Consider the following 121,896-nt stretch of genomic DNA (forward strand, 5'->3'; position numbering starts at 1 on the left):
GTACGGAACTTTTACTCGGCCATTTTCATTTTAAAGTTCTTCCAGACGCCGGAGTCGACAGAACCAAAGTCATCTGTAAACTCTGCCAAGTTGAATTGTCTTATCACCGTAGTAGTTCCAGTCTAAAATATCACTTATAAGCAAAACACACAACTGATAGCAGCAAGTCATTCAAGGAAACAGACAGTGGCGCGAGGCTTCTTCATAAAAACTACAGAAAAATGCTGATGTTAAAAGTGTGTTTGCACAACAAATGTTATGGCACTTTCATTCATATGGCAGTCCATTTAAAATAATGTTAAATGCCTAAATGCTATACACTACTTTTGAATTCGTTTTTGGATTTTGCGTACAAATGTAATTAATCGTGATTAATCAGGGAAATCATGTGATTAATTAGATTAAAAATTTTAATAGTTGCCCAGCCCTACTTTATACTAAACAGAATTGTTATGAATTTGGTAATAAATCTAGTCGCTTACTCGCTCATCAATTGAAGAATCAAATTAACGATCGCTCTATTAACATGATAAGAATGCAGAAAAGCGATGTCACTTGTGATCCAGTGGCTATTAATGACACATTCGGTGCATCTTCAGGCTACAAGATTAACTTGGGGAATTGTGTTGCTACGCCCTTTAATATACCCCACTTTAATATACTATTTCAGGTGTCCAAGGGCAGCTCCAGGTACTTGGGTATCTTTGTTACTCCAGACTTAAACAATTTGTTTGAAACTAATTACTCTCCTCTTATTCAAAAAGTTAAAAATGACTTAACGAAATGGACTTCTTTACTGACTTCTCTTCTTGGGAGAATCAACACCATTAAAATTAATATTCTTCCTCGGTTGAATTATTTATTTCAAAATCTCCCATGCTTCTTGACCCCTGCTTTGTTTTTAAATCCCTTAATTCTCATATTTCTCACTATGTTTGGAACAACAAACACCAAAGGGTTAAGCTTTCTAAACTTACTAAGCCAAAGGATCTGGGAGGCCTCTCTCTGCCAAATTTACAACTTTATTACTGATCATCACATCTTAAAACCATGTCAAAGTGGTTTCTGAAGAGGAAAGATTCCGGTGGATGAGTCTCGAATGCCGTTCCTGTTATCCCAGAAGGCTCAACTCTCTCCCTTTTATCAATAATATAGATCAATTGATTCTTCTAAAAAAATAACACAATCGTCTATAATACACATGCGCGTAATTTGCACGGGGGTTACGGGGGTCATGACCCCCTCAAAAATCAGATCCAGCTAATATAACCCCCCCATATCATCAAATCAAATCATCAAAAAATATCATAAAATTCTGAATGAATAACTTTTGTTTGTTTTCTTTATTCATTCATTTCATTTCAAGATAGTATCATGTTTTAAATAATCTGTAATGTAACCCCCCCCAAACCGACTACTTGGTATTACCCAACCCAATTTCTCTACCGAAAGTTTGTTTAGGCGCAGCCGCTGGTGAGTGGTGCCAGGGATCACTGTGTAGAACCAATGTCACTGAACTGTATCTTAAGTTGCTGTTTGCTCCAATACAGTCACACGTTTTTGGGGTTTGTTGTGCTAAGAGGTGGATTAACGACAGTTAAATTAATGGAAAAGGGCTGTGACGGCTGCTCAGAAAGTTCACAAAGCTAGCGCGAAAATCTTGAATGTTGTCTTGCACATACCAAGACGTTCACCTCATGTGTTCCTTATATGTGATCCTGCAAGGCGAAACCAGTCGCTTTGGTAAAATTTACAAAACTAAGTTATTGTGCTCACATGAACGGCCATAAACTAAGCTTTCCAACGATATTGAGGCTATTGCTATCACTAAGATAACTGCATCCAAAGTTGGCATGGTTCTCCTGTCAGGATAATGCTAGAAGAGGAGAAAATCACCTTTTTAAGCGGCGTTGACAACTGGAATGATTGCTAATGTGTTGAATCTTCACCGGGCTTAACAGTCAAAACATATGTTTTTCCGTGAAATTTGTTCAACCCGCCCAGTTTTCCAGTCATTTCAGTAATATATATTGTGGTCAACTGTATCAAATGCAGCACTGAGATTTAGTAAAATTAAGACTGACATTTTTCCACTGTCTGTATTCAGACCTATGTCGTTAAACACTTTGGTCAGAGCAGTCTCAGTGCTGTGGTTCTGTCTAAAAGTTGACTGGAAGGTGTCATAGCAGTTATTTTGTTTTAAAAAGTGATTAAGCTGTTGAAAAACCGCTTTTTCAATGATCTTACTTAAAAATGGGAGATTTGAGAAAGGCTTGTAGTTGTTCATTTGTGTCTTGTCAAGATTGTCCTTTTTTAGCAGAGGTTTGATTACAGCTGTTTTTAGTGGCTCTGGAAACACACCCGACATTAAAGACAACTTCACCATCAGTAACAGGTCTTACTCCTTTAGTATTATTATTATTAATTTATAGCAATCTTAATGTGATAGTAAGTGGGCAATATGTGAAATCAGTTCAGAATAAAGGTGCAAGCTGCACTCCAGTGTGCCACCCTGTATTGTGTGATGTATCGAGAGTTGCATTGTGCATAATACATTTGCTGCATGTAGGTGCCAATACAGTGATGAAATTGATTAATCTTTAAGTTCTTGTCAGCTGCAACTGTTGGCTAGTGCTTAAACACTGAATTTAACTACTGTGTCGTTATGGTATAAATAGTCAAGTGAACGGCTGCATTTACGTTAAGTAGCCTAAATCAGTAAAAGTATCACAATGTATTTCTAACACAGGAATGGCAAATTAGCAAGCAAGAAAATGAATACATAAATAAATACATAAATAAATATGCCACGAGTTTAACCCCCCCAATGGTAGACCCAAAGTTACGCCCTTGATAATACACTACTGGTTTGGAGGGATGTGAGGAAATACCTGGATATGTCCTCTACCGTCTCAGCCCGGTCTTCCTTAGCTTTGAACCCTGACCTACCTGCACAGATCAGGAGTATTGGTTTAATGGAATGGTCCTCCAGAGGCCTGTCTGATTTCGCAGACTTGTTGATCTCCGACAGGTCAATTGAGCAAATTAATACTGACTTTAATATTCCCCATAAAGATTTTTTATAAACATCTTCAAATTCGCCACTTTGTATGGTCTCTCTTGAGGACAGGAGGAATCCGCATGGACAGCTGTCTGAGCTGGAAAACATTATAGTTTTGGCCAAATCTCCTAAGGGTCTGACTACCTAAATTTATGTCTCATTACTTTACTCCGATTCTTCAGACTACGACTTTGAAACACCTGTGGGAACATGATCTGGAGGTGATGTTTAGCCCAGTAGCCTAGAACAAGATTTGCAACAAGGTTTCTCCAAGCTGCACCTCTATGTCTATACACAAACAACATTTTTTATTTTTTCATCGTACTTATTACACTCCTGTTCGCCTCCAGAGAATATTCCCTGATAACTCTAATCTCTACTGTAAATGTAAAGTATATAAAGGTACATTCATTCGTTTTGGTCATGTGACCACATTCAAACTTTCTGGAAAGGGATTTATTCTGTAATTCAGGTCACTGGTCAACAGCTACTGCTAACTCCCTCTTTTCAACCATACTGCAGACAATCTTTCGGACACCGATACTGAGTCACTGCTAATGATTCTTTTATTTCTGGCTAAGAAATGCATTTTGTTGTGGTGGTCCACTCCTCAGGTCCCTACAGTCGACATGTGGATATCACAGATATTAGCCCTTATCCTACTTGAGAACCTGCCTCATGATCTTAATCCCAAATCTTTATCACTCCTTCTTACAGTCACGTGAATTCATCATCTGTCTCTGAAAAAAACCCTTTTTTTCTTCTTTGTGCTGCTCATTTACATGTCTCCTGGCATATTTCTCAATACTACATGTGCTTGTAATTACTTTACGCACTGTTTTCTGCATTTATTTATTAGGCCCGAAAGATAAACAACACCGGCCTGTCTGGTCATCCCACAGCAAGCGTGTTGCTTCGTTGCGGACAGATAGACGCAGGCCAAAAGGAGGAGTCCAAAGTAAGGCCGCACGGTGGTGACACCATGGTCCTTCCCCTCTATCGTAAAAAGCGGGTATTTTCTCCATTTGCCTTATATGGTAAAAAAATATGTAAACGGGAAGGAAATCCCTCAGTGCACACACTTGAAGCGGAGAAATGAGAAGATGCACGTTTTATACTTTTATTCGAGCAGGATCAAAAATAGTGACTTGAATGGGTTTCAATGTGCATATTTTTGTGCGTAGGGACATTAACGTGAGTATTTTTTGGCCACGTTGTTTACAATAGGCTGAAAAAAAATATATACATGAAAAAAATGGAGAACACTAAAATATTCACATAATTTCAGAAATCATCAACAATATGCATGAAAAAAACTATAAAATATGCTAGAAATTAAAAGCCAAAAACACAAACATGTGCATGGGTGCATGAAAGGGTTCATATCAATAGAGTTGCTTTTTCATACTCTGCAAAGAGTGAGCCTAATTTGCATAACCTGGGATGTGCCTTGCTGCAAAAAAGGAGCAAAAATGTCCTTAAAAGCTGCAGCAACTTCAACGTTTTTTTCCTTTCGTTACCCCATTTTTGTACTTTAATGTGCTAATAAGCTGGGATAGGTGGTTCTTTATTTTGACACAGGCACAGAGACACACCTTTTCATTTCAGTGCTCAGTGCCATTCTGACTCATCTCTCACCCACTGCTCCTCTTGTCTCTCGTCTCCCAGGGGAAGGATGCCCAGACTGATCTTATGACAGATCTGAGCAACACATACTGCTTCTTTTCAAGGTTACAGACTGTTGTATACTGCGGTTGAATCCAATTTGCCCCTAAACACACACCCCAGTGTCTAACCCTCACTTTCTCCAAAGCACGAACCTCTTCCTGAAATCAAACACCAACTCATCCCAGTAAACGCCATCAGAGAATAGCTCTGAACAAGGAAGGAAGGATCTTTATGTCCTTCCACAGGGAACTGCGTGAATTATTGTTCGAACATGTAAAGATTTTGTGTACTTGAATTTGCCAAAATTGAGAAAATCTTAAATTACATGTGGTAACATGTAAGATTAGGGGATTTCAAAATTAGCTATATTTCTGGCTCAAAGTAAAACTCAAGACGACGGGAATCTCATCATTACTGTATGAAAAGGGATAACCGGATCACATTTGCCTAATTTCCTACTTAAACATCGGACTTTTTTTTTCTATCAAATTGTCACAGCGCCCTACAAAGTCATTTTGACACTTTTGATACCAAAATGAGCAACTTTAAACAAAAGAAAAGTAGCACACAAATTCCAGTTGCAACACGAGCCAGCATTAGCATAGCTAGCAAACTCTCGGCCATGGCAGCTAACGCAACTCCTGCTAACGCTAGTGGCGAAGTTGCTCACCTTTCCGGGAACATGCTACTGACACCATCTCCATGTTGCAACTGGTAGCCGAGCTGGCAAAGCAGAGAGCCGGTTTGAAGGATGATGTCTCTGGGCTGATTCAAGAGTCTTTAAAGCCACTTCAGATCCGCCTGAACTGGAGAGGGCTCACCGGTCACTTGGTCCCAAACCGAAAGAGGGGAAACCAGCCAGACCATTCGTTGTGCGCTTTCTTCGCTTTCAGCAGGAGGGAGGCAGCCCTATGGTGGTTCAGGAACCATGTGGTGACGTATCAGGAGACAGCTCTGAGGTTTTACCCCAACCTGAGCTCCGCGCTGGCGAGGAAACGAGCAGCTTACAACGGTGTGAAACAGGTACTCTTCCAGAAGGGTGTTCGGTTCCGTCTGATGTACCCGGCCCCCCTGGTAGTAACTTTTGAGGGGCAGACGTTCAGCTTCGAGACACCTGATGACGCCCAGGAATACTACAACCGCGGGGTAATTAAGGAGTGATTAAAAACGTCCATTACTGCTGGCGCTCATTATCGAGAAGAATGGCCTCTACACTAGGCACTGGACTTTACAAAAACAATATTTACATTCGCTCTCATCTTTGGACTCAGGTATCCTTTTCTGTTTTTTCTTCTTCTCTCTTTTTTTCGTCTGCTTCTTCCATTGCTTTATTGCTCCTGGTTACTTTAGGCACACGTGTTGAAACAATCTGTGTTGCACGTAAATATTATTACTTTCGAATGTCCCCCTAAGTAAGCAATTTAATACCTGATGCTAGGTTAAAGCCCATCTACATTTGTCTTTGTTCTAAGTGCTATATATGCTTGATATTAATGTATAATTAATTTTTCTTTACCCTGACAACTTCATTAGCTATAAGTTTAAATAGTGATGTTATTACTTTTGCTCAAAATGATTGGGAGTACCTCGAGTGATAATAGGGTTAATGAGGAGGCACTCCTGGAAGAACAGGGGAGATATGAAGAGCCTGCAGTTTACCTCAGTTGGGGAGGCAAACATAGGCATTGATTTTATTTTGTTTTACAATGTTCTGTTGTCATCTTGGGTAATTGGGGGTTCTGTTAGGGTTATTTGGGTATTGGGTGTGTGTATCCCTGAATTTCAAATCCATTACAGCAGATTTATTAGTTTGTTTTCACCATTTTACTATATATTTTTAAGTAGAGGCACTTTTATATAGCCTGACTACGTCATACTCACGATTCTAGTCAGAATGTGAGTCTCAATAGAGTTTTGAGTATGGGGCGTGTTTCAACCGAACCTGGAGAAAAAATGCCTCTTCGCTCAATTGGATAGACCTACAACCAATCAGAGCAACGTAATAGTATGTGATGTAGATTAAGTGACACACAATTGTTGTAGGAAGGACGGCAAAAACATATTTTCTATCTATAAAAGCCTTTATCGCGTTCCTCTGTTCGTCTTTCAAAACGAATGTAATGTGGAGATCCTGTAGAACAGACTCGATGGCAGATTCTACACACCCTAGCTCTCCAGCGGCAGCCATGTTTGTTTCAAACAAAGTCAAACCAAGCACTCTTTAGTGACGTAGCCGATAATGTCCCTGTTGATCATCTGTCCATCACCGTATAAAGTCTGCCCTGGCAATCTGATTGGGTCGACTGATTCGATGTCGGGCATAATGATTTCCCAACTGAGCAGAGCCAGACCGAACTTCCCGAGCAAAAATTTTATGGGCGGGGCTAAGTTCGGCTGGCACCCAAGCTACTGTTTATATGTTCTTCGGAGTGAATGTTGGGCTGTGGTGCGGCAGATCATGTATTCCCACAAACATTACTGATAGATCTAGTAGACCATGAACAGGACACAGGAAAGTAATCAGAGTACAGGAGGGGCAAATGTAAGATTTATTTCATGGAATGTCTAAGGTTTGAATGGACCTGTAAAGCGAGCTAGAATATTTGCACATCTTAAACTTTTAAAATGTGAAGTTGCTTTTTTGCAAGAAACACATTTAATGGTTAAAGACTTACTTCAGATGCACCCAGTGATGATACCGATATGAAAAACTTTTTTAGGAAATTAAACGCCCTTGTTATGTATCCGGCCCACAAATCAGAGCTAGAACTACCCTTTCGTCTAACAGAAATTTCAAATGCGATTTTGGCGATGCAAAGCGGCAAGGCCCCAGCAGCTGATGGATATCCAATTGAATTCTACAAAAAATTTTCAATCAAATTAATGCCACTTATTCTAGAAATGTTTAATGATTCGTTGGGTACCGGGGCCTTGCCACAGACACTAACTGAGGCATCCATAACACTTATACTGAAGCCGGGGAAGGACATAACACAGTGTAGATCATATCGGCCCATCTCGTTGTTAAATAGTGACATTAAAACTCTAGCTACGGCACTTGCCCACCGTTTAGAATCTGTTACAGATGTAGTGATCTCCCCTGCTCAAACAGGCTTCATGACTGGGCGTCACTCCTTCTCCAACATTCGGAATCTTCTCAATCTCATATACTCTCCTGCATCCAGGGAGGTACCAGAAGTGGTTATTTCCCTGGATGCAGAGAAGGCTTTTGACAGAGTGGAGTGGTCTTATTTACTTGAATGTCTGCAAGCCTTTGGTTTCGGACCCACTTTTATTGCCTGGATTAAACTTCTGTACGCCTCACCAAAGGCATCAGTGGTCACGAACGGGAGGTGATCTGAATTTTTTTCATTATCAAGAGGGACACGTCAGGGGTGCCCACTAAGTCAACTTTTGTTTGCATTCGCCATTGAGCCTCTGTCTATCATGTTAAAATCATCCCCAGAAATAAATGGAATCTCTAGATGGGGGCAGGAACACAAAGTGGCTTTATATGCCAACGACTTACTGTTGTAGGTGTCTGACCCAGTGCAGTGTGTTTCCAGGTTCAGGTGTTGCATAGATTCGGTGTCTTTTCGGGATATAAGACTAACCTTACGAAAAGCGAGTGGTTTCCAGTGAACAACCTAGCGCTTGCAATTCCACAAAGGGACCTGCCATTTCATCGATCTAAATCTGGCTTTAGATATTTAGGAATCAATATCACACGGACTTTCTCTAAATTATACAAAGAAAACTTTATACCCCTCATTGATAAATTAAAAAACAATTTACAGAATTGGAGGTCCATTAATCTCTCACTGGCTGGAAAGATCAACTGTATTAAAATGAACGTGTTACCCCGATTCCTCTATCTTTTTCAAAGCCTTCCCATATTTCTACCAAAATCCTTTTTTCAGTCCATTGATAAAACTATATCATCATTCATTTGGGGGGGGTAAAGCCCCTAGAATAAAAAAAAAAGGCTTCTCTCCTCCCGCCCGGACCAGCACGCTACTGATAAAGGGGAGAATGATTAGCTGATGATGTGCAGATGTGCCCATCATCTCCCCTCCCCCTGTCCTCTGAGCCCTTCCCACCTCTCCTCTGCACATGATGCACCACGCCCCCCTCCACATACCTCCACCGCCTGACTTAGGCCGGGGAGCCGTCCGGCCTAACCTACTCCCCCCCCCCTCCCTCCTCCTCATGAGAGCGGGAAAGGAAGTCGGCCACGACCATCTGCGTCCCCGGCCTATGGATATCCCTGAATTTGAACGGCTGTAAGGCCAGGTACCACCGGGTGATCCGGGCGTTCATGTCCTTCATTCGGTGGAGCCACTGGAGGGGAGCATGGTCCGAACAGAGGGTGAATGGCCGCCCCAACAGGTAGTACCGCAGAGCATCGACCGCCCACCGGATGGCCAGGCACTCCTTCTCCACGGTGCTGTACCTGGCCTCCCTCTCGGACAGTTTCCGGCTGATGTAGAGCACCGGGCGGTCGATGCCCCGCACCTGCTGGGACAGCACGGCCCCCAGCCCTCTGTTCGATGCATCAGTCTGCAGAGTAAACGGAAGAGAGAAGTTAGGGGTGTGAAGAAGAGGCTCCCCACAGAGGGTCTGTTTTACCCTCTCAAGCGACACCTGGCACTGCTCCGTCCACTGGACCGGATCTGAGGCACCCTTTCGGGTGAGGTCGGTCTAGGGGCTGGTCAGCTCGGCGAAGTTGGGGATAAACCGCCGGTAGTAACCAGCCAGCCCCAAAAACCACCTCACCTCCTTTTTTGTCTTGGGCCTCGGGCAGGCTGCAATTGCTGCTGTCTTGTCGACCTGCGAACGCACCTGCCCGCCGCCCAGGTGGTACCCCAGATACCGTACCTCCCTCCGTCCAACTGCACACTTCTTCGGGTTGGCCGTGAGCCCCGCCTGCCTCAGTGACTCGAGCACCGCGGCCACCTGCTGCACATGCTCCGCCCAGCTGTTGCTGTGGATGATAACGTCATCCAGGTAGGCGGCAGCATATGCAGCATGCGGCCGCAGCACCCGGTCCATGAGGCGTTGGAACGTGGCTGGGGCCCCGAACAACCCGAACGGAAGTGTGACAAATTGGTACAACCCGTACGGAGTGGAGAAGGCCGATTTCTCCCTGGACTCTGGAGACAAGGGAATCTGCCAGTAGCCCTTGGTCAAATCTAGTGTCGTAAAAAACCGCGCTGTGCCAAGGCGATCCAGGAGCTCGTCGACCCGGGGCATGGGATAGGCGTCAAACCGTGAAACATCATTCACCTTGCAATAGTCCACACAGAACCGAATAGACCCATCCTTCTTGTATCCAAGAAGGATGGGACTACACCAGGCGCTGTTGGACTCTTCTATTACCCCCATTTCTAACATAGCTTTCAATTCCGCCTGAACCACTTTTCTCTTGTGTTCAGGTAACCGATAGGGCCGTGAACGCACCGTCACGCCCGGGTGAGTCTCAACATGGTGTTGAATAAGGCTTGTGCGTCCTGGCAGGGGGGAGAACACATCCGCGAACCGCTGCTGCAACTTGGCTACATCTGTTTTCTGTGACGGAGAGAGGTGGGATTGGTCGATTTTGGCACCTCGGGCCCCAACTCATCTCTCTCTGCAATTATCGTCACCAGAGAAACAGACTCTGCCTCCCTCCAAGCTTTAAGGAGGTTGAGGTGATAAATCTGAGTCGCACCTCCCCTGTCAGATCGCACTCATAGTCAAGGTCACCCACTTGCCGTGTGACCACGAAGGGCCCTTGCCACTTGGCGAGTAATTTTGAGCTGGAAGATGGGAGTAATACAAGTGCTTTATCTCCCGGTGAAAATTGTCTCAGCCTCGATCCTCTGTTGTACAGCCGCTGTTGACGTTCCTGGGCCCGGAGCAAATTCTCGCGTGATAACTGACCCAGTGTGTGGAGTTTTGCTCTCAGGTCCAGGACGTACTGCACTCAGGGCCGGGGTGGGCCATTTTCTCAGTCCGGGAATTTAATTCAAATTCAGGCCACTCTGATATGGAGTGCATTCTCCTTCAGACTGCACCTGATCCTCTGAGGCTACAGAAAATGTTCATTAAGAGTTGTCTATGTTGCTGGAAAACATGACACACTTTATTTATCCTTTCATTCACTGATTAATTCATTTATTTATTTAATTGTGGTTGTGTTAAATGATTTGTATGATTTAGTCTACCACCCTACCGCCTTATGGTTTTCTTCTCTATGCCAATATTTTACATCACAAATGTCTATCTTGACTAACTACAGTATCTTCCTCTATGGCCCTTCAGTAGTCGCGCCCTCCTTGGGATCATCAGTAGCACTGGAAGTGGTCTGCTGATCTGATGCTAGAAAACAATCGATAACAATAAAAAAAAAAAATTAATCGTGAGTTGATAACCACAGTGTGCGCCCCTCTATGGAAATGCACGATATGACGGCGAGACGAAATAAGCGTGACAGCACATTTGAAACTGTTTGTCAAAAACTGGAAAACTGGAATGTAAAGCAAGTGTTCGGTTTGTTTACACACAGCAAGCACAGGACGTGAACGTGTCTGCATCTGCATTCGTGTTCAGTCCGAAATGGATAGAAATCAACAAGAAAACAGATTCTTCCTTTCACATCAAAGCGTCGTGCCCGCGCGGTGTCCGGATAAGTGCTCATTGCAACTTGAAAATAGAACAGTCTATTCCCTGCACGGGCGTGAGCAGGCTCAGCTCACATTATAATAAATGGGAGGGGAAGGCTTGAACATGGAACATGATGCTGATTCCCGCGGATAGAACGCGCGTGCAGACTCTGCAGTAATTAAAAAAAGGCAACTAAACACCCCAACGTGCTCGCGCTGCCCCTGCGCACGCGAACCATGTACAATATTTGCACAGCCCTTCTAAATAATTATATTTATTTTAATTGCATGTTTGAGATGGATTTAATAACAAATATCAAACAACAAATGTGATCGCCCCTATTTAATATTGCGTTAGTAACCACATGTGCGCGCCTGTGGGAATGCAGGCTACAGTTGATGAGGAGCTAAAGCGTGATAAAGCGTTAAGCAATTATTCATCAGAACTGGAATGTAAAGAAAGTGTTCGGTTCTTCTTTGAATATAGGAATACTCTTCTAAATCATATAAATTGTGATATTTTACATATTTAACAACAAAAGCTGTCAGATGACAGTTGAGTTGACATTGCAAACGTTCGCCACGTTATAGCCTATTTGATCAAATTCACAACCAGGCCTATTATCCATATCTCTCAGTAACCTACCAGCTTGTCTTGAGAAGATATCTGTCAATTTGGCACATTTGGCTGCCACCTCCTGTCTTTTTTTTAGCTTAGCCCTCTCTGTTCCACCTGGCCTCTTTCTACCCTCCATCACTGACGCGCTCTGTTCCGCGCCATTGTTATTTAAAAGACGAGCCATGGCCCAAACCATCTGAAACATTTGGGAGGAGAGAATTCCCTACATGGTAGAACCTATTTAATCTGCTGTGATGCAGCAGGCGGCTGCGCTGCAATGGTGAATTTATGCAGACTACAGTTGAATTGATATTAATGCAAGAATAAGATAAGTGACAAAAATTAGTTACAACTATTTTCCCCACGGGCCAAGCAGCCCAGGTCGATGGTTTGGGCCGGGATAGGTCCCGGACAATACCATTGCCAAACCGGCATTGACTGCACTTCATTTTTACTGGGGCTCGGACCTTCCTCCCAGCTTTCTTTAACCAGGTCCAAAACACCCCGTGGTTTCCTGCCAAACAGCAGTTCAAAGGGAGAAAATCCCGTGGAGGCCTGGGGAACCTCGCGCACTGCAAACAGCAGAGGATCTAGCCACTTATCCCAATTTGGTTTATCATCGTGCACAAACTTACGGATCATGGACTTCAAAGTCTTATTCAGGCGCTCGACGAGGCCGTCAGTTTGCGGGTGGTACACACTAGTTCGAATAGACTTGATGCCCAATAATCCATAAAGTTCCCTTTATGGATTATTGGGCATCAATAATCCATAAAGGGACGGCCTGCTTCACCTCCCGGTCCCGTCCTCGGCTGGAGGCTGGCAGGCAGAGCGCCGCTGTCTGCGCCTCCCCCGACAACAGTGGCAACAAGCGCACCGCCCACTCCGCCGCGGGCCAGCCACACGCCGTTGCCGTCGCCTCAAACATCTCTATGTAGGACTGCGGGTCATCCTCCGCAGTCATTTTCTGGATGGACATCCCAGAGAGTGAGGGCCCCGGTGCCCTTGCCTCTGTCTGGGACAACATCGCCTCCAGCAGGCGTGTCTGTTTTTCGGCCTGGTCATGAAGGGCCGTCAGGTGCTGCCTGTTTGCAGCGGCCTGGTCGTGGCTCATCCTGGGCACTTCCCTCAGCATCTCCGCGAGCGCCGTCACCGGCTGCTGTGGCTCTGTCATCCTGTCAGGTTTACGTTGGGCGCCAGTTGTGGCAGGTTTGTGCCACCGTGGGTTCCCCAACAGATGCGCAGACCACTTGGTGTGAGTTAACCTTTTTATTTATCTTTTGTCAACTCAGGCTCACGAGGATAATCCAGGGTTTTGAAGTGCTCTCTGCTCTCCTCTCCCCTGTCGTCCCTCCGACAGGTCATCTCCTGGTTCTCTCCTCCCGCCCGGACCAGCACGCAACTGATAAAGGGGAGAATGATTAGCTGATGATGTGCAGATGTGCCCATCATCTCCCCTCCCCCTGTCCTCTGAGCCCTTCCCACCTCTCCTCTGCACCTGATGCTCCACGCCCCCCTCCACACATGCATTTTGACATTCCTCCCCGCCTTGGTTACTTCGAGTCTCCCTCTGTCTACTTCACCCTATTCTTCTAACCCTGTTATTATCAATACTTTACGAATTTGATCACAATTTCTAAACCACTTCGGTCTAACAGATTTCTCTCATCTGGCCCCCATCTGTGACAATCATCTTTTTGTCTCGCATAGATTAGACAATACCTTTGCCCTTTGGAAAAGACTTGGCCTCTCCAAATTTAAAGATCTCTACAGCGAGGGTGTCTTCTCAACCTTTAGTCATCTCTCTCAAAAATTCAACCTCCCCGGCTCAAATTGTTTCAGATATTTCCAGGTCCGACATTTTATGCAAAATATAGATTCAAACTTCCCCAATGCACCTCAACCCACTTCTATGGATGACATCCTCCAAATTCCCTCCAATTTAAAAGGCTTCATTTCGAGAATCTATGCCAACATATCATCTCTAGGAGACACCTCTCTCAATAAAATTAAAGGGAAATGGGAGGAGGAGCTTGGGGATGTAATACCTGGGGAATCCTGGACTGAAGCTCTGAAGAGAGTTTATGGAACTACTTCATGTGCTAGGCTAAGTGTAATTCAGTTTAAAGTCTTGCATCGTACCCACCTCTCCAAGTCTAGGCTGGCCAAAATTTATCGCGAGGTAGATGAGTACTGTAGCAGATGTCATTTTGCCTCGGCAACATTAACACGCATGTTCTTCCCTCGTGGATTACTGGTCAACAGTCTTAAGAACTCTCTCATAGGCACTATCCTTAAATTTGCAACCTAACGCTTACTCTGCCATCTTTGGTATAGTGCCAGCTGACCTGCAGATTATCAAAATACATAAGGACATAATAGCATTTTCCACTTTACTTGCCTGCAGAAGGATTTTGTTCCACTGGAAAGCCCCCAAACCACCCAGGACCTCCTTATGGGTGAGTGACGTTATGCTCAATTTGAGTCTCGAAAAGATCAAATACACACTTAAAGGGTAGAAAGACCTCTTTTACTCCACCTGGAACCCAATGTCTTTCATTAACGAACTTAAAGCCCTCCCTGATAACTCATGAATCCACAAATATTAGATCCTGAGGGATAATGCGTGATGTTGCAGAGTAATCACGGCCTCCTCATTTATTCTCAAGCTTTACTTTCAAATTAGCTACCTCCACTTTCTTTTTCTTTTTATATTTGTTTAATTATTCATACCTGTTGAATGATATCTTTACTTCTCAATATAATAACTTTTATTTATTTATCTATCTATTTACTTATTCTCATTTGGGATTGGGATACACTGGGTGTTGTAGGGTGGGTGGAGGGTGGGTTCGGTGGGTGGGGGGAATTTGTATTTGTTCTATGAAAACAAACTGAAAGTATTATCTTCTTATATATCCTAACTGTCTTTCTGTACCTTGTCCTCAATAAAAAGATAGGTGAAAAGGGATAACCAAATATTCCAGAGGGGGTAGTGTCAAAAAAAAAGACGGCAAGTATAAACAATCCAGCCCCACCCATCATCTGCCAACACAGATTGTGAATGGTTATACTTAATGTAAAGTGAAGAAGAGAAGAGAATCTCTTCACAAACTGACATTTTGTGACATGGGAGTAGTTGCATCCAGGTCAAATTACACACCTGTAAATGAGAAACAGTGTGCTTACCTTCTTAAATCTCAAGGTAGATATGAGTAATAGCCAGCTCTTGAAAAGGATATTAAAACAACAACAGCAGCCTTGAACTAATACAGAAGGTAGCAACCATTTTCTCTACAGAGACTTAGCTGTGAAATGGCATCTACACTAAATAAAAGAGGCTACTGTCCATCTGTGTGTGCTGTAGTCCAAGTGTCTATGCTCTGTGTTGAGCAGCTCGTTGCCACATGTCCATATTAGTAAATGCAAGTTCCTGTCATGAAACTGGGGCTTCCAGCACAGAATAAACCGTATTCCTCACCTCAAAACCATCAACAAGGGAGGGATCAGACCAGAGCTCTGGTTACCCTGAGATAGAAACATCTATGAGCAGAATATTTTTTTAAAGGAAAACTGCGGTATTTTCAACATTAAGCCTCTTTTCTGAGTCGTCTGCAATGTTTTAGAACTCCCCTCACCGCTTTTTTGATGTTTACTGCTGTCTCCGGTATTTGCCTAATTTTGATTCTTCTCAACCTGCTTCAGAATGGCAAGTCATATGCATGTCCAAAAAGGTCCGTAAAAGCACCATAAACGTCCGTTTTCAAAATCATCAACTCACCGGAGTGGTTACTGGTGTGCACTGGTAATCCATATCAAATTTCTTTGCGAAAAGTTGCTTCTGTCGTGTTTTATTTGACATTGAGTTCTATTGAAGACTGGATGTTCGTTGATATTACTCCGCCTTAGAAAAGAAAATAGTTCGAGCATGAACGAGCTGCCAAATAAAACACGACAGAAGCAACTTTTCGCCACGAAATTTGATATGGATTACCAGTGCACACCACTAACCACTCCGGTGAGTTGATGATTTTGAAAACGGACGTGTATGGTGCTTTTAAGGACCTTTTTGTACATGCACATGACTTGCCATGCTGAAGCAGGTTGAGAAGAATCAAAATTAGGCAAATACCGGAGACAGCAGTAAACATCAAAAAAGCGGTGAGGGGGGTTCTAAAACATTGCAGACGACTCATAAAAGAGGCTTAATGTTGAAAATACCGCAGTTCTCCTTTAAGAGTAGGTTTATAGTTCAGAACAAACACGTGAAGCTTTATGTCCATTACTTTATGTCCAATACTTCCTTACATGTACAGATATCAACATGAATGCAGTGACATAAAAAGTCAAATTCACTTGCAGTTCAGAAATATTTTTGACCACAGCAGCCCTCCTCGGGGTCTGCTTCTGCCTTTCAGATTTTACCGGGTTTTAACAAGACACATGAAAGTATCTAAAATGCCCAATGTTCCTTTCATCCATCACATCCAATGAAGGTGAAGCAGCAGAAGCTCGAACAGAGACTCCTTTTTCTGCTTTTTTTCTCTCTTTTCACCTCAGGCTAGTCAGAGCGAGTTAGCGTCTCACACCCAATGTGTTCATAATTCAAATGGCAACACTGTCTGATGCTGTGATGTGCCATGCATTATTCAGCACAATCCTTTCTGCCTGCAAACAGACAAACACAGGACTATCATGGAGACACCAAAGCTAACAGTCAAAATGCCAGGCATTAATTGCTTAATCAAGACACAAAAGTTAGGCCCTCCAGAAAAACGCGATTTTGCGATCGCTGATTTTATTGCAAAATCAGCAAAATACTGCTGATTTATGCGGGGGTCAATATTTTTCAAAAAAGCCGCATATTCACCGCAATAATCACATTTTCCACGCAAAATATGCGAAATATGCAGGACTCATGATTTCACAATCTCCGCACTTTTCTGCATAAAGTTGGGAAGAGAAAAAAAATTCGAAAATTAACAAGAGACAAAATGAAAAAAGCTAATTGATCTCACCTACCGACGCACATTACTGCCAAAGACCGGGCAAACCAGTACCCCGATGTCTTGCACGAAAGCGGGGGGAAACTATTCTGCACCCCGTGCAACTGTGTGTTGGAGCATAAAAGAAAATCGTCGGTGACGTGCCACTTTACCAGCGCGAAACATTTGAAAATGCTTTCTGCAGCTGCGGAAAGGAAAGCCAAAGCCAGACAGCTGACGTTCACCGAGGCATCAACCTCCAAAACCATTGCGAGGGCTACCAGAAACGAGGTGAGTAGCGTACAAGCTTGAAATTGGCCAAATAAAGAATAAATTAAACAGAATGAGACCGAGAAGTGTGTGTGTGTGTGTGTGTGTGTGTGTGTGTGTGTGTGCGCGTGTGTGTGTGCGCGTGTGTGTATGTATTGTGAAACTGCTTTTGTTAAAATAAAAAAAAACCTTCTGTGAAGTAACTTGGTTCCAGTATGCTTGTTTATCATAGGAGGTCTTTAAAATGACTCTTTTTCATTCAGCAGCATATTTTGCAACTTTGCATAATTCACAACTTTTTGCATAATTCGCAAGTTCCGCAACTTCTCGCAATTTCACAGCATAAAATCATTAAAAAACCCGCATATTCAATCGCAAAATCCAGGATTTTAGCCCGCAAGATCAAGGATTTATGCCCGCGTTTTTCTGGAGGGTCTAAAAAGTAGCCATTTTAATGTATGCAGCAATGAACATGATAGTTTATCTTACAGGTGCAAGAGGTGCATGACAATGCTGATGTTTCTCATCTAGTTTTCATCTCGAGTATGATCACTTATGATGATCCTCAAGAAAATTTGGTTTTGAAACAGCAAAGTAGTCCACTGTGCTCTCAAACACAGCAACAACTTTGCATCATTCATTACTGTTTAATCTGACAGCTATTTTCTCAGTATGCTGAATTACTATATACAATATATGAAAAAGATTTCAGAAGTTGAAATCATGAGATTTTTTTTTCCTATTGGCTATTCTGGTGAAATTAGAGACCAAATAAATAATGTAAGATGCTAGGAGTTTGATAAACTTTGTTAATACCTGCAATACAATGATGGGTAATGAGTCTGAGGTGAGCTAAACACACACAGCTTGGACTTGAGTTTGATAAAAGGCTGACTATAATCCCAGACAGACTGAGAGAGTCTCAGTAGACAAACACGAGACAAATCACTATTTCTTTTTAATCAGGTGCCCACTTCACTCAACTGTGATCAATCAAATCAGGATCAAAGGGAGCTCTAAGAGATACTTTTCTACTTCGAGTAAAAAGGATCCTCCCATGATCAGCCATAAATAGTTGATGGTACAGCTTGCTCTGTGCATGGATCTCATATTGTGTTCATGATTAATACATATTGATTTACAGATTGATCTTTGTTTCTCATTCAAACCGCTCTACGCTGAAGACGCACGCTGAGTGGAACCAATCTGAACCGCACCGTACAGGACAGTACTCTGCGAATGGAAAACGCCAATATTAAGCTCATTACAGGTTGGCAGGTTTAAAATTTTAAGGTGTGCCACAGTTTCGGCCGTATGAGCCATTTTTGATTACTCGTTAAAAATGGAGCAGGAATCCCTCAGGTTGTTTCCCCCTCCCTCCCCCACTGTTGCAAGCAGTCAGTCAGTGGTGTTTGATGACTGAAGGAGGTGGACTTTCCTCTATCATAGAATAAAACAAAGTTGTCAGTTTGGGAAATCAAAAAAGACACTCATGGCTTGGAGGAGGATGAAAATCTGAAATGCAAGATGTGCTCTCAAAAGTGACTGTCAGAGGAGACAATACTTGGACCTTCCATCACTCTGCCAAATTCAAGGTTTTTGTTTTGTGTTGAACATGAACATTTGCAACCAACCCCCTCGTGTGTACATGCTCATCGACATTAAAATAACAGAATCAACATTATAGCCTTAGTGAGCATCATTCTCAGAGCTAGTATAGTAGTCTTAGTTGTTTTTACATTAAATTAATCAAATCATGTAACATTATTTATCCCAGCACTGCTCATACATGTTCCACATATTCTACCCGTTTGAAACGAAAACAGGCTGACTTTTGTGGAAAAAGGTTGACGTTTTTCAAACTAACACATTTTAGAGCCATGATAGCAATAGAATGAAACTGATCTTTTTGTGCAAGGTTGTCATACCATAACTAGTCACAGGTACATAAAATTACATATTTCAATGTTAAAAAGCTATATATTCTGCGTCTTTAAGCCCTCTCACCCCTCCACCTCAAAGGCACAGCGGATTGATCGGCTGATAGTTCAAAAGTGGAAGACTGTGAGGCAACAATTCATTCTTTATTTAAGGCAAACTAAACCAGCTTCTACACAGGAATGAATTAAACATGTTACATGATTACATTAATAAGCAAGAGGGGGGCTCAAGTACACAGGGTCCTCTGTGGGGAAGAATAACTCCCATTTTGTTTTATAACTTTGCAGATTTTTTCCAAGCACAAAAAATTCTATAATTGAGGGATGCCCAAAAAACCCTTAAGCAAAATATAAGCTCATTGAATATCACACAGCATCAACTATAACAGCTTCCTGTCTGCAAAACTTGTACCTTGTGATTTCATTCACAGCAGTGTGTGTTAAAGCCAGTCAAAGGGAGCGGATGCTGTTCCACCTGCCGCGGCTCCTCCCCCCACACCTGACAAAAGCCGCTTTCGGACAGAGCCGTTCTAAGAACGCAGTTATCAGAACTGTCCTACTCGAATTTCGTTCTGATAACTGTCCTTCCCCAGCGGAACTGTTTCAGTCTGCATTCGCACATGAGTCGGGACTGATGCGCCGCGCGCAGCCGTCTGCGTCAGTGACGTGTTACTTTAACCCGGAGTTATAGTTGACGCGTCTGTCGCGGCGGTGGCGGACCATGACAACAAAATGACGTTTCAGGCCTGGCGCTTGCCTTGAAAAGACGGCGCAGCGCGTTGTCGTGCACCAGTCGATTTTTGTAACTTGGCTGCGCCGAGAATGACAAACTGGATGGACCAATGTGAGACCAGGCTCAGTCAGGAGGTGCGTTTGTACAGCACCTGTACGAAACTGCAGTGAAACAGCACAGGGAGCACGTAAACTTCCAAAACTCGTGCACAGAGATTGGCAGAACTTTGGGGAAAGAGGGAGAGTTCTGTAAGAATGTGTGAAAGAAGCTACAGGACAGATACGTGAAGGCAAAGAAGAGGGCAGAGACTCTGTTGATGCCGGGGGCTTCAGACCTTCACCTCTTTTAACTGAATTAAAAAATTTAAATTATCCGAATACTGCAGCAGTATAATTAATTACAGTATTCCTGCTCTTCATTGTTTTCTTCTCCACTTTCGTCGTTGTAGAGTAGCGGTAACCTTCACGTAGCAGCGCCACCTCTGTGACGGAGAAAATTGCAACTACTGGCGCATCGACTTGGGCCACTATATATTGCGGGCACGAAATCGTGATGTCATCAACACCGCTCGCGCTAGCAGACGCGGCAACCATGCTAGAGCCTTTAGCCGTTTAGCGCCACATTCAACAACAAAACAAAACCCGGTAAAAGTAAGGAGAGAAGAAAAAAACACCACAAAGAAGCTAATATGGAGAGCGGGGAGGCCACCGTGTTCATGGTCTGCATGATGGTGATATTACTCATGGACGATCACATCAGGCGTCTAATATCGAGGCTGGAAGAGCTCACAGAGAGAGTCAGGAGACGAAGGATCGAGCGCAGGCCATACTTTTTCATTTCATGAAGGAAGAAAGGAGAGCAGGGCGCCGCAGACAAAGGAGACAACGTGTAAGTTTAACTTATTAAACACGCGCCGGTTGTGTCCGTGTCGTATGAGGAAACATTTCTGCCGTGACAGCATGACAAGGGGCGTAGCTACCAACCACCACACACCTACGTCAGATGTGTTCCAATAGAACCCTGAAAAGACCCGACCTCGGAGAAGGAGCTGAAATGGTTATAGGAACTGAAGGAGATGGCCCCGAGTTCCTGTATGTCCGAACACGGGAGAAAACGGCCCCGCGGATTAAAAGGTTATTAGAACTGCCAAAGGTTCCTACAGTCCGAAAGCGGCTAAAGCCTTAAATGGGGAAACTGTTGTTTCCATGTTTCCCATAGAAATAAAGCCTCCAGGTGGCTACTAAACCTGTCTGCTGATGTTTTATCAGAGGACAACACAGCATGGCCTATTGGGAGCATCTGCAGAAACACACATGCATTTAATGCTGTTTCCATAACATACTGTACATGTAACTGTAAAACTGTGTGTGCACGCGTAGACAAGAATACACACACCACACGGAGTGAACAGAACACTTGTTCTAAAAAGACAGTGATTTAAATTGAAAGTGCTCGTGTCAGATCACGCCATGTAAAAAGGGTTCTATTCCATAACTAATGAATGAATAGACAATAAAAAAAGAAAAGATTTCCTTTAAATCTGCCCGTAACGTGAATCTTTTATGTAAATGGAATTTCCAATGAGGTGGAGCTATCTTCAGAGGCCTTGACAGTTTTTCCCCAGCCCTCTTAAAATTTATGCCACCGCTGATTTATAAAATTTATTAATAGCTTGCTGCTGAGGAAAGTGAAGCAAAAGCGATGAAACAGCTTCCCGTCTGTCTTTCTTGTCTGTAGTCCCCCTTTCCCACCGCTGGTCCAGAAGGTCCCTCGTCACCCTCCGTCTTTTATGCTCCCTCCCTCCGTTTCTCACACTCGCTCCATCTTACTCTTCCAGTGATTTTATAATTGGGCTCTGCTCATTGTTATTCAAAACCCTGTAGAACCAATTAGTGGCAGACCCCCTGACCTTCAGTTGCTATGTAATGGTGGTAACTAAAGACTCGAAGCGAGGCAGCTGAGAGCAAAGGTCTGAATTTTCTTTAGTCCCTGATTAATAATTCTGTCAGGCCGATCACATCCAGACATTAAACTGAACTGCTGGTTTAAAGCACTTTTTTTTTCTCTTTTTAGAGCGCTCTTCCTCTTTTTACTGTCTTTTGTTAATCTTTAAAGATGGCCTGGATGCTCCCTCCCTGCTCTCGTCAGATAAATGTTGTGTTAAAAGGATAATGTGACTTTGCAGGGAACCTGGCGCACTCAGGGAGAATTGAAAAGTGACCTTAATCCCGCTAGTCAGAAACTGTAGATTCTCTCTATTGAAAGAAAATCAAAGATATAAGCAGATTTCTATCATTGCCGACATAATTAAGAGGCCTCACGCTTTTATCAAATGATCAAATATCTCAACTTTCATTCAAATCAAACGTGTCTTTCAACTGCAGGAAATAAAGCATTTACTTTTATCGTCCCTCAACCTGCATGATCATGAAAATGTGCCCAAACTCAGCTGACAGACCAAAGATATATTAAATATCAGAAACCATGGAACGAGCGAAATCTCACATGTCAACAGAATGTGTTAACTCAAGTTTCCACTGATCTTTTTAGCCCTCTCTGTGTCTGAAACTTTAAATCCAAGAGTTTTTAAGTGTTGCATGCACAGCTTAACTGCCCAAGTGGCAGAAAAATATTAATGTATATTTACAATATGTAATATATTTACATGTCAATTGTAATTGTGTGTCACATTTTTTTATTTCATAATGCTTTGAGTGTGAAGAGGGTGATGACAGAAATGTTCTTAGTCACTCTTTGTTGAATGGGTTGAAGTAAAAACTGGCATCACAGATGTGAGTATCACAGAAACTTCACATCTTTAACTCAACTTAAGATTTTCTGAGCCAAATAAAATAAATACCATTAAAAATCTCTAACTCTCAGAAATGTTCTAATTCTATAAAGTTGATTCATAAGTCCAGTGCTTGAATTTCTAGTTTCCAGACAGGAAAGAGAGGAAATATCTCAGAGTTAAGTTTGGTTCACTTGTTCTTATGTTCAGAGAAACCTCCTTATGTCAGACTCGCTGTCCAGTTATCAAATGTTAGATACTGAGCAAAGGCAGAAAATGAAAGCAGGGTCATGCAAGAGGAGGAAATGAGAGATGGCGAGGGACAACCGAAAGATTTAAATCCACCTGAAGTTGTCCTCTGACATCCACAGGGAAATGTCTGCATCAGCCTAAACTTAACAAAGACAACCTGCCACAGCATATACATGTCTGTTTGGTCACGCTCCAAACAAACACAAGATGAACTTTCAGCGACCCTGTCAACACCGAGTCACAGGCGGGAGGAGAAAAAAAAGCCTTTGTTCACCTACAACAGTAAATACTGACAAATGTCATCAGACAGTCCACAGTCACAACAGATAAATCAGAGACAGCATTAGGAATAGCCAGATGTCACCTTGTAGCACTTAGGCAACACCTGACAGCACTCAGTATCAAAAGGAAACATCTAACGCGGAAAGAAAGCCTGAGTAAATTTCTATAAATATATCAACAGAGAGACTGACTAACACAGATGTAATGTTGAGTTGCTGATGGACATCCACACAGATAGAGGCTGACAGATGGAGGGGTTTTATCCAGTAAGAAGGTGTACACAAGCTGTTTCTTTTAGCCGTTTCTCCAGATTTCAAAGATTCCAGATAACAATGATATCAAGTCATACTGTTGAATTTCAACCTCAAAACAGAAAAAGTTGGGATGGTATGGAAAATGTTGGGTTCAAGATATTCCATGTTTTACCACATCAGTTTGATTCAATTGTTAATATACATCCAATTGTTGACGTTCAAGATACCACAACAAAGAGTTTCAAGTTTTTTTTTTTTTTTTTCTTTTAAACTGACATTGTCTTGGTCCCATTCTTCTTGTACAGGGTTTTGCCTGGGAGCTTAATGGTTCTACGCAGCATCTTAGCTGTTCCAAGAACTGCGCTCTTCTGGACAGAGATCTCTTACGTTGATCCTAGTTTGGGGATCACAGTCCCGAGTGCTATGAGTACCACCGGTATCATTGCTGCCTTCAGTTCCCACATCCTTTCAACTTCCTCCTTCAGCCCTTTGTTGTTTTCCGGGCTTCTCGTGTTCCTTCTCCATGATGTTGGCGTCTCTTGAGAATGCCACATCTATCACTACTGTCTTCTTCTGAAATTTGTCAACCAAAACAAAATCCAGGCGGTTAGCAATTACCAGTTTATTTGTCTGGATGTGGAAGTCCCACAGGACTCAGCTCTGCCATTCGCCACCACGAGGTAGGCTATACCCCACTTTGACTTTGGGACTTCCAACCCATATTCGGTGCAGGTGTTCCTGTATGCTTTTCCCACCACTTGGTGTTCCATGTATGTTGTACCTGCCTGCATTTCACATCTTGCTATTCTGTGCTAGGGGACCATCTTCCTGTGTCTTTGTCGTTTCATCCTGGATAGTGACTCTGACGCACACCATTTCCCGGCCTCCCTCCTTCCTCTACAATCTCAGGGTGTTGGAATTGGGGCGAAACCCTCAATGAATTGTGAGGAGCTTTCTTGTCTTGATATGAGTGGCTTCAATCTCCTCATTTGGCCAGATTATTACACCAGTGGGGTATCTGATGACTGACAGGACGCATGTGTTGATGGCTCAAACTTTATTCTTCCCATTCAGCTGACCCCTCAGGATCTGCCTTACCCTCTTTAGGTGCTTGGTTGTGGATGACTTTCTTGCAGCCCTTTCATGATTGCCATTTGCCAGTGGGACCTCAATGTATTTAGGCTGTCCTGAATGCCTGCTAAGTTGCGTTCTATTATTTAAACCCCTTAAGTTGTGATCATCTTGCCTCCCTTAGTAACATTCAGCCCTATTTATCTAGTTGGAACGACATCCCAATGCCCTTGCTGTTTTTCCTGGTGAAGTGCATCAGTGAGTCGTTGTCTCGCTCAGTCCTGGCATACAACAGGATATTGTCGATGAAGAGGAGGTGGCTGATGATGGCTCCACTAGGGATGGTTTATACATCCTTTCCAGCCTGGGAACACCACAGGATACCCTATAAGGAGTTGGAGAGTGGGTTTCCCTCCTGTAATTACTGCCTTAACAACCCAACACCTGGAAAACCTTCAGGTGATGATAGTCATTACTAATAGTAGATATTACTGGATCATTTAAGTCAATCAGTAATGACCAAGTTTGATATTTTTAACTCCCTTACAAATAAAAGGGTTCTCTTTATTATGACTTGTGTGAGAATCTGATGTTTGGGTCATATTTATTCTTAACTACTGGAAATTCTAAAAGCTTCACTAACTATAAAGCACCGGTGTATGAGTTAATTGAAATATAGGAAAGAGTCTGGCTTAATTGGAGATTTTTGGTGGACATGCAAATACATACAGCAACAGGAAAGTGTATATTCAGAGAAAATCATATTCACTCAGGAGGATATTTCAAAGTAGGAGCTTTATCATTCTCAGATGCCCATCAAACTCTTGCAAATCCCAGCAAACTCTCATATTAAATCCTGATAGACAGCACAACATGCTGTTGACAAAACTGAAAGGAAAACTTGAATTTTACCATGCATGTACAGTAAACTGGAGATGTAATTGGAATCTGAGCCAGACAGGAAATAAATGCTTTTATCGCCACTGGCATAATGTTCAATGATTGACAGAGAAAAGCAAGGGCTGCTATTTCAATGAGCTCACTTTAATAAGAATTCATGAGGACAGTTTTACTGATTTTCCCTCCCTTGTATGTGTGTGTGTTTTTGATACGAGTGTGTGGTTGCATATTTATATTGGTGGTGTATGATTGAAATTGCACAGATTGTCACAGAGGAGTAGGTGCAGAAGAGACAGCATAACAACAAGATTTATATTAAAAAGAAAAATACTAATAAAAAACAGAAAAGTTCTGTTTTCAGTACTCTTGTGTACAGACATCATGGGCTTATGTAAGAGGAACTAATGACACACATGACAAAACAGCCTTTGAGTTAGTCCCAAGAGCTTTACTAATGATAGATTTTGAGACCTCTCACATAGTGATATACAACCTCTTTAGCTCAGGTTGCTAAGTGCCGTTTACTGTGGATAAAGCTAACCCATTAAGGATCTACTGTTCACTTTAATCAGCACTTGTTCTGTGTCGTTTGAAATGAAAGCTGGATTATAAAAGTCGGACGCTACCTCCTACCAAACTGGAAGTTTGTATACCAAGTAAACCACTTGATTAAATGCATGGCATACATGCACAAACAAAGATTACCATGGTTCCACGGATGTGCACACTGCCCACTTCCTTAGCATAATTTCAAGATTAGAACTAATAAGCCCCAGATAAACACTACAGACCAAAGCATGGAAAAGCCACAACCACCTTCATCCCAGCAGCTCCAAGATGAAACTATGTGGTGATAATTCAGTCATCATATTAAGTTAACAAGTCTTCTTTCTGGATAGCAACAAGCCCCATCACCTGTGGCTTAGCTTATATTGTCACATGGTCGGTTGCAAAAGGTACAGCTGACATCAACCAATCCATTTTCTTTTGTTGCAAAATAGCAGCTGGATTCCTCCGCCTTATTCACCGTCTTGTTACAAAAGCTCTGCTTCTTTCCTTTTAAATCTGACTGTTTGTATAGATAGAGGAGGATGGATGAGGAATTTGTTGGCAGGAAAGGAAATGAAGCTTCCCGTTTTTTCATCGAGTTTCAGGAGAGATCACCAGACTATGTGTGGCTTGTGGCTAGAAAAAGTGAACTGTTTTGCTATCTTAGCATGACTATAAAACATACTTGTTTACTGAACATAATCACCAGGGCTGTTTTTCAGTTAATGGTCAGCAATGACATGTCTAGGCTCTATAAAGCTTTACAATGTATTTGTCATGCACGCATTCATACTCATAACAAGAGTGGCAAAGCTGTAATGCAAGGTGCTCACCTAACAGGAGTAGCTAGGGATGCAGAGCATTTACCAAGAGAACTTAGAATGGTTGGGGATCAAAACGCTTCAGATTGGTGACCGATTACTCTACACCTGAGCAATGGTGTAACTTATTGGTTGGCATTTTTTCTTTATTAATTCACAAAACTAGGGATGTGCACGGCTAATCAATTAGTCGGAACGGTGCACGAACAGAATCGACTAATTCTTGTTTGGGGCTTGAGGGTACCTATGTTTCACTACACAAAAATGCTGATGTTTACAGCACTGTTTCTGCCGGAGTTTGCACCTATAGCGGAAACCACAGACCGGAGCAAAAGCGAACCGTGGCAGTGTTTCACTTAACTGGACAAAAAAAGTCAAATGCATATTATGCAGGATGAAGCTAGCTTACCGCAGTTCTACCAGCGCAAGGATTCACTTACTAAACCATACCCTTACCTAACTCTGCGCATCAGGAGCAAAAAGACAGGTTTTGTTGTAGCTAAACGCTCAGGTGACAGCAAACGAAAGAAACAAATAAATACTTTGGTGATTCATGTTAGTTCAATGATGACCTCACGATTAATCGACTTTAACTGGCTTAATTTTGGCCATCGAAATCATTTATGGGTTAACCGTGCGCAATCACAATGTTAACTGGGATGGCAACACCACTCAATCCACACACTGCAACATCAAAGTCACCAAGTAGGACTCTGCATTTAGCCACAAAAATCTTCCACAAAGTATCAGATCTCATTTTTACATATTTTCCAAACTGCAGGTTTACTTGTGGTTCCCAGAGTTTCTAAAAGTAGAATGGGAGGCAGAGCCTTCAGTTATCAGGCCCCTCTCTTTGGAACTAGCTGCAAGTCTATGACCGGGAAGCAGACACCCTCTCTAATTTTAAGATTAGGCTTAAAACTTTCCTTTTTGATAAAGCATATAGTTAGGTGCTCAGGTGATTTTGAAACATCCCATAGTTAAGCTGCTATAGGCCTAGACTGCTGGGGGGGGGCGCTCCTATGACACACCTTTCATCACTTTGCCCTCTCCTTTTATTTCCTCATATGACATTATGTACATTTTGCATTACTGTTGTAATTAACTTGCATTTCTGTCTCAACATGTGTTCTTTGAACGATGTTATGGTTTTGTTCCCTCTTTTCTGTCCTCTCAAACCCCAGCTGGTCGAGGCAGATGACCACCCCTCCTGACACCTCATCCTGACTGAAAGCGAGTGACGCGATACGACGATGAAATTTCGCGAGGGTGTCCTGAAATGCAGCGTAATGATTTTGTCGGGAGTGATTCTATTGGTTCAGAAAGTACTCCCTTGAAACACCGAGTTCTCTGGCCCCCTTCAGTTCAGATTTTTGTGGTACGGGTGTTTGGGGTCATAAACCATTGGGTGCTGTTCCATGGTAAAGATCAGCTTCTCCTCGTCCATTATTCCCTGAGTGATGCTGACCTGTTGCTAACTAGCTTGTCAACAGGAAGCAGCGTGTTCATTTCAAACAATAACAAGTGTTTAGGGGCGGGACGCCGCCGCGAAATGTCGTCCAGATAGAGACTGCGCGGGCGATTTCATTAGGGGTCTGCGTGATCGCTGGACGGAGCGACATCGCTCGCGGCATGTCAGGACAGGCTGATTGAAAAGTACGCATTCTAATCACTTTTTATCGCTCGCTCGCTTGCTCGCGTTCAGTCAGGGTGAGGTGTAAGTCTGGTTCTGCCAGAGGTTTCTTGCTGTTAAAAGGGAGTCCTTTCTCACCACAGTCGAAGTTTCGGGGCAACCTGTTGGTTTCTTAATTTTTTTTAAATTGGCTTTGTATGCATGAATTAAACTCATTTTGAATTTAATTAATAGGATTCGATTGGATTATGATTACAATGACTTGGACTCTAATTGGCTTGAATTCGACTGTATCATTGAAGTGCCTTGAGATGACATTTGTTGTAATTTGGCGCTTTATAGATAAACTGAATTGAATGATCAAAATATACTAAATGCTTTTAGAGTGCAGAATCACCATGACCTTGACTTTGAAAATGCCATTAACTTTGTGTGATGTGAAGACACCAATTCTCATGGGTTTTGAAGAGTAACAGTACTGCTGCAATCAGACTTAGTTAAGTTGCCTTGAAATGTACTGAATTGACACAGCAGCAGGCAAGAGAAAGGAAGCTGGAACCTTTGCAAAGAAAAATCTCTAGAAACAACTGAATGTCTAACAGCATCTGAGAAAGGCAAATTATAGAGAAAGAAAAGTGTAGGAGGGGTACAATGGCACTTGTGAGAGGCAAAAGCTGGTGGGGACGTGAAGACAAATGAGAAAGGAGAAGTGGAAAGACGAGGAAAAAGAATGTGTGAAATGTTGAAATGACGTAGTTCATGCTGGCTATTGGTTGAACCCTTATGTGGTCTGATGAGGCATCCAACCATCCAAGCAAACGCTGGTTGTGAAAGAAAAATATGCTGACCCAAAACCACAATGTTCCGCAACAGTCAAAAGCAGTTTCTTGTTTCCAAAAAAAAAAAAAAAAAACGTGAAAAGTGAACGAAATTAACTAACTCAGCCATGTAATGTTCTCTTTTTTAAGCTGACAAAAAAAAAAACACTATCATTTGGTCTGGTATGTAGTTACTTTGAAGACTAAATACTACATCGTTAAATACTACAAAACTAAAACAAATTATTCCAAAGTTTGGTGTCAATTTAATATTTTTGGTGCCACAAAATTTAAAGTGAGCTCTTGTTGAATTAGGATGCCCAAGTATGTCGGTATAAGACAGACGTAACAATCCATCGCCCTGGGGGTTTCCTACAAACCTCTTAAAACCCTAAACAGATGGCGATCCACAAAATAGTTTTTCTGACATGAAAACACCACAACAGCATGACTCATCAGGAACACTGAACCCTCAAAACAATACCAAACTTAATCACTCTACCATTGTTATGTTAGCAGCAACTCCGTTTTTGAACACTTCCACCTGCCCCCTGAGGAGCGTACAGTGCAATCCCTCCTTCAACTTGGGTCTGAAACAAGGTTCATAACCACTTCTACAGTCCACCATAAATCCTTAACGACAAACTCTATAAACTTCTCCAGGCTTGAATATTTATGGATGCCTGTGGTTCCCCAGAGTGCTGTTTCCTGTCTGGGGCTCAACACAGAACAGAAACTTCTGTGGAGCAGCTTTGGGCTGTTACAGCTCTCATGGTGAAAGGAGCTTGTGAACACAGACGTGGTGGTCTGCAAAGCTCGGGTCATAAAAAAAATGGTCCGCTGCGGTAAAAGAAGAGGAACATATCAAAAGTGTATACAAATCCATAACATGAGCATGAACCAACCTCTCCGGCCGCATGCGGCTGAGATACTTGTGGCTCGGACTGTAAAAGGTTTCCTAATTTTGATTAAAGTAAAGTCTTTATATCTTTTATATTTAAACAAAGAGTTGGGGGGAAAAAACACTCATAGCACCCATTTATGTGTATATTTTTACAGAAGGAACTTCCAACTGATTCTATGTCTACGAGGCAGTCTTTTAATCACTTATGTTTCTAGCACATGATCTTACAGTGCGAGAGGGGACATGTGCATGGTGAAACGATGAGTTGCACATCCTGTTGCGAATGCTTGATACCTACTTTGGAATTGTTGCTGCAACATTAGCACAGCTGAAGGAACTGACCCTGCAATAACCAGCCACTTGTGGTGAAATTCATACATCTTTGGTAAAAAAAAAAAATTTCTTAAGAACAAGATCCCAAGGAGCGCACTGTAAGACCTGCGTCATTTGTTTTAGGATGAGGGGAATTCCTGACCTCTGACTTTGATTGTAGATTTAAATTAGTCTTATTATATCCTCAAAGTTTCCCAGGGAGTCGCAATGAAATATAAATAATACTTTAAATGGACTGTGTTGTTGTACACTATTTTACCCAATAAATTACTTCAAGATGGATACAGTACTTCCCCTTATAATTGGAGGGGAAGTGTTGTCTCGTGTTTTCTCCTGTTTTTCCAGTTATTTTGCCAGATACAGTCTTCTCTGTAATTTATTTGTGTGTGACAACGGGCACTAGGTCGAGTTCAGGCAGGGTTTTCCCCAGGCTTCACTTAGCAAGAAAAAAGAAATCACTAGAGGAACAAACAGTTGGGTTTAAATACTACGGCATAACATGTCATGAGGTCAATTCCTGAGAATCCGGAGATGATGTTATAGTGTTTTTATGATGAGGGCTAAGATTCCAGATGCAGGTAATATGCAGTACTCAGAGGCATAATTAATAAAGATAAAATAATTTACTTACTAATCATTTTCTGTTTCTGTATCTTTAAAACTAACAAATAATAAGCATAACTTCCATTAATCTTACTCAACCTACATTGGACCAACTCAAGTTCATGCACACAAATACTCAGTGACTTTCAAAACAACATTCACTTTCTCTAAATGAAACTGTTTTTCACCATTAGACTTGTTTGGGGAAAGCACCAACTGTAAAGCACCAACAGAAACAGATGTGAAAAAAAAAAGTTGTTGTTCATAAGGAGTCGTACAAACAGGGACTACGGGTGGTTTGTGATCATAATGCCGATCTTTTAAACCTGTGTGGGTCTTGATGGTGCAGGCAGGACGCCCAGGGCAAACCATGTACCTTTTAAGACCTGAAGCTACCCAACTCTCAATGATCTGGGACCAAAGATTCACTTAAGTGAAAATTTCTGTATGTTGTTACTATAATTTTCTCTAAACAGCTCGTTAATGAACTCTGCCCCTCCATGTTGACTCAAACCGAACTGAGCATCCACACAGCTGGGCCGAGTCAGTTTGGGCTTTAGTGGCATAATTGTGGGCTGTAAGATGGTGTGATGCTGTGAGATGGGATGCAGAAAATTAATTTTTTTATGCCGATTATTTTGTTTTCATTATCGTTGTAGGTCATACCAATTTGCATTTGCTTGCCTATTTCAAGTCTAACACAAAGTTGGTTTTAAACACAATAGATAATCATGTAATGACTACTCCCAGGCACTGAGATCAACCAATCATCGGACATAAATACTTTTGAGAACCGAGAGCGCTAGGATGTTTTCTTTGAAGATATTCTTGCATAGCATAGGGCCCTGTGTTTGTTTTGTTTAGTTTGGAGTATTTTTAAAACGCAGACAGAACTGTGTGCAGTTCTCAAAAGAAAAACTAATTATCTAGTAAATAGCTCTTGGAGATGATGCCAGGTGTAGGTGGAAAGCCGGGTGATTGAAAATTCACTCGACCACCATCATCAAGGTTCCATCCATCCATCCATCCATTTTTTTATACCCGTTTATTCCAATTTAGGGTCGCCGGGGGGGGGCCTGGAGCCTATCGCAGCGACCATCGTGGCGAGAGGCGGGGTACACCCTGGACAGGTCGCCAATCTATCACTGGGCCACATAGAGACAAACGAGACACACGACCACACAATTTAAAAACACCAATGAACCTAACATGCATGTTCTTGGAGGGTGGGAGGAAGCCAGAGTACCCGGAGAGAACCCACGCACACACGGGGAGAACATGAAAACACAAGCAAAAGACTTAGTCTGACTCCATATCACAGCAAATCTTTGTCCACTTTGACTTCTGTCTTTTACAAAGTTGATGGACCAACAATAGCACCAACACAACCAAGAGCAGCTTATTGTTGCAGGTAAATGCTTCCTGGGGCAAGTCGCATTTAGGTTAATTATGAATATGTTAAACTTGTATGGAAATTAAAAAGCCCATTTTTCTTCTGAAAATATGCATTTTAATGTCTTTACCATTATTGTAAAGGCAATCACACTTTTTTTTATTAACAAAGATACACGTTTGTGCTCCATTTTCTTTGCTATACTGAAAATAGGCTGATATATGACTCTAAATCAAGAGTATAAGTCAAGTTTTATATACAGTTACACTTTTAATAAAAATAAACAACATCAACTGTTTAGTAAAATCTGACCAAAATGTATGACCACCCGAGATCACCAAAGCAACTTTCTAAAAATCCAGTTTCTGTAACAAATAAACCATCAGCACGAAAAGTCTGAGGGACGCCTTAAAAAAGGGATTAAAAAGTTGTTAGAAAGATCTTTGAATCCGTTCAGCCCACTGAGCTGACTGATTCATCTGGCATCATGACATGAAATTGGTGGTTTCTAAGCTGACAAAAATTTGGTCTAATGAGCTCTGTGGGATGACAGATGAATAGCTTTCAGTGCTATGGCCAACACTGTTGTCAAGCTGTGTGCCATGACAGGTATTTTAGTAGGCCAGTGCTTAAGAAAGGACTACTGAGCGACAAATGAGGGAAGATGCACAGTTGTTTCTGCTCTATTCTAGTCCTAAAACCATGGTAACAAACGTATGTCAGCATTGCTACACATCTGAATGAAGGGATGCGTAAAGTGATGTTAAAATCAGAAGGTCAAGTTGGTTTTATCGTGTCTCTGGTTAGGAGAAAAGCGAACTACCTCCTCCACAAAAACAGGTTTATAGGAGAGGATGACAAAAACCAGGAATAACATGGTGACAATTCTGTTATCTGACAAGGTGGGGAAGATATGGAAACAACTTATCAAGCTTGTGATTAAGAAATTGCTCAAAGAAAAAATGATCTTATTGTTCCGATCACACTGCAATATCAAATATTTAGACAAATCAAATCAGGGTCCAGCTATCTGAATACTTAGAACCAAAAATATAATATATTAAGGTGGCCATAAATATACCTGGGCAGCCCATCCAAGTATTAGCATTGTGTGGGAGACCCCGCAGGGCTAATCTTCTTTTCAGGAACTACTACTTCTTTCAAGCAGCATGACTCCACTACATGTAATAATGTTCTCAGGGGCCTCAAAGGTCTTCTGTGCTTTTAATAATTTTCAGTGCAGGAAACAGAAACTTTGCCACACCTCGTGAAACTCTGACAGAAGACAGAGCCTACACTGAATTTCATAGTGTTACATCATGTGGTTGCAGTGGTGTTAACATATAGTAGTCAAACAGAGGAGGCAGAGCCTGTGCAGCCAACGCTTATAAAAACCTCTGACCCCAGTCGCTCAGAGAAATAATATTTCACTCATACTTTTTTTTAATAACTCTGTCTAATAACTGTAATTGCCCCTTTTTCCATCTGATTCATAAGTAATGCATATCAAAGAGTTATGGACTATTCACGGAGGCCTGCCAGTACCCAGCTGAAGAAAGGGAAACTTGAAAGTAATTTCCCCTTGGAGTTGGGGGAGTATTAATCCAGTCTGACTGAGCTGAAAAAAATTAATGTTTGTTGGATTCTCAGAGGAGGGTGGCAGACAGTTGGTGGGCGTGAATGTGTGCAAGTAAACTGGTGTTAACTTGTTGACATGATTACAATACCAATCAACCAGATGCTGCCGATACTTAATATTCCCTCCCAATGTAGAGCGGTGAGCGTTGAGAAGCAGCAAAGAGTTCACCAACAGGCTGTATGTCAGCGGGTAATTATGAGGACCTGCTTGACTAAGCGTGTGGTTTCTACTGACAAATCCATCCACAGCCTGCAGAGAACTGCTATTTTTGAATCCTGAGCCGCTGTGGCACTAACCTTGTAACACTAACATCAAAGTTCACAGAGTGTGAAAGGTTTCATTGTCCATTACAAGCTCCTGTGGCAGAATCCCCCAGGTTTTGAGTGACAGAACCGACAAGCACAGATGGAAATTATTTCAACAAGGAGGGGTACGATGTTGTCTCAGACTTTGAAAAACATCTCGATGAATAATATTTACAGTACGTCTCAGTCAGTTAACCTAAGTGGGGAAAATCATTATGTAAAAGCCGAATATGTTCAGTTGAAGTTGGACGTCTGAGGGAATCAAACGTCAAGCTAACACCAGGCTCAGCACAGTAGAGATTGGGAAGTGGCGGCTATTACCCCCACACAGCTTACTGCCCACTATCACGTTTTAATTTGTGTGCTACTGTGTGAAACAATCGTTGTGCTCTTCTACCATGCCACCACTTATCTCAAACAAGGCTCCACTATGTCTTCTGAAGAGTCATACGAGGCAACATTTTACCCCTTCTTTCACAATTATGACTTATTACAGCAACAACAAAGTCATGCTATAGATTTTTTTCCAAAATCATCTTTAAATGAATCTCCAATTAAGTCTATAGATCCTTATCTTCACCGAAGCTGCAAACATAAGGTAATGTGGTTGCTGCATATTAGTTGTTTTACATGGGTAAGCCATTTTTGACGCATAAAGAATCCAAACAGCCTTTGTGTAGATTTTGCTGTTAGCAGGAACAACCTGCAGCGTTCTTTGTTGAAGAAGCCTCTGACTGAACACTCTTTGTTGTTTGAACACTCTGTTATGATGAAGGTATGCCAGGAGCACCAGAGCAGTCCCCAGCACAGACCCATCCATCTTTTATCAGTCTGTTGCCCCTAACAGATGGCTGCAAAGCAGACTGAACTCTCCACCAAAGACGACAGATTGAAGAAGAGTGCCATTTGCGAGTGGGAGAACGACGAACATAAAACAAACACAAGGAACGAAGGAAGTAGGGATGGACGCAGCAGCTAAATGCTGTATTTTCCATCTTTGTACGAGGCAAGATTGAGACCAACATCCCCTCCATTAAATAACACAACAGTTCTTTATGTTTACTCCCCAAAACCTCCATTCTGCTCACGCTTTGGGGAGGACAGCCTTATTTCTGCAGACGGCTTTCAAAATGGTTTCCTTCTAACAAATAACCTGCCCCATCAGGTTAGTCATCTCTTAATTTTGTCCTTTTGTTCTTGTGAGTGAACAAATGTATTTGCACACTGAAATATGACATTTTTACCCAGCTGTGAACCTGACTTTCTTTGGTTATTTGGGTCATGCAGTGACAACTGAACGCACATCTGGCCCAGAAATTCCACAAAAAGATTTTAGGGTGAATTAAAAAAAACAGTACTTCTGAGCAAAATTGTGAGTGGAACATTTAAAAGCACCACCGACATGCATGTAGTATAAGCACAAATAAGTGGTAGACTACCAACGCAAAAACAAACAAGCATGCGCATCATTCAATGCATGCATGACAATACATGACATCTTTTTCAAGAACTTACAACAGCTCAGAGAAAAGGAATGCTGATAATTATCCAATACATCCATCCTAGAGGCTTACATTGCGACTTTAACAAATATAACTAAGGATACTATACAATCCATAGGGCTAGAAAAAATAATAACAGTTGTTTATGGGGGTGGGGTGGTTTGCATTGTTGTGAAATCCAATAAACACCATGGTATGAATACAAATAAATTCAGTCTTCATTAAAATAAAAATAAATTTAAGATTCAAATTTAATATATTTGGAAATGAATAGCATGAACCTCGTGAGAGCTAGTGGGCTAGAAGCTAGTTAAATTATGTAAATTACGTGGAAGACCTGGTTTATGTGCCAGCTGTTAATGCTGAAATGAGAAAATGATCTTGTGAAATATCAAATTAAACAAAACAGTTAAGTTTCAGGGGAAATTTCTGTGGAAAAAACATTGGCACTGCTTAAACTGCCCACCCACTTCACTTCATGTCTGTTGAATGAATGATATGATGACTGATGAGATGGGAGAAGCTGTTAATTACCAAATGTTTATCAGCTGTGGGCTCTGAGTGGCAGTTAAATGGAACATTCAGTCTCACTCAGACTGAAAAATTAACAAAGTGTGTTACTTTACGAGAAAGTATTCCTTCTATTGACATGGTTTTGCCAACATGAACAGTGCAAAGCGTTGGCGTATATAATGTGGACATTTGGAGAAATTAAAACCTGTCACTTCTGGTTAGCTCTGAAAATTTCTCAGTTTGTATTGCAGTCTATGAGATGGCGGTATTCTTGTCATTGTGAGGCTTCTGGGTTTAAAAAAAAACTTGAAAAATATAAAGGTTAAACTGTGGACACTTAGTTCACACTAGCTCTGCACAACCCGTCCATTTATTTATTTATTTATGCACGCATGTATGTGTTTATTTATTTTTAAATTATATTTTTATTCATTCAGAAACAATACAAAGCACATCTAAAAAAAAGTCAAATTAATTATTAAAACACCTAGCTGGTTATTTTTCTGTTTACACTGTGTTTGTACAACAAAGAGTGTGAAACTGGTTGCATGCTGAAGTGTTTTTTTTAAGCTACAACAGCAAAGTTGGGTTGGATTTATGGGCAATCGTACAACTAACTGTTGTAAACTGCACAATGCCATTTAAAGTGTTTCATGAATGTGTCAGAACTTCTTCTGCATATAAAATCGCAGCTACACTTCAGAACAAACTGTTTTCTTAATCCTGTGATTAATTTTTTTAAGTTACATGCACATTTTCAAACCCCCATACCAGCAGTATAATTATGACACTGAGTTTTCTCATTTATTCAAATGACTTAAAGGTTTTATTCACTTTTCAACAAACCAGCCGCACACTAGTTGCCGATCAGTAAACAGACAACGAGTAAGAGAGCTCATTTGAAACACAGCTCAGTCGCAAGCAATTATTTTCAGAACAAAGTCCATAGGAGATCAAACATCGCAGGAGTTTATTAGCATCCAGCGCATCTCTGCTAACAACCAGCGGATAAATAATTTATTGCTTTTACCGAACTGCTGCCTGGCTGTGAACAAGAATGCAAAATAACTTTGGTGTTGTCTGCAAGGCTCTGAAGCAGAGAGTTGTTTACAAGCTAAAAGAGAAGAAAAACTCATCTGAAGAAGCACAGAGATCGTTTTAAACATCTAATAACATGCCATGGTGAAACACAGACCGCGTGTTATTAACACATTTAAAATCTTGTGCTGAAATGTCTTTCTCGTGGCCATTTCATCTCATCACGCCACAGAGTTTAATTACATCTTTGTACTAATATGGGGATGCTGTACGCTACAAGGTACCTTGCTGGGTATATTAGATAACCATTTTAGCATATGTTGTGAGACAGGAGCCTGAGGCATTATTAAATAATTTCATGAAGATTAATTCCTCCTTTATCAATATTAATGTAATACTATTTTGGTAATTCATTTGGATAATCAATTTAACAACATTTATTATTGATATTCAATTCTAAAACACACACGGTGATAAGATGGTTTCGTCATCGAGCCAAGTCACAGAATGAGTAGTTGTGGAAATGGTGCTGATGAATTAATATAAGAAGCTGTAGTTAGGACAAAAGCTTCTTTGGGTTTGAAGTGACTCATGGTAAACATCTTTGTCAACAACTGTTTCTAAAGCAAATAATATACGTCCATACTCAACTATTAAATAAGTTATGTCTGTTATAATTAGCTCAGAGAAAGGTTGCCGACATCAATTTCTAGAGAGTAAGTTAACTGTCTAATTAAAAATTCTAATGAAAAAAAGATTTGATTACAACACATTTTTGCTGTAAATAGAATGAAACTTTTTGCCTTAATTAGCTTCGTATGAACTTAGGGTTGCCAACCGTCCCTTGAAAAACGGAATCGTCCCGTATTTAGAAACAAAAGCATGTGCTAAATACTGGACAATTCCATTTTTCAAGGGACAGTTGGCAACCCTAGATATAACATACCTGTAAGTATACTGGTCTGTGGGAGTTCCAATTCCAATGAAGTTGGAACAAACAGAATACAATGATTTGCAAATCCTTTTCTACCTATATTCAATTGATACGCTGCAAAGACACAAGATTTCATGTTCAAACTTTATTGTTTTTTTGCATTCACTCATTTTGAATTTGATGCCTTCATCACGTTCCAAAAGAGGCTGGAACAGGGTCAACAAAAGACTGGGAAAGTTGAGGAACGCTACAAAAAACCACCTGTTTGTAACGTTCCACAAGTGAACTGGTTGATTGGAAACAGGTGAATGTCATGTTTGGGTATAAAAGGAGCATCAGCAGCCCTTCAATAACCATTCAAAGGCCCAAAGTTTTGCATGCCACTATTCTGCTGCTAATAATGATTTACTGGCATATGAAATATATACGAACCCTGTACATTGACAGCTGACCTTAAATGTCTTTAAATCAACATTCCACATTTCCCATTAATGTGTTTTTTTTGTGCGTTTGTGGCTTAAGCAATCTTTGCATTCGCCGTCATAGATTTAGATAAAAGAACAGTGAGATAAAAAGTGTATTTCAGGCCAAAAAGCAGATGAATGTGTGTCCACAAATGGAACACCAAGTATAGAAGAATTACATCCTGCAAGCAATTTATGGACACTGAATGGACTTCTTCTCTTCAATCTCTGCTGAATCTCACGTGGTTGGAGTATTAAATAAGCATGACCAATAGCCACACAAAGGCAATTTGATCTGGTTAAAGAATATAAAGCATAATTGTCTGTTAAGTCGAAGCCTAGCTGTATTTTTTAAAATCTTTTTATCATTTTAGCTTATCTAGAGGATTGGCCAACAGTTTTGAAACTGAACCTAAAAAAGTGAAGTTGTGAAAGCTTAACCAATGTGGCAAAAGATGCTGATGCTCCACAGCTCTGAGGGGAAGTCACGCTCTCTGTTGGTCTGTCATTACAAGTGACTTCCACATTCATCCAGTCATGAGATTCTTTAATAACATTCAAATAATTATTACAAGTGCAGTCATGAAAAGTTGACAGATGGTTTAAACGGTACAAAGACAATAGTGAAATAAAGATGGTTGTAAATATGGCAAAAAGCATCACTGGATTTTGCAACAGTCATCTGCTTTCCAGCTTCGCTCAGCCAACTTTAAACACAGTTATAACTTCAGCGGTGAAGATTAGAATACAAATGAGGGATTAAAGAGGCTGAGAAACAATGGCGGTGAAAAAAAGAGCTAATCTAATTAAGATCTCAATCACTCAATTAGATTCGAGTAGGAGAAACAAATGGCAAGTAAATTCTTTCATCATAACAACTGGTTTAATTGCTCCAAGACGGAGCGCTTGACATCTGGCATGTCCCCTCCAGGCTACTGAGTAAGTGTGCACGATCACACACACACACACACACACACACACACACACACACACACACACACACACACACACACACACACACACACACACACACACAAAGAGAGCAAGAGGGAAATGTGGTATAACAATATGAAGGGATTGGGAGGGTGGGAGTTCAACGATGAGTGTGTTTTCACTGAGCCCTGACTGTGTTTATGAGCATGAAGCTTCCAGAGTGCAATGGAGCGGCAGCCTGGTTTATGCATCTGTACTTCACCCACATGGTCAGCGGAGAGGGGTCGAATTAATGGCGTTCGGGGCTGTTTTTCTCATGAGAGCACGGCGCTCGGGCTGAGAATGAGATCAGTCTCCCTTTAAGAGGAGAAGCGGTTTTAGTCGGCACACGAACATGAGGCCCGCTTGTGGACAGACAGCCTGAGAAGGGTTTGTGAGGCACAGGAACCACGGCGGTGGCCTGAGGTGCCGTGCCAAAAACAAAGGGAACAGGCACCGCTTCTCAGTACTCAGCTCCACCACGTCTTGTTGTGAGTCTGTCTAACCACTTCCTCATGCTGCAGGCAGAGAGGTCAGGGTTCAGTCAGGTCCTCTGACAGCCAGGACAGGCTGCAATAACAAGAGCGCTGGAAACAAGAACTCTCTTTTCAGTTTCTCTCCTCAGCTACTGCTTTTTTTCCCCTCACCTACCCACAGCCTCTCTGCTTTCCTTCCTGTATCTAGAAATCACGTTTTTTTTTGTGTTAATTTGGCACTTTGGGGAGTCATCATATACGACCCTAATGCAAGCAGGTATCATCCACACACACCGCCTTTGTCTTGAGTAAATAAAGCTCAAAAACAGTCATTATTTGAAAGAATTTGATATGACCCAATCTGTCAGATTTCGAAAAAAGCAGTCATGCAAGAAGCAGGATATGCTGCACAACAGTGATTAAGACAAACCCACAGAGAAAAATATGAAGGTTTTGCTGAGTGCAAATCAGTGGTGGTTTTCTCATCTTTCGGTTTCTATAGCACAACACAACCCTATCTGTGGAGAGAAGCACCGACTGTAAAGCCAGTCCTCTCATTCTTTTGCTTTCCAAAGGGACCTCGCCTCCATCAAGACTAAAGAGGTGGTGATATGCTGCCCTCTGCTGGTGGGCAGCTTTAATTACCAAACAGCACAGCCAGCACATACACCCGTTAACAGAAAATGACTGTGAGATTAATTAGACTTTTAACATACAAGTAGTACTTTTAAGGAAAGGAAGTGGATATGGCCACCTTTAAAATTTAAAGCCACTATTTCATCACTGTCATTTATAACTGTCGTCATACTAAAGGGATGAAACGTATCATTAAAATCCCTACTGAAATAAAACAATTCAAGCATTTGTTAAAATTTTCAAGAATGCTTATTCTTGTTGTGTCTTTTTGTCCACTTTTCCTCTTTAAATTAACATGATATATTAAGCATCATTCAGAAGTTTGGATTTTACTGATAATTTCACATAAAATATAAGCAAAAAAAACACATGTTTATCATCTTATGTGATTCTATGACACATTTGAGGGTTCTGATTTAACCATCACGCTGGCTGTTTATGCAGCAGTTAATATGAATAGTTAAAAACTACCTTCCTATATTTATACCTACCTGTAGCTATTTCTAAAACTCTATTTAATTTATACATTTATTACATGCTCCACACGTTTGTTTGCAAAAGGAAGGATGTGAAAATCATTTTCAAAAGATTATTCCTATGATGATAAGATTAGAGAATGGATATTTGTGAAATGATAGTGAGAAATGTTATTTCTTTTTGTACAGCATGTTCTGCTCAGTTATAGTTTTATTTTAGGATCATGTTTAAAAAAAAAAAAGTTGTGAGAACCTGACCAGATCATCTTAAACTTTCGTTTGTTACAGGACTGGGTATGAAAATATCTGTCCAGAGAGGCTTTCAAAAACAAAGGCGTGGCTTTGATCACCGCTCTGTCGAAGCCATCAAGGGTTAAATGTTTTAGCAGTTTAGGAATAATGGCAATTTCTTAGCGTAAAAAGGGATTTTCAGGATTTTGTCATTTATGGTAGAAAACATAAAGATTCAGGGAATCCAGACAAATCTTTGGATACAAGGGACACGGCTGAAAACCAGTACTGAAAGGCAGTGATGTTGAGACCACGCTGCTGTAATACCAAATGTAATCCTGTGGTAGAAATCACTGCACGGAATCAAGGGGTCACTTCTGATAACCACCATCTCTGAAAACAGTTTCTCCTTCAGTTACATATATCCCAGAAAACGCACACAAAAACCAGTTGAGAGTGTTGGCACGCTCGCCCACTAATTTTGAATCAGTGTCCAAACTTTAGACTGATACTATTTATAAATAAGATTCAGAAGTGTGGCCGACTTCTTCGGGTCTGATCCCAACCCAGATGGATCGCAGCGGGGTGGAACATTTCCTTTTGATTTAAAAACTCTACATTTTTGGTTATTTTTGGAGCTCTTTGGACAAAAAGAAAAAGAGGCACGAACTGGCTTCTTTTCAGCTGAGGTGGATTAATGCACGTCTGTGGAGGACTGAAACCGCTACAATCTGAAATATATACAAAAGAATGACTAAATAAATACGTTTAATTAAAGCTACTGAAATTAAATAAAAGGATTTATGCTAAATGAATTGAATTGAATGTGAAATAAATACAGTTTTCTGGTTTGATTTTAAACGACATTCATTAAAGCTTGTGATAATGTTGCTATTTATTTACTTTGCCACTAAGTTTTAGTTTTTTTTAAAAAATTGTAATTGGGATGTTTTTTATTTATTTCTTTGTTAATTTGTTATTACAGTATTTCTTTTGTATTAATTTCATTTATTTATTCATTTATTGCTCTTTTTTTTATGCACCACATATTTTTATTTAATTTTTTTAATTGATTTCATTTACAGATGTATTTATTCCTGTTTATTTCCCCATTTATTTCCTTGTTTTCTCTTCTTACATTTCCGATTGATTTTTGCCTCAGTTACACAAATTAGGGTCTGGTCAACATCTGTAAAGGCGGAGTTAATACTGATTGATATTTACAGGTTTTAGAGTAAAAATGTGCCGCTGTCTTGACATCTTGTTTCAGGGAAAGTCTTGTTTTTTTTTCAGCAATGCAGTGCACAAACTGTAGTACAACAAAAACTCTTGCCTGCAGTTCAGACCCATTTCTGAACACATTTGGTATCATTATGAAACAAATATTACAAAGGAGGCCTCAAACAGCAACTGGAGTTTTCTGCTCCCAACATAGCGTTGCTAAAAGAGGAGGTGATTCAACACCTTAGAAGACACTGCCCCACCAGCATACAGCACGGTATCTATGATTGTCAGAGACTCTACAACTACAGGTTCAGAGTAATATAAAGTAATCATGAGCATGTTGAAGTTATTTAATCTGAAGTAGAGCTCACTTTAGGTTTACGTCGACAATCAGATCAAACGGCTGTGACAGAAACAACACAAACAACACAAAGCCGATGCAGCACCGTGAAGAGAAGCTGTCGAGCCTGGATGCTCGAAGCTGTTTCATCGCTCAAGTACCAGATGTTTACATTTGATCTTCCAGCAAGCAGCAGTTCACAACCCCAGAGGGAGCATGTTGGTATTAATAGGTCAGAATGCTGTGTTTGATACACAAGTCAACTAAGTGGGTCAGAGAGGAGGTTCAAGAGACGCTCTGGTGGGTCACCAGGTGGACGTAGAGGTGTATTTGCACATTTCTGGCAAGGGTGTCCGTAGAACAGATTTGCCCTCGCAGGTCGGCTTCAGTATTTGTTGTGCGAATGACTTATAAATATTTCCCTTTGGTCTCACCAAGGGCAGCATATCTTGCCAGGAGAGAGCTCTCTCTGATGTGAGGCCATGAAAGTCAGGGCTGTGAGTTTCCTGCATGCTTAAACACACACTCAACCCAAAGTCTCTCTCATCTCTTTTAGGCGACCGTGCGCACACACCTCTCTGCAGCCCAAATAACTCTGATCAGTTGAACACTTCTCACTAGATTACAAACCATAAGGCTGGAAACCTCCAGTAACAGTGAATTTGCATCAAAGCTTAAAGACACAGAGAGGCAGTAACCACCTGACCAGGCTGAGATCACAGAGCTGAAAACACCTCAAATTCTCACCATGAAAGCAGGCACTTAATACATTTTTAAGACACTAATTACTTGAAGTCAATGAGGAAAAGAAAAAAGAGAAGCAATTAAATTGGGATACCTCACAGTTGGGGGTTAGGAAGGTAAAGAGAAGGCACGACTGTTTCTGCCTGAACATCAAAAGACAGGAGGCAGTGATTAAAGGAAAATAAATAAAGAATAAATTATTCATATTTATAGGTATTCTTTAGTTTTCTTTTTGGGCAGCCTTCACAAAAAACGCAACAGAAATCTGATTTTATTGGACCGGTTTTCTATCAATACAAGAAAATATCTTCAAAGATGCTACTAATCAGTGCTTATTCTTCCTGTACATATGGACCACAAGGCCCATAGTGCCAAATCTGCTTACCAGCAGGCTGTCCTTACCAATCCATATCAGTGGAAGTCATGTCATCATCATCCCGTCCTTTTGATTTCTTGGTTGCTATATGCATCACAACGGCTTGGTTAGGGTTAAGCAACACAATTTCCTGGTTAGGTTTAGGCACTAAATATACTCAGTTAGGTTTAGGACTGAAAACCAACTGGTTTATATTATACGGGAATGTATCTTTTCGTTGTGTTGTCTTTACAATACAGCATATAGCATGTTTATTGATGGCTGAGGTGACACAAATGAGAATAAAGAGATTTTTAGAAACGTAACTTGTTTTTTGGGGGGTAGATAAATCTTATAAATCCAAATAGCAACTAGTAAATTTGAATAAAAACTATATTTTCCACTTGATGTAGAAGCAGCATATTATAATTAGCATTAATCTGCATTAATTAGAGGGCTGTGATGAGCTATTTTCAGCACTGAAAATAGGATAGATCATGGAAGTAATTATTGAAATATTTCCATATTTAACACATTAAAACACAAACAAACACTTGGTTAAAAATGACAAAATAAAAACCTACTTTTTCACCTTTATAGCTGATAATTTGAGGCAATGGAGTCTAAAGATTACAAAATGTGGAGGAAAGAAAAAAAGATGAATACAGATGTCTCCGTTTTACCGGCTGTTTACATCTTGTGACCTCCTGTCCAAAGAAAAGATTTTCTTCTTATGTGTCTAATTAGATGGTGTGACAACACAGCCTTGTATAAATTGTTCAGTTGTTAACCACCACCTCCGTCCTATAAAGCTGGTCTGAAGTCAGACAGAGTTAATCTCCGCGTTCCAGCATGATAATAACTCAGCAACTGAAAGCATGGCTCAAACAGGAAGGCAGTTTTGAGTGTTTGACCTTTTAACCTTCTCACTACTGAAATCCATGCTCTGTTGAGGAAATGAACCCTCTGAACCACTATATCATCATCAATTCTCTACAAAGCAAAACTACTTTGTGTTGGGCAAAAGGCAGCAAATTAGGGACAGAGGTGGATGCTCCAAATTAGTCTCAGTCTGGTCTCGGCAGAAGTGAAAACAGTCAGCAACGGTTGGCTTAGTCGGTTCAAGAACAGGGCATTTTTAAAATAACTTGTACTTAATTTGTGCAGAAATAACCTTTCTAAGTATCCAGCTGTAATTTGAAAACACATAATTTTACACAGATTTGATCTATCTTCTATGGATTAAACAATAAGACTGCTGATGAACCTTCAAAGTCTAGATCAGGTTAGCCTGTAAGCTAGGCTATCCTGCTGCATTAGCTTAATAATTCTCCTGACACTGGTTGTGTAGTTATAACATTTGCTCTTTACTAGCTTGGTAAATGAGAAGAAAACAAGATAATATAACCACCAATTATGTCTAGCTTTTAAAACTCTGACGCTTGTTAGCTTAGCTAAGATTACAGCAACTAGCATTGTTTTCCACAGAGTTTAACCTAAACGTATAGCATCCTGGCTGCACGGTGGTGTGGTGGTTAGCACTGTCGCCTCACAGCAAGAAGGTTTCAGGTTCAACTCCCAGCTGGAACCTTCTTGTGTGGAGTTTGCATGTTATCCCTGTGTGTGCATGGGTTCTCTCCAGGTACTCTGGCTTCCTCCCATTGTCCAAAAACATGCATGTTAGGTTAATTGGTGTCTTAATTGTCTAAATCTTAATTGTCCCTAGTGTGAGTGTTATTTGTCTTGTTTGTCTCTGTGTGGCCCTGTGATGAACTAGCTGCCTGTCCAGGGTGTACCCTGCCTCTCGTCCAATGACCGCTGGGATAGGCTCCTCCGACCCGACCGACGGATTTAGCGCGTATAGAAAATGGATGGGTTGCGCCCCCCATTCTTTCTGTTCATCCATTTTAGAGGTTTTAAGACCTGTGTACAGATGTGATACAGTCTTTAAAAGCGTAATTAAAGCCTCTCCCCCTCTCTCTCTGCCTGTTATTCTTCAAAGCTTGTGATGTTTGAATGATATTAAATTGATACTGAAAGATGATTTAAGGGTCAAATCTACAGTCAGAGGGGAGGAACAGGTGGATGTGGGCTTATTTCGGATTTTAAAAATAAAAATGAAAGATGATGGCACTCAGGATCCAGCCATAAGGGTTGTGTTGTTACTATTTCACTATAAATTGTTATATATAATCTTAGAATTTGTGCACTGGAGCGCTGTGGCGAATGAATTACCCGCAAGGGATAGCCTACATAAAGTATTCATTGTCACAGCTGGCTGCTGTGACAGGTCACTGACACTGTATTTCTGCTTAATCTAACATGTTTCAGACTTGCCCGATTTACATTAATACCTGTATTTTGATATTTGAAATTTTAGGGGATTTTGATAATATTTTATTATAGGAGGTTGTGGAGTTACTCTTAAAAAAAAGAAAAAAAAAAGGCTTTAATTGGCTATTAAAGGTCGGAATGGCGGGATGTTTATAAAAAATAAAACATCCCGCCATTCCGAAAATGGGAGGAAAAAAGTGTCGGAATGGCGGGATGTTTGATAGGAAATTAAGTGTCGCTATATTTGTCGCGGGATGTAATCAGTTTAAACACCCATCTACTACAGAGTATAAAGTACTAAAGTAAGATTGTTATTTTGTGTGTGTGTGTGTGTGTGCTTAATCAAAAAATAGATGTTTCACAATTTTAGAATTCATTCAATCTGCTCTAAATAGTGGGTCTTCAACTGACAAAAGGCTGTTGAAGCAAAGCATTGAAGTGAAGACTTTTCAAAACAGGACAATGCTAATGAAACCAAATCCTTCATGCTCACACAACTAAATTCACTGTCTTAAACCTGACTATATGTAACGGTCAGGACTTACGTGTAAAATGTCCTTGTGCTAGTGGATTGTTTCAACTGAATTGTCTACCTGAAAAGCATGCCCTTTCACAAACACCAATCCATCAGAATCAGCATCAGTGCTCCAGACTTGGATTTACACACAGTCCTCATCATGGAGTCAAACACAGCCGTTTCCAACCTCACTAACAAGCTTCAGCTAACACCCTCAGGCCTAAACCAGTGTTCTTGAGATGAATGAAGCAGCCTGAGGCGACCTCAACCATGTTTCCAAGCACCAGGCAACCCCAAAAGCCTTATCCTATTAAACCACATACACCGTCTCATGTGCTGCGCCACAAGCAGACATGCAAAACTGGGGCGATTTTCCGTTTGAGAGCGAGAGATTATTGTAAAAGAGGTGGTGGGAAGGATGGCAGTCAGAGCACAGGGGGAGATGTGGTGGTTTGGGCCCATCTGTTTCTTACTAAGTCAATGAAGGGAGGAAGAAAAGCTGAGCAGAAACACTAAGCATTAGTGGTTAACCAACTACTAATGAGGGAAAAAGAAAAACATTGAACTCAGATGAAACTGTTTAGCATGCAGGGGTGCACGATGTCCTTACTGGGTTTCAGAGAGAGATGGCCAACACTCACGTAATCCTGATGTGTAATAACCAAAGGGATAAAAAGAAGAGGAGGTTGGCCTGTTTCTAATCTCCGTGCATTTAAACCCAACCTTAGTGTAGGGGAAACTGTTTTAACGCATATATCCCATCCATATACTTCCACACCTCCAATACAGGAAAGGTCTGGGGCTCTTGGCTGTGGCGCAGTCTTGGCATGTCAAGCCTGATCCTTTTGCCAGTGTTTGGGATTTTGCTGGTTTTCATTCCTCTGATCGCCTCTCTTCTCTCATCTACCCCCACTACCTTCCCCCTCAAAGCACTGGAATAAATCCTGGGAAATGAGAGGGCCTCCTGCCCCCTCTCTGCTACTCATTCCCAGGTGTGCAAATCCCAGGTCAACCCAGGATCAGGCCGTTACACTGCCAAAGTGTTAGAGAGAGGAATAATAAATGACAGTAGAGGACAAGTACAGAGGGATGTGAGGGGAAGAGCAAGAGAAAGGTGAAAAGTGGAAAAAGAAACAAAAGAAGATGAAATAAAAGAAAAAGATGTAGAACAGGCAGAAAGACTTGGTTTTGGGAATGTGAGCCATGCTGAAACCATTTAGTTCAAATCAGCACCATGTGTCCTCCAGAGCCTTATTATCCCATAAATGAACTTTATTGGGGCAACAAAGTGCTTTGGAGCTCTTCAAAAACATTAAAGGGGCCCCGCCTGTCTCGGCCTGGAGCCAAGAGGAGTCCTGTTCCTCAGGGGACTAATGAAAAAAAGCGGGGCCCCTGGCCTCGTGTTTGCTGCCCTCAGTGCAGCCTCACAAGCTGCACTGACTGGCACTGCCTGAGTAATAGCCTATTAGTGACAGAGAAATAGTTAGCAATTACACAAGGGAGACAAATATGGCACAGACCTCTTGACCGACCTGACCTTTGAGGTTAACCAGGAAGGAAGGATGAGAGACGAGGAGGTAAAGTAAGTATATGACCAAAACCACCACGGGGAAGCTTAGATTCAGTGCAAAGTAAGCTTCGGGGACAATCACATGACAAAAGCAGCACTTATATTGTAAATTCTAAGCCAATGTGCTATAAAAAAATGGTCTCTTTCTCCAGGCAACGCCTACAATGAAAGGTGTTCGTAGCCAAATCACACTCGGATGTGATGTGCAGAAGAGCTGCTGATGATCAAGCCACCAGCTCTTAAGTCCGTCTTACAGAGGGAGTCTGTTTCAGATGCCTTTATTAACACACCACAAAACCACTTTGTGTAAATGACAAGAAAACCCAACTAATAAGCAGTGTGATGCTGGGTGTATCATACATCCAGGGGGACTCGCACATCAAAGCATGTTTACACATCTTATGGAGTGCACTACTGTATGGGAGAAATAACTTGTATGAAGGCTTCTGTGGTTTAGAGGAAGCTGCTGCACAGAGTGTAATAAACTTCCTCGAATGACGTAGACATAAGTTTGAAAATGAAAACCATCTGGGAGTGAAGAGGGGTTATCAAAATCTGGATATTTTGGACCATACGAACAACGTATTCTGCAGTTTTACGTTACAGGTGCTTCTTTGATGAGAACGTGAACATTTGTTTAATCTATGTAAGAGCGGAAGGGTAAAAACAACCTCGCACTCAAGTCCTCAGAGGTTCTGTGTGGCTGACAAAGCGCAGCCCTCCTCCGGGGAACAAGTGTCGAGAGGAGAGAGAAAGGAGCCGCCAGTGAGGTGAAAGACTGGGCGAAATAACAAACGTTCGTGACAGCTCAGAGGTCGGAGAGCAAAGATGTGGCCGTGTGTTTGATGTGTATATAACCACCCGCCTGGCTCCTCGGCCCACTCATAAGGCACGCAGCGGATGGCCGGGGCCGGTTCCAACATAAATAATGGCTCCGATCCTTCCATGGACGACCAATTTTTATAAAGACGGGATTTTTTTTGCGGTGGGAAAAGGGGTTACAATGGTTAACCAGGCGGCCACAAGTGGATGTATGGGACTGATTAGGATCCTGGAAATGAGATTAAAGAGAGATCTACCAACAGATTGAAATGTATTTGCCATAATTGCTGAGAACAGCTTATTCAGTGCAGACCGCAGAAAAGAGAATCATAAAACTGAGGAAGGAGGAGGAGGAGTGAGGGCTGTGACTTGAAACCAGAAAGAAATCAAACTCAGCCCAAGCCTTGTATCAATTAGAGGGTGTGTGTGCATGTTTGTGTGAACCCAGGATGGGACAACAGATGGATTAGCTCACTCAAACTTCCCCCCCAGTATTTGTAATCCTGATTATTTTCAAAAGGAGGAGACAATCTAACCACACCGTGGGCTTAAAATGAGAAATACTGCAGCGCTCAGCAACTGAGCCCGGCACGAGTTTATCTGAAGAGAGACGACCGATACGGCCGTGACCTCCGGTCAGAACATCCGATGAAAAGAGCCGTAATGAAAAATAAATCTGGAGAGGAGAAAAAGAGCAACAGATAAATAAAAACTAAAAGACGATAAAGGCACAGGTTTGAAGATAAAAGTGAGCGCCGTGTGCCAGAGAGCTTCTAACTCTCATTCCTGGGTTGATTGTACTCAAAGTGAAAACACATGAACTGAGCCGCTGTGTGTGCTGCCAAAAGCAGACACGCACATCAGCACTTACAACCCCTGAAACTGTTCTCATAAATATTAATGATCATCAACATCAGCTGCCTCATCAGACTGTGTGTCATTATATCTGCACACAATCTGATCAAACAACAATTTCCCCCCTTGGTGCACAGAAATCTGTGAACATCCTTCCAACAAAGCCACCGAGTAAATACTCAAATCTGTGTTTTCATTGCGAGAGGCTGATTGCAGGAACAGATTTTCAGGATGACAAAAGACACTGACAATGATGTGGTTTTCTATGTTAGGCACTTTTATTGATTTTTTGACTGATTAATAAACATATTATTACCAAAGAAAGCATCCAGTTATAACACACTGGTTAAACAGTACAGTTCTTTAGAGAATTAAATGGATTCAGTTTGTGGTATTTTACAGTTCAAGGACAGCACTATCGTCCCAAAACATTAGTGTTAATCTTTTAAATCTGCAGAACAGAATACAGAAGGTGCTACTGTCCAAACTGAAAGGTTTTGGCCAGACAGCAATAAGGCTTTGCTTAGTAAAGTGTGTTAGCTGAGGGGTGAAGAAAGGAGTGCTTTGAATAGTTAACTGTTAAGGGTGTGTGTGTGTGTGTGTGTGTGTGTGTGTGTGTGTGGGGGGGGGGGGGGGGGGGGGGGGGTCTCTATGTAAATAAATGGGTCTATTTAATTCTTAACAACTGGCCTCCTCTGGTAAAAGTTACCCTGAACATGTTTTGTGCCACTCTACTTCCAGACCTGCTGAATATCAGATTTGTCACACAGGAATTAAAATATTACAAAAGCTATGAAAAATATATCAGTGTAAAGGCACGAGAGACTCGCTCCACAATCACAACACAACACTACACCATCGGGAGTCACACACCGCTGGCTCAGGGGTACGCAGCCGTTGTTCTGAGAGCCGTTGAGATTTCTGCTGCGTGGATTACATTTTCACACGGTCGAGCTACAGAGGTTTGGTTTTAACGCAGTTATGCGGAGCAACGGTGATCAGATATCTCTTGACATGATTTCACCTATTGTTAGTGCGCGCATGCAGCGAGTACAGCCTCCAAAAACATCTGCCTACCCCTGGGCCGCAATGATTATTACCATCTCTATCAACTTGGCCTGCCAAGTCTCACCCCTAGAGGACACTCTGGTTTCAACGGAAAAAAAAGAAAAAAAAAAAGGAGGATGTGCCACTGCAAACTTTAGGACACAGCAAGAGATCTCCACTGACTCAAATCCAGCACGACTGGTGCACACTGTGAGGGACTCATAAATCTACCTGAAACCGTCTACCTGCCATCTACAGAAAGTTTGAGTTTTGGATTAACTTCAGGTCTTTGGTAGTGGACAAGTTTGGACCTTCAGAGGAGTCTGATTCACAGAACGTAGCTGGAGTGTAACAGATGACATGAACAAGGTTAAAGGAAAGATTCACATTTTTATCTTCTAAATGCTTGTTCTCATTTTGTACTCACAAGTACGTGGTGGCTGTTATCATTCCTTCGGTGCATACAGAGGCAATGACAATGTAAGAAACTATCGCGCCATAATTTACTGAACGGCTGAAGCCGAAGCTGAGCTTCTAACAATCGCAGCTAAACGGTTTCCATGTTCGCTCCTCAGCAAGAAAACAGCAGCAGTTCAACCAAAGAGGGAATTTTCAGGGTGAAATAAACTTCTTCACAAAGATGAATACGAATGCGAGTGAAACTCGCAGTTTCTCCACCATTTCATTCATTATACTGAAAACGTTTTCAAATTTGGATCAGTTTGCTAGTTTTTACTATTTCGTAAAAAACAGCCTAGAACTAAAAGCAGGTGTTGTTGCTAAAATAACGACATCCAGTTATCACTTCCTTTAGGAACCAGTGGCATCGGGTTAAAGAGTTCCAATTCAGATTACTGCTACAACAAGCTGCTCACTCTGTTATTTATTCAATCAAACAACTTCTTTTATCATACTATTACTTTGACATTATTTTTGTATGTTTTTAAATATTCAGCTGGGTCTCAGCATCATCAGGAGGAATAATTACGGCACCCGGTGAGTCCCTCAGAGAGCATTTAGACACCCGAGTGGAAAAATACGAACCGATCCTTTACTTTGGAGCAAACACGGCAGGTAAATACAGTGTGAAAACATTCTGCGTGAGTGCCGACTGTCAGGTGGGAATGTGGTTAAATGGTCTTTGTGTTCATGTCCTGTTTACAACGCAGCAGAGCATTTAGAGTAAGTGTGTCTATGGATGAACCAACATTTCAAATAACCTCCACATTACTGAATACAATGGGTGAGAGCTGCACGTAAAACAGATCTGCAATAGAACTGATCAAAGAAGTGACTGACAGGTATGAAAAGGACATTTTCTTTGTTGTAATTTGGAGCTTAAACTGATGCGTTAGTTTTTAATTTCCTGTTTCTGATGGAGCTGAAAAAATAAACCACATTAGTATCTTTAAAAGCTGCAGTTACTCAACTGTACCGACGGTACTGAGAAATAAATATCTGGGAATAAAAGTGCAGCAATACGATGAAAAATGGATTCCAGACCAACATTTAGAGAGAAATTTCAGCACACAAACACACTCACACACACGCACACAAACAGACACTCTGGGCACCCCCAGGGGCCACAGCAGGGACGCGTCAGACGGAAGGTGGTGAAAAAGGGGAACTCGAGTCAGCAGGTGTTTTGAAACTTCAACAAACAAACTCCTGTCTCATGCGGATGATCTGTAGCAAGGCGGCCTGCACGTCCTCATCCATGTGGCCCTATAAGACAAAGGTGAGAAATGAGCTTCAGTGATTCAATCGGTGTAACAGGTGGTTGGAAGAAGCAGCTCCTGACTGCACATTTACACCCACAAACGCTGCCTTTCAAATCATCAGCCGACTCTCACAACACACATCATCATCGTAATAATAATTCAGTGCATGGGGAAAGTTGCTGAAGTCAGCTTTTAACATTTGATCACGACAGAAACAGAAACACGGTTTGATAAATCAGGCATTGAGTTCATAAATGTGTTTTCTCTGGTTTGCTGCAGGTCAGACTAAAGTAAGAGAGAGATCTGGATGAAAACATGTTAAATGTGTTTGAGGATAGTTTCTAAAACTGTTTAAACTGTGAGCAGTTAAACAGATGTTCCCTTTTAAACCCTAACCCGCCCTCATGTTTACCAACACTTTAAAAAAAATATTAAAACAGTTTGTGTCATGTTCCAGACTTGGAAGGTAACATGACACGTTGCTCCAGGTCATAATGGGTAAAGGCGAGGAGACGTAGACAACCCCACCTGTAATGTCATAAATGGGCCTCTGGGTGCCGTACAGCTCCAATCCAAGACGCCCAAAAAAACTTTAGAAACAACTAAATTTAAAAAAAAAAAAAAACGCCCTCTCTAGCCTCCGAAGAGCTAACTACGCCACTTAGGCGTGCATCTGATAGCTAGCTGGCTAACAGTTTGCCTTCAGCATGGAAATGAACCTTCGCAGCATGACAGAATTTAAAGAACTTGATGAGGAGTGACAAGATCAGGAAGCAGAGCATTAATTTTCCGAGGAGCAAAGTTCAAAGGTCAGCCCTGCAGATGTTGGAGACGTTAAAAGCCGCTCGGACAATCAGATCGCTGCACGTTGGACTGAATGACCAAGTTATGCGATAACTGTGGAAACACACCAATAATTCATCTTTCCCTCTGTGCTTAAGAGCACAGTTTCTGTGACGTGAAAACTCAGAAAACTGCTTTAGTCTGCTTTACTCTAAAGGTTTGAAATTGCATATTTAGTGTTTCTAATGCATCAAGCAGCCCTTCAGTGATCAGTTTCACTGCTCAGGCATTAGGAGAAGACATGGCTTCTCCTAAATGTCTATAAAAACCTGTTTTTGAAAACAAAATAAAGCTAAGCAACACGCAAATAATATTCCATTTAATCTATTCTTCACGAACTCTGCTCTCAGATCAAATCATGGAATCTCTTTTTTTTTTTTTTTTGTAAGTATTTTTTGGGCTTTTTATGCCTTTAATGTTAGTACAGTTTGAGAGAGACAGGAAGCAGGGGGCAGAGAGAGGGGGAAGACACGCAGCACAGGGCCGCTCGGTGCGGGAGTCGAACCGGGGCCAGCTGCAGCGAGGACTGTAGCCTCTGTACATGGGGCGGCTGCTTAACCCACTACGCCACCTACCGCCCCCAAATCAAGGAATCTCTTAAGAGTTCATCCATTGTTGTTGCTCTGACCATAAATCATCAGTCTGAAGATTCTGGGTAGAACATATGCAGAGTTTATGCAAGAAAACCAGACAACCCACAGCGACTGAGAGGAACTTACCTGTGCTGCACTCAGGAGATGAGTCCGATAAATGGAAACCACCTCTCGGTGCTGCCTCTCAGCATCCTAATAGAGGAGACATGAAGGAGACATGAAGGAGACATGAGAGACACGATGTTGCTTTGATGTCTTCAACAGTGGTAAATATGCAATAATTCTAACCAAATGTGAGGCTAAAAGTAGATAAAGTTCCCTCACAGCCAGCTGTTGCTGCAGGCTCTTGATCTGGGCTTGAAGTGTGTCAACGTGCTGCGTCTGCCTCTTATTTGGTGCGTTGCTTGTGTACGCCAGCTGAGACAGACCATTCAGCGCCTGCTTCAGTCGCTCCACGTCCATCAGCAACTCTGTGATCTAAACACACGGAACATTGCCAGCTTAAGTGAAATGTACAAACTGCCTGGAAGTGACACCCTTTAGATAAAATATGGAAAGGATATTTTCTACCTTCTTGTCTTTGGCTTCAGTCTGTTGAGCCGATGTCTGAATCCTCCTCTGAAGATCACAGATGGTGCCGAGTGACTCATCGTACCTCTCCTTCAGCTCCCCAATTTCCCTCTCAATGGCCCGTCCCTTCTCCTGGACAGCCTCCATCTCTGTCCTCGCTCTGCCCTCGCCCTCTCTGGCTTGTACTGCCTCCTGATGAGCCTCTTCACTTTCCTTTGCAAAGCTCTGCAGCTTGTTGCTCAGGTTTGCAGCTTCCTCCTCCAGCTGCTGCTTCTCCTTCTTCAGCAGGTTCATTTGGTCTTCCTTATAGCGGATCTCTTCAAGAGCTTGTGTGGCTTGAAGGAGCTCGGACTGTAGGGCAGATACATCTTCAGCCCTCTGGGCGTTGTTCTCCTCCTCTTCTTGGAGAGCCACTCGAAGCTTAGTGACTTCAGCCCCCAGGCCTTCCTTGGCCTTGGCATGCTGTTGCAGAAGAGAAGCTTGATCCTCACGATGCCCCTGAAGCTCTTTCTGTAGAGCGCTAACCCTCTGGGCTTCCTCCTGCTGAGCCTCTTTTGCTTTCTTGCAGTCGGCCTGAGCTTGCCTCATGGTATCATGAAGGGTTTTAAGCTCTGTGTCGTATGTTGATATCCGAGTCAACTCTGATTTCAGACGCTCCTGGAGATTCTGGATCTGAGTGTCGCAGAGAGCATTCTGGTCTTGAAGTTCGGCCTTCTGAACAGTTACTTCCTTGTGATGCTGCTCCAAACTCACCAACGTCTGTTCCAATTCCTCATATTTAGTCTTAAACTCTTCCTCCACATCTCTGTGCTTCTCACTGGTAACCAGAGCAGAGTATAGTCTTTGCTGAACAGACTCCATCTCCGCTTTCAGTTGATCTTTCTCCTGTTTGCTGCTCTCCCTGGCAGACCTTTCCTCGTTGTACTTCTCTTCCATTTCCCACAGCTTCTCCGTCAGCTCCTTCACCTGGGCACTGTACGAGGTTTCTTTCTCTTCAGCTGCCGTTAGTGGGACAAACTTGGACTGAATAGCCTCCTGTATGGTGTCAAGTTCTAGCTTCTGGGCCTCAAGTTCTTGAGTAAGCTTTACTATGTCCTCCTGAGCCAGAGCACGCGTCGCTGATGCTTCATTTGCTCTATTCTCTGCTTCAACCACAGCAGCATTCAGCTTGTCTGTGACAGCTCTGTGCTCTTCCATACTTATATAGTCTTTTCTCATCTCTAACTTTACTTTTTCCAATTGGTCCTTCAATTTCTCATTTCCTTCTTTCACATTCTTCAATTCTTCCCCACTTTCTTTTTCCTCATTCTCAAACTTCAACATCTCAGCTTTTACACTTTCTAAAGCGGCGTTCAACTCCATCATCTCTTGCTCGTGCTGCAGTCTGGGAACATACTGTTCCTCCACGCTCTGCTTCAGACTCTGGTTCTGTGCTGCCAGCTGTTCACATTCTTCATCTCCGTCTTCACATCTCTTCTGCAGAAGATCAAGTTGCTTCATCAGGTCAGCGTTCTGGGACTTCAGAGAGTCCGTCTCCTTCTGATATGTCTCACTGGCGTCATGGAGACTGTTGAGTGTCTCCTGCAGAGAGGCCCTTTCCGTTTGAAGCTGCTGGACCTGAGCCTCTGCTTTTCCGTAACGTTCACCGGCTTCCACCAGTTTGTCTTCAAAGTCCTCCAGAGTTGTTACCATGTTCTTTCTAACCTCCTCGTGGTCCTTTATGGCTATAAAGTCCTTCTCAAGCCTGCTGTTCAGCTCTTCCAGATGCTCTCGTAGCATGTCCCTCTCGTCCTCGCTCTCCTCGAGCTCCTGAATAAGAGTCTGGCTTTTGGCAGTTACATCCACAAGCTTCCTTTTCAGTGAGGCATTCTGCTCTTCAAGAGCTGCCCGTATCCTCTGATGCTCCTCGGCAGACTTTACCCCTGATCTGCCCTGGGATGATGGACTGTCTAACTGTCGATGGAGATCAGCCACCTCTTCCAGAACGCGATCATAATCTTCCCTCAGCTCAGCGAGTTGCCGCTCCTTCTCATCGACAGCGTTGGTCAGCAGGTTTTTCATGTTGTCAAACTTCTCGGCAGGTACTGTGTTGCCATGTTTGGTCTGCGCCTCTTTCAGCTGAGATTCCATCTCTAAAAAGGTTTCTGCAAGTTCGTCTCGTTCTGCACTCAGGGCTCCCAGTTCTTGGTTCAGCCGGTCTGTCTCAGCAGCCAGCTGACTCTCGCTGCTCTTGTATTCCTCTAAGGCTTTCTCGCTCTGTTTGAGGCGGTTGCGAACGCGACACACTTCGGCTGAAGCGCCTTCATATTTGGCCTTGACATCCACGAGCTGGGCACGCAGTTCTTCTACCCCCTGGCCTCCTAAGTGTTCCTTCACAGCAACGACGTGGGCTTGCAGCTGTTTGACTTTACACTCAGAATCCAGCATCCTCTTCTGGACGTCCCCCAAGGCGTCCTCCAGCTCTTGAACCTGCTGGTCAGCCTGTTTCTGGATGGTCTCTCGGCTCTGAACCACGTCCTGGCACTCTCGGTTTTTGTGGTTCAGCGCAGACTGAAGCTGCGCCTTCTCCTCCTCGGCTGCCTGCTGTCTTCTCTTGACTGCATCGAGTTCTTGTCGAAGTGCTTCCACTTCAGCAGAGCGGTCCCCTGCAGTCTGACTCCTCTCAAGCGGTCTGGATAATGAATGTGATGCAGCAGGATTCTGGAGCATCTGCACAGATAATTGAAAAACAGATGACAATCAGACACGTTATGTGAAACAAATGAAAACTCTACCGTTGGACTTTAATTACTTCACAGATATTCGAGTGTAGGAGTTCTCTAAAAAGAGCTTAAGAGGAAACGAATCAGCACCTGAATAAGTCCTTTTTAAAAAAAAATTTAAACTATTTGTTTTACTCCAATTTCTTGGAAAACTTTAGAAATTTACTAATCATATAAAAAAATTGGACTTACGTGGTCAGAATCCAGACTGTGAGCTTGTTTGACTAAAATGTTTTCTCTACCTGCAGGACAAACAGCATAATGTTCAAACTATTCACATTCTGCCTGTGAAGTTTGAAATTCTCTAGTAAGTAACAAAAAAAGCCTAACCTTTGATGACAGACTGGCCAGAGTACTCCCCCTGTGAATGCATGAAGTCAACAATGAATGAGATATTCTTTTTGCAGTACTGGTAGTTGTCTTCAAGTAGATACGCCACGCTGAGAATATATATCAGGCGCTCCTAAATGTATCTGTTTAACTGTAATGAACAGTGGAGGTGCACTGTATTTCCAGAAATCAGATGAGTATGAAGCCACTCACCATGACACTCCGGAGCTGGACCTTGACGGTCTCTGGGCCTCGAGCTCCGTCCTCCCTTTCTTTGGCACTGAGCAACACCTTCAACTGCTCCTTCTGAAAGGAAAAAGAAAGGGCGTGAGCCAATCAAACAACAAAAGCCACATCGTTTTCAAATACTTAGGTAACATACTAAATAATAGCAAACATCGTGGGGGTCTGAGCTCACTTCTGAGATCTTCTATTTAGACCATTTAATAGGACCTAATAACTACTCTGATTTAATGCAAACATAATGTACAAAAAGATAACATTTACAGTATGTTTTGTTACAGTTTTCAGAAATGCTCAGAAAAATCCACAAGTCACAGATTAAATATGAACTGTTTTGTTTTGATCTTCCACAAACTGAATGACTTAATAACAATGACAATAACTCAAAGTTCCACAGTTTGTTTTTGTGCAACTACTGCCTCAAGTTCAACAAGTTGTAACAGTGTCCAAAGGGCCGAGTATAGCAGGAAGCTCAACAGTGTGTGAGGGGGGGGGGTCTGGTCTTTTAAACAGTGTTACCTTTAAAGGCCAACACGTGATTATGAACTACACAATTCAATAATCTGTTTGGACTGCATTGTTTATTTTATACCATTTAAGACATGCAGTGGCACCTAATTTATACACAAATGTAGCTTCACTGCAAATGTTTGACTTTTCTGTTGCAAGGCATCAGAAATACATGGGGCAAAGATTTAGTGTCTAATAAATCATGGAGATAAGAGCTGTGCAGTCTCATGTCAACATCGCCCTGCACACAATGCGACTTGACGAGAGGCTATTTTAGGAAGAATGAAAACGTTTAAGTGCGCAAATCTTACATGTAGAATGTGTAAAAAGACGAGAAATTTGATGAAGGGGCAGTTTGTTTCATACCTCTTTTTTGGTGTCCTCAACAGCCATTTTTTCCTGCACATAAAAAGGGATTACATGCATGTCATATTGAGGACTTCATTTGATTAATGTGATTATAGTTCCTAGCTCTAAATTAAGTTGTTCTGGTAGCTATCAGCCAGAAATATGAACATATCATTTATCCGTTATACCTAGCTCATTTCAGCAGACCCTGAGCTTATTACATTACGCAACATGACTCAGCTTTATTGTCATTTTTATATTCATCGACTGAACCTTACGCAAATACCCTCAGATCTTTCCACTATGTGTAATAATTAAGCGACAACTAAACTCAAAATAAAGTAAAGAGCTACAGATTTGGAGGACTTCCCTGCACTGATTACCCAGCAGCCTTTGCTGCTGCGGTGTGTTAACCCAGACTTACCTGTAAGAGTTGTTGCTGCAGCATGTTGACCCGATCGAACAGAGATGTCTGCTCCTGATGGTACTTCCTGAGACTTTCCTGAAGGTTCTCATTCTGCCTTTCCAGATCCTAGAAGAACACATATCATCACCACACTTTAGTTAATTGTGGAATGAGTCAAAACTTCAGGGACATTTTGTAGTTATTTATCGTGACTTTGAATGCTGTACACTCCTAATGTTGAGAATATTGCGGAGTGATAACAAAGCAAAGACGAGTGATGTTTGGTTAAAATGGAGAGATTTTATGAAGCACTTACATGTATGACCTGATCCCTTCTGTTTGCCTCAGCAGCCTCTGATCTCTCCACTGAATGCTGAGAACAAGATAGGAGGTTTGTAAACTATGGAACATTCTCAGTTTAATCACTAGATGGCAGTCACGTTCAACAGATCTGTAGTATCAACCAGCAACTGAAACCTTAAAAAAAATAATAACCCAAAATGCACAAGAACTGAAACACAGCGGGCTTCAACATGTCTTTTTCAAAATAGTGGGAGTTAATGCCAACAACAGAAAGTACAGATGTGAGGACAAGTCAAACATTTGTCATCTTTAACAAAAGGACTGTGGAAACAAAATGGCTATTTCTTTGGGGTTTCCAACAGGCTAAATGTTGGCATAAAAAATACGTGACTGATGAATGACAGACGCTCTTCACTGGGTGAACCTTTAATTATGATGTTAATGAGTAAACTGAATGCTGCTGAATTACCTGACGCTTCCATTGTTCAATCTTTACAGCTTCTCTATCTGTAACAAGAATACGCAGCAAGTTAAGATTTCATTTACCTGCCCTTTGTTATCAAGATTTGGCAACAGGCATGTTTACAGAACTTTGCTCTCTGATGAAATATTCCAGGGAAGGAATGCAGAAAAAGAACAAAAGCAACTAAATATATCAGAGAATTATGGTATTACAAAAGAAAGTCAGGACTGTGGCTGAAGACAGTACGAGTTACTGTTACAAAGATAAGTTTAAAGGAACCGAACTGGGCCCCAAATGATTCCACATTCTACAGTAAATCTAAAACATGTCAACACATCCAACAGAAAGACAAACAACCCGACTGTTTTAGCTGTGTGAGTAACTAAATGAACACTTTAGACACTAGTATTTTCACAAAGGTTAAACAAAGCAGGTCTTCCACCTTGCTCTTATCTAAATAATATTTATTTTCCTTGTAAATATGTGGTCAGGAGATGTTTAAGAGAATATAAAACTGTCTGAGTAAAGTTCTTTTTTCCTAACACACGGGCTACTAATGTAAAATATGCTTAAAATAAATGTATATCTGTTTATTTCTAATAGTTCTGTATATTACTAATATCTAAACTCTCGTATTTATCCTCCAACCACTGGTTTCAGGATTCTCTCACATTCTGACCTCTGTTGGCCTTGTCGATGTAACTTTTGACCATTGCCACGAGCTCCGGGTTCTTGCTGAAGCGAGCATAGTGAAATGCGTCGTGACCCACGCTGTCAACTGCTTTGACATCAGCGCCACTCTTCAGCAGGACCTCCACTGCATCCTTGCAGCCAAACTCACAGCCCAGAATCAGTGCCGTCCTGAGGGAGTCAACAAACAGTTTCTGAGTGAGAGTTAGAACAAGCTTTGTAAAAGTTTTCTCCCTGAATGAAAGTCTTGGAAAACAAAGTGAGCCAAATAAAAAAAATTAAAAAACTTTATGACGTGCATGTTGCTTGACAATTGCTGAACACTTCCCGACATCCATAAAGAAAGGTGATAAGCCCTGTTTTTCAATCCTTTTACCCCCCTTTTGGACAACTTGTTGTGTTTTCTTCTGGATTTAGTTTTGCTTTAACAAGTAATTTATGCATTGTACGTATTGATGTTAAAAAAGAAATGTGTGGGATTCATTTTTGTATTTAAAACAGAGGATGCTGCACGAACATCAGGATGTTCCACAGGTTCTTCCACAGAGACATGGCTGCAGCAATGACTAACTAATGACTATGTGGAGAGACGCAGCGGCAACCGTAAAGGAGGAAGGTTCTTCTTCAGAATAGATGTTCTTATCCTGGACATTTCACAGAGAAGAAGTGTCTCTGCACTCTGGATGTTGAACTGTTGGATGTGACTTTCTGCCCATGTTGTCTACTGAGAGATTTCACTTGTGTTACCTGCCCACGTTGTGTGACATGAGCTAAGATGTTACCAAAACAACACCTCAATCCATTCATGGTGATCTCTGAAGATGTCAGCCACACCTCTGTCTCGGGCACACTGCAACTTTCCAAAGCCACTGATATTTATTTAAATTTATCATAAATCTATAACAAAAACTTACACCGCAGCACTATAATTTCCCTTTGGAGAGAAATAAAGTATTATTCAGCTGAATTTAAGTGAAATTAATATTTTAATATCACTAAGAATATTACTGCAGGGGAACAATAATTTTAGTGATCGACCTCTGCAATCTATCAAAAGCTGCCTGTTGAAAGAAACTTTGATTTAAAATGATCAAAGCTGAAGAGTGACAGTCTAATCAAAGAAAAAACACCTTTAACTCATTGGCTGCCAGCCATTTTCAGTGCAGAGAGACCCATACTGCCAAGTGTTTTACAGTATTTTGACTGATTTTCCAAGACCCACAGAAAACTGTGTCTTATGACTATGTACACACCGAAATTACCAAAAGAAAGAGTAGACTCTCTTTTTTCAATCAGGAAAAAAAAGTTTGTTTCTACCATTTTCAGTCCTTTAGTAATAGACAGTAGAACATAGGTTGGTTTCACCAAAAACAGCTGTTTTTGACCAAAAGAAATAGAGAAAACAAGCTTTTTGTGCAAAGAAACCTATCAAGCAGAACAGTGACTTTGATGCTAACATTTTTTGCTTTAGTGACACCTCAAACATCTGAAAAGTGGTTTCCTTCCATAAAACAGCAAAAACAACACTGAGAAGGTATTTTGATAGCATAGCATTGTCTGAGTCATCAGAACTGTCTGGTGGTGCGCTCCGCTGAGGTGAAATACGCGCACGCCGACGACTCTCTCCGCTTGGCCTGGGTATCTCGTCGGTGGATAGTAGTGGTACACTACTTCTGCTGCACAGAAGGCTCTGTTCGAGCGTTAGCTTCCTAAATTTTTTGTTTTGTCTCACCGGCGACATTTTCTCCTTCTCCGATCTTGCCAATTATAGTTTACAAACATTTTGATTAGTCTCATTGGCTTCAAAGCCGCTTCAGTCTTCTTCTACAATCTATGTGATCTTTACTCATCTCCCGTCCAAAGTAAGTAATTTTGCCAGTATATTCTCTGTTTAGTGTTTACAAGCCTAAGATTTAGTGACAAACTTCGCTAGATTGTTCCCCAGCCCGCTCCGTTAAAAAACGCAATTGACGTCTATAGACGTCTTTGGCAGCCAACGTTTGAATTTAAATTGACGTCTATAGACGTCAATGGCAGCCAATGAGTTAAGTTTAAAGGCTCTTACTTTTTTTGTTTGTCACGGACGCTGATATCAGCTCCCCGCTCCAGCAGCAGCTGACAAATCCGCGGATGACACATCTGAGTAGCCAGTATCAGAGGTGTCCTGCCGTCCTGCGGGAAAACCAAATGTACACCTTTAAGTACACACACCAACACCTATTCAGTCTAATCTAGAGAAAAAAAATCAGTCTCTCTGCTAATAGGCCAAGAATAATCCAGAGCGTTGAGCGCGTTCATCCAAATAGAGCAGGTTAGTACTGGAAACCCCCTTTGTTTGCACAAGGCGGCCTCATATACAGAGCAAGTCGAATGCTTTTCCTTTCTACAAGGATGGCTTAACGCATGGAAGAAAACAGCTCGGGCTACTTTATCAACGCATTGTGTGAAATAAAATGCAATAACAATTCTCACAAAATCACTGGCATTCACAGAAGTCCCGCTGTCACAGAGAAGTTTCAAACTGGAGGCGCAGCCTGCCATTACTGTGGAAAAAACACAGAATAAAGGCACCGATGATTATTTCACCACATTCAACACTGAGAAAAACACATCTACATCCATTCAGCTCAGGGAGTAATATGCAGCAGGGTTAAGATGTCGAACTGTATGGTAAAAGCTATATAATACATTACATAAAATGTGTTTATTATTATGGACCTGAAAACACATCCAATGATGGGGTGAGACATTCGACTACTTCCTGGAGAATATTAGCTCATCTGAAGGCACCAACATGTCTGTACTATTACTTTATTCCGTTTTATACATTTTTTTCCACATCATCCCAACGTTTTTGGAATTAAGGTTGTAAATTATAGTAGTGATAGATGGAGAGTAGTTGCTGGTAGATAACAGCAACATAAAGAACACAGCACAGGAGCAGAGCTGAGTTGGCATCAAGCCACAGTCGGCATTAAAGTCAGAAAGCAACAGTTCAGGGATGTAAAAGTTTAAGAGGTAAAGAGGAGCACAATGGTGTTAGTAGCTTTAGTTATAGTTCATTTTATAATATCAAACAAAAAGTATGGTAAAGGTGAGTCATTACTAAACTAGTGGGGTTGATTCAACTTTCACACTGAGCGAAGCAGATTCGTACCAGCATCATGGAGAGCAGTTCGTCCCTGTAGGTCCACGTTCCCAACCGGACAGTTGTGCTACAAAACAGCATAAATAGTTTGGCAACTTATCAACACATTATGGCTTAGAGCAAAATACACATTGTTTGATCGTTCGAGACTGGAGTGACGCGCGACAACACAACATTTTCAATGGGGTTTTTCTGTTGAAAAAGTCAGTTGTCACTATTACTGTTTTTGAAAAACAAGTTAAACTTCATTTCATGCGTCTACAGCTTCCTCAGAGGCAAGGATGAAAACTCTGAAAATGAAAACCTAGGTCTGAATAGGTTAATCAAATTATATCAGGATAGTATTGCACAAAAGTCCCCTAGTCTCTATTAAAGAAAATATAGCAAACAATAAATACATCCATTTTTTTTTGTCACACCCGCTTAATCCAACTCAGGGTAGCAGGGGGCTGAAGTCTATCCGAGCTGCCTTTAGCTGGGGGGCGGGGTACACCCTGCACAGTCCATCAAAGGACCACACAGGGACAAACAAAACAAACAACCATGCACACTCACTCCTAGGGTCAATTTAGAGTAAAGTGTCAACCCAATTTGCATGTTTTTGAACGGTAGGAGAAAGCTTGAGAGAACCCACGCATGCACAGGGAAAACATGCAAACTCCACAGAGACACTCCAGCTGGGAGTTAAATCAGGAACTGCCTGGCTGTGAGGCAACGGTGCTCACCACCACACCACTACGCAGCCCTCATCCAAAGCTCGAAAAAGCCTTAAACATCTTATCAATCAGAGTGCATAATGAATTTAAGATGTCGACTTTGGTTGTTTTAAGTTAGAAAAACTATAATTAATCAAATATAGTGTCACTGTAACAGAAAACAAAATTCAGTTACTCAAAAAGAGGAAAATTCTGTTATTCTCCGATGTAAATATACCCCCAAATGCCAAGAATTCCTTTTTGAAGTGGTTTGATAGGTTTAAGTATCGTGCATCAACTGGTTTGCAGCTGAATCTGAGATACAACAGCAGGTAAGATCAAATCAGGCAGAGTGGTGCTGTGCTGATATACTTGTGAGTCCTCCACACAGCGACTGCACCCCTGTGGTGATGAGGGCCTGCTATGAAAACCTTGACTCGATGCTTACAGGGACCCTATGTTGCTGGGTAAGTTTGCCTGCTAGCTCTGCCCGCCCACTATAAAAACCCAATTCTCTCTAGCAACAAGGAGCAAAAGATATCAGCATGCTCAAATGACAAAGCAAAGCGGGAGGGGAGAGCTGCAATGGGAGCTTACAGTGGAGCATGGGGGGGGGGTTATCCTATGCCTTTAGGGATTGGGCTGACGGAGCGAGATAGTGGAGGCAGTGGGTGTTGGCATCCAGCTGCTATGTGTGGTGTGATGACGGCACTAAGAATGGACGGCAGGTTTGTAGGAGGGTAAGCTTGTCAACACTGCTGACAATCCCCTGCCGACAGCCACGACCTCCATTAGATCATTGCCATGTGAGAGATGGAGGTGGGGGGGATGGGCTGCAACACCATGAGAGCTCAATATTGGAGCGATAGCCCCGTCATTGTAAACACACAAATCCCCAGAGGGTCACGGTGACTCAACAGGGCCTACTGTTGACTGATATGGAGTTGGCTCAGCCACCAGAGGTGATTGGCAATTATTATTTAAGGGGGCAGAAAGAGGAACTGCTCTGACTGACCGGAGACTGGAAAGCTGCTATATGGAACAGAAATATAAAGAGTAGATACACAACGCGCCTGTGTGGGCAACTCAAAAACAACAACAAAACATGCTGTCATTTTTCACACATATAAATGAGTTAGACACTAAATGGCTAAAGAAAAGTGTTTCACCTGCAGGAGCTTCTGCACACACAGAGAATGTCCATTTCTTGAAGCCAGATGAAGAGCATTTTTCCCTAAAAGAGACGAGTGCAGAAATTTGAAAGCAATCAAAAAGCAATTAATTCAGAAGTACTTTCGCTACGCATGCCACCTTGTGCAATTGTCCCTGTGCAATGTTAAACCCTAATGCACACGTGACACTGCTGTTCAGAAGCAATGATTTTAAGTCCCCATCAGATATTAATTAAGTCATCCACACGGTATCTTTTAATGCGATTCCATGAGTCAGTAAATTTAACCACAGAGACAAGTATATTTAATTTACACTTAACACAAAACTTTAGAAATACAGAATGTGCATTTCTTGGGATGTATTTGGACATTCATTCCCAGAGGTCTAAAAGTAAAAAAAAGATCAATTAAAAAGTTAAATCATCATTATAATTGTTCACAGCAGGGAGCTGATGATATTTCTAAAAAAAAAAAAAAAAAAAAAAAATACATCCTGTGATATTACAAGTGAATTGAAATGAAGCCATTCCTAATCTTTCACAAATTTTGAGTGATTGTTGAATAACTTGACCTAATTTCCATATTTAGTATGTCACAAATACATGATTTATTAGTACATCTTTAAAATAATACTTAACTTAAAAACAGTTTGTCGTTTACATCTTTGGCTTGCTTCCTGAATCTTTTGTGAAAAGCGATTATTTGAATGAATCAGTTCGTTCACTTAGTCTGGAGTAGGTTAAGAAAAGTTCCTTCACTTCAAACAGAAGCACCATTATATCTACTGTGTGATGGCTCAAGGTCCAGGTCTTTAGGGAACACCAATGAAAACACTGCTTCTTATTTTGTTAACTAAGTAAACTGTTAAATGCTTGTGGTGTGATATTATGATACACCGCACGGCATCTCTTTTTTGGAATAGAGTCCATATAACTGATATATTGGGCGAGGCTAAAATAGAAAGAACAAAAACGAATCTACTGCAGGGTACCGCTTCCATCCAACCTGAACTCACCAGTGGCATCACTTGCTGTGATATCAACATTGTGTCCCAGAATGAGATTGAGACAGTCCAGGTGGCCTCTTGTTGCTGCCAAATGAAACCTGGGAAACAAGAGAAATGGATACAAATCAAGACGGGAAAGACAAGATGGTTGGATAAATATGGCAAAGGGAAGACCGCATAGAGATGAGATGAGCATGCAAAAAAGTGATTGGGTGTGAAGGGAAGGGAGGGAGGGGGGGGGAGTGAAACTTTAGGACAAGAGTAGGACTGAAAATGGACACCTGGCTCCTCTCTGTCAGCAAGATCAGCAATCTTGAGTCAAATAACAAATCTTCCATGACACCGCAGAGCAACACAGTATGATCTTCCAACTGTAAATGCTTCTCTGATGTACGTGTGGCAAGCAGCTAAACAGATGCAGTAGCATGTACTTTTTTCTTTTATCCAATTTTTTCCTGTGAGTGACGGCACCACATCTGGACCGATTAACATTAAGAAAATCCAGGAGTTCACTTGCCAGCAAGATAAGAAACAACATGAATTACCAACCACATCAGGGAACTTCTTAAACTCAACATTTAAACCAACATGGACTGAACACTGTTAAAATATTCAGAATGATTTTTGACCCATTTTTTCCACATTTAAATCCAATCAAGGGTGCATATTTTTTTTGGTTAATTACCCCATTAGTTCAGTTTGCCAAAATGTCTTTAATCATTGCTTTTCACAGAATACTTTCCTGTCTCACTTGTTTGATTTAACCCACAGCAGCACTGCTGCTACTAGACATGAAGCTCTGCAAAACTCTTGTGTGTAAACTAATCTCAGCCTGTCGCCCATCAAGCCACATGGACCCGTTTAAACACTAATGCCGAGGTATCTGCCAAGGAGACAGCTAGGCTGTCACCTCAACACTGGTGTGGGTATTAAAAGCCGTGTTGACGGCCACGAGATGCTGGTTCTCCAGGGAGCAGTGGAGGGTCGTGACCTCACAGGGGCATACAGCAGACAGGAAGCAGACCAGAGCAAATCAAGTTAGGTGGACACAAGTGACAAGTTCATGATCCAAAGCATTTTCCGTATGACAGCCCAAGAAATGCTCCTGAGATGTATGACTGCAGCGGTGCATTTTTTCCAAAAGAGTGATGAATAAGGAATGCAAAGTCTAACAAATGACAAGACTGGTGAAAGAATGGCAAATCAAAGAAGTTGTTAAGGCCCTTTCCAACAGAACAAAAATATCCTCAGTAGCAGAGACCCCATTTAACAGTTGGCTGACCAGGTCTCTGCAAAGTCGTTCCCCCACTTCGTTTAAAGAAATCTACAGCTTCCCCTCCCTGAGGCCTTAATAACATGCTTAGAGATGATGACTGTAGGAGACTAATGGGTCTGTCTTGAAGACAGCAAACTAAGCTATGTCATTTCATCTCCACAGCTGCTTCTTGGGCAGCCTTCAGGTTGACAGTCTATAAGATATGGCTGCTATTTATAAAGGAGTGAAAAGGAAAGAGTAAACCATGGAGTATATGTTTGTAGCTGAGCCATACATGATGACGTGTGTCTCTGAGGACATTACAGTCAAAACTGCAGTTGCAGTGCTTATTCAAACATGAGCATTTCTTTTGCATTTGCTGGCTGACAGTTTTGACTGAAGTGTGTAGAACGTGTAAAGTGCATTTACGACGTCTTCCTTGTTCATTTCTGTCAGGCTTGAACGACTGCTGCAACACCTGATGGACTTTGGAACCATTTTCAAAATTTACCTCGTTCTCTGGTAGCTTGACAAAATTAAATCTGAACAACTCCGACTGTGTCTGTGTAGGAACAAAGTCCCATGATAAAGCCACAATGGTGTATCACTTTATTCTGCACTATTCTGTTAACTGCATTACATCAACTGTGTGGTACTATGGAGCTTCCAAAAAACTTGAGATGTTGTGTAAAATGTAAAAGAACTGAATGTATTTATTTACAAATCATTTATCAGAATCAGCTTTGATGGCTAAGTGTGTGTGTGCATACAGGGAAATTGACTATCTGATGCTCTCCACAGTACAAGAATAGATAATAGAATAGATATCCCTTATATCTAATTGAGAACAGTTTAAAGTACAGACGTAAAATAGCACAATGACAACGTATTATATTTCTGTTTATTTTGAATTTGATGCTAAAAATTGGGACAGGGGCATGTTTACCACAGTGAGTATTTGGGACCTACACAATTTTCTTTAGGTCTTGATGCTGAATGTTTTCCTCAGTCTTGCTTGTTTTTTCAGTGCTTTCAGTGCTTCCTCAGTCCAATTTCTCTTCTGCAATGCCCAAGATGTTTTCAATGGACGTCATTGTTACCACTCAAAGTCACAGTATAGTAATACATGCGTGATGTGGTTTGGCACTGACTTGCTGAGATAAGCAAGTCAAGGTGTATAAGACAAACATGGTGTTAAAGACTAGATATTCAGATTAAATTAATAAACGAATAACAGAACAAGTAACTGTCTCCAGTTGAGTGCTATCATGTGTACGTTTGTGCTGCTGGGCCCTTGTCAGTTAGCACAAAGGCACAAAAAGCACATCAGTGATGGGTGGGCTTACCTCACTGGGACCCAGTTAATGTCACAGCAGAGATGCAAACTGTTTATTCAGCTGGAAGCCGCAATATTACAGTTGGAGCTGAATTCATTAGCTGAACACAGAAAGGCTAATCTGGGGCACATCAGATGATATATTGAGGGTAACAGTTTGTAATTAGTTTCCCCACAGAGGTCCATGATTACAAGGAATCACCATTCCACATTCCCATGTCGGCTTGTGCCCAGAATGCCACAGACACATGTGGTCTGTGTGTGTGGCCCACTGAACTATATACAGCCTGGCTGAGCTGTGATTATGTGAAATTTTTTTCCTCATTTTGAATTTAAAATGCAAAAAAGTAGGTCTTCTGTTCCTAAATGTTCAGTTATTCCGAGTTGATTTCAGACTTGAGAATATATATATATATATATATATATATATATATATATATATATATATATAAGTCAAACACCCAATGAGGAGAACGACTGCGTTTGAATACCTGTGGATGATTTCAGATTTGGCCGGGACAGTTCTGGATTTACTTCGGACAAATTCTAGCACCTTATTGTGAGACCTGGCATTTATCAAGTTGTGTGTATAACTTTGTTGATTCATTGTTCTTTGACATGGTGCCACAAGAGAATTTCACACACTGCTGAAAATACTCTGCACTTTTGTTTCTGGGATCTGGGGCTCCATGGTTTTATGGTTTAACAAAGCCTTTGTTCAAATAAGTATGAAGCACCAGCCGGAGCATAGTGACTCCTTCAATGCTGAGGATTAAACGGAGGATTGCTGAACTCCCAAAATGCTGGTGCTAGAATTTGGTTAAATTAAGAAGGAAAACAAATTGCGGCTCACTGCTGTGGACTTGGATGAGACTGCAGTCTTGAATGGTCAAGATGCAACATCAAAGAAATCTTGCATATATTTTAGTTTGAACGACCCACTTTCCCTCACCACAAAACCTCCATTTATTTCCATCCCATCTGTCAGGTTTATCTCTTCTTTAAATAAAACCTTGCGCAGGGTGTAAATGCAGATGTCTGAAAGACAAAGAACCCCTGAAAACCTCAGTTTCCCACTGAAAAGTCCTGAAATATCAAACATCATCCTACAGGATGTCAACTGACCCCGATAATGGCCCACAGCTGGGCCTAAATGTATTACTTAGGGTTGTGAACACCATAGTGGATCTGATCTGAATTTGAAGGGAGTCATTTCCTGCTGGAACTACATAAACAGCTTTTGACCAATGTGGTCAAGCCTCCACTGTCCACTAACATTCTTTATACCAACTCCCACACTAACCTCATGTCAGCTGGAAACAAAAACGGGAAATTCTGGATATAAAAATGGAGGCATAACAATTTGAAACTGCAGCATCTGTCACTTACGAGGCACGTGGACAAAAGCTTTTTGAGATTTGAGCAAGGATACTTGGCACTGATAAAAAGAGATAAAAAGGTAAAAATATTTAAGAGTTAGGCAACTGGAAAGGAATTCCCATGTGAAGATGCTTTATCTAAGAGACAGGGTGTGGAATGTCATGTGGGGGAGAGATATCCACAATGTTTGGTATTATTGACTTTGAGCAGTTTTAGATTAGCACGTGTTTAAAGAGATATGCTGGATGTAAGAATCAAGAGAAAACCAATATGAATGCATGGAAGCAAACAAAACTTTAACTCAGTTAACTTTATTTATTTATTTTTTTTACTAAGAGTGTGACAGAAAAGCTTCCTTTTTGAAAACTCTGCATTTTTACACACACGCGTGTGTGTGTGTGTGTGTGTGTGTGTGTGTGTGTGTGTGCTTTTACTCACGCAGAGCGTCCTTCCACATCGAGTTTGGTGGGGATGATGCCCTTCTTGCTGAGGACGGCAGCGACTTTATCCACCTCTCCACGCTCCACTGCCTTCATCAGCCGATCATCATACTTGTTCCAGTCTGTGTTCTGACAAAGATAACAGAAGTAAACTATGAGACACATATTCTCCAAACCTGTGAAATAATATTTTACCCAGCATGTACTTAGTTGAACCCACTGAGAACTGATTCCACATGCGAGTATACCTGCTCCCCTATGCTGTGCGGAAAACACCTCAGGCCCTGAAAGGTTGACAGTAGAGACCATCTGCTTTACAGTTATTTTAGCCAACAAATAAATGCAGCTGTGACGTGTACATGAGTCAAAATAGCAGTGTTTTTTTTTACCCTTTTCTACAACAGCAGTAATAGACTGGAACACTAGTTAGAGGAAGAACATGCTGTGCTGCACTTACACTAACCCCCCCCCCACATGAGTGACAGCTACAAAACATGGGAACAGAGCACTCCTCTGAGAAATGTGGTGCTTCATACAAAATGGAGAAAACATGCGAACAAGAACAATTCATCTTATTTGAGATTAGAACAAAAAATTGTGTATGAACACATCAGCAATCAACTGAGATTAAATAACATCAATAACACATCATCATAAGAAAACTGCATTTAGCTAAGAAGAAAGTAATAAGCCAGCAGAGTAACCAACAAGACTTCCTGTACTGCTTTAACACTTTACAAGACTCCACACTGTGTGCTGAGTCATGAGCACAGAAGATATGGTAACTGTAACAAGAGGATTTGGTAAACACTGAGATTGCTGACAATGAATACATACAAAGTGCATGGAGGTGCATTTCAGCCAGCGGCTCATCTTGGGAGAGTGGAGCTGGTCCTTGCACCGTGCTACTGAAAAGGTAGCCACTTTTCCGGTTTACAAAGACAAAAATGAACAAAAAACTAAATTAATTAAAAAAAACCTCCTCAGTCACTCAGTGCACTCAGCCAGTGAGTGCAACAGCAAATGGATGAAAAGACAAGCATCTATAAAGCAGCAGAGGTCATTTTACTGAAGGCTCCACCGTGAAAGTCTCCCTGACGAGCGGCAGAGAAGTTCATTTGTCGGGATTTTTGAAGCATTCCTTTGTTGCTCATGAGACGTGCCTGCAAGTCCATCACTGCACAGCAGTTTGGGTGATGGTAAAGGAAGGAGGAGGAGGAATAAGAGGAGAAAGGAATGGAGGTGGAGAAGCAGTAGGGCCAGCCCTGCCAGCCCCGGGACCTGCCCTGGCCGGCAACTGCAACTCCTCCTCTGGAGGAAAGTCAGCTCAGTCTGGCTGCCTCTCGCCTCCCACAAGAGTTCTTCCCTCTACTTTATCCCCAAAACTCCTGTTTACTCAGTCTTCTTTTGTTTTGATTCTCTTCCTCTTGATTTTTGGAGTGCTTTCTAAAAGCAAAAGCTGCTTGCTTATGAAGAGGTAACGGAACAGCTTCCCTCTTTGCCTCCTCTCTCCACTCTCAGTGGTCTCCAGCTTCTTCACACCACCAAATGGCAAGGTCAGTCAGCTCAGTGGGGTAAATATGTGAGCTCTCCCAGGTTTAAAATATCACCCCCTCCCTGGTAAACAGCAGTAGCGCAAACAGCCCTGCAGACTCGTTACCTCTTTATTTTTTCCTCCAACCTTTCTGTAGTGACTGATAGGAAGACAGGGGCTAAGAATACATTCTGGACATGCCAGTACAATGAGTAATGGCTTTAGTGTCTTTCATCACTGCCAGCATGAAACAAATCCAGCCAAAAAGACCTTGCTTACACTGCCCTCCCACCGTGCTCCCTGCTCACCTCTATGTGAAAATATTAATGTCAGAGGGGGATTATGGTTTGCACATTTGAAGTAGTCTTGGCAGAGACCCCTCGAATGACACTACAGGGCAAAAAGCTGCTGTTAACCCGCCCATCTAAAGAGGCTGATGTGACTCCAAAGACCCCCTGACCAACACTATGCAGTAGCAAACGTAGATGCCAGCCACTTTACAAGCAACTGTCTGAGACTGCAGCCCAACTTTTACTGCCTCTCCACCAATTACCTAGCAAATCAAAAGCAGAAGTTTCCCTTTTATTGGGTAAAACATCAGGCAAAAATGCATGGAGACAGCAATCCAAGAAAAGGAGGAGAAGGTATGGAGAGCCCGTTTAATTTACACACTGCATCAGCTCCTCGTGGGCTCTGGTTACTGCCTGCTGCCAGACTGGCGTTTACGGAGCAACGGTGATATTCACAAACATGCAAAGAGACCTCCACATGACATGTCATATGAAGAAGGAGGTGTCGACTTACAAAAGCTGCTCACCCCAGCATGGAGACAAAGACGCCAAAATGGCACCAAGCCATTACATACATTGGTCACGTAAACATGTCACATGTTTGCCGATGTGTGTGTATATTTGTTGATGAATTTGTTTATGTATGAGTTAATAATAGGGCTGTTAGCAAGCAGAAGTAGCCATTGCACTGGCTACTCTAAAGGGGAGCTTCTTGATAATGACAATATAAAAAAATAAACCATTTTAAAATATTTATGTCGTGGTAACAATTTGCCATTTGGCCTTGACTCTGTGAGGTAATGCTGAACATCTTTTTACCCACAACCGTTAATGATCTAAACGTGAATCACTTTACTGTTCTGCATCATCTCAGAGCAGGAAGAGATGATGATAGCAGATGACCAGTTATATCCAGTTACACATCATGACGTCACTATCATGGAAACGCTTCTGCCTGATTTACCCTCACTTGCTGAAACTGGACACTGCTGAAATACAGACTCCTTGTATTTTACAAGCCCAGTTCCAAAAAGGTGGGACGGCGTGTAAAATGTAAATATAAACAGAACGCAAAGATTTGCAAATCTCAAGAATTTTTTTTTTTTATTTGCAACAGAACATAGAAATCATGAAACACTGAACGCGATAGAAATATTAGCTCATCTTGAATTTGAGGTCAGTCATGTTTACCACTGTGTAGCATCTCCTCCTTAAATATCAGGGAACTTTGAGAGGAATGTTGTGCCATTCTTGTCTGACAAAGCTGCACAACAGTCCTGAGTCTTCTTTGTTGTATTTTGCATTTATGATATGTCAAATGTTTTTACAGTTGGTGAAAGGTCAGAACTGCAGGCAGGTCAGTCCAGCACCCAGACTCTTCTACTGTAAACCCATCTGCTGTAACAGATGCAGTATGTGGTTTAAAAAAAACAAAAAAAACGTAATCTAGATAGGAGCATGTTTCTCTAATACTTCAACGTACCTGTCAGAATTGATGGATTCTTTCCAGTTCAAAAGGCACTAATGCACCTCCAGAACATGATAGATGAAGGCTTTTGATTTTGTTTACTGAGCTGGATGGTCCCTCTCTTCTTTAGTCTGGAGGAGAAGGTGTCCATGATTGCCAAAAAAGAATTTCAAATTTTGATTTGTATAACCACAGGCCATCTTTCTTTTATTGCCTCGGCCCATTTTACATGAACTCTGGCCTAAAGAATACGGCAGTGTTTCTGCTTTCTACAGTGAACTTTTTACATTTTACAGGGACCAAAAGATGAGCAACTATAGCAATTGATATGTGGAAAATATGACCTCGGAGCAACAGAACAAAACCAATGTACTATGCAGCCTGGATCTGGTGAGATAATCCTGCATCCAACAACAATGAGCTGCTTCCGTGGGCTGCTAGACGTCCAGGATATGATCAGCATGAATGTACAACAGTATACAAATCCTCTAAAAACCGGCTCTGATTGACCAAATTACAGCAGCAATTACAGAATAAATCCCATTTCTGTTCCAAAAAGAGCTGTACTTGGGTTGTTATTCAAGCCTTAGGAGGGTACTCTCATGAACCATATATCTTTGACATCTGAGTTTTTTTTGTTTTTGACACTGTGTTAAAGAGCAAATGTTTTCAGGTAATGAAATAAGACAACAACTACTAAAACGAATGCTGTTCAGCCGTGAAGTAAATCAACTTGAAAAACCATCCTGAAAATGAGTGGTTTGTTGAGTAATTTAGTGAATTTACCTGCTGGACATAACATGCACTGTGCAATAGTATTCAAAAATAGTTTTCTGCAAGTGAAACAAACACATTACCTAAAGCTTCTATTTTAACAGAGTGACCTTGGGCACATAACATCACCCGACACTGGATCAGGTAGCTTAGGCTGCTACCTGTCCACACTTATTATTCTGGGTGTCTGGTAATACTTGTAGTCTCTTGTCATCCTCAATTTCCAACACCTCAGTTTCCTCCCTCTCTCAGCTCCTGGCCAGACTAATGGGTCTCTAGTGCCCTGACAGATGAAATCATCAGCAGAAAATATCTAACAGGTCATCTGACAACGGACTACAGCCAAAACCAAAACATAAAGCTATACGCCAACGTGTCAGTTGATAGTTCTGTCCAGTAAACTGCAGTGGCTGATATGGTTTCAGATTTTAAGTGTGGGGTTGGAAATGATCACAGGAGACATCTGCAAAGAGGCATAAAGTCGTGAAATATAAACCTTTGACATTTCATGAGCCAAGCAGAAAGGCATTGGGAAAGGCACAGCCTGCTTTTTGTAATACCGAACACACCATTATGTTATCGGTACTTTTTCTATCCATTAATGCAAATACGTCAAACGTTTACAACAATGAAAAAAAAAGGGGGGGCACAGATTCAGATGTCATACAAGTGAGATGTTTTAGTATCAAATTCACTTCACAGCCGCCAAGCGCACACCCAGCATAAAGGTAAAGGAATATTATATCAAGATCCTAAAAGATGTTACAGCTTTTTACTTTTGTTAACAATCAACAGACCAGTTCACCTCAGCAACGCACAATGTCGCCCCAGTCGGAAGCTCTTTTCACACAGTGTTTGAGCCTCATCAGCACAGAATGAAATAATTCCTTAAGGGGCCGAGCTGAATGATGACGGTATCATTGGTTTGAGCAGTGTGTTCAAAATGCTTATGCTTCCTTTCATACCGGCCGTTTCTGTCCTCACAGGTGTATCAGCAGCACATCAACTTTAACAGTCTTTCAGCCTCTGTAATTACCAACGGGACATCGATGTCGACAAGCTTGTTTCAGTCCGGCCCTGAAAGGAACTGTGTGAAAGGTGCTAAAGTGAATTTATGGCAAGAATGCTGACACCTGAATGCACGTGAGTTTTGAATCAGTTTCTGTTGGCAGGCACAGTCAAGAGTGATGGACACAATGCACAGAAGACAACTAAAGGTAGATAAGCACTCCAGCATCTTTAAATTCTGTTGGCGCAACTTATAAACAGGTACCTCAATAATGACCTACATCACTTTTCAATACTAATGCAAACTCTTGACCTCCGCTTCCAGAAAAGCCTCAAAAATGGCACCAAATAATCTGTTTCTATTTCCATCGGTTATCCCCAGAGATACCTGCATGGGACATTTGGAGAGCTTCATGCTGTGTGAATATCTCAGTGACAATTTGATTTATTGGTGCAATATACCACCATGGCAGTAAACAGCCAACACTCAAGCTGCATGAGTGTGAGCCTTAAGAGCAAGCTCAAATAGCATAAACCGTGCCACAGAAATCTCTCGAAATGATTTGAAGAGCAAATAATTTCACAGATGTTTCTACAGAATAAGCAACCATACAAAAGTGTAGGGACAAACGATGTTGAGAAGCTATGCATTAAGAAACGTCTCTCTCCATTTTACCGACAGCTTTTCACAATCAGCGGGGATTTTTCTGTGACTGTTGCTCGCAGTTTCCCACCACAACCCCAACACACACCTCACTGATCTGTGACCGTAGACCTGTGCATTAAGTGAACTGTGTGCAACTGTCTGAGCATGTTGTGTGTAACTGAAAACCCCTCAGGGGCAGAGACAGAAAGGGTGGAGGAGGGAAAGACTGGGAGTATGTGAGATAAACAATGTGGAGAGGAGTTGATAGCTCTGAAAGGGACAAGAATCAACATGCTCACAGTCAATCTGTCATTATGGGACAAGTACTCAGATTTGCACTCAGGTATGCACATGAAGCAGTAGCCACATGCTGTTTCTGGGGAAACCACTTTTCCTGCACTGAATGTAGAAGAAGAGACAGACATGCCCTCTGGTGGTGAACTGAAAAACAACAGGAGTAATTCAACAAAGTCCTCTGGACACAGAGGTAACTGTGACCAACGGTCACTCCCTCGTCTTTTTTAATTATCCTGGTGAGGTAGTTAAACGACTATCCTATGCAAGAAGATCTTAAGCAAATGTGTTTTGCAAATTAACTGCAACAATAATCAGATTACCGATGTCATGCTGTTAAAACCTTCATGCTTGCATTCACAGAGCTTTTTCCCAACCACACACACCCAACACTATAAAGTGAAAGGGCACAAAATATGAGAAAGAAGTTGACTAGAATGCACCCTTAAATATTCTGTCATTTAATTATAAAATCATAAAGATGAAAAACAAATGTTCATGATGGGATTAGTGTAAGGTGCTTCACCCTCAGGGCTGAGCCTGTTATACCACGTAAAATAAAATGTTTAACATATCCACGTGTGGTATCTTTTTTTGATTTTGGTCCTGCACCCGGTTCATGTCGGACCTCAGTGCTATACTCATCACATAAATTAGTTCAGAATCAGCTGATTCGACCACTTTTTTCCGTTTTGTAAAATGACAAAAAGTGACGGATATACTGAAAGAAATGCCACTCTGCCCATCCCATCCCAATTTTGCGCTTAAATATTTTTGTACCATCAAATTATAACTATCATACCTCGGTTTTTTACATCGTTAAACAAAAACCAGGAGAGAGTTTTAAGTCAGTACTTTCAAGTGAAGTTGACAATGGAACTCCAGGTGACCTAATTTTTTTCTGTTCAGGCACTTTGAAAACGTCAGGTGATCTGAGCACGCTGGCGTGATCACAGACCCCCCTCAGGGTTAAAGTCACATAATGCATTATTGTTTAGACGGTTTCCTTCTTTTAATTTGTATTCCACATTATAAAACTAACCCCTGAGGATGAAAAAAAAAAAAAGACATTTACATATTGCCTCGATTCAAATATAAGCACATAATATAAATGACACACAAGAATGGATCTTTTTCACTTTTACCAGCTGCACACCAAGAACAACACTTTTTTGTTTGTTGAAAATTTGTTTGTTGAAAATACACTATCATTTCATTCAGAGTAACAAAACTATCTAATAAACTGATAAAAACATTGATAACATGGGTCTATTTTATGAAACAAAATAAAACCTGTGGGGTATTACAGGGAGTTTCCTGGTGATCTTATATAGATACCCTCACTTGTGTTGCCCACAGACCCAAAAAGGAGACCGGTCCATCCAGCTGCTAGGTCATACCATTTTAGATGACTTATGACCCAGAGGGCAAAGCTTTTCCGAGCTATTTTCCCTTACTTCCGAGACCTGATGCCAGCAAAGGAGATCAGCTTTCCAGCTGCCCAAACCCTGTGAACTTTGGCCCTGCCACCTCCCAGTAAGGACAGCCCATAGCCACGAAAAACAGCAAGGCCACTTTAAGAGCGTCCTAGAAAGGCAACGATGGGATTAATGATTCATAGGTAAAACCTTTTCATTATCAGATGCATATATCTGAAAAAAATAAATAAATAAATAAAATAAAATAAAAAAAATCAACCAAATATATTTTAGGCGATGTGTTTTTGTTCTACTGCAATTATCCCAGATTCATTTGGAGGCATATGCTTTACCTTTGTGTTTATCAGAGAATATTATGTAATATATATATATATTGTGTAAAATATGCTTAAACTCATACAGAAGGAAAATAAACCCTTTAAAAAGGAGCAACAAGGGGAGTACAGCAAATTACAATGCACTAAAAAAAGAATTAAATAAATAAAAAAACTGGCAAGAACAGCAGTTTACTAATTTCCCATTTAAATGAAGCGGGAATATCAGAAAAAAACAAAGCAAGCGGACATCAACTTTGCCCATTTTGAAGCAGTATCATGTTGTACAGTCCAACACTGCGACATGTTCTAACAAATAATTCTTTAAATAACTTTGAAATCAAATATTTTGTGGGGAAAATCCAAACAAAATACACACAAATAACCTGAGCTGCAGCAACTTGTTCACACGATAGTGCAAAATACATAAGAAAAAGAATTAAGAAGTTGAAAATTGAGCTATAATATCAATTGTTAAGATAAAAGGTTTTACAATGAAAACCCCCAAAGAATGACTCCTGGCCTCAGTGCTCTCTTGATTTTATCTGGCACCACTAGAAGATTGACATTTTTCATTTTAAATAAAACATCATGACAATTATTGAATGCCAAAATTAAATCAAGCTTTTAAAGAGCTTCAGATGTAGTGGCAGTAGTGGGGACGATTCTGTACCTGTTCAATGACAAAGCTCACACATTCTGTGATGAAGAAAACCACTTCCATAGCCTCTAAATTAGGTTAAAGTATTGGTTTCAAACTAAATGTCAAAACTTTATAGAGGACACATTCTTGTAGCCATCACTGAAATAACAATGTTCCCCAGCAGGAGGAATAAAAACATGCTGTTATTGGTTCTGGATGTAGCTGGTTGGTGGTTTTATTGATATTATTCCAGCTGCTCTGATGATGTGGGGGCAGGGAAGTCATCAGTACAGAGCTATGGGGCACTGAAAACCAGGAAGGAAAATGGAATTTTTAAAAGAAATATTACAATAAAATGATAAGGCAACAACCTCAAACTACTCCACATATTTCAAGACCACTAGAATTTAAATTTTCAGCTGCTTCAGGGCGTACATGCCATGAAAGGAGCAAAGAAAGGGAAAGGTAAAAAAAAAAAAAAAAAAGGGTTCGGGTACTCTGATGTTATTTGGCTGAAGGGAGTATTGTGCAGAACAAAGGCTGTTGTGACCTCACTTCACGTAAAAATGATGAGGTTGTGTGAGGGTAAAAACCACAGGACTCTTTTGCCTGTATTTGGTTATGCGAGGAACCTTTGGGCATGCTGGTACTTGGGCACAAATACTGGTGTTGATGCTTGTATAGCCAGCATCTACAAGTCATCGCACACACAAGGACAGTCAGGAATGTGACTGGAGGCCAGTCGATTGGACTATGATTCATAAAAAAGCAATAAAGCCATGCAATAACAGAACCTCAGTTTGAAAGGTTGCAACAAATCGCTTCAAATAAGACACTGCTAACTCTTCACAGCCCCTATTGAGTTTTACAAAAACATCAGTAAATACACAGATACATAATGAAATTTGATGAGCAAACAAAAAACAAGTATAGGCATACATTTATCTATTAGAATGAAAGAGTAAAAACAAATAAAACATTTAGTAAAAGATGCACTGCAATGGTCCCAGGAAACAATTACATTTTTGAATGGTGGAAGATAATGATCGGTTGGATATGAAGCAGGTCTGGACCTGCCTTATTGCTGAGTCAAACACACCTATTCTTCTTCTAAGAAAAATCTCCCTCCACATCTGAAAATGCCTTCAAACAAAAAGATTCCTCTCCTCCAAAGTCCCATTTTGTTAAATTTTGGTGGTAATTTGGGAAATTTAATTGGTATTTTTTGTCAATTACGTGCTCCTTTGACATTTGAGCATGTTTTTTTTTTAAAAAAAACAACAACAACTAAAACCAAATATCATACAAAAACAAAGATAATGAGGTTGGTCAATAACTCAATTCCCCTCCTGTGCATAGTTTATTGGGCCAAGAACAGTGGTCCAATTAAATGGCCAGATGACAACAAGCAAAACAAAAACAAAACAGCCAACAACAACAGCTCCAGCTCCAGCAAGAGCCGGGACCTCAAACTACTCCACATATTTTTGAGACTGCTCCCAAATGGCAGCAACACAAAACAACATGTTGACGTGTGTCTGCAATGAAACAACACAGAGGGAAACTGTAAAGAGAATTCATGCTTTCTGTGCCCATCTTTGCAAACAGTTTGGGACCCTGTAAACACTCACCTGGTCCTATAAATAGTGCCTTCTGAGTCAGCTGTGCTGACACCAATGCAGGAGCATGTAATCAGTCTACAGTACAGTTAGAGGTGAGGATAAAGACAGTTCTTTATATCTCAAAACAAGTGTACATACATGTTGTTCTTGTCTACTTTATCTTTTTAGTCTGGTATTGTATCTTTTTTTTTTAAGGGAGACTGCTACAGTTACATATGAAGTGACTATCGTCAGTCACAAATATTTTTTGGTGCAGAGGGACCGAGCGGGTCTTGGCAGACTGGTGAGGATGACTAAATTTATGTCATCTAGGCCTTGGACTTGAGCAAAAGCACAAAGCAAAAATTCCCTAATTGGCTGTCAAAGTTATAAAGTAGCATGCTGTATAAAAAAAACAGTGTACTTCCATTGTTTCAGATGGTAAGGACACGGAAAAAAGGAAGAACTTACAAAGCAGAAGCAAAGTGCCTGGGCAGTCTACGGCATGCATAAGATGGCTGAACGTTTTCAACTAGCGTTAAACTAAAATATTCTGGAAACATGAATAACCATGTTACACGTCATCAGCCAGGAATGGATTTAAAAAGAAACACCAAGATGTGGTAGCTGCCAACCAGAGGACCATCGATCAAACAATATCAAAGTTTCATCCCAGCTAGAAAAGGGGCGAAGCAATTTTTAAACTCCATGGGAAATTTTTTCCAGCAAGGATTTGCATCCATATTCAGTTTTCAACAGGAACATTTTAACAACACATTGATCGTGCAATCACAAAAGCGCAGATAGGAAAGCTCCAACATATGATGCGCGCTACATTGCCACAGAATCTTGTCACTTTATCTCAGATGACTCTCAGTTAGCTTTTTAATAATTACATATAAAAGAGGATGTTTGGTTATAATCGTGTTATTTTTTGGTCATGATTCAGAGTATGTTCAGATCTGCAATAGCTTACAACAAGCATGCTGCAACAGACACATCTTTCTCTTCCTGTGGGCTCCTTTTTCAAAGCTAACGTCAGGTTAACAGGTCACATTTCTTCTGTTTGTTTTATTAACAAAAGGTACTGGAAATGACCCAAGTATGGATTGTCATGAAAGTATCAAAGTTTCACGTGAAGGGGGGCCGCATCAACATGGATGGATAGTCGCGTTACAGCCCTCTACATCGTAATCGAATCAAATCATGACGTGGCCAGAGACTGAGAGAATGTCTGAGAATATCTAGTAGTTTGGACACCGCTTAGTAGGAAAGTTTCCAACCAATTGTGAAAACATTTCGTGTGTAAACTGCACAGCAGCTGTGGTGATGACAACAAGACAAAATCAGCTTCACCAATTTCTCTCTTTCACTGTCTACTTAGTACACTAAAAAAAAAAAAAAAAAAAAAAAAAGGTGGCTTTTTCCAAGCAACAAAACTGATCAAATGTGTTACGAACTTTAGTTAAAAAAAAAAAAAAAAAAGGCATTGACTAATCTGCTAAACTTAAACATGCAATCAAGAAGAAAACAGCTTGATCAGGCTTAGTCTGAGCCACTGCGCAGCAGTTTGGCCATCATCAGCAAAATCTTTGTGCTCCTGTTGCTCAGCATGACTGGCTGTATGTGCAAGCTTGTGTGTGTGTGCACGCTGATGTCAGCTGCAGCCCACCCATAGTCAGTCAATAAACTGAGCCCCCTCTCTGACGCCACCCTCCCCCAACATTGGTAATCTCTCCATCACTAAGCCAACACACACGAAACAGTTCATATTACACATAAACAGTCTGGTTACATGAATTGTACCCCAAAATTAAACATGACAAACAAACAGGTTACAAATAATGACACATGCATTTTATCTCAACAAGCTGGCTGCAACACAGACCGGGCACTCTGCTTCATGCAGCTCTTCGCATATGACCTCATGGCGGCTCCCACCAAGCCAGACGTTAATCCTAAAATCACACAGCGCTGCTATACCAACTACTACATCGTTAACGCAACACCCAGCCTTAACATACTTGTGCTGCTCCTGTCGGACAGTTTTAGACAGTCTCTAAAACAAACTATTTCAAATTAGTTAAATAAGGAACGAAGAAGTATTTACAACTACTGGCCACACCAACATGAAACCTTGCAAAGATATGCATCAACCCCAAATGACTTCGCCGACCCCAAGAATTTCAGACCATCTTGCAGAGACCAAAACAATTCAAATCCGAGAGACACTTACTCACAGAGAGCAATCATAATGGGAAAATGTTTTTGAATAACAAAACTGGGTATTGTGAGATGACTTCTATTCATGTGCAACAGCAGTCTGTGCTCTATTGTATGGTATGAATATCTTTCAGACAGTCTTGACAGTTACAGACAGTCCAGTATATCAGCCTGACAGATGCTTGTGGGGAGATTTGGGCAGACTGGTAGATGGATCAGGGATTAACTCAAATGAAAAAGTCAATCTATACCAACTCAAAAGGCAGACATACATTAAAAAGGGGGGAGGGAGGGAGGGAGGGAGGGAGGGAGGGTGAAAAAAAGAGGATTCTATTAAGCCAAACTCCTGCAAGCAGAACTGTAAGAATGTCTGTTGGGTGTTTTCACCATGCTGAAGAAGTTTCTGCTTGATAAGTATTCAGGGTCCTTTAAGGTTTCACAAGGGCTTGGGAAAGATTCCTCTTGGGTTGAAGGGTGTTTGCAAAGAATATACAAGAATGCACATGGGCATGAATGTTTTATAATAAATCAAACTTATCTTCTGGCAAGAAGTTTGAAACTAGCGATAAAGCTGACATTTTGTCGACGGGACATTCACGTTACAACCCATGTGTTTATCTCTGCTCTGTTTGATAGATAGATAGATAGATAGATAGATAGATAGATAGATAGATAGATAGATAGATAGATGGATACTTTATTTATCCCGTGGGAAATTTAAGGATCCAGTAGCTTATACAGAATACGAATCAGAATACAAAAAACAACACAAGTGCAACACAACACACAACCACAGACAACACAGCATACTAACATCACAGTTCATATACACAAAACAGGGAATGAACAAAAACTGTACCAGAGGAGGAGTGGGATGCTTATGTTGAATGTGCGGATAGTGCAAAAACAGAAACAAAGTGTGTCCGTGATAAAGTGTGAGCAGTGCAAATGGGAGAGTGCAATTACGATAGTCTGTGCAAATGGCTAAAATAGCAAGTAGAGGAGGGTGTGTTGTTTGATTCACACAGTGAAGTCCATCTCGCTTCTCCTCTCCTTGCGTGTGGCATTGAACAGCTGAATGGCCCTGGGGACAAAGGACTTCCTCAGCCTGTCTGATGAGCATGCCAGTGACCGGAGTCTGTCGCTGAAAATACTCCTCTGACTGTCCAAAGTTCTGTGCAGTGGGTGGTGAACATTGTCCAGGATGGTCAGCAGCCTGCTCAGTGTCCTTCTCTCCGCCACTGTGATGAGGCTGTCCAGCTCAGTGCCTGCGACAGCTCCTGCCTTTCTCACCAGCCTGTCCAGTCGCCCCGCGTCCCTCTTTTTTATGCTGCCTCCCCAGCACACCACAGCGTAAAAGAGGACACTAGCAACAACAGACTGGTAGAACATGCACAGCAGTTTGTTGCAGACATTGAAGAATTTGTTCTCAGACACTGGTGCAGCCAGACAAAACAATCACAGCCACTTGTGGAAAGATGCAGCATTTCCTATGGCGTTTTGCTATGCTTCAGGATTTATAAGAATATTAAAGCAAGCCGTGTACATTTCAGGGGTTAAAAGTGCAGCAGCAGCTTCAATATGAAAGAAATCATGAGCATGTGATGGCAGCTGGTTGTTGGATAAAACGTTTTTAATTCAGTATCTGGATTTGATACTTGTTACAACAATTTAAAGAGCTAAAGATGTATTTTTTTAAGTTGTATCACATGGTATGAATCCATAGATACATAGATATATATATAGAGGATAAACAAAACGACTTAACGAGACTTTTGTTGGTTTATGGGATTGAGGAAAGATCTGTGGTTTGTTTGGGTAGATTAGACAAAAGCTCTGGGCTATCAGTGGTAGTGTGAGTGCAAAGGCCAAAATAAATATAATTCATTCCATAATTTACAAAATATGGATAAAAGCTTTAATTTGTGTCATAAATAATCTCTTAATTGCCTCCTGTGAATCCAACTGAGACACACAACGTGTCCCTGACCGCTGTGAAGTGGTCAGTCTTGCACTAAGAAATACAATCGTCAGCACTGGGTCTTGGAGCACTTGGAAAAACATTTTCAAAATTAACCATCCAGCTAATCTGGAGGCTTTCAGCAACCTACACCATTTTCTAAAAGCACAAAGACACAACTAAAGCAGCCGATAGCGATCACAGCCTCCCCACACTCCTTTTGTCAAAAAACAACTTAGAAAAATCTGAGTTTTTTTAGCTTTCCAACAATACATTTAACTGCATTGGGCTCCTCTGTCCTATGCTACTACCCCATCATAAACACCTGACATCCACGCTCTCCATTTACTAAAATAACACTTCTTTGAGGGAGAGGAGGCTCTTACATTTCACAATGAAGGCACAACACAAAGGTTTGTGGCTTGTGGGGGGGTTGATCAGGAGCACAAAGAAACAAAGAGCAATAGATGCTCAGATCATATCCTTGAAATAAACAAGTGGATCATGTCATAAAATAATTTGAGACTTTATTATGCAAAATCCAAAGGCAAAAACAGTAAAACTAAAAAATAATTACTCAAATTTGTATGAGGACTGATGACCACTTAGCACAGTGCTTTCAATTTCTGAAAGAATAATAAATACACTGTCATTATAAACAGCGGGACATAAAAAAAACAAACACTGCCATTAAAGCTGCAAGTCACCGATGATTTTTAATACAAACAACACTTCAGAACAAGGCTGGCTTTACTGGGAAGGCAGCAAATACTTAAATGACTGCTTACGTCTTGATTTACCCCTTTCATTAGACTGTTCTGTTGTGTCTTTGCCTACAGCAAGCTTATCATTAACTGAGTGCTCAATCCATCTGAGAGCTAATGAGTGCTTTGCAATCACTGGCTTTGATGACAAGCCTGAACCTTACTGTTTGTCTCAGAAAAACATTTTAGCTATACAACAAAATACACCTAAAACCTTCATCAAGCATTGACAACTGGTAACAAGATGAATGAGCATCTCTTAGTATTATACATTAAAAAGCACAGCTAATTTAGCAACAACTATGGAAACAACGAGCAATGAATTAGCACAATATGCATCGACAAAGAAGGTTATGCATAATAGTGTAAACAGAAAGGCCATTTCTTAAACCAAAAATATGTTTACGCTTTATGGATTTTTAATAGCAATGTAACTAATGACTATTTATATGATCAATTATTATCAGAAATTCATAAAATCAGAAGGTGCAGTCTTCCAACATTTTTGTTTTTTTCAGCTTTTAAAATGACTTAGACAGAGAAATCCTGTCCTAAAATCAGAGGCTTTACAAAACGCAGGACTTAGGTAATAATGAAACATAAATACATCAAAACAAATAGAAAGTGCATAAATAAGAACACACTGTGTGCATGAAGCAAAAGTCTCCTGCTCTGACAATACATTGTTTTACTGATCCATTATTGAAGCTGCAATTGAGATGATGTGTGGAAATGTCAGTTTAACCACAATATCTGCCTCGACAGTGACAACAATAAAAGTAACGTTTATGATGAAGACACCGAGGAGCCAAGGACAACTGATGAATAACACATTTAAAACTCTAAACAGCTGAAAAGCTGTGATGTCAGAACCCATACCAATTCTAAATGAGACACAGATACCATTCGACCTTCAGAAACTTCTATCATCTCAACAAAGTACTTTTCCCACAAGTTCTGAGAGTTGCAAATAAAAAAAAAAAGCACACCATGTCTCAAAAATAATAGTCACAAATGTAGAAAAAGGGTGCTACATAATTTGATAGATAGTAACTCAACGACATCGGGAGAGTCCATCTGATTATTTTTGTTTTCTCATCATCTTGTCACTGTGCTTTGAATCCTTCAAATTACATCACATCACACATGGAGCTAAAGCAGAGCCCATGAGCATTATGCGCTCATTCACACAGCATCACTGGGTAGATGTTGCCCACGACACAAACGATGCTTATTGCTGTTGAAGGACAATTACTGGTTTCTAGAAAAAGAGCCATGTGCCATTTATGTGCACAGAACAGAGCAAAGACCAGAGACACAAAGATAAAGATAAAGATAAAGTTGTTGTCCGCTATGGTACAGCTGTAGCTTGGACTAAATCCATTTTCTCTTTACCCGCCTAATCAAATTCAGCCCATCCCGGCTGACAACCAGTAGCTTGGACTAAAAAGTTTCAATCCACTACAGTAAGGGCCGCACGGTATTGTGATGGTAACACCGTTACCTCACAGCAAGACGGTTCAAATCCCAGCGGAGGCATGTTTCCATGTCCTCTCTGGGTACTCAAAAAACATGAATGTTAGGCCAACTAATGATTCTACATTGACCTGAGGAGTAAGTGTGCATGGTTGTTGGTCTCTGTGTGGCCCTGTGGCGAACCATCCAGGGTATAATGAGCCTCTCGCCGAGATGCTAAAACTGATGGGTGTATTATTTGTAGAAGCCACGAATTTGATTAAAAGTGCTTCCTGCCCAATCAGGTTTGAAACCTTTAACTTGGAGAAAAAACTGGAAATAGAGCGCCTAGGTGCTCTTCAGCCTCGACGTATCATGATCACTTAAACTACTTAAAAAAAAAACCTGCAGCTTTAAAGTGGAGTGGTTCACGAAGAAGAAGTGGCTAACAGTTAGCTTACAAATGAGGCCACTCTTCTGTTTTCTGTGTCTGCTTTGTCCTGGACTGGTTATTCCGATTTGAAACATCTTTCCGAGAGGATAATTAAACACAAAATCAGCCGGATGCATCTAGATATTTGTTGTTGCACCCAGCTTTGGTGAGTAAAAGCCTGTTCTTATCCATGTGAACTATTGAAGTGAATTGATAAGACGTCTTGTCCTGATGCTGTTTGTATCTCTGTAGTTGTCTCTGTGTTCTTAATATTGCTTAATATTTTTTACACACACACACACACACACACACACACACACACACACACACACACACACTTTCTTTTGTCTGTTTTTCTGTTGGGAGCAGACCTTTTGTAGAGCCATATGTGGACTTTATGCCTATTACAGGACAAATTAGAGCCCGGAGAGTACAAAGAGGTTGGTGCCCCACCATTTATTATTTCATCTTACAGAGAATAGCCATCACATCAATGTGCATGGATAATGTACAACTGGGCTGTCACTTTAATACCTCCACCAAACTCTGATGAATAAAAAGAAAGATTATTATAAAGCATCAAAACAAATCTTATTTCCTTACAACTTAATTGTCTTTGGGAACCAAAAATCTGCTTTTTGAATAATATGATTCATTTTCTTCATTTTATTTTATGCATTTTGGCAGATGCTTTTATCCAAAGCGACTTACACTGGGAGACAGGTAGGGTAAGATGGTCTTTCCTATGGACCCCTACAGGAGATAGTACCTTTAATGCAGGGGTGTCAGGATTTGAACCCAGGTTTCCCCACATGAAAGGTGGCCATCTTACCACTACACTATCCAGTCCTACAGTATACAATACAATTGGAAAAAGAAAGGGCCACACAACCCTTGACACATGGCTAAGGCTGTACTTTGGCACTATTTAAAAAGGTAACATGCGAACCCTGCTGTATGTAAGAGACCAGCCCCAAAGGACTGTAAAAAGGTCAGCTGAGAGGAACGTTCTAGTGTATAGTATATGCAAGCAATACTGAGAGAAAGACTGAAAGTTATGTGTTTATTATTAAACCAAATGTCAGCAGGCCAGATGGGGTGTGGCTCTGAGGAATTTTATTTCAACCCACTCGCTAAACACATGATTTGCAAGTGTTGTTACTCTGTGACCTTGTGTGCTTAAAACTGATTTCTACTATAACTGCTTTCAGCACAATCCAAAGATGTAATATAAAGCAGATTCATTCATTCAATGGGCTTCAGTAATTTTCATGTCCTTGGCCCTGGTCGAACTGATTGAGTTTAGTGGGACTGGAATGAAAAAAAATGAAGCTACATGTGGGTTTATCATCACAGCCACAGCAAACAAAAGTCTACCAGGAACTGAAAGACCATTCCACAATGTTCAGCTCAAACAAGTACAACTTTACTAAAACTCTTGACAGTTGAATTGTGAGAAAAACAAAAGACATTGCGACATAAAATCTTCCTCCATTGCGGTCTGGTAAAGCCACAATGGAGGAATTTCCATGAGACAAACTCCATTTCGTGACAGCTAAAGAACTGATAACAGACAGGCTTAGTATCTTTGCCACTGAGAAACTAACACGAATGAGGGCTACGGGTACCTTTGGCTCTACTGTCCACATGACACAAAGTGCATTTCCCAAACTGACAGCGCAGATGTGACTGCTGTGACAACAAGCAGTGGCAGAGTGTGACTAAATACTCTGATTCTTCTTCTTATTGCTCAAGCTTAAAATTCTCCAGTACATAGAAGCACTCTGATATAGAGGTGCACCGAATATTCGGCAACCGAAAATATTCGGCCGAAAACGCAAAAAAAAACACATTCGGCTTTCGGCCGAAAGCCAAATGAGTGGCCGAATCGGAGGCCGAATAGTGGTGACGCAAAATTATCCACAGACGGTGGAGTCGACAGAACCAAACTCATCTGTAAACTCTGCCAATATGCCGCTCATTGATTGGATGCGAGACTCCGGTTCTTCTCACAGATGTTTATTAACGCCACATCAACACCGTAGAACTAAATGTTCGAGTAAACAAAATAAAAGACAACATTAGTTGTTGTAATCATTAAAGAAATAGCATTCTTAGCATTGTCGCTGGTACCAATAAATAATCAAAGTAATACTGGCCACTTTAGCTGCTTCTCAACCAACGGCAGAGTCATTCCCCAGAGGCAATCTTCACGGTCAGAACTAGGATTCTTTAACTTACACTTCTCCTATGCATCACATTCACCCAGTAACAGCAAACACCACGAAGCATGGAGTGATGAAATAAAAATAAACTAGCAGGTAACATCACGCTACAGGTGCTCCTCGGTCTCTGTGTGAAGCTAACGGAGCTAACCGGCGCTACTTCCTGTTTTACTTGTTTCAACATAAAAGCACGTATTTCAAAATACATTTTTAAAAAACTCCTGCATTTACAGCCAAGTTGAATTGTCTTCTCACCGTAGTAGTTTCAGTCTAAAATATCACTAAAAGGCAAAACACACAAACTACAAAAAATGCTGCCACTGTTCCTGAAGGAGCAGGCTACCTAGACTCTATGCCAAAAAGGACACTCAGATAATTTGTTATATTGCATGTTTTTACATTTTTGTGTTGGAACGCGTTTATAATATGTTGTATTTTTTGTTGTTGTATGAAATGAATGAAAAAAAACCCAGAATGAATTGAAAATGGGAATTAATTAAACTTATCTCTAGTTATTAGTAATAACTTTTGAAGATTTCAAATAAACATTTATTTTCTTTGAAAAACATGTCTAAACATTTATTGTAAGGCGTAGATTTAAGCAATATTTAAAAATGGTGAAAAATCTAACTTTTGTTAACTTAACTGAACTGTAATATTCGGTTTCGGTTTCGGTATTCGGCCAAGTGATTAATTATTATTCGGTTTCGGTTTCGGCCACAAATTTTCATTTCGGTGCACCTCTACTCTGATATAATTTGCTTTAGCCTGTGTTTCCTTCATAAAAAGTTGGAACATCTGGGTTACTCTTTCTCCTTTACAGAGAAATTCTGGATTTAAGTGACATTAATCCCACCACGACTGCTTGGACTTGATGACTGCCCAAAGTGTCAACTTAACTTCAGGTTTCTTTCTTTTCAAACATTTACATCCTTATTAGGTGTCGCGCTGTTCTCTGCCATTCACTGAACACACTACATTGACTCACTCGCCTCATGAAACTGGTCAGACTAGCTGGCCCTAAATTAGGAGCACACCACCTCTTCTCATCATTACAGTAACACAAGTTCTTCATTCTCTGTGCCTGCGGCAGAGTTCAGCACTGAGACAGGCTGTATTCCACAGAAAGCAGCATAGATATGTTCAAATGACATCTAGACTACTCCCTTGACTTTTTTTTTTTTTTTTTCAAAAGACATAAGATGCTCAAACTAGCTATGAAGATAATACATTGCCAACAACTCAACCTAATGAGCCTTTCTTTCTTGATTGATTGTTTGTGTGCGCATTGAAAGGGGAGAGGAAAAATACAATTATATATATATATATATATACATACTTATTTAACTTTACAGCTGCAGGCTGTGCAGCGATTCAGCCCCTCTATCCATCTCTTTTCCTCCAAAACACACACACACACACACATATATATGTATATTATTTCTATCATGCCAGAGGGTAAAAACTGCAATATAAATATTTGAATGGCTGATATGCCTCAACAGCCCATCCAAGTATTTTCTATATGAGGGAACAACCTGCTGATTTTGTGCCAGGCTAAGGAGTTTGAGGACTGTTGGTACAACTGGATTCAGACATTTAATCTTAGCCAACACATAAGGACATTCTTATCTTGGCATTGCCTTTCACTCACTTTCATATTTGTTTTGATGTTGATAAGGAGCAGCTGCTCATAAGCCAATTTTATTTCTAACAAAAGAATCTCTGTGCGTTTCTGAACTTGCTGCTTAAGTGTAAGACACGACTTAATCTTAAACAAAAACAAAGCAAAAAGCATTTTTTTTAAAAATTAGCTTTGTGCATTTTCTGGGTCTGGTTTCAGACGGTGGGCCAAAACACGGCCTATCAGAACGTCACTTTGGTCTGAGGGACACTAAAGTGGACATTTTCCAATGTTTTCTTAACTTTTGTGCATTTGTTGATTGATAAATCAAGAGAACAATAAAAACGCATTATGAATAATGAAAATAACAAACATTTGCATCATACTCTTTGTCTGCCAAAACTAAAAAACAAATTCTTGTTTTACTTTCTGTGCAGGATTAAGGAAATTGTACGTTACAATACTTGTGAGAAGGCTTGTAATTAATCACCCAGAACAGCAAAAAAAAGAGCTCTACACAAAAGAAAAACAGAAACTTGAGCCAACAGAAACCAACAGACCTCATCCTGTCTCTAATCTACGGGAGGTATTAAGGGAATTCCTTGGCATTCTGAGTCCTGGTTACTACGTTTCAGTTTTGTTTTTCAGCTCCCTTAAATGGTTAGATAGCATTGTTAGCATTCCTTGGCAGCAATAAGGTATTTCTAATTCTTCACAGTCAAACCTGATTGGAGGAGGACAAAGAATAAACTAAAAACAAAGCAAAGATCCCTTGAGGAAACTGTCAGATAAAGCTTGGAAAGGATATTTCAGGATCTTCAGTTAAAAAAAAAAAACTAATAATGAATGAACATTGTGAAGAAATTGGAAGAAGATAAGGTTTCCTCCACTGATTTGTTTTCTTTGGCCACAAAGCCCTCACTGTTTGTTCTCATACTAAAAGCAAGTTTCCTTTTAATTCCCTCCCGCCTCTCCCAAAAGAAAAATGCTGATGTTTTTCTTAATTATTAGTCACCCCATCAGGAAGGAGTGAGTGTGTTCACCTCCCAGGCACTGTAACAAAGAGCAAAGCAGGCTTCCAAATCATTTACAAAGATGCTCAATAATGATCACCGAATAGGTCGATGATTAATTGATTGATATTTGATGAACATCGACGGTGTGAGGACAGATCTGGATGTGCAGCAGTATTTAAACAAAGTACAGAACTTCTTTGTACACTTTTATAAGGAGTTGAATCTGCAGTGATGTCTGTGTGCTGCAGTTCTTTAGGTTTTCCCTTACAGAGGAATACCACAGGGATGTTTTGAAATCATCAAGCAGGCATGTGTAAATGTAATGTTGGCATACTCGACACGGCTTACCGTGAACTTTTCCTCAGGTTACTTCTTAATAAACGGTTCATAAAACGCTGCAGGGCAATAAGCAGGCTTTTTATCCTGGGTTTTGAAGATGGTGTCTCTGCCTCTGGCTAAAGAAGCCATCAATGCAGATAAAATACTAATTATTTTATGCTGAAAGGCTTCTTTTCACTCTAAATAAAATGTCAGGTGGGGGTGGCTCTTGGTAGTTTACCACACAGAGCACTAATGGGTTTCATGCCTTTCTCATGGTAATTGTAGGGAGGTGAAAACAGAGCACAGTGCCAAGCACCCACTGCCTGCTGGACTGTGCTGAACTGTAAGAACTATTAATTTGGCAAAGTTCATAGGCCACAGTAAATAATGAATTCGGCTCCTATAAGTGGAACAAGTTCCTTTTAGAGGAAAAGCATTTATCTAACAGATTTTCCACTAATTGTACAGTGATATACACTCGGCCCACATGAAGACTGTAACATTCCTGGAAGGACTTACGTGTATCCATGGTGCCCTGACGGCTAAGAGTTAGGAAATGCAAATTTGGTGTCCCACTTATATATAAAACCCTTCCAATTTGGTTGCAAGTTTACTTTGAAGTAGGAATAAACACAAGCAATGCAGTCTTAAAGGGGGCGCTGATGCAGTTTTGTGGCTGCAGTTTGTGGTAAAGCTTAAATGATTAGCTTGAGTAATCCATTGAGAGAAGATCAGGTAAAATTCTGATTTCTGATTTATTATTTTACTCATCTTTCCAGGGGGAAAACAACATATTTCTCTGCTACTTGACTGTGGCAATAATAATACCATTTGTGTTTGGGTAATTTAAAGAAACCCTCCTAGCTTCAGGGCAATTATCACTGCCATTGGTTAATGGACAGAATAACTCAGATAGTTCTGAGTTGTGCTTCTGTTGCATCATACTGGTCAAAGTCTTAATTATTTAATGTCCTTGTTCATAAAAAAAAAGGGAGTAGAAGAAGCACTTCTCAAAACAGCAACACACTTTAGTGGCACCCTACCTTCTGCAGCCTCAAAATGATCCTAAAGTTGATGAACACCTTTTTAAGACACTTCAGATGAATATCAAAACATTACGTTCATTAAATCCACAGTCTTAGATTTATCTTGGTTCGCATAAACAAGTAAGGGTAATTCAGACTGAGACCACCTCACAGTTGCACATGGTGCATTCAATAAAAGGTCCAAATCCAATCGATTCAACAGGTTGTTTCCAGCGTGCAGATAAAAACACAAAGGAAACTTCAGTCAAACACAGTGTATTTAGACCTCAAGTGTCCCCGGTGATAAGAACCAGGAAAGCGGGCACTTTGGTGCATTGATTTGCGGAGCCGTCCTCTAGAGTCCAGACTGCGCTTTGTGGTTAAAAACTAAAGAGTCCACGGCTGTAGATTCCGCCCATTTCTCAGCAAACTGAGTCTGAATGCGTGAAGTGTGTTTAAAAGGCTCCCGGCCCGCTTATTCAAGCCGTGTGGAGCTGCAGGTGCCTCAAGTTGCTGCCGCCGTGCCTACAGCCAGACCACAACAACCGTGGGAACATGACCGCGGTTAATGTGGTCGTTGAGAGGGGGACTTCGGAGTGAAAAACAACCACTCCAAGTGTAAAAAGAAACACCACATCTAAAAATGAAAGTGTCGTTCTTCAACACATAGCTGGCAAATCCAATGATGAAACAAGGGGATACTAGCCAAACTGAGCAAAGGCCAGTTATCAACTTACTGTGATGGTAACTTCGTGCTTTTTCAGTCGATACTTGAGGCTCTTCATCTTGAAACGTGTTTGTTTCTGATTTTAAAATAATCTTTTTATCCGCAGAAATTCATAAACAGTAAGCAAACGTCTAGTTCAGACGAAGTAAGTTGTATCTGCTCCCTTGTCCTTAAAATCCAAGTTTCACCTGACGCCCAACCGCACTCTGATTGCGCTTTGATTGACAACCTGTTGAGCCAATCAAACTGGGACATGCCCGACAGTTCCTCCAATGGGATGTCACAAAGGGCGGGACTTCCTTGTAAAGTGCCGTTGGTAAACGTTGGAGCCGTCCTGGGACACGGCATGAACCCACGGAGATGACGTCAGGTTTACCTGGAACACCTGAAATTACGCCTCGAAACAGAAACAGGAGTAAATACCGACTATTATTTATAAATAAAATACAAATATTTACGTTTTAATACCTCTCTGTGGCATCCAGTGAATATCACTTCAATGTCACGCCACCTGTGGAAGCTTTGTATACTTTTCTTTTATGAAATACTGTACCTGACATCATGTGCGTTTAACAAAATAATAAAAGTCACAAACATTCTAAATGACATTTGGATTAAGTAAACTGGGCAAGAAAATAACTTTCGACGACTTTTGCCACCTGCTGTAGTAAAAGTTGGAGTGATGGTGGTTTGTGTACACACAAAAAAGCAAAGTGTAGAAGCAAAACCAAGACATATCAATATGTCAGAAACGTTTGATTTTCCTTTCAGATAAGATGGTTGTGCTCAAATGCCAAATACCCTCAAATTTTTCTGCTGTAGGCTATAAAGAAGTACACATACAAAAGTTGTACAGAAGTTTTACAAAAAAGAAACTATTCAAGTCAGGTGTTTTGACTCCTCATTGTTGCTGCTTTCACCTTAGTTAAGCATCAAACTGAGTCCTTATTCCTTAGGAATAGGCTGGAATGTGACTGAGACTTCCATCAAAACCAAAAATGTACTAATTGTCCAACCTCATCCAATATCAATGTATTGCCTTTAAAAACAGTGAAATCCACAGTGTCTATCATCAACACTAGTGATGAAATATATTTACAAAACTGTAGTCAGTAAAGTATCATCATGCATCTGCGTGTCCTTCTGTGAGTCAACTCCTTGAGGCATCGGTAGCGCTATTATTGTGCTTTCCTCTGATTTTTACATGCACATTATTTCAAAATGACTCAATTGTATTAGAACAGAATATAATAGTGTGGATTTAGCAGTGCACGCGGCAGGAGATTTGTCCACAAGTTCATGCAGAAGCTGAACTGAATTTTGCTCTGAAGATTCTTTAAGAATATTACTATTTACAGCTTTTTAAGACACATGAGTGAATCTCATGTTTAGTTAAGGAGCCCATGTTTGCCTTCAAAACATGCTCATCAACCAAATTGTACCTTGCAGTTTGTCAGTTTTGTCTCATGTTTCGTTTCCTCGTTCTACATTTAATATAAAACTTGAACAGAAAGATGCATCTACAAGGAAGTAGGTCAAAACTACGGCAGGAACTTTGAAGGAAATCAATCAAAAGATAGGGGAAATGCTGCCCTCTTGTGGTCGACAACTATCCCACTCTGCTAACGCATTAGCGAAAGAATAGATCAATTAACTATAATGTCATTTATACGTATAAATAAATCAATTTCATGGAACCATCATGGTTGTGGCAAAACTATGCCGGCATAAAAAAAAGTGTCTGTTTACAGATATGCTAAATTGAAAACATATAAGCCAACGTCTGGATCAATTTCACTTTTTTTTTTTTTTATTTATTAACATTATCTCTAATTGTCTACCGTTTTGTGGCGTATTCCTTTCTGAGGAAACCTTTAGCTAAATGTAACATGTTTTACAGCGTGTCTCTGCTTTTGTCTATTTCTCCGTTGCCATGGAGATAATGCCATGGAGACGACTGCTTTTTTGACCGTCAGAGCTGGAGGCTGAAAAACACAACAGACCTTGTGAATAGGGCTATAAAAGACGGACTCTGCTGTCCACTGGCTGTTGTTGGGTCCAAACAAAAATGAATATGCCCACAAGTGTTTTACATATATACATAGTTTAACACAAAGTAAATAATGTGTAAGCCAGGCCTATTGACATTTTTGTTGCCGTCTTTAGAAAAAAATGTCTAGTTTAATTTTATGTATTATATTTATATTCGTATGTTGCATATATATGAAAATATCAGTATAATTTGATTGCATGTGACTTTAGACTAAAAGATTCTAATATCCTCTCACTTTATTCAACATTTTTCCGGAGATGAATTATCGCCTGACGACAAGTGCTTTGACACCACGACGCTGAAGTTGGCTTCCGATTCACGAATTATGATGAGCATAAAGGGCCATTTCACTGGATTTTTCACATGCGGATCACATAAGTTTAGGTTCTGTATGAAAACAGCAGTCATTGTTTCTAGATAAAAGAACAGGAGAAGTAAGTCAACAAGAGATGAAGAATCAATAGTAATGAATTTTTCCTCAGGAGATCCTCGTGGAAATAAAGATGAACATGGAGAGACAAGGACTTCTGTGAATTTTGGGACAAAGAAAGGTTTCACAAATCATGAAGTGTGTTTGATATAATTTATTTCATGTGCTGGATCTTTAAGCCCATATTTAATTATTTATCATACAGGTTCTGGTATTAGCTGGTCCAAATGAAAAAGAAAGCTCAGATGGCCTTTTTTTTCTTTTTCACAAACAAAATAAAATTTTCAAAAATCATAAAATATGTTTTAAAGTATGTCCAGATGTGGGCAGTCTAACTATAGTAGTTTTCAAACAGTAGTCAAGCGTGATCAGAATTAAAAAAGAAAGCAGTGAAATGGCCCTTTTCTGCATTTTCACAAATCCATAACTAGGTGTTAATGAATCTACAGCCTCTTTAGAATAATTATATCCAGATTTGAGCAGTCTGACTAATATTTTTGGCCCTTTTCTGTCCATCCATTTATTTTCCGAATCGGAAGCCAACGTCAGCGTTGTTTTGAAACCTAAAATTGAAAAAAAAAAGAAGAAGCAAATGCTGGAATTTGGCTGAAGGGCAACACATAAACATTCACCAGTAATATCAAGCCAATAGTGCTGAGAAATTCGGGGACATTGGTGCATTAGTATTCCAATTTTATTCTTCTGAATACAAATAGCTTTTGCAACATTTCTGAGCAAAATATTGTGCTTTGTACTCAACTCATTTAATTCAACAACTACAACTGGTGATGTACAATTTTTTTTGCACCACCTCAACATACCACAGTAAGAAAGTACAGGTTACATATGATAGAAACATTATATATCAGCAATGAATTATGTAACACTGATACTGGCTACCTCAATACCACCACTATGTCATTCTACAAAAAATAATACACTTCAGCCTTTTACTCATTATGGGTTAAATTTCCAGTGGGATAGAACTACTGTTGTTTACTCACAGTATCAGAAGGACAGAGCCCACCTTTAAGGGAGCAGTTACGTCGTCTTGATCTGTATAACATCATAATAGATGTCTTTGACTCTCATGCCCCGTGTTTCTAAGGATTTTAGTCCCCATAAATAATATACTGACCTGCAAACATGTCGTCAAAAGCATGGCACCATCTATGCCGTCTACATTAACCAATTCATTTAGGTTCAACTGTACCATCCGATTGTTTTATGCAAACTCCCAGCTGGGGCGTAATAGTTAGAAACCAGAGTTCTGCTGCCGAACGTTTTTAGTTTTTAATATTTTTCATCCATAATTATTTATTCATAATGATCTTGGGATGTGTATTGTATGGTTGTGTGTGGTCATAGTCTCAACAAAAAGTTACATATTTTAACAACAGTGGGTTTAACATTCATGGTTGCAGACATTTTGAATGTTTTACATTTGCAACATAAATAATGAAACTTGGGTTGATGACTTTTTTACGGGGCACATATTTATAATTTTCATGTACTGACATGCGCATGAAAGATGGATGACACTGCTCACCGCCGTGTCGGATGAATACAAAAACAAATTTTGCACATTTTTCATGGATGTTTGAAGCGAGGAGGACAGCGGGGGGGAGTGGCTGTGAGACCGCACCTCTTTTCCTTTTCACCGTTCTTAACTGACGAGTGACATTTAGCAAAAGTGCGTCTTTAAAGAACAAACCCAACACTGAATAATTTACAAGATGTCCACAAGAAAACAGTAAACAATATAGAGATTGTGTAAAAATGTTTTTACAAATTGATACAAATACACAACATACAAAAACCTTTAACAGCTGAATTTTGACCGCGTGGTTCAGCATTGAATTGCACATTATGTGGCAGAAGAAGAATTACTAATAAATACATGCAACAGCCACAGGTGCGTCAGCTGGAACGCACAGAAACACTAAGGAGCTGCTCTGTTAACGAGACAGTTTTTGTGTCTTTAAAGCGATACAATGTAACTTCTCAAAAAGCCCACTATGGAGCTCCCCCTACAGGCTTGGAGGTAATGTACGGTTACACTGTCATAAATACATCACCCTTTCGCTTTCACGTTTCACGTTTGTTGACGAACCGGCGAGGAGTCAGAAGGTGCAAGCTATGTCGACCGAGAAGGTAAGAGTAATCAAATGTACCTGGGAGCGTGAGAGGGTCTATTTGTTTTTGCGGTAGGTGTGCCAGAAAGCAAGTCGAAGTACTTCCGCTCAGCTCCCGGGCCGCTCCAGCAAAGTTACATAGCGCAGTTTTTCCAACTCAGACCCCCGAAGGGCATAGGAGACAGGTCAATCGTAATATTAAAACTCATTCTAGCCGCACAATTTTTTTCAAGCTGTTATTTTAAGGTAGAAATGTTACATAGTATTGCTTTAAGAAAAAAAAAAAAACAGAAAAAAAACAGAGTGACAAATAACCAGAATAAAAAGTGAGAATGGCATCTGATAAAAACGTTTTACTGTATCCTTTTTTCCCCTCAACTGTGACCATCTCCTGAGACTTTTGCGATGGAGGCTTATGAGTTCAAGTGAAAAAAGCTCGTCCAAGCCTGCACTCCGAAGTGTAGTGATGGTTATTTTACTTGTGACCTGACAGGGTGGTGACGCGTCTCGCTCAGAGTGGTGTGGCTCTCACACAGCTTTGCGGTGGTACTCTGGGGGCGCGACCTCGTAGTCACTGGCATTAAAGAGGGTGGCTGAATTCTTCACCAGGTACCTGAGGACAAAGTGTGACAAGACGGTCACTGCGGAGGATGAAGGAAATGGCTGCGGCTGACGGCCCACACATATCAGTCGCTTACCAGCCGTCATATTCGGCTTACTAAGAAAATCCTTACAAAGATAAGGTGACTGCCAGTAGAGCCTTGTCCAGTCTGACATTAAGAAAGATTTGTCTGGATGAACGTGATATGTGAGAAGATAAGATCTTTACAGGAAATTCCACATCACTTTGCAGGACTCCCACAGATTAACCCCCAGAGACGGTCGTTTTATTCTTTTTTAGCACCAATAGAATAACAAACCAAGGAAATTACTATAATATAGGTAACTTGAGGGCGATTAAAGCTGAATTCCCAGTGTTTGCCTCAATAGATGCACAATGCCTAAAGGAAATTATATGTTTAATTTAGAATTTGTTAGAGCTATTATCATTACAATGGTACAAAAAGATGAAAAATAAGAGAGTGAACTCTGAATAAAACTCAAACATAGCGTCATTAATCCAGAAAAGAAAACCTCTGAGTCTATAACACTGCTGAAAGCCAACCCCCTGAGAGCTGCACTTACTTCAGTCAATAAAGCATCTGTACTGTCGTTACGTTTTTACTTCGATCTCTCATAACTCATCAAAAGGAATCATTCTCTCATGAGTCTCTATGAAAGCATAATCTAATATGCATGTTTTTTTAAATAGAGTGAAAGGCTTGCTCTGACTACCTTAGGTAGCGTGCTGCAACGTGCAGACACTGAGCAAAAATATTTTCCAGGGCAGAAAATCGATTTCATAACTTGTGTTTCAAGTATTTACAGCAAGCCTGGCTGCACCGACATGAAAGTGGTTGGAACAGGACGCTTGAGAATGAGCCAAACGTGACACGGAGTCTCTGGTCAGAGTTAAAGCTTACTTGAGGAAATCTTGGAGGTAACTGAGCAGCAAAGCCAGACTCTTCTCATCGAGTAAAGTGTAGGCCAGCATGGCTCCAATGCGAACTGTTGGCAGAGGAAAAGGGAACATTGTTTATTTCATTTCATTATTTTCTTGAATTGATTCCACAGCCAAAAGACAGTGAGGCTGTTTAAGTAATGGTGATGATTTGTTCCGTATGCAAACATCTGTGGATCGAGAAGGAAAAAAAAAAAAAAAAACTTGTTCACAGTTGCAAAAAATTCTCATTCGAGTGGGACATAAAAGATAAATTATTAAGCATCTTTACTATGTAGTATCTATCTTTGATGTTGTTTAATCCCATATTTAGATGTATGGTTCCACATAAGAGGGGGATTCTTTCTTTGCTTGCTCAAAAGGTTTGATTTTCACTTTATGGACAACAAAAATGAACATTTTCTATGAACAAATGCAAACATTTACAAGAAAAAGGAGGCATAACAGAGAGAAAGAAATCTCAAAAACTTTGTTAGACATGCATTTACACTTTGATTTGGCTGATACTCTGAGTCTAATCGATCTTTAAACCCTGAATGATTGCAGCGGTGCAGAGGTGTGAGCAGTGAAGTGATATTAATGGCTGGGAAACTGAGGCCGAGCCTCGAGTCAGAATTTTCAGTGTCCTGATGCAGAATTTCTTCCAACCTGATCTGTTCGCTGACGCTGAACACACGACCTGCTCCGGAGAAGTCTACATTCAGAGTTTTGGATTAAATTGTCTGTTAAAGATGCTCTCCTATGTCTCCAACCGAATGTTTTCCTGACAATATCCCAGACAGCAAAATCAGACTGAAACAACCTTTAAATGTTATCATGATGATCTGTTGAGCTCATGCCGATGCCTGACATTTTTACCAAATATAAAGAGCTTTACTGACTTGAATAAAAGCAATCCTAAGTAGGATGTTGATCAAATGTTGGTCTATTATTTCAATCTCTATAAATAATGATTAAACAATGACATCTTTACAGCATTTGATCTATTAAATAGTTTGTAATCTGAACTAAAACTCAACCCTTTTGATCAGAACTAAACCTGTTGAGCTGTATGTTATACCATAAAGAAGTAAACTGCTAGGGGCTGTTACCATGAGAACAATGCGCTCAGGTGAAGAATCAGAATTAGCTATGCTGAATTGAACCTGACATATAATTTATTAATCCCGAAAGGGAACGTACATTGTTGCAGTATGAAATGAACAAATAACAGTGAACAGCCATCCTGAGCGGCCATTGTGTAAGGCTGCCGCTGTGCCCAGGAGCTGAAGCACACACTCACTGTGCAGAGCGTGGACAGTGTTTTCTGACCATTATGTTTTATAACTTGTGCAGTATTCTTCTCTACAGTCAGCTCCGCCGGGTTGTATACGGTACATATTTACATTTTGTCTTTACTTTCCATCAAAGTCTCATATGCAATGCATTTGAATGCGGATTTAAAAATTTGTCGATGTCTTAAGAAAACTCAACGATCCACCCTTTTTCTAACCCGCCTAATCCAATTCAGGGTCAACAGAGACAAACACCCATGCACACCCACACCCACTATCGAGGTCAATTTAGAATCACTACATTTTTTCAACGGCGTGAGGAAGCCGGAGCAACTCGTTGCATGCATGATGAGAACATGCAAAATCTGCACAAAGAAACCCCAAACGGGCGTGAGGTGAGTTGTTATGGCACATTTTGGGCTTTGTGTGCAGCTAACAGCAAACATATATTTTGCACGGCTAACACTTTCTTGATTGCCTTCTTCTCTTGTCTTAATTGCTGCGACATTTGAGCTCTTTGCCATGAGAATGTTTATATTCTGAACACATGTCCTCTCCCACAGCCCGCTCCTCTTATGAGTCCAGTGTCGGTGCATTTTGTGCACAGGGAGCGCCAAATGATGTGTAACGTGGCGCTTTTTTATGTGTGTGCCAAGTGTGAGAAGAGGGAAGCCTGTGTTACAACATAGAAAGATAAAAACCTCCGTCGTAGTGACTGTTCTCTCTGATTCAAGTTTGAGGTTTTTTTTCCAATTAAGCCAACACAAAAATACTTGCCTTGTAGTATGTTTATGCTTATGCATTTAGCAGACGCTTTTATCCAAAGCGACTTACAAATGAGGATATAACATTACAGCTAACATCAAAGCTAACAATAAGCTACACAGAAGGAAAACCACCAGTCAGACTCTGTCAGAGGTGGAACGACACAGGAAAAGAATCTGGATTACGGCAATCCTTTGACGACCGGAGTGACCGAGTCGTGACATCAGCCATTGCAAGAGCATTCAAGTAGATGCGAGCCGTTCCATTTAGTACTTTGTACTTTCAAGTGCATGTATTCACAGAAGAACTTATGAAAGAGTAGTTCCATTCTCACATAACTGTTCCTGCACAATAAGACTGATTAATGATGCACTCACATGAACCATTGAGCAATGTTCACTTTCATTTCAATAAAAGAAGCTGAAACTCTTTATATTTCCGCTGTTATGTTCATTTAAGTAAAAAGTGAGGATGCATGTTACTTCTACATAGAAATAAATCTACCACCCGTGCACATAAATTATTGGATCTACTCACTGTGTGGTTAAACCAGTAAATGCAACCCTCTGAAGCGTGTGTAATCTCTGATAGCACAACAGTGGAATAATAACATATCTAACGATTAACCATCTGCTTGTACAGATTATTTTATCTTTGAGAAAATGTTTTTTAGGACAAATGGTTGGAAACAAGTCCTGTATAAATTCACAACAGACTAAACTCTGCGCAGGAAATAGCTGGATATGACTTGTATTTTGATGCTTTGCTACAAAGGAGACAAGCCTCACAGTAGTGAAGCTTGTGCAAAGAACACTCACAACTCTTTTAAAAGACAGAAAATGCCACAAGAACACAACTAAAAAGACAGCTTTATTTACAGAAAGGGACATTCTTTCCTACTTCAAACCATCAATACAGCCTTGAATCAAAACATGGCTCAGTGTTCCCTTGTGTGTGTGTGTGTGTGTGTGTGTGTGTGTGTGTGTGTGTGTGTGTGTGTGTGTGTCTGAGCTGCATGCAACATGACCGCCTGAGGAGGTATTCGCCTTGTGTGAGTATGTGTTTCGGTGTTTTTCGCAGGCTCCTACCAAACAGACGCAGCAAGTGTGGGGCTCCGTACACCTGAGACATCGGCACGTCCGGGTGTTCAGCCAGGATCTCAGCGTACTGCGGCCTCTCAAACTTGTAAAGCAGCTGTGTGCCCAGCATGACGTTGAAGTACTCCCGAATCCCCGCCACCACCTCATTTACAGCATACTCCCTAAGTGGATTGGGGGAAAAAAAATTGGATGAACAGATCTGGGAACTTCAGATGCGACATCAACCATCACTACTGTGATTTCTAGGCTTACCTTTGTAATAAAGCTTTTGTTTAACTGTCGCGCAGCACAAAACCAAAACTAAAGAGCTGAGTTTACTGTAGAAAATGAGTAGAAATTTTGCACAAAAAAAAGCTGCATAGTAGTACTGAAAAAAAGTACTATGACAACAACCAACTAAGGGGAGAACTGCTCTTAAAAAAATGTAGGGAAATGAACCGTGTTCACCTCCACTGAAATGAATAATTTTTGAGATTTTCTAAGAGAGCAGACGAATTAACAAGCCTCTCAGAACTGTCAGCATTTCTAACTACGTAATCAAAAACACCATGAATTAAGAATAAACTGCTTATTCTATTTTGTTGAAACTGATTAAACCAAAAGTCCTAAATGCCCATGACTATTACAGATACGACTTGTTGTAAAAGGGCCATAACATGGAGATTATTTCAGTTATGGTCATTTAAATACCACACAATTCTACAGGAAGTGTAACTATGGCTGAGGTAATATTATATAATGTGCCTTAGGAAATATATCCTGGGTAAACTGCGCAAAAGCATGTGAATATCGCCTGTAATTCCTTTCACAGAAGGAAGCTGAAGACATGAATGTGGAAAAACACATTCTGTGACAGGTGGCATGATAAGGTGGACACATGCGGTGAGGCTGCACATTATGACACAACAAAAGTGTTTCTCTACTTTGACATTCAGGGAACATCAGGGAGCTTTTTCTTACTTGTTGTCAGAGTTTCCTTTTGATTTCTTGTAGTTTGCATAGTCTTCCAAGACCATTTCCACGCTCTTCTTGGCAGGCAGATGAAATAACTGGAAGCAATGAAAAATTCTTAATGCATGACTGTTGTTCCGTTTGATTTTCTAATTAACTGTGACATTTACCGTCAGCTGCACACAGTGAAGCTAATGGTCAGGCACCCACGAATCCTGTTTGGCTTTTGATGCACTATTTTTCACATATTTTCACTGTAAAACATGTTTTGATGGAGCCAAATTTTCAGCTTTAAAGTCCACTCATTTACAACAACACTGCAGTAACTGAGTTTTAATATTTTTATATTATATATTTTATTTGAATTGTGTACAATAATTCCCCACATGGTTTATTTCAAGAATCTACAAGTGCAAAAACGAGAGCTTAAAAAACGAGTTAACACAATTTTGCAAGCCAAACAGAAGACTAGGTTGGAAACACAGGCTTAGGGGAAAAGTCACTAATTGCAACAGAAGCTTCGCTGTGGTAACACCCAATTAACACACCGCTCTCGGACATACTTACATCACATTCTCGCCCTTCTAGTCCAAACACCGTTAAATTAATGACAAGAACAGAATAATTGAAGTCCAATGAGCTCTTGCGCTACAGACTGACAAACTACTGCTTACAGTTTCATGTTCTTTATGATGGGGTTAGCCAGGCTTCCCTTTGCTGCTCGCCTTTAACCGCAGCGCATATTTCACCAATTCTGTCTGCTCTCCGTTGGCTCCCCTAACTGATAGACAGATCGAATTGATTTTAGAATTCTTCTCCTTAACTTAATAAAGAAACCTAACCTAACCTAACCTCCGTGCATATAAATGTCTGAATGGTCTCGCTCCACCCTGCTTCTCTGACCTGCTTCAGGTCCCTAATGTCTGCTGACCACCTGACCCTGGTTGTCCCGTAAACTAGCTTTAAACTCAGAGGTGAGCGGGTTTCTGAAATCATGGCTCCAAACTATGGAAAAAGCTGCCTTTAGATGTTAGGCAGGTTAGCCTTCTCCTTCACGTTTTTAAAATCCCATTTGTCCCACTGTGTGAGTTGTTGAACTCTTATTTCTAGTTGTCGCCTTTGGTTCAACTCTGTAGTTTTAAACGTGCTTGATAAATAGAGTTGGATGAGTCCCCCTGCAGTTTGCCACTGCCTAATAACGTTTATGATCTGCACTCCATGTCTACTTATAGTGGAAATCACCTGCCTGGTGATGGCAGTCGAGCTAAAGCTCCATACGACAGTGTATCTGGTAATATGAGAAAGACAAAAATTGGCACCGCTCAGTTCAAAGCAACGTTGCATCGATGTTCAGTTCGTTTATAGTTGTATTACAGCGATCTGATTTACTGAAGCCTGACAACAGGCTCCAAAGTTTCTATCAAGCAGGTCTTTATTTCCACTTCTGGAGACACTCAGCATCTTTTAAATAAAAGTTCATCTGAAATCTGGGCTCATCTAGACATCTAATCGTTGATTGGGAGAAAGAAGGCAAAACCCCGTTACCCACAATGCAACCTTCTTAAAAAGGGAAGCCATGGCCTCTAACGGGGCAAAAAAGAAAAATTTAAACAGATTACGAAATAAAATCAATTCAAAATAATCTTGATTAACTGAAAAAAGTCATGGCGTCAGTTGTGACGTAAAATCTTAAATAGCTCTTCTAAAAACGCCTGTTTATGTGATAGATTTTAAAAGAAAGGCACTCCCCTGAGGTTTAATGAACACATATTTTGTTTGTTGTGGATTTAAACCTCCACAAGTCATTAAAACTACTTTTTGTGTGAGTGTGTAGTTGGTTATTTGGTTTGCTTTGTTCCCACCTGTTTCTGTCGTGTGATGAGGTCCCAGTCGTCCACCAGCCAGGGTTTCAACTCTTCAGGGATCTTCACCTTCACCTCCACACGGTTGGTGAACATCTCCTCCTAAACACAAGCACACACACGCTTAGATTCAAACTAAATCCGATGAAAGAGTTGAATACAACAGGGCTTCCAGCCTCAAATGTTCTTCTTTTTCTTTCAAGATGAGCATTATCTTTACCAAGGCTTCACTATGGGCATAACATGAGAAATGAGTCTGCGGCGAAGGAGTCCTCCTATTCAACCTGAGCCATGACTCATGCGCGAATCATTGACTCGTCAAATAATGCTGCGAGCTCGATGAAATGACAAAAGACAAGGACGCTCTGTTTAGAAGTTTCACAGCCACGTGGACACTTCAAGGTCCCTGACATCGCAGTAGATTTCCCCTCGTTGTTCTAACACCTCGGTAGATCTCGAAACACATGACCAGCTGAGTGTTCGAAATGTGCAGAAAAACGACTGCTTAAAAGCAAATCTTTTCCCAGCGGAATGCGAAGACAAAGAAAATGGTGCAAAATGAGCAGTTTGAGCTACATAATCAGAAGGAAACGTTTCCACGTGGCTCCATAAAATAACCAGTGACAGACGATACGTACACTCTCCACTGTGGGATCGACCCGAGCCCTCTTCTTCCGCGGTCCCTGGGGCATTTCTCCACTGCTGGTGCCTTCACCCGGCCCAGGGGCTGAACAACACACACATCACAGCTTATGGGTCAAACTGAAATAAAGGTTGGTCATTTTTAATCACAACAACTCCAACATACTCTCTTAAATAGAACAGGACGGTGCTGACAGGCTTAATGGAGGAGCAGGTCAACAAAGGGTTGTTATGTAGCCTGCAGAACTTCAGCCTGTTATCTGACATAGTTAGTTTTGTTTTTCTGATGCTTTTTTTGTTCGTTTCTGTGTGCCTCCAAATTACTAAACAAAAAAATGAGGAGCACGTGTGACATAAAGAACTATTTCAAAAGCAAATATAATTAAATGAGACATAAGACAACACATAACTGTACGTGATCATACCGACAATGCCAAAGCCAAACATATACTGATGTCATAAACAGACAGGATAGGACACCATTTCCATTTAGAAATGTCCTGAAATAACTCTCAAATCTTTGGTTTTAATATTCAAATATTATCGTTTGGCTTTGGTATTGGAACAAACAAGAACAAGATGATAAGCACAAATGTTTCACTTACTCTTTTGTTTGGCTTTTTTCACTTTCCTAGAATGCAAAATAAATAAATAAAGACATTATAGGTGATGTTTTGATAGCAAACACGTAACACACAGGTTCACATTCATATTTGTCATATTTGAAAGCCAGTGAGCACTTACAATTGATAAAAAAATGAGTTTCGGTTTTATACAGGTCCCACAAATAGATTTAAGTGAACCAAACAAAACTATTTTTCATCAATTGTGAAAATGATCTCGCACTTCGCATCTGTTGGTACCTCTTTTTGTGATATCAAAAGCTCATTCTTTAAAATCTGATTCTCTCTTGGATGACGCAGAAAATGACACTGTCTTGCTACCAGACTAGGGCTGTCAAAATTGCTCAAAAATGACCTTCGAATATACCCTCTAAAAAAACCACATATTCGAATATCTGTATTTGCGCATTATGTCAATGATGCGCATACGCATCAGGGGTGCGTTGCGTCCGTTGCATCTGGGGGCTTTCAATCAGCCAGACTGCCAGGCGATGACAGCATTACGTCAATAACAGGACAAACTAATACACTGATCGGTCTCATGCCCTTACATAAGAACAAAATTAATTTCTGCGTGCAGGCCTCTTGTCGTGCTGCAGACAAAGAGCTTGTGGCAGGCGGTGTAAAATATGTGTCAAGACGTGGCTGTTTAGTTGGAGTTTCATATATTATGCCATGCTCATTTGGGTGAATACTTTCAAGATGTAACCTCATGTTGCTGGTGGTCGAATGATAAGCTAACTGTAGCTTACATAGCTTGCATACGACTTTGTCAAGAAGCTCCACAAATTTTTCTATCAACCGACCAAAATCCGAAGTATTTCCAGACAGAGGGTTTCATGTTTTTGGGGGTTAAAATCACTTTCTCTGTGCCTGCGGTCGAGTTGGGCTCTGAACTTTCTGCCATCTTCACGTAAGTCAACTTTCAGCGGTGACGCTGTGCCAGGCAGTGCGACTCCTGTGACCTGTCCCCACCCCCCGTCGTGCAGTGCGCCCACTTGCAAAGCAGACAGCCGCACCGCGGCTGCGCGGATGTGTGTTTTTCCACATTTTCACCTCAGAATGTCTGTTTTTAAAACCTATTCGAATATATATTTTAATTTAGAATATTCTTTGACAGCCCTACACCAGACAAACTCTCTCTTGAGATTCAGTTCACGGGCAGATGTCCTGACATTTCTCTTCAGAAGTTTAAAGATCATAATACTGCTCCAGCCCCGGCAAACCTGAACAGAAAGAAGCTCGTACGGAAGATGGACGAACGAATGATACTACCCCCACCACATTTCATAGTTCTGATGCTGAAATGTAGTGTGCTCCTTTCTCCAAAGTAAACACTCCTCTTTACACGCACAAAAAAATACTTTGGTTTCATCTCACTCACTAAACATTTTTCCAACAACCCTCTGGTTTGTTTATGTGATCTTTAGAAAGCTGTGGACATACATGTACATCATGTTCTTCTTGGAGAACACTGACACGCACACTGTTGTTGGTCAGAGTTGTTTTGGTGGTGCACTTTTGATTGATGCCTGGTTGTTCAGCCATGAACTTGAAGACTATTACACACCTTGTTCCTGTAGTAGTTTAGTACCTAGTAGTAGTTTAGTTTACCTTTTTCATCATGATGAGCATCAACAACTTGTTTTCTAATGTCCTAAATGATCTCCTTTCCTTACCAAGATGTACTTAAACAGGTTGACTATTCACTCTGAATGTCAGCCCTGAACCTTTAATTTTGTATTTAGTTGAATCCCTAATTCCGGAGGTTCACATATTTTGTCAATGAGATATGCATTTGTGGACTATTTTCCTCAATAAATAAATAGCCAAGTATGCTACTTTTGTCTAATTTGTTTCTCTGGATTTTACATCTACTTTTCGGTTTTGTGTAATATACAATGGCGCTTTTGCGGCAGAATGGCAGAACATTACAAATGGTAAGAAAATAAGATGAACACTTACAGATCAACATTTTTCTGCTGCACAGCAGCAATCTTCTTGCTTGGTGCTAAACCCCTCATCTTTCCCTCAACATAGTGATCCCTGGGGAAGGAAAATGTGAGTGGGGATTAAGGAAATAATCAACATACATTGACCGACCACATGCTATACCATCAGACTATGTTTGAACACACAAAGGGACAAATGTCCATTTAAAGCTCAAAATCTAGGGCAGGTGTGTACTAATTGGGCATTATTGTTCTAATGTCGGAACAAAACAAAGTTATTTTCATGTGTCAGCTGAAAAGGGAAACTTACTGATTGGCCTTTTGAAGCTCTCTTTGTTTTGCGAGGTTGCTGTCCACATACTTGAGAACTCTGCTTTCAGGAACCCATTCATCCCAGCTGCAAAAGGAAAACAAGTAAGACCTTGAAACACCATCACAATGCTTTCATTCAGATCACAAACACACACACACACAAAAAAACACGAGACGTGAACAGAGAAATCCAGACAGAACAAATTGACAAATCTGAGCTTCTCACTTTTTGTTCCATCCGCTGTAGTGAATGAAGTATTTAATCTGCTTTTCCTTTATGTTGATCTTGACACACTGTAAAACAAGAAAGCACATGGGTCTCCTCAGTCGGTTGCACACTTTTTCTTTCTAGCTAATAAACTATCAAAAACAGACACAAACACAGGGAACATTCCTGACACAAACCTTTGCTTCATAGAGCAGTGGCCCATGAAAGCACAGGACTCTTTCACCTGTGAAGAGGGAAGACTAATGTGAGAAAAATTACTGAAATACTAGCTGTTATAGGACTATCATACATTTTGAACCAATATAATGTGCACACCAACAATTATTTATTCTGGCTAAGCTAGCCAACAGTTAGCCGGGCGTTAACCTCTGCTGCTCAGCTAGCTTAATTTAACACGCTTAAAACTAAAGTTACGACTTTTTAAAAGACACTTTAATCAACATCTAGCATAACTGATCTAAAATAAAGCCCCCCCTCCCCTCCGCCACTCCCTGGAGATCGTAATTGTCGGGCCACAGCAACAGCAGCAGCATAAACAAAAACAACAACAAACCCGCCCCCTTTCAGAGGTTAACGGCCATCATTCGCGTTATTTTCAGTACCAACCTTCTTGAAATTTAGGTTTAGGGTCCTGTTTTGGCGCCATTCACAGAATCAACTGATCTGATCTCTGAATGATCAAAGTCGTGCATTGCCAGAGCCCATTTCTTCCAGGAACAGACACCTCCGACATTGGAGCCAAAGCGAGGGAGAAGCCGAGAGTGGCCTGGCTGCTGAGGGTCACATGACCACCGTGTGGCGTCAGAGCTGTGGTGCGTTCATAGAGCATCCCAAAAATCGGGGAAAAGATTGATTTGATACATATTAAGAGAGGAAAGTGAGACAATTTGATATTGTATTGAAAAATATTAGCCAGTCTTGAATTGTATGGCAGCAACACGGGGCAACAAAAGGATCAGAAGGTTGTGCAAAAGGAAACAGCATGAGGAACATGTTGCAACTAATTATGTTAACTGGGAACAGCTCAGTAATATGATTAAGTATAAAATAAGCACCTTAGAGAGTCTCACAGACATACAGCTATAGGTAGATGTTCAGTAATCTTGGCGGTGTCCAAGATTTCAAAAGAGAAGTTGAATTCTACTACCAAAGAAGAAGCATGTTATCAGGGCTCAGGTCAAAATCCTGCATCTCTGGTGGTATAGGGGTGTATTTGTTGGGGTTTGGTGGTGGTGAGAAGAGGAGCCAAATGCAGACAGCCAACTGGAGGCTCAAGGAAGCTTAACAGGAGAGTTATTGAAAACTGGAACCAAAAACGCAGCAGAGCCAGAAAACCACATAGCCTACTGTAAAAACATAAACTAAATTACATAACATGCCAGATGGCAACAGACAAGCAATGAACCAAACTAAAGAGAAAAACCATGAGGTCACCAAAGGCAAGAATCTGACCGACCATGACTGAGATTAACCAAGGGGAATATCTACAAATAATATGAATAATAACAATATAATAATATTAATAATATAGCAATAACAATATTCGTATGTATAAAATTTCGTGTGAATAATATTTGTGTGTATAACGTTTTCTGTGAATGCATGTATGCATGACAATAAATCTGATCTTAATATATTTCTTTCATAGGCACTTTTCAGGACACACAAGGTCACCGTACAAAAGACAAGATAAAAAGAATCCACTAAGAGTAAAAAATAACAATCTAAATAGTTACATAATAATAAATAATAACATAATAGAATGATAGAATGATAAAACAGCAATGAAGTGCTGATATTGAGGTCATTCCAGTCCCACGTTTAAGGGGAATATACTGAAGGGAACAAATGTGGAAGTGATTGCAGCTTTGGCTGGTTGAGTGGAGATAGGTGTGCAGTGGAGCTGAGAACCAGAACAGGGGAACTGAGGATAACTCGGAGTAATGACCAGAACAGAACTTTAGAACGCAATACAAAGTACACACTCCAACAAAATACCAAATAAGAGTAAACCAAAGAACTAAGAAATAATTCAACCAAAGAAAAGACCAGAAACTCGAAGAACAAGAAAATCAAAACATACACAAAAAATATGGATCATGACAGTAGTACTGTCTATGGAAGAGGCATCTTCCACATCTGGAAAGGCGCCATCAATGCTGGAGGGCAGAAGCAAGTTTTATAGCGACATGTACTTCTAGCCAGATGACTTTTTCAGGAAGGACTTACGTATTTCAGTGAGACAACGACACGAATTTGTAGCAGAAGAGCTCAAATGCTGGATTGGGCTAAATGTCCTCTCCCAAAGGTCCAACAACTGGGGTTTTCTGCTCCCACATGTTAACAGACTGTCTTTTAAAGAAGAGGGGATGCTACACAATGGTAAACATGGCCCTGCCCCTATTTTTTTTGACACGGTACTGGTGTTAAATTCAACATGAGCAAATATTCGACATTTGATGTGTTTTCTATCTGCTATTGAGAGGCAAATGTTGGTTTGTGAAGTTTGCAAATCAATGCACTCTGTTGTTATTTCCATTTTACAAAGCTTTTTTGGAATTGTGGTTGTGTCAAATTGTGGAACATCTCTATCAAAGATGATGTCTGGTTTAAAAGAAAAAAAAGATGATGCAGAAGAACTCCACAGCAACACTTAATCACCTCATAAGTTTGGCATCATTGACAAGATTATTGCAAACCATTTCATGCACTTACTTCTTTTTAAGGCAGTTACACTCATTTTGTCTGACTTCACTGAAAGAAATCAACGTGAAAGGTGGCGAAAAATGTGGTGAGAATGCTGTTAAATGAGATTTTATCTGTAAAGTAAGTAGCTAAAACTGACTCAATTGCCAGCTTCACTGTTAATCTCATGTTATTAATCTTACTAATAATCATTCCTTCCTCTGCATTAATTATGGCTGTTTGAGCACAGAAATAAGTGACGGAAAAATTACGCTGTGAGTTTTCAAAAGTCAAAACAGCCTCTTAGTTGCATTATACATAGCTGAGCTGATGTTGCGCAACACCACAATGAAAAATGACACTCTTGTGGGGTCACCACAACATGGCTTCTCATCCTTTTCTGTCCAGCAAGAAGATTCTCATGAACTCTGAACTATCAAGTGAGTTGGATCTTCAAGAAGTCTTAAAGACCTCCAAATTGATCCAATGTTCATTCATCGTTATATCCGCTGCATGTCAGCGAAGCAAACACAATATACGGTTTCAAACCAGGATTTTGGAATTTCTGCATTGCTGATTGACTGTGAAACCAACATAAAAGTGCTAATGTAACACTCTTAACAATCTCTGTAACAAACTTTTGAAATTGCAAACTGTGTCGTCAAAATGACGAAGTACTGGTAAAAAAACATACAGGTTACAGATTTATGTGAAAGTCACAGAGTAAAACCCTCTGAGTCCCTACCAGCTGCAGCTGTTTGCTAACATCCCCAGAGGAACAGACATAGAAAGTGAAATGAAACACCCTTCCAAGACGGATAAACATCTTTCAGCTCTTCAAATAGTGTTTATCCGTTGCAGGGGAATTTAAGCGAGCTGAAATAGAAAATGCGAACTTTATAGAATCCCATCCTGTAGGGGTTATAGATGAGAGACCGCGTGAGAAACAGCAAGAAGAAATTATATGCTGTTAAGGGAAGTGGAAAGAAAAATCTTAAAGAGGTTTCTGGAACTGATACATTTTCAGATTAAACAGAAGCTAGGCTCCTTTGCCTTTATTAATGACTTTATATTACATTTGTTTTATTGCATCTACAATCTTTTTAACTTCTGCATAAGAGGGTTGGTACATATATCTAGAAATCTATCTCTATATACATATACATGGTAGTTAAAGTAATTGAGTAAGTAAATAGAAAAGCATCCCTCAGGGCCTCAACATATTCCACCTATACAATCTTTTTCTCCAAAGTGAAACTGATCCTGCCAACGGATGCTTTGAAATTCAGGAGCAGACGTTGTTCTCCGATGCAATAATTATATACAGTACTGCACGAAGATTTTAACCCAGCCCTTGTTTTAATATGTATTTTTACATATTGGAAGGAAAACAGGAAATAGGTGCAGGGATTAATTAAAGTGTGCAAACATATATGGAAATAGAGGAGCTCCTCTTTGGATGTTGGCTTCCTTTTTCCCCATCCTCTGTCAAGATGACATCAATCCTGTGTCAAGGCTTCAATAATATGTGGGTCCACTCTGCGACTGGTGGCGTTTTTCTGTCCAAGAATGCTTTTACTGAGTGTTTGAGATAATTGTCATGCTGAAAACTGAAACTGCTGCCAATCAGATGCTTTTCAGATGATAGTGGTGAATAATAATCTGATAGTGGTTTTCTTTGTTAGTGAATCCATAATTTTCAACAATATCTCCAGCATGACCGGCTGAAATGCAGGTTGTACCACTCTTTCCCCCTCCATACATACTGATGACAATTTGAACGAAAAATTTCAAATTCAGATTCATCCCTCCGTAAGACCTGTTGCCACTGATTTTCAGTCCACTTCTTGTGTCATTTGCACACCTCAGCCTTTCCTCCCTGTTTCCCTTCCTTAATGGCTTCTTTACAGCCACCCTTCCATGGAGACCTTCTCAGATCAGATCTTCTGATCAGGCTTCAGTGAACAGTAGATGGATCAACTGAAGGTCCAGATGCATCTCTCAGGTCCTGTCTCAGGTCTTTGCTGGATTTTTTTCCCTCTTTCTTGCAGATACTGCTCATCTGCCACCTCTTTTGTCTTCCATGTGTCTTGTTTCCACAAATCTTTAAAGGACACACTGCACACCTGGCTGAGCTATGCTTAGTTTTTTTCAGCTAATAGCTCTTGGAGAATCACCTTGTCGCAGCAAAAATAATATTTTCTGTCAAACTGTGTTATCTTTGGTATTTTTCATAGATGCAACTGAAGAAATGGGAACAAATGATGTGTCTTTGTGGCAGGCAAAGAGGTAACAAAGAGCCTAAAGATACAGTTTAAAACTGTTCTTTTATAAGTTGTCTGTTAGTGACCCAAAACTGGTTGATCCCTGTAGTTAGTTAGCTTTTATATGCTTAACTGATTTGTAGGCCATCATTTTGTGGTTCAAACAACAATGACATTCCTCTGAAAATGGTTAAATACAAGGACTGGAGGGAATAATGAGTGAAAAAGCAGCAAATGTCCAAAGAAAAACTGTAAGAGACATTCAGAAAGGCTGAAGAACTACTGTTCAAGACCATTTGAAAGATTACAAGAAGGTCTTGGGGCTGCACGTGGTGTGGTGGTTTACCCTTTGTGAAATGAGTAAATGTATATTTGAGATATCTGTACCTTACTCTCTGTTGTTGTGGTCATTATGTTTGCTCTCAGACCTTTTTAGAATCAGGCTTAGTGTTGATTAAATCCATATAAAATGCTGCAAAAGATAGCTATGATATCTCAAGCTGAAGTCATATTTCAACTTATTTTCTTAACAGAGAAAATGGGAAAAACACATTAGAAATGGGTTTTATGAGCAGAAAAACGTGCGTTTGTGTTAAATTCCTTTGAGCAAATTACATGTATATTTAGCCACTTGGCTCACACTTTTATCCAGAACAGGAAAAGAAGTGCAAAGTGAGAGCTGGTTAGGGTGTTAGGAGCTGAGGTGTTTTTGGAGGAGATGAGTTTTCAAAAGATTCTTCAAGGCAGAGTGTGATACTCTGGCACCACCAGACACAGTTCATTAAATGAGCGCAGTGGTTGAGGAGGAGCATAAGCCTTTGTGATTGAGTTTAGATAGCTGGCTGCAAACCCAGAGCTCACTGGAGGCAGCATTCGTGACCTGAATTTGATTTGCGCAGCCATGCAAAGTCCAGTGAGTAACAAAGTGACATGTTTGTTCTGAATGTTTGAACAAAAGACTTATTATTGAGTTCTGGGCCATCTGTAGGGGTTTCATTGTGCATGCTAGAAGACCAGCTAGAAGAGCTCAGAGTCGAGGTAACCATGCCCTTTACCGGGAGTTGGGTGGTAAACTGAGTGAAATATGAACTCATTGTTTCTTACGTTGTAAAACAACATAACTGAGAGACAGACCCAACATGATAAAAGAATAACTGCACCCAGCTTTTGGGGAAAGACGATTATATTGACATTGTGATCGATGGACTAGTTGGTTGGGATAAGCAGATGGGTGGATATGTCAGAGAGACAAGCTGAGACTCCGGTTGAGATCATGGCGTCATCTGTCAGGAATGACAGCTCAAATTTAAAGCTATGCTAGCAGATCGCAGGAGCCAGACGAGCGCCTTGAGGGACGACGAGTCAAAGTTGACAATTTCCTTGCAATGATACACTGACAGAACACACGATGAGGTAGAATTCAAACCAAGATGACTTTGTCCATCTTGGAGAGTGTGGATAGCTGGAAATTGTGGTGTTCTGAGTCAAAAGCTGCTGTTAGGCGTTGCAAGACGAAAACTGAGGACTGAGCAGCAACTCAAACTGCTTTTAGCACCTCTGTCACAAACTGTGTTTCCATTTAATCATAACACAAATTAGATTCAAACTTTTAGAATTTTGCTTAATAGAAATGTGCATCAGTCTCAGAAATACTAGGCTACACATGGCTGCAATAAACTGAGTCATGCAGATAACTTTGAGGGAGAAGATGCACAAAAGTAGCCATCTTTACCAAATATAAGAAAAAAAAGAAGAGAGGTCTTAAGGAATTTCTTTCAGTTGAGTAAATTGGGATTGTTTGTTCATGTTGCCAGTGTATATAGGCCATTTCTAATCTCTGAGGTAGAAACATTTGATCACTCCTGTGATCAGTCATGTGAAAAGCATGTGTACAAAAACCCAGTTCGTACTCTCCCCTCCTGGCCCAACCTCTCTGTTTTACAATCTTGGAAGGATAGCTGCCCCTTTTTGTTTGGGAATGAAGGAGTATTGGTCATCTACCCACGGACTTGATGGCCACTACTCTTTAATCCCCAAAAGAAAAGAAGCACCTCTACAAAATGGACAGGCAGGGTCAAGGGGAGCAACTGGGAATGGATCTGAGTCCCAACAGGTAATCCAATGGGTCCTGGTTAAAATGAACAGAAAAAACCTTAAAAACCTATTAAATGTATGTTTTTTTTTCAGCAGTCCGTCCTTAAAGACAGACTGATGTGGGTGAGAGCAAATATCATTTATATTTAAAGAAGAAAACAGGCATCAAACGCATGCTGTGCCATGAGGTAGAAGTTTATTTTAAGCTTCTGAGGTGGATGTTGAAGGGGAGCAGTTTGAATAAATGTGTCACGCTGTGATTCTTTTCCCATCAGCCTCCAGCGTGCCTATATCTGTCTAAACTTGATTGCTGACAGGGGTCTAGGAGCCAGACCAATCAAGCTTTCTTTAAACACTCTGGTCTAAAATCCACTCACTGTTAGAGCGTAAACTCTGCTCATGTGTTGGGGTACACCTCCAGTTTACTGCCTGGATTACTTCTCCCTGCATTTCAACCTGCCCAGCTGCAGCCTTGGTCTCAGGCTACCAGCTGCAGGTCCAGACCTCAGTTTTCTGTTTGTCAGCCAAGTTCCGCTTGAGCCTTTTCCCCAGCCCATGTTATCCTCAGTTTTCTTGGATTTCTTTGAACATTCTGTGAATCTGTCTGAAAATGTGTCCTTTTTGCACTCTTATAGTCACAAGATAAAGATGTTGACTTTGAAAAGTAATTCATATTGCAATAGAATAAATAAAAAAAGATTTTTATACATTCTTTTTATAGTTCTTCCTTAGCATTGTATAAACATTATACAAGGGGGAGAACAAATAAAAAACAAAGAAAAAAAGAACATGCTGGATCACCATGCTTCTACAGTTTGATCCTTTTTAAAGTCAATGGGATGGTCCTTGTCCTGTCGTTTTTATGTATTCGGTCCATTTCTCCCATTTCCGGCAGCATTGATCCTCTTGAATCCTTATTTTATAAGTCAGTTGTTCCATAACATGTATTTCGTCCATAGTTTTCATCCAATCTTCCTGTGATGGTGGGTTTTCTTGTACCATCACAGGAATTTTCTTGTAATTGCCTTTTTACAGGCTGCTAACATAATTTTCAATATGTATTCATCATCTTTCAACACAACATTTCCCGTAATGACGCCAAAATATAATAATGTACAAGACTTGGATACACCATAACCCAAAATTCTCCCTATAACTAAATGTACATCTTCCCAAAATTTTGCGATCTTAGGACAGAGCCAGAACACATGTGAAGGGTTCACATTTACATCTCCAACATGGCTGTGGTCAGGAAGTATGTTTATTCCTAATTTTGGGTGTTATAAAAAAATCTAATTCAATTTTTCCAGCAATGTAGTCTCCAAACACGTGGTGATGTTCATTCATTATCAGATATGTTCACACCCAGCTCTTTCTGCTACTTCAGTTGTCGTTGGTTTTTAAGCTTTTTAACAACATGGCTGAGCCTTGAGTCAGGTTTTAGCAGATGCACTGAATTTCTCAGGTGTTTCTTTTTTAAAACACTAATTACTAGGGAGACACATTGAAAGACAACAGAATTTTAAAAATGTTTTCATACACTTGTCTGAAATTACTTCTTTCTAACATCAACAATGGCCCCCAGACCCTACTACATTATTTTTCAGAATCTTTAACCCTAGCTAAACAGTTTTTCCATCTATAGAAAAGTTTAAACTTAACACAGCAGATATAACACAAGGGGTGTTTCTTACATTCTTACAGTCTGCTTACAGATTTGAGAGCCGTTCTACTTATGTGTCTCCAGCTGTAGGGAAGTGATTGATGTTGATTAAAAGTCAGTTTCAACAGTTATGATTGCAGCTCTTAAAAAGTTTCTTTAGCTTTGATTCCCTCGGGTCCGCAGTAAGCAGCCACACAATTTCAGTGTACTGCGAGCTGGTCTGATCGGTGCTTTTAATAACTGTGTTTTTATCCAAATGTCAGCGTCCTCCGACGGCCAGGAGCTGACCTTTAGGGAAACTGCAGCACCTCATCATGATTAAAGCACCTGCAAAGACTGGAAATACTTTTCAAAATGTCAAAACATTCTACTTTTTAATGCTTGGAGGGAAATAGAAAGAGAATAATCTCAGCTTCTCCTGCTTTATAATCTCAACTTTATCACCTTGAGGTATTTATGTTGGTCTCAGATGCAGGCAGGGGAAGAATAATTCACTCAAGAGTCAACATCAAAACTAACGCCTTTAATACACTATCACAGGTGAAAAGTTAACATTTTTATCTTCAGTAAAACTAAATGAGCATCAATTGACCTACTTTGAACTATCTGATATGTAAATGAGGGCGCTCAGTCCAGCAGTCCCCAAAGGATCCCAAGATGATGAATGGAGGAGAAAAGTGGGGGAAATAATAAATGAAATGAACATTAAATGAACATAAAATAATGTATCTAATCAATCAAACTGTGAAGAAAAAGGGAAATAAATCTAAGGTTACAGTTTGGACAGGAGTCAAAACAAACAAGTCATTTCTTTGTAGCACATGTGAAACGTTTTGAGACCCTTTTCTACATTTTGTTATGTTTCAGACTCATATTTTAAAAAGATTACATTCATTTGAATGTATTTATTTTCAACAGTCTATTCACAGTTCTCCACAATTACACAAACTCAACAGCTTTGTTTAGTCGTCAGGAAAAAAAAGGACATATTCAAACATATTCTTACAGCCCGACTCAAGAACAAGACAATTTAAAGTGTTTAACAGAGAACAAAATGTGCAATAAATCAAACAAAATATGCAGTAAAAAGTTAAGAGAAAAAATCAGACTCATTGCCAGTTAATCAAATGAAATGGCCAATATGAAAATTTTGCGATTTGATTAAAAAGAGGCATGAGTTATTGAAGACCTGCAGCTCTCTGGGAGTTTGCTCCACAGATGTGTTGCATTAAAAACTGAAAGCAGCTTCTCTATGTTTAGTTCTAACTCTGGGGACTGAAAGAAGAGCTGTTCCGGATGACCTAAGATGCCTGAAAGGTTCATAAAATACCAGACGTTCTGAAGTGTATTTTGGCCTTAAACCATTTAAAACTTCAAAAACCAACAGCAATATTTTAAAATGAACTCTTTGATGGACAGGAAGCCGATATAGAGACCTCAGGACTGGGGTGATATGATCCACTTTTCTGGTGTCAGTGAGGACTCGAGGTGCAGCGTTCTGATCCATCTTTCAGGCAGACCAGTAAATACACTGTTAGAGTAACCGAGTGAAGATAAATGCATAGGCCAGCTTCTCTAAACCACACTGAGACCCTAATCCTTTAATCTTTGAAATATTCTTGAGGTTGGTATGCTCACCGTAACTCATTCGGTGTATCCTAATTCTATCTAGATACTTCTACAAGTTGACTTGAGTTCAACTGTGCCGGGATGAATTTACTGAACATAATTAAGAAAGCACACAGCTGTCTTTAAAGCTCTCATGTGTGACGGTGTATTTAAAAA

At 40.7% G+C, this 121,896-nt stretch overlaps 2 protein-coding genes across 4 annotated transcripts; both read right to left on the minus strand.

Annotated features, from left to right (window-relative positions):
* Nucleotides 1-50,725: 50,725 nt before the first annotated feature.
* Nucleotides 50,726-95,718, minus strand: uacab (uveal autoantigen with coiled-coil domains and ankyrin repeats b). Of its 3 annotated transcripts, none has more exons than XM_075475167.1 (19): nucleotides 95,527-95,718; nucleotides 71,731-71,861; nucleotides 67,331-67,419; nucleotides 66,313-66,377; nucleotides 64,458-64,515; nucleotides 63,773-63,843; nucleotides 63,366-63,472; nucleotides 61,290-61,471; nucleotides 60,617-60,654; nucleotides 60,161-60,217; nucleotides 59,863-59,970; nucleotides 59,457-59,489; nucleotides 58,551-58,643; nucleotides 58,338-58,368; nucleotides 58,200-58,249; nucleotides 55,246-57,954; nucleotides 55,000-55,152; nucleotides 54,802-54,867; nucleotides 50,726-53,243 (listed from the first exon to the last, which is right to left on the minus strand). In XM_075475167.1, exons 1-19 carry the CDS (start codon nucleotides 95,572-95,574, stop codon nucleotides 53,172-53,174), a joined length of 4,161 nt encoding a protein of 1,386 aa, XP_075331282.1. In that variant the 5' UTR covers nucleotides 95,575-95,718; the 3' UTR covers nucleotides 50,726-53,171. The 3 variants fall into 3 exon arrangements, with proteins under 3 accessions (XP_075331282.1, XP_075331102.1, XP_075331194.1); XM_075474987.1 differs by having other exon boundaries at nucleotides 54,964-55,152; XM_075475079.1 differs by lacking the exon at nucleotides 95,527-95,718 and adding an exon at nucleotides 72,570-73,312 and having other exon boundaries at nucleotides 54,964-55,152.
* A 2,957-nt stretch (nucleotides 95,719-98,675) lies between these two features.
* On the minus strand, nucleotides 98,676-112,184 carry LOC142389968 (mortality factor 4-like protein 1). Its single transcript, XM_075475289.1, has 12 exons — nucleotides 112,012-112,184; nucleotides 111,582-111,628; nucleotides 111,403-111,470; nucleotides 111,175-111,261; nucleotides 110,878-110,958; nucleotides 108,895-108,920; nucleotides 108,286-108,374; nucleotides 107,648-107,749; nucleotides 105,795-105,883; nucleotides 104,823-104,995; nucleotides 101,658-101,742; nucleotides 98,676-100,747 (listed from the first exon to the last, which is right to left on the minus strand). The coding sequence occupies exons 1-12, from the start codon at nucleotides 112,049-112,051 to the stop codon at nucleotides 100,663-100,665; spliced, it is 972 nt and encodes a 323-aa protein (XP_075331404.1). The 5' UTR covers nucleotides 112,052-112,184; the 3' UTR covers nucleotides 98,676-100,662.
* Between the last annotated feature and the right edge of the window lie 9,712 nt (nucleotides 112,185-121,896).

The sequence above is a fragment of the Odontesthes bonariensis genome, chromosome 1, assembly GCF_027942865.1.
Source record: "Odontesthes bonariensis isolate fOdoBon6 chromosome 1, fOdoBon6.hap1, whole genome shotgun sequence".
In the NCBI taxonomy this organism is placed as follows: Eukaryota; Metazoa; Chordata; class Actinopteri; order Atheriniformes; family Atherinopsidae; genus Odontesthes; species Odontesthes bonariensis.

Coding starts and splice junctions, on each gene's coding strand:
- uacab (XM_075474987.1), bottom strand. CDS start 95,574: ATGAAGAGCCTCAAGTATCGACTGAAAAAGCACGAAGTTACCATCACA. Junction 67,420..71,730: donor GATGTGGAAGGACGCTCTGC/GTGAGTAAAAGC, acceptor CTTGTTTCCCAG/GTTTCATTTGGCAGCAACAA. Junction 55,153..55,245: donor CTGAAGCCAAAGACAAGAAG/GTAGAAAATATC, acceptor CCGTGTGTTTAG/ATCACAGAGTTGCTGATGGA.
- LOC142389968 (XM_075475289.1), bottom strand. CDS start 112,051: ATGGCGCCAAAACAGGACCCTAAACCTAAATTTCAAGAAG. Junction 111,262..111,402: donor TACAGCGGATGGAACAAAAA/GTGAGAAGCTCA, acceptor TTCCTTTTGCAG/CTGGGATGAATGGGTTCCTG. Junction 107,750..108,285: donor TCGATCCCACAGTGGAGAGT/GTACGTATCGTC, acceptor GCTTGTGTTTAG/GAGGAGATGTTCACCAACCG.